At 40.3% G+C, this 144,179-nt stretch overlaps 1 protein-coding gene across 2 annotated transcripts; it reads right to left on the bottom strand.

Annotated features, from left to right (window-relative positions):
* Positions 1-62,507: 62,507 nt before the first annotated feature.
* On the bottom strand, positions 62,508-134,549 carry GFPT1 (glutamine--fructose-6-phosphate transaminase 1). 2 transcript variants are annotated; one of them, XM_016187336.2, is made up of 19 exons: positions 134,325-134,549; positions 123,848-123,955; positions 119,450-119,557; positions 110,787-110,912; positions 105,960-106,018; positions 103,604-103,738; positions 102,597-102,658; positions 99,905-99,984; positions 95,892-95,997; positions 90,481-90,644; positions 89,207-89,302; positions 86,963-87,060; positions 86,363-86,483; positions 85,319-85,476; positions 76,389-76,503; positions 75,886-76,013; positions 74,071-74,238; positions 71,613-71,774; positions 62,508-70,446 (listed from the first exon to the last, which is right to left on the bottom strand). In XM_016187336.2, exons 1-19 carry the CDS (start codon positions 134,329-134,331, stop codon positions 70,402-70,404), a joined length of 2,046 nt encoding a protein of 681 aa, XP_016042822.1. In that variant the 5' UTR covers positions 134,332-134,549; the 3' UTR covers positions 62,508-70,401. The 2 variants fall into 2 exon arrangements, with proteins under 2 accessions (XP_016042822.1, XP_016042823.1); XM_016187337.2 differs by lacking the exons at positions 99,905-99,984; positions 102,597-102,658; positions 103,604-103,738; positions 105,960-106,018 and having other exon boundaries at positions 134,325-134,532.
* Between the last annotated feature and the right edge of the window lie 9,630 nt (positions 134,550-144,179).

The raw sequence follows: 144,179 nt of genomic DNA, 5'->3' as shown, positions 1-144,179 counted from the left end.
ATTTGTTTGGCTTTGTATGTTAACTCTTTTTTCAGCTACCAGCTTCCAGATGCTAGCATGATGCCAACCAGACTTCCCTGGACAGACAACCCCACCAATGTGTCCTAGAGCTCTGCTTCCCCAGAGACCTGCCCCACTAGGGAAAGAGAGAGACAGACTGGGAGTATGGATCGACCTGTCAACACCCATGTTCAGTGGGGAAGCAATTACAGAAGCCAGACTTTCCACTTTCTGCATCCCACAATGACCTTGGGTCCATACTCCCAGAGGGATAAAGAATAGGAATGCTATCAGGGGAGGGGATAAATACAGAGTTCTGATGATGGGAATTGTGTGGAGTTGTACCCCTCTTATCCTTATGCTGGTCCTTGCACTTCACACCACATGCGATTAACGTGTTGTGCTACCTCCCGATCCCGTAGAGAGAAGGGGACCCAGTCTGGGAGATGACGCAGTGAATAAAACATTGTTTTCTCAAGCATGAGGTCCTGAGTTCAACCCCCAGCAGCACATGTACCAGAATGATGTCTGGTTCTTTCTCTCTCTCCTCCTATCTTTCTAATTAATTAATAAACAAAATCCTAAAAAAAAAGAAGGAAAGAAAGAAATGCTTTAAAAAGAGGGAAAGAGGGAGAGGAAAAGGAATCCTTGAACAGTATTTGTAGGGATGTACACTGATACTGAATAATAGTATTGAGATTTATCAGAAATTTAAAATAGTACTATGATATGATCTAGCAACTCTACTTATGGGCTTACATACAATGAACACAAAATCATTTATCGAAAAAAGTTACATGTGCATCTGTGTTCACTGCACCACTATTTATAATACCTATGATATGAAATCAACTCAAATGATCAATGACAATCAGGTGAATTAAAAAATAGAGATGTAATATGATGTGACAATTCTTCTCCTAGGTATATATCTAAAGAACACAAAAATAACTATTGAAAAGGTTTATGCAGCGGGCCAGGTGGTAGCACACTGGGCTAAGCACACATAGTACAAAGAGCAAGGATCCTGGTTCAAGCCTCCGGATCCCTTGTGAAGTGCAGGGGGATCACTTCACAAGTGCTGCAGCAGGTCTGCAGATGTCTATCCTTCTCTTCTCCTCTCTAGCTCCCCTCCTCTCTCAATTTATCTCTGTCCTATCCAATAAAATGGGAAAAAAATGACCTCCAGAAGCAGTGGATTCCTAGTGCTCTGACACTGAACCCCAGCAATAACCCTGGAGGCAAAAAAAAGATTTATAAATGTTTCTGTTCATTGCAGCTCTGTATATAATAGCCAAGATATAGAAACAACCCAAATGTCCAATTACAAATGAGTGGGTAAGAAGTTGTTGATACACAATGGAGTAATACTCAGCTTTAAGAAAGAATGAGAGGGGGCCAGGTGGTGGAGCACCTGGTTGAGTGCCATGTTACAATGTGCAAGGACTGGGGAGCTAGGGGTACGAGCCCCTGGCCCCCACCTGCAAGGGGAAAGCTGTGCAAGTGGTGAAACAGTGTTGCAGGTGGCTCTCTGTCTCTCTCTCCTTATCACCCCCTTCCCTTTGGATTTCTGATTGTCTCTATCCAATAAATAGATAAGGATAATAAAAAAGTTTAACCAAAGAATGAGAGTTCATCTTTTGCTACAACATGGATGGAATTTGAGGGAATCACACTGAATGAAATAAACCAAAATGAGAAGTACAAATACCAGATGATCTCACTCATAGACAGAATTTAAGAACAAAGCAAGGAGAAATACAAGGAAAACAGTAATAAGCTGTAATCTGTTTCATCATCCTATAGCAGCGATGAGGGGGAGATGAAGAGATAACAATCTGTTGGTAGGTTCTATGTGCTGACATCTATTTGGGGGATATATGACACTGTGCCCTGTTGACAACACTCTTTCTGAAGAATTTATATCTGGGACTCAAAATTTAGGAATTTTTTAATATAAGTTTAGATTACTCATATTAGTGTTCATATATACATTCAACATTTCTCCTTTGATGACGATCCCCAAGAAGTTTCAACAGTGGCTGAAGAAATAGCTCAGAATTAAAGCGCAAGGCTTGAGGTCCCAAGTTCAGTTCCTGGCACTACCATATGCCATAATTATATCTAAGTATCTGTCTTACACACACATCCTATCTTTCTCACATAAAAATTAATCAAATGATTTTAAAAGTGTCAGTATAACAAATAGGCCTAAGTAATTTGATATTTTTCCATTAAGAGATACAACCATTAAAATATAGTTACTAATGAGGCTCAAATCAATGCAATACTGTTTGTTAATTAGAAGCCTGAGAGAAAAGATAACTTGATCCATCTGATCTTTAGACTGCAATCTGCTATTAAGAGATGAACAGATAGGGGTGGTACCATGGTGCAGCTGGTTGAAGACACATGTTACAATGCACAAGGACCCAGGTTCCAGCCCCCAGTCCCAACCTGCAGGGAGAAAGTTTCATGAGTGGTGAAGCAGTATTTCAGGTGTCTTTCTCTCTCCCTCTCTATCTTCCCCTTCCCTCTCAATTTCTGGCTACCTCTATCAAATAAATAAAGATAATACCAAAAAATTGTTATAAAAAGAGAGAGATGAACAGATAAATGCAATGAGCCAAAATGAAAACAAAACCCAGATGATCTCACTGATATAAGAGAGAGAAAGAAAGAAAGAAAGAGAGAGAGAGAGAGAGAGAGAGAGAGAGAGGGAGGAGGAAGGAAGGAAGGAAGGAAGGAAGGAAGGAAGGAAGGAAAGGAGAGAGAGAGAGAGAGAGCCTGGTGGTGGCTCACCTGGTAAAGTGCGTTTGTTAACATGTTCAAGGAAGGGGATCAAGCCCCTGGACCCCAACTTCAGGAAGGAAAGTTTCACAAGTGACAAAGCAATACTACAGGTGTCTCTGTCTCTCTATCTTGCCTTCTCTCTCAATTTATCTCTGTGTCTACCAGAAAATGAAAAGGAGGAACATGATATCCATGGAAAAAGGGTCTATGTAGTATCTATGCACCATATGCCAAGAGAAGTCTGGGGAAGGCTTGGCCACCCACTTGTGATGTAGCAGACACAAAGATGTTGCTGAGAGCTGTCATATACCACAGCCTATATCACTATGAATTTCCTGTGGGGGGGAAATTAGAGAGTTTGAGTAATCATCCAAGTTACACAGTTATATGAGATACTACCACAGAGGTTCATTTTTTCTCTTGTATCATCCAGAATACTGAGCCATGACTAATTAGGAAAGAGGTAGGTAGACTCTCAAAGGTCTTTTTAAACAAAAAGACCTTTGTTCTAATAAGGACAGGGTATCATCTAATGAAGCATCATGGAAGGGAAATCCAAAGGTAAGTTGAGAAAAATGTTAATAAATGTGAGCTTACTTTTGCAAATGGAAATTTACATCTATAAATAGAATGTAACTGCATGAGCTAGGAAATTCTCATGAAGCACATGTTCTAAAATTATACAAATTTGTGATTTTTCTACATGATGAGCCATTTATAACATTTCCAAAGGTTACTGATATGATACTGTTCTTATAGTTGCTTGAAATTTTGAAATTAGGAGGGAAATATTTTAAGGTTTAAAATTTTTATATCAGGGAGTTGGGTGGTAGCACAGCAGGTTAAGCGCCCGTGGCGCAAAGCACAAGGACCAGAGTAAGGATCCTGGTTCAAGCCCCTGGCTCCCCACTTGCAGGTCACTTCACAAGCAGTGAAGCAGGTCTGCAGGTGTCTATCTTTCTCTCCCCCTCTCTGTCTTCCCCTCCTCTCTTCATTTCTCTCTGTCCTATCTAACGAAAACGATATCAATAATAACAACAATAAAACAACACGAAAAACAACAAGGACAACAAAAGGGAATAAATAAATAATAAAAATTAAAAATAAAAACAAGCAAAAAAAGTTTCTAAAAAAATTTTTATATCAAAGTAAATCCAGTTATTTCTAGAATGGGATAAAAAAAAAAAGATACAAAAGAGAATGCTGGAAGAAGGAATCAAAGTAACATTTGACCAAGCAAAATATACACAATCTATACTCTTCATTCTCTCTCCCTTCCTTTGTGTTCTCGGAAGTTGCTTTAAGGATACAAGCTTAGAAAAGTATACTATGAGACCTTATGTGACCATTTGTGTTGCATCTATGGCTGGCTGTGTATTAAGGATTGCAATGAAAGCTGGAAAAAACTGGACAAATTATTAAAATTTAAGATGTAGACTATCAGCTATTTTGCAAAAATAAAGGGAATACAAGTTGCCATAAATTAAAGTCTAAATACAGATGATGGTCCTAATTGAAACAAACAACAACAAAAAAGATAAAATCCCTGGAAAGAACACAAGTTTGAAAAAATATGCTAGCCTTCTGATAACAGAAAAATACATACCAAAACTGAGAGGAAACTGGAACTTATTTCTGTTTCTTGAAGTTGTAATCTTATCAGTATTTGGAATAAAAACATTCAGAAAATGAAAACATTGCCCTAAGTGACCAAAAGAATGGATAAATGAGATGAGCCAAAAAAAAGACAAACACCAGATTATCTCACTTCTAAGTAGAATTTCAGAAAGAGAAGGGGCCTGGTGGTGGGTGGTGCACCTGGTAGAGTGTATATGTCAACATATGTATAGACAGGGTTCAAGCCCCTGGCCCCCAACTTCAAGGAGGGAAGCTTCACAAGTGGTAAAGAAGTGCTGCCAATTGTTTTTATTTTTTCCAATGGACCTACTTCTCTTTCTTTTTTTCTTTCTTTTTTTTTAATATTTATTTATTCCCTTTTGTTGTCCTTGTTGTTTGATTATTATAGTTATTGTTGTTGTCATTGTTGGGTAGGACAGAGAGAAATGGAGACAGGAGGGGAAGACAGAGAGGGGGAGAGAAAGACACCTGCAGATCTGCTTCACCGCCTGTGAAGCAACTCCCCTGCATGTGGGGAGCCAGGGGCTCGAACCGGGATCCTTATGCTGGTCCTTGCACTTCGTGCACCGTGCACTTAACTCTTTCTTCCTTTCTTTCTTTCTTTCTTTCTTTCATCATTTTGATAGAATGAGTGACTGAGAAGAAAAGGGAGAGGGAGAGAGAAAGAGTAGAGACGCCTGCAGCATAGTTCCAATACTCACAAAACTTCACCCCTGCAAATGGGGAGCAGAGACCTGAACCCAGATCCTCATGCATGGTAACATGTGCACTCAACTAAGTGAGTCACTACCTGGTCCCATACCTTAAATTTTAACCACCAATTTTCTTTCTTTAAATATATTAAAGATGCTTCATTTGTGTTTTCCAATTGATAATACTGATATCTAAAAACTTCGCAGACCTGATTCTGTGGTTCATTGTTCCTGATTCTGTGGTTCATTGTTCCTGTGGGGTTCTGCTCTCCTACATGATTTTTTATTTTGACTCAGAGCCCACATTCCTCAGAACTATATTCATGGAAAACTGTGAGGTTTTTGCTGTGATTGCATTTCTCCCAAGACGGTTTATATTTACTGTTTCCAACTATCCGGACTCCTTACAATTCAAAACTATTTTAAAATAAATTCTGGCTTAAAAAGTATTTTGAATCATATAGGTTGTATAAAATTAAGATACAAACTTACATACTAATTTGTGATTAAAACAACAGGGGGGCAGAGTGGTGATGGGCCTGGCTGAGCATATACATGACAAAGTATAAGGACCCAGGTTTAAGCTCCCAGTCCCTACCTGCAAGGGAGAAGCTTCACAAGTGATGAAGCAGGGCCTTCGGTGTCTCTTTGTCTCCCCATATCTCCGCTCCACCTCTCAATTTCTATCTGCCCTATCAAATAAATAAATAAAAAGCAATAAAGAAAAATAAGACTTATACATATTTTTAAAAGAAGATAAGTCTAAAAAAAAATTCAATGGACTATTTCCTCCCTTAACCCAACACTGACAAGTAATGTCCTTTGAAGGTCCTATATGTATGTCATAGTATTTTTCTAGTTCATTCAGATGCTATACTGATTTTTAGGGTCCCAGCTTCTTAATTTGAATGTTATCTTCTAATTTCTCTACCAACAGGTGATCAACAAAATGAACACTGGTCCTTGAAAAAAACTGACTAATTCCAGGGTCAGTACACAAAAGTCTAAGATGTGAATAATATTTAGTTATATCAGAAAGTAAGACCAGACAGGGGAAAAAAAAGATGAAAGAAAGAAGGGGTTCAGCTTACTTTCCTGCATGCTTCTCTCAGTTCATACCAACTGATACTGCATCTGCTTATCCCAACCCAATCAATGCAACCACTACCACCTCGCCATGTTTTACTTCAGACTGTGTCCAGAGACGTCAGGCACAGAATATCAACCCTTCAGCTTCATTACTTTGGTAAGACCTTTCCTACCTCATAGGACTCCTTAAGTCCATTTCCGGTGGCGCACATCTTAACAAACCTCAAAAACTAGACATAGATCAGGGCCTATGAGACAGGGCATATGTACATGTATCTATAAGTTAGGGGAAAACATATACCTTAAAGCAAAAGTGCACAACAGTTTTCAGTGAGTTAATAAATGAAGCAAGCAAGTATAAAGACCTAAAAAGATACCATAAAGTACCTAATATAGACCTAGATACCCTCCTCATCTACCTCCTATTACACATCCCTCAGTCACTCCAAAGCTAACCTTGTCAGACAAAGTAAGGACTACAAAAGTTGAATATGGGCAAAAGACTGGCACACTTTAATGATGACTCTTTAGTCACTACCAGGCCAACCCATCACCTGGGGCCCTAGTCAGGGAGTCCTACAATTCCCACACAGACAAGATGGGCCTAGACCTCGAACAGATCCCTCTCACCACTGCCACTGGTCATCTCCATCAACAACAACATAATGGACCCCTTTATGGGCCCCTATAGGACCTTGCCCTCAATGTGGATCAGCGATTGTAGGGAATGTTCAAATCTCCTAAGGGAGCTTGGACAGCATACTCTACCTACCACCTGATGAAGATGAGTCCTGAAATTAGTGCATCCTGGAATGTTCCTAGCCATGACCACAGAATGCGAGCCCAGATCTACAGGGATGCAGAGGTTACATAGGCTCCTGTGCTAAATATGAGCCCCAGACCAAACTGATGGGGATTACAGTTAACAACATTTATACACTTTCCCCATATTTGGGAGCTACTCTTCCCTGATCCAGCTTTCTAGTCTTTTTTCCAACTAAGACACCATCTCCCCAGACAATAACCTGGGTCCACTTGCATATTAGATGTCAGGCTCAGGCAAAAACTAGTAAAGTCATGGGCCCCTTGCAATATACCTAAAATAGACCTACTAGCTTTTTCCAAAATGGAGACCCCAAATCTTTATCTGCAATATTCTTGTCTTTAGGTTCATGATTGGTCAACAACTTGTTTGGCTTCAAATCTTAACTCTTTTTCAGCCACCAGGTTCCAGATGCTACCATGATGCCAACCTGACTTCCATGGGCAGACAACCCCACAGATGTGTCCTGGAGCCCTGCCTCCCCAGAGCCCTGCCCCACTAGGGAAAGAGAGAGGCAGGCTGGGAGTATGGATCAACCTGCCAATGCCTGTTGGGTAGTTGCCACCTCCCCCTGGCTTCTTCTTATCCATATGCCTATATAGGGATTTACTGATCCAAAGGTTTGGTCTATTTACATAAATCACTTTTACATAAAGCACTCCAGGGCATTGGTGGTTCAGTTATAGGATTCTCGCCTGTTCCGCCCCCTCCTTGTCACACTCTGATTTTCACCAGTCACTTTTCTCTCCACCCTCTCTATATCACATCCTGTTTCCACCCTACTTGGAGAGTATAAAAACAGCTGCTCTTCTGATTAAAGACACTTGGAAATTGCTTTCCGGCTCCGAGAGTTCCAGAGTGTATCTCCTGCGGAAGTTGGTGCAGCACGAGTTCCTGATCCCTCTCCCACACAGCAGCCTAGATCAGCTCCAGTTGAGTGATCTCCAACCCAGAGAGCACTAGCTCGGGAAGAAGTACCCTCAGGCTATCCCGGCAAATGCCCATGTTCAGCTAGAAAGCAATTACAAAATCCAGACCTTCCACCTTCTGCACCCCACAATGTTGCTGGGTCCATACTCCCAGAGGGATAAAGAACAGGAAAGCTTTGAAGGGAATTGATTGGATATGGAGTGCTGGGGGTGGGAATTGTACCCCTCTTATCCTATGGCCTTGTCAATATTTTCATTTTATAAATAAAAAAATTTTTAAAAAGAAAGAAGCATTCCTACACCTACATCTGGAGAAATTTAACAATATAATAGTGATAGAGTATAATTCATAGAAAGAAATAAGAATCCGAGGACAGGGGTGGTGCACCTGGTTGAGGGCACATGTTATAATGTGTAAGGACCCAGGTTTGAGCCCCCAGTCTCCACCTCAGGGGGAAAGCTTTGCGAGTGGTGAGGCAGTGCTGCAGGTGTCTCTCTTTCTCCCTCTCTATCTCCCCCTACTTTCAATTTTTGGCTATCTTTATCCAATAAATAAAGATAATTAAAAATTCTAAAATGAAATAAGAATCCATAAATCTAAAATGAGATAGATATATAGTAAAGATTGATGATAGATAATTAAGTGATGAAAATAAAGAATGCTCCTTACATAGAATGTTCACAAATAAGTGCCAACTGCAGAAAAATATAACAGAACATAGCAATTTGGAAACCAGAATAGTAACAACTCTTTCAAGCAAGTGATAAATATTGCAAGTAAAGGAAACAAGACATTTACAATTTCAAAATATATTAACAGAGAAAGTTATAAATTACAAAAGGAAAGATAAATCATTTTTATTACAGAGAAACTTGACAGCTACCACCTTAAACAAGTAATTGCAAATGAAAAAATGAAGTCAATGTCCATCTGTCTGCATCTGATACACTAAGAAGAACATAACACATGCCTGTGATATTCTTGCCAAAAATGTGTAAGTTAAATCAAATCACTAGAAAACAGCAGACAAACTGATAGAAATGCTAGAAAATAGTTGACCTCAGTTCTTTAGAAATATCAAAACAATGGAAAGATAATGAAAGACTACAAAATAATTCTAGACTAAGGGGAGTCAGTAAGACAAAAAAACAAAAACTGCATGTGAAACTAGACAAGCTATTTATCAGAATACCTTTTTCCTTTGGTTGTTATTTTTTCTTTTCTTTTTTTAATTTTTTTATATTTATTTATTTCCTTCCTTTTGTTGCCCTTGTTTTATTATTGTTATTGATTTCATTATTGTTGGACAGGACAGAGAGAAATAGTGGAGGGAAGGATAGAGAGGGGGAGAGAAAGACAGACACCTGCAAACCTCCTTCACTGCCTGTGAAGCGACTCACGTGAAGGTGGGGAGCCAGGGGCTCGAACCAGGATCCTTACACCAGTCCTTGTGCTTTGCACCATGTGCGCTTAACCCACTGCGCTACCGCCCAACTCCCCCCCCCTTTTTTTTTACAGTTAGGTAGTTAGTAGTTTACAGTATAGTTGTTGATACATGGGGACAATTTCTCATCTCCCTGTGATAGGTGTCTGTAAAACATTCAATGTAAGTGAGGTTTATAGACTAAAGGTGTGTGTGTGTGTGTGTGTGTGTGTGTGTGTGTGTGTGTGTGTGTGTATGCACGCGCACAGGGGTACATAGTTAATGGGCATAAATATATATACAGATGCTGACAAGATAGTTCACTTGTCAGGGTGTCTGCTTTGCCATGTATGCAATCCAGGCTCCAGCCTAGAACCTGTGAACTGGGGGAAGTTTCAGTGGTGTGATGTCTTTGTCTCTCTACCTCTGCCTCTCCATCCCTGTCTCTTACTTTCTATATGAAAACACTGGCCAGGGACAGTGAAGCCTCAGTAATGACAAAAAATATATATATATATGCCAAAAAATAAATAGATAAGTACATGCACACGTACAGACATAGACATAGAACCAGATGTAGATACTTGGAAAGAGAGGATGGATAGATTAAATGTGGTGAAATGGTAATCACATGAACAAATGAGAGTCTGGGTGAATAATCCAGGATCCCTTACAGCAATTTTACTTACATTTCTATACATCTAAAATCATTTCAAAATAAATGTTTTTCAAGAAATGAAAAACAAACCAGAGAGATAGCTCAGCCTATTAGAGCACCAAAGTGCACATGGGAGGCCTCAGAAACTACGGGTTCAATCCCCGGCACCCACTTATGCCAGAAATCAGCAGCGTTCTGTTCTCCTTCTCTCATAATAAACAAATGCATGTTTTTAATATGAATATATAAATAAAAAGAAGTGAGAGGTGTTTTAGAGAGAGTCTGGAGCCAGAGTTGAAATCTCGACGTGGACAGGGAATCTAGATCTCCATCCTTACCCATATCCCAGGCTGGGCCTGCAGTGGAGTAGAGGGAGGGGAAGGGGTGTATTTAAAGGAGTAGGAGGTTCAAACCCCCAGCTCCCCACCTGCAGGCGAGTAGCTTCACAAGCAATGAAGCAGGTCTGCAGGTGTCTATCTTTCTCTACCCCTTTCTGTCTTCCCCACCTCTCTTGACAACAACAAAATGGAAAAAATGGCCTCCAGGAGCAGTGGATTCATAGTGTAAGCACTGAGCAATAACCCTGAAGGCAAAAAAGGGGGGGGGGTGGGAGGGAGTAGGAGAAAGTTTAAGTGATGCTCTAGCCTCTCTCATTAAATAAAATTTTAAATGAAAACTTAAATTTAAAGAGAGAAAATAAAAGTCAATATACAATTTTAAAAAGGAAGGACTAGAGCTGTGTACTGAGTTATGACAAGACACCAATATTTGGCTCTAGTCAACACCAACAAAATCACAGGAATATGCTGACTATAAACAATTGCTTAACAGAAACTCTTAAAGAAACAGCTCTTTGTACAAATTATTTCTATTAACTTCAGATGGGGAAGTAAATACAATTACAATTTAATGTGGACACTATTGATTTACTAAGACTTGTTGAAATTCTAATGTGTGTGTGTGTGTGTGTGTGTGTGTGTGCATGTGTGTGTGTGTGCGTGTGTGTGTGTGTGTGTGTGTGCATGTGTGTGTAAACCCTCTAGAAATGTGGATTCAATACCCAGAGTTCTTTGTGCCAAATGAGAGACTCATCAATAAGTAACAGCAATAAAAAGAACTTTAACACTGTTGCAAATGTTGTTGAGAAGATTCTGATACTTTGGTTGATCCACAATTTCTCCCACCCTCTGCACTGTGGAAAATATTATTCATGCTTCATTCATTATATGGAATGGCTTGGCAAAGAAAGTTTAACCAAGACAAACTTCTAATAATAAAACCTGTAATATTATCCAAGGAAGTAAGGAAATTGACCTAAACATCCAAATTAGGAACTAAGGAATTAGATCTCCAAGTTACTGAGACTGGAATGGAATTGAGTTGACAAAGGCTGACTAGGCACTGTGCAAGATCAAGTTAACATTATCTATCATCTCTACATTTTATTTTAGACATACTCAAATGAGTTTTGTACCATTCATGTAACATGTAAAAGTATTCAAAACAATACCAAAGATTGTATTTTAAATTAAAAAATAAACACTTCTGATGTGATAATTTTCAAAACTTTCAGAAGTGATTTACCTCTAAAAGGAGAATGGGAAACTCAAAAAAATTTTTTTTCAATTGGATATGTTAAAATTTTATTTCTTCTCTTAAAAAACTGATGTGGTCCTGGGGAGATAGCAAAGCACAACTCACAAAACTTGCAAGCAAGATCCCTGGTTAGTGCTAGACTTGAGTGCTTCCCTCTCAAATAATTTTTTTTAACTTTTAAAAATAACTAACAATCTGGTGCAGGGATGGATTACTGTTAAAATATTGTATCAAGTGGGCATAGAAGGTATCACATATGTTACTCTTGGAATGTTTCTGTTCAAAATATTTCAAATAAGAGAGTCTACTTCTCCCACTAAGTATTCATGTAATCTTGAGCTTGAGATTTTTTTTTCCCCTCTTCTAGCTGCTGTGAGAGGTTTAAAGGACTGCATACTAGTCAATAAACCTGTATTGGAGACTGGAAGGGGGGTGTCAGGTGTGGACATCCCCCTGGGTATGCAGTGATCCAGGGCCAGCCATGTGGACATGTGGTACACAGTAGTCACCCTCTAAGGCCAGAGATGGTCCATTTTCCTTTGAAGTGGAACAGACTGTAGAAATGAAGTTGGATCCTAAGGTTCCAGTTAAAACAGGGAGAAAGTTTGGATTTGTCAGCCTCTGTGCTTACTTTGGCTGATCAGGCTAGTGTTTCCACATCTGTCCTCAGGTCAGAGAGAGCCAAAAATGTGGATGTAAATGTTAATAGCAGTTCTTACGTATCAGCACATTAGGGACCCAGATTCAACCCTTGAGATCTAGAAGGACTTGACCATATGCAGAGACAGACAGACAAACTGCCTACACAGATTAGAGACCATAAATAACTTTGAGAAGAGCCCCTGGCCATCTTCTATGGTGCGCTCCATCATGCAACTCACATTTAAGCATCCTCTCTCCATTTCAACATTTCTGATCACTATCTTTTCTCTTACCTCTTTCCTTTTCTTCTCCTGGAATTCTTGTTTCTGGGAAAACCCTCTCTATCCTGACTCCTCTTCCTGCCCTTTAGAGACCCAACTCTCCTCTGAGGTCACCTTCCTTAGAACTCTCAGCCTCACACAGCACAGAAGCAGAGTTGCAATCTTCCTAGTGTCCCCTCCCATCCTACAAGCCTCCACCTCTTCTCAAGGATGTCAACAACCAACTCCTCAGGTACCATCCTCAAACACCGATGCTTTCCAGGAGGCTGAGCTTGGCTCTCCTTTTGCATAATATATTCTGTTCACATTAACTCCCACAATTTTCATGTCTCTTAGGAGTTTTTTGTTTTCTGTTTATTTTTTTGTTTGTTTGTTTTTGCCTCCAGGCTTATCACTGAGGCTGGATGCCTTCACTATGAATACACTGCTACTGAAGCCCATCTTTTTTTCCATTGTTTTTGTTGCTGTTATTGTTACTGTTGTTGCTATTGTTGGATAGGGCAGAGAGAAGTTGAGAGAGGAGGGGAGGTAGAGAAGGGGAGAGAAAGATAGACAGACACCTGCAGACCTGCTTCACTGCTTGCAAAGTGACCCTCCTGCAGGTGGGGAGCTGGGGATCAAACTCAGATCTTTGCACTTCCCACTATGTGCACTTAATCCAATGCACTCCTAGGAGTGAGTCATTTACCCAAGTTTCTGGCAGTGGTGCAACTGGTAGAGTACGCACATGACAGTGCACAAGGATCAGGGTTCAAGTCAATGGATTCCATCTGCAGCAGAAGGTGGGGGAGAGGTTCTTCTCAAGTGGTAAAACAGTGTTACCTGCCCCCCCCATTTTATCTCCCCTTCCCTCTCAACTTCTCTCTGTCTTGGTTGGGGGTCTGGATGGATCAACCAACACCCATGGATGAACCAACACAGAAGCCAAAACACCTTCCTTCTGAACCCCCAAAAAGATTTTGGTCCATACTCCCAGAGGGGAAAATGTTAGAGGAAGGTGACCAGAGGGCTATGAACCCCAACTCCACCAGGACCAGAAATGTTTATTACCAGGAAACTTTGTATTTATACCATCAATAAAAAGGACAGAGAATCTGGAAAACACCAGAAGTCAAGCACTGTTTCACTTATGGAGAGGGACAAGGGAAAAGGAAGGACACTCAGAAGTAGTAGTAGGTATAAGTATGACTTGGAGACGGAGTGAAGACAAGGCCATAGAAGTAAATAAAAAGAAAAAAAATTGAGACAGACAGACAGACAGATAGATAGGAAGGAATATATAGTCAACCCATATCTCTGACCTTGGGAGAATTATTGCAGTTTCTACTGGGGGAATGGGATGGGGACACAGAACTCTGGTGGTGGGAATGGTGTGGAATTATACCTCTGTTGTCTTATAATTTTGCAAATCACTAATAAAAATATTTTTTTAATTTTTTCTCTGTCACTATCTGAATTAAATAAATATTTTTTAAAAGAAGTCATTGAATCCCAGATCTGTGCTTCCAACAGGAATGTCTCCCCAGCATTCCAAACCCACCCTTTCAACTGCTTCTGGACATAACTACCAGGTATCACAGACCCATCAATGGCACCATGTTTTCTCACCTCGCCCAAACATGTCCATCTTGTACTCCTAAATGCAGCAGACAAATCCCCAAGTCCTTACCCCGTTTTCTCCTAAGCCCTATGTCCAGAAATGAAAGAGACCTGTTGACTCTGCTTCTAAAATTATTGCCTTGATGACTTCTGCCATTGCAGCCCCATTTCCTCTCTAACTTTAGAAGTCATCATCTTTCGCCTGATGCCTGATGCAAGCATCCATTAATTTGTCCTCTGAATTCCCTGACTCTGGCCAAATGTCCTTTCAAAGGCTGTGTCCAGAGTTTTGTCTCTAAAACTCAACGCTGATCATGTCACACCCTTTTGTTAATGTCTGTTTTTAGGAACAAGTCCAAATGCCTCAACAAATTCTTGATTAGCTAACCCCTAAATGAAAATAATGTGCCGGAGAGTCAGGTCTCCTTGGAGTCATGTGAGTTTATGTCTCAGTTTCCTCATCTACAAACTTGAATAGAAATTGCAGGGGCAGGGGCCAGCCGTAGTGCACTTGGCTAAGCACACATGGTGCAAAGCACAAAGACCAGCATAAGGATCTGGGATCAAGCCCCAGCTCCCCACCTGCAGGGGGGTCTCTTCACAAGCAGTAAAGCCCGTCTGCAGGTGTCTATCTTTCTCTGCCCGTCTCTGTCTTCCCATCCTCTCTTGATTTCTCTTTGTCCTGTCCAACAGTGATGATGGCAATAACAATAACAACAACAATAAAAACAAGGGCAACAAAAGGGAAAAAATAGCCTCCAGGAGCAATGGATTCATAGTGCAGGCACTGAGCCCCAGCAATGACCCTGGAGGCAAGAGAGAGAGAGAGAGAGAGAGAGAGAGAGAGAGAGAGAGAGATTTCAGGGACTAAAGACATAGTTCACTGGGAAGGATAGATGCATTGCCATGCATGGAGCCCAGGTTCAATCCTCAGTACCACATGGGAAATGCTATGGCAATGGAATTTCCTGAGCAAGGGTGCCTGCCTATCTCTGTCTCTATGCTTCTCTCTCTGTCTCTCTCTGAATGAAAATGTGGTCCAGGTGGCTGGGCAGTGGCACACCCAGTTGAGCCATACACATTACCATGGGCAAAGACCCAGGTTCAACCTTGGTCCCCACCTGCAGGGGAAAAGCTTTACAAGCAGTGAGACAGTACTGTAAACCTCTTTCTCTCCCTCTCTCTCTCCCTTTCCTTCTCCCTCTCCCTCTCCCTCTCTCTCTCTCCTCTCAATTTCTGTCTCTACCCAATAAATAAATAAAATATTTTAAAAGCTTTCTCCAAACACAAATCACTCAATTTTTTTTCACTGCCTTACTTTTAATATATAATCAACTAAAACCTCACTAGAAGGGGCCAGGCAGCAATGCACCTGTTTAAGCACACACATTACAGTGCACAAGGATCCAGGTTCAAGCTGCTGGTCCCCACCTGCAGGGGAAAGCTTCACAAGTGGTGAAGCAGGGCTGCAGGTGTCTGTCTCTATCTCCCCCTTCTCTCTCAATTTCTCTCTGTCTCTATCCAATAATAAAGTGTTTTTTTAAAAAAAAAAAGTGTAAAAAGGGGAGCGGGTGTTAGCACAGCGGGTTAAACGCACAGGGTGCAAAGCAAGGACCAGTGTAAGAATTCCAGTTCTAGCCCTCCACTCCCCACATGCAGGGGGGTCACTTTACAAGTGGTGAAGCAGGTCTGCAGGTGTCTATCTTTCTCTCCCCTTCTCTGTCTTCCCATGCTCTCTCAATTTCTCTCTGTCCTATCCAACAACAACAACATCAATAATAACAACAAGGGCAACAAAAATAGGAAAAATGGCCTCCAGGAGCAGTGGATTAGTGGTGCAAGCACCAAGTCCCAGCAATAGCCCTGGAGGCAAAAAAAAAATGTAAAAAAAAAAAAACTCACTAGACTTCTGAGGTAAATCCACAGTGTGAATGTAAAAATTTTTTTTTAAGTTTCTTATTTCCTAATGTGTGCTTATAAAGCTGTATGTCCCCTATCTTAGTACCATTTTAGCAGTGTCCCAAATATTCTGATAGCCCATATCTTCATTTTCATTCATTTCCAGGAACATTTTAATTTCCTTTTTGACTCAGGAATTGTTAAATAGAATGTGATTATGTTTCCATATTTTGAGACTCTCTTTAGATTTCTGTCTAGTGTTGAGTGTCAGTTTAATTACACTGTGGTCAGAGAAAATTGCCTGAAATGATTTCAACATTTTTAAATGTATTGATGCTGGAGGCATGTTCCTGGGGGGACACAACTATGGTATTTTGGCTTGAGTTTGGTAGCTAGCCTGAGGTTGGATAAGAATATTGTCTGGGGTGTCCGGCGGTAGCGCAGCAGGTTAAGTGCAGGTGGCGCAAAGCACAAGGACCAGCATAAGGATCCCGGTTCAAGGCCCCAGCTCCCCACCTGCAGAGGGTCGCTTCACAAGTAGTGAAGAAGGTCTGCAGGTGTCTATCTTTCTCCTTCCCTTCTCTATCTTCCCCTCCTCTCTTGATTTCTCTCTGTCAAATCCAACAACGACAACATCAATAATAAACTACAACAATGAAACATCAAGAGCAACAAAAGGGAATAAATAAATTAAATAAATTTTTTAAAAAGAATATTGTCTAAGAGAATGGTGTCAGAGTAGAGAAAAGGGGCTAGAAAGTTGGATTAGGGCAGGGAGTAGCTACTGTTTTGGGGGGAAATTCCGTGGCTAAAATTAACAATTTACCTCCATCCACCTGCTCCAGGGCATATATGTATGCATGTATATAGCAGCAGAGACTATGTAGCCTCTGTGTCCCTATTGGTAAGTCTCATCTTTATTAATGGAACATTAATAGTAAATGCCAAAACTGATAAGTCAGGATAGGACATAGAGAAACTGAGAGATGATGGGGAGATAGAGTGAAAAATAGACACCTGCAGGCCTGCTTCACCGGTCCTGTGGACCCTCTGTAGCAAGGGAACAGGGCCTCGAACTCTGTCCTTTGTGTTTGGTAATTTGTGGGCAAACGCTAGAAGAAGAAGGTAATTTGTGCATTTAATCGGGTGCACCACGAACTGGCCCCCGAAAGTCCATTTCTGTAATAGTTATTATATCCCCCATTTATTTATTTATTTATTTTTGCCTCCAGGGTTATCACGGGGGCTCCGTGACTGCACTACGAATCCACTGCTCCTGGAGGCCATTTTTCCCGTTTTTGTTGCCTTGTTGGATAGGACAGAGAGAAATGGAGAGAGGAGGGGAAGACAGAGAGGGGGAGAGAAAGAAAGACACCTGCAGACCTGCTTCACCACTTGTGAAGTGAGCCCCGCCCCCCGGGAGCGGGGTGGGGGAAGGCTCAAACTCAGATCCTTAGGCCAGTCCTTGTGATTCGCACCCTCCCTGTGCACTTAACCCTCTGCACTACCATCCAGCCCCCTACCTTCCCCTTTTTAAGCAGTTTTATTGAGATATAATTTACATGCCATAAATTCCACTCTTTAAAGGGTCAGCTCAGTGACAGCATATTAGGAAATTGTGCAACCATCACCACAAATTTTAAATCATTTTCATCTTCCCCTAAAAAGATTCTCAGAGACTACTACTTTAATAAAAAGCATTGTTGAACTATTTCACTCATGAAACTAAACTAAAATAAACCAAATTTGAGAGAGAGTGGTCAAGAATGGTTTCCCCGGGGGGCGGGGCCAGGGTCTGCACGGGGTTAAGCATGGTGCCAAGTGCAGGGACCCGAACAAGGATCCCAGTTGGAGCCCCCAGCTCCCCACCTGCAGGAGGGTCACTTCGCATGCAATGAAGCAGGTCTGCAGGTATCTATCCTTCTCTCTCCCTCTCTGTCTTCCCCTCTTCTCTCAATTTCTCTCTGTTCTAGCCAACAACAAAAATTGGGGGATGCAAGTGGCCACCAAGCTCCAGTGATAACCCTGGAGGCAAAAAAAAAAAAAAAAAAAGAATGGTTTTCACTAGGAACTAGGGCACATGGGGGTAGGGCTGATAGCCTCAAGGACACGAGACTTTTTTTAAATTGGATAGAGACAGACATTTGAGAGGGAGGCAGTGACAGGGAAAGAGAGAGAGAGCCACCTGCAGCCCTGCTTCACTACTAGTGAAGCTTTTGCCCTGCAGGTGGGGACCAGGGGCTTGAATCCAGGTCCTTGCGCACTGTAGTGTGTGCACTTAATCAGGTGCACCACCACCTGGTCCCAAGGACAGAAGATTTTTATTGTTTATTTTTTATTGTAAATATGGGCATACACTGCTTTTATCACTGCCCCACTCTCCAAAGGGAGAGTGCCACTTGAAAACTGGTCCTGACCCTGCCCTCAATGTGGATCAACAATGGTACGAAGTGTTCCATTCTCCAAAGGAAGTTTGGACAACATACTCTACCTACCACCTGATGAAGATGGGTCCTGAAATTAGTGCAGCCTGGAATGTTCCTAGCCATGACCACAGAATGTGAGCTCAGCCCTAAAGGGATTCCAAGGTTACATAGGCTCCTGTGCTGAATATGGGCCCCAGATCAAATCGATGGGGATTACAGTTAACAACATTTATATACTTTCCCCATATTTGGGAGCTACTCTGTTCCCTGATCCAGCTTTCTGGTCTTTTTTCCAACTAAGACACCATCTCCCCAGACAATAACCTGGGTCCACCTGCATATTAAATGTCAGGCTCAGGCAAAAACTAGTAAAGTCATGGGCCCCTTGCAATATACCCAAAATAGATCTACTAGCTTTTTCCAAAATGGAGACCCCAAAACTTCATCTGCAATATTCTTGCCTTTAGGTTCATGATTGGTCAACAACTGTTCTGCTTTATACCTTAACTCTTTTTCAGCCACCAGGTTCCAGATGCTACCATGATGCCAACCTGACTTCCCAGGGCAGACGAGCCCACCAATGTGTCCTGGAGCCCTACCTCCCCAGAGCCCTGCCCCACTAGGGAAAGAGAGAGACAGACCGGAAGTATGGCTCAACCTGTCAATGTCCATGTTCAGTGGGGAAGCAATTATAGAAGCCAGACTTTCCACCCTCTGCACCCCATACTGATGCTGGGTCCAGAGGGATAAAGAATAGGGGAGCTATCAAGAGAAGGGATTGGATATGGAATTCTGGGGGTGGGAATTGTGTAGAATTGTACCCCTCTTATTCTATAGTCTTGTCAATATTTCCATTTTGTAAATAAAAATTTTTTAAAAGGAAAGAAAACAGGTCCTGAGATGAGTGCAGCCTAGAATGTTCCCAGCTGCGACCATAGACTATAAGCTCAGACTGACAGGGACTAAGAGGCCATACAAGCTTCTGTGCTAAATATTCATATATATGCCCTGGATCAGATCAATGTGGCAAACAGTTCATTGTATTTATAGAGTTTCTTCAAGTTTGGAAGTCACTCTCTGTCCTAATCCCCTATTCTCAACTCTGACACCATCTTCCTAGATAATATTTTTGGCCCACCTCTATGTTAGCTATTAAGCTCAACTAAAAAATACTAAAGTCACAGGTCCCTGGAAACATAACTAAAATAGACTTCCTAACTTCTTTCTATCCTATGATACCTATTTTCATTTTCTTTATTCCTACTTTGTGGTTTCTGTTTATTAAACATTTTTGTTCTACTTTATATCTTAATTGCCTTTCAGACACCAAATTGCAGATGCTACTATGATTTCACCCTGACTTCCCTGGACAGACAACCTCACCAATGTGTCCCAATGTGTCCCCTTTCCTGAGCCCTACCCCATTAGGGAAAAATAGAAACAGGCTGAGGGTATGGATCAATCTGCCTATGCCCATGTCCAATAGGGAAGCAGTTACAGAAGCCAGAACTCCTTCTTTCTGCACCCCATAAAGAATTCTGGTCCATACTCCCAGACAGGAGAAATGTTAAGGGAAGATAACCAGAGGGCTCTGAATTCCAGTTCCATCAGGACCCAGAGATAGAAGTGTCGGGGTTGGGGGGGGGAGGAAGGAAGGACACTCAGAAGTAGTAAAAGGTGTAGGTGTGACCTAGAAAGGAAGAGAAGGCAAGCCCATAGGGAAAAAAGGGGACAGACACATAATAATCGGGGTCAGGCACTACCGCAACAGGTTAAGCGCACATGGCGCAAAGCACAAGCACTGGCTTAAGGATCCCTGTTCGATCCCCTGGCTCCCCACCTGCAGGGGGGTCACTTTGCAAACTGTGAAGCACAGCACGTCTGCAGGTGTCTGTCTCTCCCCCTCACTGTCTTCCCCTCCTCTTTCCATTTTCTCTCTGTCTTGTCCAACAACAACGACATCAGTAACAAAAACAATAATAACCACGACAATGATAAGACAACAAGGGCAACAAAAGGGGAAAAAATGGCCTCCAGGAGGAGTGGATTCGTGGTGCAGGCACCAAGTCCCAGAAATAACCCTGGAGGCAAGAAAAGAAAGAAAGGAAGGAAGGAAGGAAAGAAGGGAGGGAGGGAGGGAGGGAGGGAGGAAGGAAGAAAGGAAGAAGAGAAATAATAGTCAATCCATATCTATGACCCTGGGGAAACTACTGTAGTTTTCAATGGAGGGAATGGGGACACAGAATTCTGGTGGTGGGAAAAGGATGGAATTTTACCCCTGTTATAATTTTGTAAGTCAAAATTAAATCACTAATTTAAGAAAGTTGCAGATCTTAGTGAAAAGAAAGAAGTTAGGTTTGATATAATGTTTGTAGAAGTCCTTTGTAAACCCTTTATAGTGAGAAGCTTGGGATGCATTGGATCGACCTTCTCGTGGTGCATCCCGTGAGTACCCATTTATTGGGGAAACTGACGATCCTTCCTAGCTGACTGAATCCACATGGATCCCAGTCACTTTCAAAGCCAGCAACAAGCAGACATCAGGCTCAACCTGACGCTGTTGACTGGCTACGGAAGAAGGACAAATGCTAGAAGAAGTGAGAAGCTGGAGCCAGCTGACAGTTCACCTGGTAGAGTACACATGTTACCATGTACAAATATCTTAGTTCAAGCCCCCAGTCCCTACCTGCAGTGGGAAGCTTCACAGGAAGTAGATTAGTACAACAGGTGTCTCTCCCCCTACCTCTCTATCTCTCAATCTCTCACTCTATGAAAAAATGGTGGCTGGGAGCCATGGAGTTGTATAGGCAGCAAGCTTCTGCTATAACCCTGGTTGTAAAATAATAATGATGATAATAAAGTAAGTTCGCAAATAAGTAAGAAAGTGATGAATTACTGTCCTTCTATCCTCACAATCAGCTTTAGTAAGAAGGCACAGCACAAAGTGAGCATTTGGGGAACTGAACCTGAGTGGTATAAAAACTTAGTGAGTGGTGAGGTAGTCACTGCCTGGAAGATGGGCTCTCCCCACAATAGAGGTCTCTTTCAGAATTCCATGGGGCCCTGGGCACTGACTGGGTGAGTCAGTCTTTGGCTAGAATGGGGCAATGAACATGCCTCAGAGCACAGAAAGGCGAGAGCCCACTATCAGAGGCTGAGGCCAAGGTTTGTGACGTGGAAAGATGAGCATCGATGATCCAGAAGGATGTATGCAGTGGCTGTTATCGAAGCTAGTCTTCTCTCTTCAAATAGCAGTTTTTCACTCCTTGAGGTTCTTTTTCAGTTTTATATTTTCCTTCACTTCTTGAGGAAAAAAAAAAGGCCCCAAATTGGAATGAGTTTGTTTTTAATGTCAAGGAGGCAGATGGCCACATAAGCACTACTCTGGCCTCTGCCATAGCTCTGTTTCTCATCTGGCTGCTGCTAAGAGAAGTGGCCATTACTCTGCCAGAAAACTGTCTCTGAGAAGAACGTAATGGAAAATGTGAGGAAATTTCCTTCCCAAATCCCCAAGACTCTTCAGCCAGGGCAAATTAACTGCATGAGAAGCCACAATGGCAAAAAAGAAAAAGGAAAAAAGATGGAAAGAAAGAAAGAAAGAAAGAAAGAAAGAAAGAAAGAAAGAAAGAAAGAAAGGGAGAGAGAGAGAGAGAAAGGGTTATTTCTTCAGTGCATCTTGGCTGGTTTTATAATAAGATCTGTCTTTCAGAACCCCAAAGATGTTACCATGTTGGAGGGTGGCTTGACAAATGGTACTCAGGAAGTGGATTTAATGGGTGAGAACCCGACTGTGGATCTTGGCGGAGAGATAAGACAAGCCACTATGAAACTAAGGAGAAATTGAAAGACTTAGATTTGTAAACATTTGATGAACTTAGTAAACATTTGTCAACTCACAAGCTTTGACCAGCTCGAGTCTAGTCAAGACTGTCTCATTTTTCCCCAAATGTAAACCTCACAGTTGCTAGGCTAGTTGTACAACCTTTGAGAAAACTCACTGAAGCTAAAGTACATACAGACCAAGCAAAACTTAGCTCATTGATTTTTTTTTTTTAACTAGGACATCTGAATGAGAGTCAGTTATAAGCATAGAACATAGAACAATCAGCTGTGGTTGGGGAGAAAGTTAAAAAGAAACACACAGAAAAACTTACTAGAAGGAGGGGTTGGGCGATGGTGCACCGGGTTAAACACACATAGCACAAAACCTAAAGACCTGCGCAAGGATCTCGGTTCGCTAGTTATCTATGGTGAGGAGGGGGGGGGGTGAAGTAGGTCTGCAAGTGTCCTTCTCCCTCTCTCTCCCCTCTTAATTTCTCTCTGTCCTATCCAAAAACAAAACAATAAAAACAAATGGCTAAAGAAGCAGTAGATTCTTAGTGCTGACACCAAGCCCCAACAATAACCCTGGAGGCAAAAAAAAAACAAAAAAAAAACACCCTTACAAGAAGAGCAGCCCTGGTAAAATGTGGATCCCAACTTTGGGAAATATTAAGTGAGAAAGTGGGTGGAGAAAAGAGCAAGAATTATAATCAGAAACTGAGTATAGCATTTGCACTCAACCCGGTGAATCACTGCTGGGCACCTAAAATTCTAACTAAAGTTCTTAAATAAGACTCAAAGAGCACAAACAAGAAAGGACTATATTAGTAAATTTGACTCTTAGAAGCTTAATTTTTTTTTAATTTTAGGATAGAGACAGACAGAAATTGAGAGGAAGAGGAGATAGACAGGAAGAGAGAAAGAGAGAGCTATAGCACTTCCCTACCACTAGTGAAGCTGCCCCCTACAAATGGGGACTGGGGGTCTTGAACTCAGGTCCTTGTGCAATATAACATGTGTGCTCTGCTAGGGGTGCTCCATGTGGCCCCCCAAAATTACTTTAAATAGTAGAAATTTTCTAGGGAAAAACCTAAAAAAAGTTTGACTAGAAGGCGGTAATATATCCACACCTGGTTGAGTGCACATGCTACAAAAAAAAAAAAAAAAAAAAAGCCTAGGAGATTAATTTACAAAGAAAATTATTCTAATATGGGAAGCAATATCAGCAAGGTAGTCAAATAAGAAGTTTCTCTCATAACTTCCCCCAAGAATAATTTTGATATTCATCCACAAAGTGCCAAAGAGATATGAGATTCAGCAACACATACTAAGAGACTCAAGAAGAATTTCATCAACCCATGTATTAAATTATAGAAAGACAGACCTCAGACCTAGCTATGGATTCTAGACCACATTTCAGCAATCCCTGCAGAACATTGTCTGAGACTGTTCACTCACAAATGAAAGAAACCTGCTAGATGGTCAGGAGTCTGGTGCAGAAATTCCAGGATACTATTAAAATAAGAACTACAAGTTCTTTTGCTGGCAGGTGGGATGTATAACTATACCCCTGGAATTTTATAATTTTACAAACCATTATCAAATCACTAATTAAAAAGAGAGAAAAGAAAGCAAGTATATTCCAAAGTATCGGGCCACCCAGCAAACTAGCAAATTTTAAGGATATGTCAATAAATTGACTCTGAGCACTTCCTAGGGAGTTGGGCAGTGTCCTTAGAAAGGGTTCAGAGACAAGGAGTTTAACAAGTATAAGATAATCTCTTTCCAGGAATCAAAAAGTCAGCTCAAATGGCAGCTTGACAGCTTCAATAAAATTACTAAGGTATTTGACTTTTTAAAATTTACAAAAATCAGTTCCTGGTGTATCAAACAATCAGCTCCATAAGATTTGAAAATAAAAACCATTTTTCATCTCACATGAAATTTCTCAGTAGCCTCAATAATTAACTGTACTATGCTTCATGATTACACAAGTTCATATTGAGAGACCTGCCTTTCAGTTTTAAGTATGTAAATATCTCAATGAAACTCTGCATCATTATAAAAAGAAGGGTCCCAATATAGGTGTCCAGATTTTATACTTTTTCTTTGACCCAAAATAAGCTTCCAAAATGCACTGAATTTTTAGCTAATAGAAAGGACTATTGTACAATTTGTAAGAAATGTCTTTCCAAAGTGGTAGTCATGATTCTATAACTGTTTTTAAAATTCTAGTGAATCTAATTTTTATTTGACAATAGCAATTGTAAAACAACCACACACTAGATTCCAAGGAATTCCAAAGTCTTTGCTTTTGCTTACATTCTAGCAAATCATAAAGGAAGATGCAAATTTTATGACATATAAAGGACAAAAGACGAACTATTTAACTTGTACTATGCATATGACAGGATAAGACCCAGCAAATACACACATGAGTAGATATCTCTATGTAACTTATAGATTTCTGCAGATTTTTATTTTAATTAATTTTTTACAGTTTACATTTTTACTATTTTATTTATTTTTACAGATTTGTATGCTTTAGTTAAATTCCACATGAGTGAAACCACCTTGTAGTGAAGGAAAAAAAAACTTTGTTTTCTTTATTTTGGGGGATTAATGGTTTACAGTCACCAGTAAAATATAGTAGTTTGTTCATGTGTAACATTTCTCAGTTTTCCACATAACAACCTAACCCCCTTTAGGCTCTCCTCTGCCATCATGCTCCAGGACCTGAACCCTTCCCCCCCACAACCCCAGAGTTTTTTTTACTCTGGTGCAATACACCATTAACTTACACTTTTAATAAAGTTTGAAATCATATTTAAAAAAACTACAGGTCCTGTCACAGTGGAGAGCGCAGTCAGTATAGATTGGAGGTGGTGACTACTACATCAAATGCAAAAATACCAATACAAGACTTCAAAGAACGTAGAAAATCAAAGAAAAAAGATACTAACAAAAGATCATAATAACCTTCCAGTAACTATCCCCAAAGATACAGAAATCTGTGTTGTTTTTTTTCTGGTAAATATTTCAAAACTGCTGTACTCTTTTCTCTGTTTTAGATGGTATGACATTTAAAACATAGCCCTAGGTCCCAGCAAAACAGCAAGACAAGAGTAACCTATAAAAAAAAACAGGTGGGAGTTGTAGTGAAACAAAAAACTCTAGGATATTATCCTTACTGACTCTCATCCTGCAGGCTTATGACTAGGCTCTGTGCCCAGGAACTCTAGGTCAGTTCAGCTCCACTCCCTACCCCTCATAATACACAAGATGCCTGGGTCAAGCCTACTTCAAGAGCTAGTGGATGCAGAAGCAGCAGGAAGAATGGAATAACAATCTCTCAAATACAAAAGCTGCTGACTTAAATGCCTGCTTGGAAAGGAATTGAAGACTCATGTCTTCAACAGCATGTGGCTGGACAGGTAAGTCTAGAATTTGGTTCACATCAAAATCTCTATTTTAAGGATGTTCAAAGAACAACAATAACAACAACAACAAAGATAATTAAGCAAAATCAGGAAAATTATGCATGAACAAAACAAGTTTAGCAAAGAAATAAAATCATAAACAAGAAGCAGACAAAAGGGCTAGCAAAATAGCTGACTTGGATAGTGCATTACTTTGCATCGTGCACAAATCAGGTTTAAGCCCCGCCACCACCACCACCACTGTAAAGGAAGTTTTGGTGCTATGTCCTCCTTCACTTTCTCCCTCTGCCCCCTCACCACCCCCTTCACTATTTTTTTTTAAAAGAAGCAAATAGAAATTTGAAGATAAATCCTGTATTGAATAAAATGTAAAATGCAATCGAGGTTATAAATAGCAAAATGAGTTGAGCAGAAGAAAATACTTGTGAATAAGGATCCATAAACTGTAAAAATCCAGAGAATAAATGAATAAAATAGAGTCTAGAATACTAGTGGGGAACCATCAAAAGGAATGATATGCAAATTATTGGTGTGCCAGAAGACGGCAGAAAACCTACTTAAAATATGGCTAAACCTGCGAATAGATATGAATGAACATCCAAGTTCATGATGCTCATGGCTCCCTCAAACAAATCCAGCTCAAATCACTGTAATAAATTCTCTCATGTACGGAAACCAAGCATTTGTAGTGAAAGATAGTCTCTTCAGGAAGAGCACTAAAGGGAGGTTGGAGACCTAAGTCCAGATGGTAGAACAAATGACAATTTGGTGGAGGGTGAAATGTACTGATACCTGTCTTGGGGAAATGTACTTCTGTGACAGCAACAACCCTGTAAATCAATACTTCCTGAATAAAATGATAATGGGGGTGGAAAAAACAAACTTTAAAAACTATTCTTTGGGGCCAAGCAGTAAAACATCCAGTTAAATGCACATAGAGCCATGCACAGAGACAAGCTCAAGGACACGGGTTGGAGCCCCCACTCCTCACCTGCTGTGGGAACACTTCATTTGTGTTAAAGCAGGTTTGCAGGTGTCTGTCTTTCTCTCTCCCACTCTATCTCTCCTCCCCCTCTCAGTTCTCTCTGTCCTATCAAATAAAATAGAAAAACTAAGGGAAAAAAGTGGCCACGGGGCACAGTGAATTCTTAGTGCTGGCACCAAGTCCCAGCAATAACAATGGTGGGGGAAAAAATGTTTTCAGTGAATGGTCTGGGGCAAACTAAATAACCACATACAGAAGAATGAAATTACACCCCTAACAAATTAACTTGAAGGGGCCAGGTGGTGTCGTACCTGGTTGAGCACGTATTACAATGCACAGGGACCCAGGTTCAAGCCCCCAGTCCCCACTTGCAGGAGGAAAACTTTGCGAGTGGTGAAGTAGTGCTGCAGGCGTTTCTCTGTCTCTCTCCCTCTTTATCACCTTCTTGATTTCTGGCTGTCTCTATGCAATAAGTAAGAGATAATTTTTAAAAAATAATAAGATTAACTTGAATAAATACTTACACACAAGATCTGAAACAATGAATTTCCTAAAATAAATCAGAGTAAAAATCATATAGCCTTTTCAATAATTTTGATACAGTCTCAGAGCATAAGCAACAAAAGCAAAAATGAGCAAATAAAATGACATCAGACTAAAATGCTTCTTTACACCAAAAGTAATAATCAAAAAAAAATCTGCAGAATGAAGAAACTGCTTGAAATCCATATATTTGAATAATACTTAACAGCCAAATTCACAAGAAACTCATACAAAAAAATCTTATTAAAAAATAAGCAGGTCAATGCCCATGTCTAGTGGAGAAGCAATTATAGAAGCCAGAACTTCCACCTTCTGCACCCCCAAAATAATTTTGTTCCATACTCCCAGAGGGGTAAATGTTGGGGAAAGATGGCCAAAGGGCTCTCAACTCCAATTCCATCAGGCAGAGAAGAAGAGGGAACAAAAATAAAAAGGAAGGACACTTGGAAGTAGGAGGTGTGCCTTAGAAAGGAAGAGAAGCAAATTCCATTCCAGGAGGTTCACTTCCTAACAAAATCCCAAAACCTAGAGATAGACCAGGTCCCATAAGATAGAGCATATGTTCACATGTATCCATAAATTAGGACAAAATATATACCTGAAAGAAAAAATACACAATAGTCTGTAGTGAATCAGTATAAAGTTCATAATGAAATAGTGTCTACTTAGACTTAGATACCCTCCTCACCTACTTCCTATTGCAGTTCTCTCACTCACTCCAAAGCTAACCTCATCAAACCAAGGACTGCAAAAGCTGAATAAGGGCAAGAGACTGGCATACTTTATTGATGACTCTTTAGTCACTGTCAGGCCACCCCATCAGCTGGGGCCTTATTTGGGGAGTCCTGAGATTCCCAAACAGACATGATGGGCTTAGACCTCAAATAAATCCCTCTCTCCATTACCAGTCATTACCTATCAGGAACAACACAACAGACCCCTTGGTGGGCCCCTATAGGACCTTGCCCTCAACTTGGATCAACAACGTTAGAAAATGTTCCATCCTCCAAAGGGAGGCTGGACAATATACTTTATGCTACACCTGAAGAAGATGGGTCCTGATATTGGGCAGCTTGGAATGGAACTACTTATGACCACAGAATGTGAACTCAGATCTACAGGGATGCAGAGGTTATATAGGCTCCTAAGCTGAAGATGGGCCCCAGGTCAGATCAGATTGATGTTTATAGTCAACAATATTTATACACCTTTCCCATATTATGGAGCTATTCTCTTCCCTGATCCAGCTTTCTGGTCCTTCTGCCAGTCATGACATCATCTCCCCAGACAATAATTAGGAAATTAGGATCCACCTGCATATCAGATTTCAGGCTCAAGTGGAAAAAAAAAAAAAAACTAGTATAGCTACAGGCCCTTTGGAATATAACTAAAATATGCCTACTAGCTATCTACAAAATGGAGACATCCCCCCCCCAAACTCTTCATATGCACTATTCCAGTCTTCAGGTTCATGATTGGTCAACAATTTGTTTGATTTTGTATGTTAACTCTCTTTGCAACCACCAGGTTCCAGATGCTAGCATGATACCGACCAGACTTTCCTGGACAGACACCACCACCAATGTGTCCTGGAGCTCAGCTTCCCCAGAGCCCTTCCCCACTAGGGAAAGAGAGAGACAGGCTGGGAGTATGGATCAACCTGTTAACGCCCATGTTCAGCAGGGAAGCAATTACAAAAGCCAGACCTTCAACCTTGTGCATCCAACAATGACCTTGGGTCCATTCTCCCAGAGTGTTAAAGAATAGGAAAGCTATCAGGGGAGCGGACAGGATACAGAGTTCTGGTGGTGGGAATTGTGTGAAACTGTGCCCCTCCTATCCTATGGTTTAGTCAATGTTTCCTTTTTATAAATAAAAAATTAAATAAAAAAAAGAAAGGAAGAGAAGGCAAGACTGTAAAGAAAATGGGCAGCTATACATAAATATCTGTGATCTTGGGAGAACTAATACAGTTTCCAGTGAAGAGAATGAGAACACAGAACTCTGGTGGTGGGAAAGGTGTGGAATTATATTTTTTTTAAAAAATCAGTTGAGGACTTCTGGGGGTGTGGTTACGCAGTAGGAGCCATTCCAGATCGCTATCCTGATAAACTGGAAAAAACAATGAAAAATCACCTAAAAACTGAATAAAACACATCCAGGATTCCTTCAGAAACTCACTAAGCCACAGCCACCAAGTTGCAAATACTACTATGAATCCATCATGAGCTCCCTGGGCAGATGACCTCGCCAACATTTGTCCCAGAACCTCACCTTTCCAGAGCCCTGCCCCACTAGGGAATGATAAATAGCCTGGGGTATGGATCAAATTGCCAGTGATCATTTCCAGCAGAGAAGCAATTACAGAAGCCAGAACTCCCCTAAAGAAAGTTAGTCAAAAAAAAAAAAATTGGGAGTCGGGCTGTAGCGCAGCGGGTTAAGCGCAGGTGGCACAAAGCACAAGGACCGGCATAAGGATCCCGGTTCGAACCCCGGCTCCCCACCTGCAGGGGAGTCGCTTCACAGGCGGTGAAGCAGGTCTGCAGGTGTCTATCTTTCTCTCCTCCTCTCTGTCTTCCCCTCCTCTCTCCATTTCTCTCTGTCCTATCCAACAACGACAACAACAATAATAACTACAACAATAAAACAACAAGGGCAACAAAAGGGAATAAATAAATAAAATAAATATAAAAAAAAGAAAGGAAGAGAGGGCAGCTTTTTTTCCATGGTGCTGCCCTCTCTTCCTTTCTGTCATACCGCCTACATATCTGTGGCCTTGGGAAAGCTACTGCAGTTTCCAGTGGAGGGAATGGGGACGTGGAACTCTGGTGGTGGTAAAGGTGTGGAATTACACCCTTGTTGTCTTATAATTTGGTAAATCAATATTAAATCACTATAAAAAAATAGGCAGGTGAATTGAATAGGCATTTTCCTAAGACATACAAATGGTCAGCAGGTGCATGCATAAATAGATAATTCAATGTCACTAATTATCAGGGAAATGTAAATCAAAGCTACACTGAGAGATAGCCTCGCATTTATTTATTTACAATTTTTAGGTAGAGGGAGAGCAAGAAAGAGAGGAAGAGGGAGAGGGAGAGGGGGAGGGGAGTGGGAGGGGGAGGGGAGGGGGAGGGAGAGGGAGACAGAGAGACAGAGAGACAGAGGAAAGATACTACAGCACCAAAGCTTCCTTCAATACAATGGGAGTTGAACTGAGCCTGGGTCACATGCATGGCAAAGCAACACACTAGCCACATAAACTGTTTCACCAGCCCCCCCACAAATTTTTTAGAATGAAGACTGCTGAAAGAGACCACACATTCTGTAGCGGTCATGGAACAAAAGGAGTGCTTGAGATGGGAAGGGTTCAGGTCCTGGAACATGATGGCAGAGGACCTAATGGGGGTTTTACTGTTATGTGGAAAACTGGGAAATGCTATGCATGTACAAACTATTGTGTTTACTGTCAACTGTAAACCACTAGTCCCCCAATAAAGAAATAAAAACTTGTGCATGAGTAGTTAGAGGAGACAAAGTAACACTAATTCACTACAGTGATGTGGGCTGATCATCAGGCAAGTTTAGCAGCCAAATTGTCCATCATCTGCGCACCTATGATTCCCCATTCACTCACTCCCAATTCTAGAACATTACACGTCCAATATTTGCAGTTTCTTCAATGTTCTTAATTGTGTCAGTGTTTGCCTATTTATCCTCACAATTATCCTAATACCAGTTAGCGTTATTTCACAAGGATGTGTAATTCACCTACACTTCAGTGGATGGAAATATGCAAGAACAAGATGTGAATCTGCCTCCCATTTTCCCTGTCCAAATCCTTGTTTTGGAGTTATTCATTCTTTGGAATTTAGGAGAAGGGGACAATAAGGAGAATGATATTGTATTTTGTTGGGTGTTTTTGTTCTTGGTTAGTTGTTTTGGTGGCTGACTGGCTACATGGTCACTTGGCTGGGATTTTTTCCATTTAAGTTCACTTACTTCTGAAATCCTAATATGCATACAAATGCATTTTATTATCAGTGTTCCTGTTCTTCTCCATAATTTACTATTCTTTAATTGAGGCTTCTATTTTTAGTTTATATCTCTTTAATCATTTAAATGTCTCTATATTATCTCTTTCAGGTTTTTCTTTTTTAATATTTACTTTTTTGGTAAATATTTAATATTTGGTAATTTTTTTATTTTAATGAAAGAGAGAGAGACCTACCACAGCACTGTTCTGCACTGGCTTATGGTGGTACTGGGGACTGAACCTGGGACCTCGGAGCCTCAGGCATGAAAGCCTTCTCTACAGGCATTATGCTGTCTCCTCAGCCCTCAGGTTGTCTCTTATTGCCTCAACTTTTTATTTGCTGAACCTGATGCTTGATATATCAACAAATTCTTGTTTGTGATAAATTTTTCAGCAGGTAGTTTGCAAATTTTTTTACTGAACGTTCACTTTCAATTGATTTTTCACTATTTCAGCTTTTCCAAGTTCTTCAATTTGAAAAATCATCAGAGTGATTTTTCTATTTTTTTTTTAGGATAAGAGGGGTACTTTAGTGATTGTATTAGTGGATTGATGGTTTACAATACATACAATTTATCATCTTCACAGGAAAGGTGAATTTAATTGCTAACTTGGCAGTAATCCTTCTTTATTTTAAAAATGCTCTGGACAAATACCTTGTTAGATATATGATATGCTAATATTTCTCACCTTCTGTGAGGCTTTTTTCACTTTCTTTGAGATATTTTTTTGAAGCACACTTTTAATTTTGATGAAATTCAATGTGTGTGTGTGTGTGTGTGTGTGTGTGTGTGTGTGTGTGTGTGTGTGTGTGTGTATTTTGTCTATTTACTTCTGCAAGTGTTCCAGAAATAATATAACCTGGACCAGACTTCATATGCATTTCCTTCTTCCACAACTCATGGACAACTTACATTCAGTTTTCAAAACCTCTCAAAGTATAAACTCAGGGTTTACTTTCCCCCCAACAAAAGAGTTTTATTTTATTTACCTAGAACCCAGACAGAAACAAACTTTGTCATTTTCCTGATTCAACATCTAACATAAGTGTTTTCTTTTTCTCTCTCTCTCTTTCTCTTGTTCTTTTTTCACATGTAGTTCAGCCCTGCAATCACCCTACCTGTTAGCTTTCTTACATAGGAGACTACATGGCACTGGCCCAGAACATCAGTTCTCATCTCTGCATGGGCCTTACCCCCAACCTAATAAAAGCACAGACAGACACACCCACACCCCTGGCTTGCTGTGGCGCCACTCACCACTTCCGGCTATGTTTTTCCATACCCTCTTCAGTTCCAGCAGATGAACTAACTTGGTTTTACTTTTCTCCCACATTTCTATGAGTTTGCAGTAGGATGAGTGCATAACAGTCCACTTCTCCTGAGTCTCTTTTCCTTTGTAGAGGCCCACAGTACTAAACCAAACTTTTTACAGAGACTTTTTACCAAACCTCTTACAGAAGACAGAACTGGATGCCTGGAGGATCTAGGGGAAAACCCCTGCTATACAAAGTAGCCCTAAAATTGGACTAGAATCTTTCTGGGAAGCAGAGACTGGACTTGTCTGGTTACTAACTGGACAGTTCCTGCTTAACAACTACCTATCTGTTCTTGTGCTGGAACAAAACTGAAATGATACTTCCCTGCCAATTTCAGAGGATGAGATCATCTTTACAAGGCCTTTGGGGAGACATTAAGTCAGAAATCTTTTACAAAAGAAATGCACGTGGCATGTAAGACTAGATGAAGGATGTCTCCTTGAGAAACAGACCCATGAGTTCTCTTTGTTGCTGCTGTTATTATTGCTGTTGCTTTGAGAAAGAGCTTTCCCAATTTTTATATTTTTTTAAAGAGAAAAATAGCAATAGGCTAGAGAACTTGGCCTCTTAGGGAGGGAATGCATACTTTTGTGGGTCAGCAGGCTGAAGGGTCACAGCTGAGCACTCTAACAGTGTTTGAATTTGTCTTTTTCGGTGCCAGAGTGATGCTTTGGTTCTCTTTTTCTCTCCCCTTCCCTTCCTTACTTCATAAATAAATAAATCAAAAAAAAAAAAAAAAAGGAAGAGGATAAAAAGTATGAGGAGAGTAGGCAAGATAGCTCATGTGGATAGAGTGCTTATCTTGTCATGTGCACCAGTCAGTTTCAAGTTCAGCCCCCATGGTATTCAAGGAAGCTTCAGTACTATGGTGTCTTTATCTTTCTAGCTCTGTCTTCCTATCTGGGAAAAACAAAGTTGGCCTGGAGCAGTGAAACCTCAGAGAAAGAAAGGAGAGAGAGAGAGAGAGAGACAGAGAGACAGAGAGAGACAGAGAGAGAGAAAAGGAATGAAGGATGGTAGGAAGGCAGTCAGGGGGAGAAGGGAAAAGGGAAGGAGAGAGGGGTGGGTGGGAGAAGGAAGAAAGGAAGGAAAGAAAAAAGGGAGAGAGGGAGAAAGGAAGGGCGAAGGAAAGAAAGAAAAAAGAGAGATGAAGAAAGAAAAAAAGAGAAAAGAAAATGAAAAGAAATAAGAATTGTCTCTTGGGGGGGAGTCGGGTGGGTAAGCCCATGTAGCGTTAAGCCCACAGTGGGTTAAGCCCACGTGGCGCAAAGCGCAAGGACCCACAGAAGGCTCCCGGTTCATGCCCCTGGCTCCCCACCTGCAGGGGAGTCGCTTCACAAGCAGTGAAGCAGGTCTGCAGGTGTCTATCTTTCTCTCGCCCTCTCTGTCTTCCCCTCCTCTCTCCATTTCTCTCTATCCTATACAACAATGACATCAATAACAACAATAATAATAACCACAACAATGGTAAAACAACCAGGGTAACAAAAGGAAAAAAATGGCCTCCAGGAGCAGTGGATTCGTGGTGCAGGCACCGAGCCCGGGCAATAACCCTGGAGGCAAAAAAAAAAAAAAAATTGTCTCTTCCAAACAGGATCAGTGTGGGTAAAATAAGAGAACAGTCAGCCAGTATCAGGGGAAGGGAAGGGATACAGAGTTCTGGTGGTGGGAACTGTGTGGAGTTGTACCCCTCTTACTCTATGGTTTAGTCAATGTTTCCTTTTTATAAATAAAAAATTAAAAACAAAAAGAAAAGAAAAGAACTATGGGAAGCATCGCCCAGATTTAAAATCCACGGGAGGCACAAACCCTTTACAAATATTGTAGGTGACAGTTTTCTTTCACATAGGCATGCATATTTAAAGTCACCATTACTTATGTGTACATAGGCTCGAGTTCAAGAACAACTAGTCCAAGACTAAATGTACAGAGATCTTCTTAACAGAATTCCTGGTCCCTAGACTTCCCTGGTCCCTAGTCTTCTTTCCATGATATTTTCTTCATCCCTAGTCTTCAAAATACAATATGCTTCTTAGAGTCAAAACAGGTTCCAAAGAAGGTTTAGGCACTTTAGTGTGAATTTATTTATTTGTTTATTTATTTATTTATTTTGCCTCCAGGGTTACTGCTGGGGCTCAGTGCTGGCACTATGAATTCACTGCTTCTGACGGCCAACGTTTTTCCATTGTTGTTGTTGCTGCTGCTGCTGGCTAGGACAGAGAGAAATGGTGAGAGGATGGGAAGACAGAGAAGAGGAGAGAGAGAGATACCTGCAGACCTGCTTCACCGCTTGTGAAGCAACCCCCGCTGCAGGTGGGGAACCAAGAGCTCAAAACGGGATCCTTATGCAGGACCTTGCACTTCGCACTATGGGCGCTTAACTCGGTGCGCTACCGCCCAGCCCCTACTGTGAATTTATTTTAATATATTATCGATGAAGAAGAGATGTTATATCCTGAAAATTATCATCTCAGAGAGCTAAAGCTTTGCCTGAAATTACTAGAATAAGGATGCAGACGTGACTCTTTAATTACAAATCCCAAACTCATGCCCAATCTTAACCACAGAGCCTTAGGAAAGGTGGGTAGTAGAGTCACTTCTCTGGCTCTGAGGCCCAGCAGGGCCCATGATCTACCTAAGGATACAATAGCTCTCTCAGCAGGAGCTGGTGGTGAACATGCCTGGCTTCTGTGTTTACCAACTCAGCCTCTGAATGCACACTTCCCCACTAGTTCAGTCTGTCTGCTGGTGTTATAAATACACCAAGAGTGATAAGAAAACTCACTTCTTATGCTGGGGAGATAACATAATGCTTCTGCAAAAAGACTCTGAGGCCTGAGGCTCCAAAAGTCCCAGGCTCTATCACCAGCACCATCATAAGCCCGCGCTGAGCTGTGCTCGAGGAAAAACTAAAAAGAAAAAAAAAATTGAATTCATTTCTTTACTCTTCTGGAGTCCCACTTTATAGTGAAATATCTTGGGAAGTTATCAACTCATCCCTTAAGGTAGCTTCCCAGAAAATAATCAGAGGAATCTTCCTTTTAAAAAATACTCCTGGGATAAGTGCACTTAATGTGAAGCACAAGGACCCACGCAAACATCCTGGTTCGAGCCCCCAGCTCCCCACCTGCCACATGGAGGCACTTCACAAGAGGTGAAGCAGGTCTTCAGGTGTCTTTCTCTCCCCTCTCTGTCTTCCCCTCCTCTCTCAATTTCTCTCTGTTCTATCCAGTAATAACAGCAGTAGCAGCAACAACAATAATAACAGCAACAACAATGGAAAAACAAAACAAACAAACAAAAAGATGGCCACCAGGAGCAGTGGATTCATAGTGCAGGCACCAAGCCCCAGCAATAACACTGGAGACAAAAAAAAAAAAAAAAAAAAAAGACAGAAAGAAAGAAAAGAATACTACTTTACTTTTATGAGAGAGACTAGATCATGGCTCAGTCATGTGTAGTGCAAGGATCAATCTAGGAGCCCCAAATAACCAAGATACATATTGTACCCTTTGAACCAGCTGAACTGAAGAAATTTTCCTGATATAATTTCATTCACATCAATGTAAAGTCAAATGTACTGAACTCTTTTGAGGCTCTTCATTTCAACAACTTATTCTTTTAAAGAAAAGTAATTAATAAGAAATTATATGTCATGGGGGAGGGAGACCACCACCCCATCATACACACTGCTGGAGATTGAACTCTATCCACTAAGCTACCTTCCTAGCTACTAAGAACTCTTTCTATAAATATGCTCCAATACCACCCACAATTTCTGCCAAAGGATGGGTATGTGGTCCACATTTGTACACATGGTCTCACATCTTTTTTTTTTTATTTATAAAAAGGAAACACTGACAATAACCAAAGGATAAGAGGGGTACAACTCCACACAATTCCCACCACCAGAACTCCTTATCCCATCCCCTTCCCTGATAGCTTTCCTATTACTTATCCCTCTGGGAGTATATAGGACCTTGCCCTCAATGTGGATCAACAACAGTAGAGAATGTTCCATCCTCTGAAGGGAGGCTGGACAACATACTCTATGTTCCACCTGAGGAAAATGGGTCCCGAAATTGGGGCAGCTTGGAATGTTCCTACTCATAGTCTCATATCTTGTCCAGAGTTGACTACTACATGATCCAAGACATATCAGTCCATAGGTTGGGCTGATCCAATCAGTTTCTCCCTGCCCTTTAAAGGAGAAGGTCATATGAAGGTAGGCAATGGCATCAGCTGTGCTTTGGTGAGCTGAGTTGTGCTAGTTGCAAAACAAAGACATATCCCCACAGACCCGAGAACAGAGATTGTATCCTCAACCTGAGGTCAGCCAGAGCCAGCAAGCAAGCAAGCCACAAGAGGTTATTTTCCATGTGTTTTGTCCTGCGACCAGATAACATGTCAGAACAGAGGAGGGAGGAAAGAGAAACCTGAAAGGCAAGTAGTTTTTCCACAAAGGCAACAGACCTCATAATTACAGGGCATTTAGTGTTGATTGCCACTGAAGAAGCATGTGAAGGGAGACAGAATGGACAAATTCTAGAAGTTTGGACAAATTACCTCACAGTTTGAGAGAAACCAGAGGTTACAGACTGGGAACTTAGGTCTCCAGGCTGCTGCTTCTCCTTTCATTTTCTTTTTTTTAAAAAACCAGAGCACTGCTCAGCTCTGGCTTATGGCAATGCAGGGGACTGAACCTGTGACTTTGGAGCCTCAGGCATGACAGTCTCTTTGCATAACCAAAGAGATTTATGCTACCTCCTCCCACCCCCTTTTAGTTTTTTTCTACCCATGTTTCTGCTTCCCTCCTTTGTGCAGCAGCGTTTTCTGAGTTTCTTACATGTATCCCCTCTCCATGCCTTCACTTTTAGGTTAAGAATCTGCCTGCTGTGTTTGTGAAAAGGATCAAAGCTCCTGAGAAGTGGTCTGGCAATGCTCTTCCTGCTCCACAAACTCTCTTCCTCACCTACCCATCCTTTCTTATCTTGTACAAAGGAAGCACATCTCTTTTAATATATATGTGTATTAAATGTATATATTATATATATAATTGGATAGAGACACAGATAAATTGAGAGAGGAGGATATAGAGACAGAAAGATACTTGCAGCCCTGCTTCACCATTCATGAAGCTTTCCCCCTGCAGGTGGAGACCAGGGGCTTGAACCCAGGTCCTTGCACACTGTAATGTGTGCACTTAACCAGGTGTGTCACCTCCTAGCCCTGGAAACACATCTCTTTAAGCCACCAAGTTGCAGATGCTACTATGATTCCATCCTGACTTCCCTGAACAAATGACCTCACCAATGTGTCCTGGAACCTCACCATTCCACTAGGGAAAAGTAGAAACAGGCTTGGGGATCAACCTGTCAAGGCCCATGTCTAGTGGAGAAGCAATTATAGATGCCAGACCTCCCACCTTCTACAACCCATAAAGATCTTTGGTCCATACTTCTAGAAGGATAAAGAACAGGGACTCTTCCAGTGGAAGAAATGGGATATGGAACGCTGGTGGTGGGAATTACATGGAACTGTACACCTCTTATCCTACAATCGTGTTTATCATTATTAGATCGCTAATGGGAAAAAAATTGTTTTTTTTGTCCATACTCCCAGAAAGGTAAACCATAGGGGGAGTAAACCAAAGGGCTCTATAACCCCAGTCCACTGGGACCCAAAGCATTTGTCAAAAGGGATCTTGTCTTTATACAAGCTATGAAAGGGAAACAAATCTGGAAAACACCAGAGGAAGCCAGGCACGGTTTTGCTTATCTGAGAGAGAAGAGGGGTAAAAGAAAGACACTTAGAAATAGTAATAGGTGTAGGGGTGAACTAGAAAGGAAGTGAAGGCAAGACTGTTGAAAAAATGAGGAAAGTATATAGAGAGATATAGATAGACAGTTATAAAATCAACCCATATCTGTAACCTTGGAACAACTACTGCAGTTTCCAGTGGAAGGAACAGGAAACAGCATTCTGGTGGTGGGAACTATATGGAATTACACTCCTATTATCTTAAAGTTTTGTAAATCAAAATTAATTCACTAATAAAAAGCAGAATAATAATAAGAAGAAGAAGAAAGCATGCCTCCTCCTTATAAAGCTGTCTCTTCGTGGTTTTCTGCAAATACTGAAACAAGGACCCCGGAAATCCTCCATCCATCATCCACCCTCTCTTGCATCACCAGTCTCTTCCTCTCTTCCCTACACATTTACTTCTACCTGTGAATGTGCTCTGGATTCATCAATCCTTTTTTTTTTTTTTTTAATTTATTTTTTTTATTTAAGAAAGGATTAATTAACAAAACCATAGGGTAGGAGGGGTACAACTCCACACAATTCCCACCGCCCAATCTCCATATCCCACCCGCTCCCCCGATAGCTTTCCCATTCTCTATCCCTCTGGGGGCATGGACCCAGGGTCATTGAGGGTTGCAGAAGGTAGAAGGTCTGGCTTCTGTAATTGCTTCCTCGCTGAACATGGGCGTTGACTGGTAGGTCCATACTCCCAGTCTGCCTCTCTCTTTCCCCAGTAGGATGGGTCTCTGGGAAGCTGAGCTCCAGGACACATTGGTGGTGTCCTCAATCCAGGGAAGTCTGGCCGGCATCCTGATGACACCTGGAACCTGGTGACTAAAAAGAGAGTTAACATACAAAGCCAAACAAATTGTTGAGCAATCATGGACCCAAAGCTTGGAAAAGTGGAGAGGAAGTATTAGGGAGGAAATTAGGAAATTGACTGAGTTTGGAGTATGGCACCAAAGTAAGAAAGCAGAAGTATACTAGAGTTTGCAGTGAGTACCTCCCTAATACTTGGATTCATCAATCCTGAAAGCCCCTCTCTTCACCTCAGTTGCCCCTTCAGTTACTGCCCTACTTCTCTCATTCTTTGTATGGCCAGTCTGAAGGAATCATCTCTACCTCCTTCAGATTCATTCAGTCCAAATTATTTGGGGAATTGTTCTAAGAAGACAGTGTTCTCAATTGTAAAATCCTAGATAATATTTCTTGTGGCTTCTGTGTGATCTGCACATTAAGGCAAGCAAAGTTCATTCTCTTTTTCATTTCCTATTCTAGTCCTTTAACCCATTCTTCTGCGAACTGGAGTCTGAATGCCATGCTGTCTCCTATGCATTGAGATCATTTGGCTCCAGTCCTCTTCTTGAAAAGTCTATCGGGAGTTGGGCGGTAGTGCAGCAGGTTAAGCGCATGTGACACAAAGCACAAGGACCGGTTAGGATCCTGGTTCAAGCCCTCTCTGCTCCCCACCTGTAGGGGAGTCGCTTCACAGGCGGTGAAGCAGGTCTGCAGGTGTCTGTCTCTATTCCTCTCTATCTCCCCCTTCTCTCTCAATTTCTCTCTGTCTCTATCCAATAACAAAAAAAATTTTTTAAGCAGAATAAAAAATAATTTTTTTAAAAAGTCTATCATTGCTGACCATTCTCCCTGTCAGTCATGATTCAAACAGGATACAGATGACACATATACACAACAAGGTTGGTTGCTTTTCCCAAGCCACCACAAACCTTTTCCTTTACAAGAAATGTATTTTACTGGGACTATTAACAAAAAGAAGAGGTATCAGAAGCAAGACAAACTGTGAGGAGGACAGTCCAACAGTTGGGGACTAGAAGGGAAAATTAAGAGCCAGGGAAACACACACCCAGCTTGCTCTCCTTCCCGCCAGCCTCCTGTTAATTCTCAATTCTCTTCATTGATTTAAACCCAACCAGAATCCAGAAGACAAAACAGTCCATCACTGAACTGTGACAAGTGCTCCTCCCAGGGTTCAGAGCACTGGGGGGAAAGAATTATTTTTGTTTAAGGGAAAAATGTTGATTTGGAGCCGGGTGGTGGTGCACCTGGTTGAGCGCACATGTTACAATACACAAGGACCCAGATTCAAGCCCCTGGTCCCCACCTGCAGGGGGCAAGTTTCATGAGTGGTGCTGCAGGTGTCTCTCTGTCTCTCTTCCTCTCTATCCCCTCTTTTCTCTTGATTTCTAGCTGTTTGTATCCAATAAATAAATAGAGATAATTAGAAGAAATTTTAAAAAAGAAAAAATGTTCATTGTATTTACTATTATGTGGAAGGACCCCATGCTCCTCACTCTTGCTAATTCTCCCCGGTTTGATTTCTGTCACCAAACTTATCTGGCTGCTCGGATGTTCTAGTCATACCTTGTCAGTCTCTTCACTGATCTCTCATCTTCGGCCAGCATCTTCTATGTCCTAGGTACCCTATTCCTCATTCTTTCCTCTTCTCACATTCTTTCTATCTCTCTCTGACTTATTTAGCAATTTCACTTCCTACAAGGCATCCACTAGAACTTCCAAAGTGGTGAAAACCTGATTTAAATCTTCAATTCTTTCCCCTCTCTGCCCTATCACCCCACTTTAGCCCCACTTGTCATCACCACACAATTTCCCACAGAAGAAATTCGAATGCCTCAAGTGCAAGATGTCAGAAACAAAGCTCAGCCTGTTCTGTCTCAGACTCTTGTCATGTTTCCTCTCTTCATCAAGTGCAGGCAACTTTGACTTCTTCACTTCCTTTACAGCCATGCTCACTAAAGGATGATCCAAATCCTACAGTATAGGAAACTCCAACCCAGAATCTTAAGACCGACCCAGAGCTACTGAATCAAAATCTACATTTTAACAGGATCCCCAGGGAGCCTACACAAAGTGAAATCTAGACATGCTAGAATACAGCTGTTAAATGAAAACAGAATCTGATTATTCACTGAGTTCATTAAATAATCAAATTAAGGGGGGGGTGCACCAGGTTAAGTTCACATAGTGCAAGGCTCAAGGACAGCACAACAATCCCTGTCGAGCCCCCGGCTCCCCACCTGCAGGGGAGTCACTTCACAAATGGTGAAGCAGGTCTGCTTCACCCCCTCCTTCTCTCCCCCTCTGTCTTCCCCTCCTCTCTCAATTTCTCTCTGTCCTATCCAGCAGCAGCAGCAGCAACAACAACAGCAATGGGGAAAAAAAAATTGGCCTCCAAGAGCAGTGGATTTGTAGTGCAGGCACTGGCCCCCAGCAATAACCCTGAAGTCAAAAAAATTTTTTAAAAAACCCACAATCAAACTAAGGACTTGAACCTGACCTGTAAACAGGCTTCAGCTGGTTCTGAGAAACTGCTCCAAAATTGAGACAAGCAGTTAACATTGTATATATTGTGTATGTGAAAGAATGTCTAAGAAATTTTAAACTTTACTTATTTATTCATTTTTTCCCTTTTGTTGCCCTTGTTGTTTATCATCATTATTGTTGTTATTATTGTTGTTGTTATTGCTGTCGTTGTTGTTGTTGGGTAGGACAAAGAGAAATGGAGAGAGGAGGGGAAAACAGAGAGGGGGAGAGAAAGACAGACACCTGCGGAAGACACCCTCTGTGAAGCAACCCCCTGCAGGGGGGGAAGTCAGAGGCTTGAACCAGGATCCTGATGCCGGTCCTTGCTCTTCACGTCATGTGCGCTTAACCCGCTACACCACTGCCGGGCTCCCAAGAAATTCTCTAAAGGGAGGAAGGCTGGGCAGTGACACACCTGTTAGAGTAAACATGCTACAATGCACAACAACCCAGGTTCAAGCCCTCATCCCCCCAGTCTCCATCTGAAAGGGAGAAACTTCACAAGTGGTGAAGCAATGTGACAGGTGTCTCTCTCGTTCTCTCTCTCCCTATCGCCCCCTAACCTATCAATTTTTCTCTGTATGTCTCTATCCAATAAATAAATAAATTTTAAAAGAATTTCTATAATATAGTTAACAATTAGCCATTAGTTTTCATGAGTTAGTGTTATCTATGCATTAAGATTAGCAAGTAAACTCATTTTCATTTTCATTTTCTTCTCTGAATCTATCCTCTAAACCCAATCTTCTAGAACTGATAGCTGTTGTCTTGGTGCAGTTATTCTTCCAAGCCTCAAAGGTCACCCAGGTCCTGTTTTGTTTGGTTTGGTTTGGTTTGGTTTTCCACAAAGACCAGGGGGATTACAGATGTAGCTTCTTAGCAAGACTAGACCAGCTGCATCCTGATTCTTGGCTTGAATTTCTATTGTATTTAAGTGATTTATATTTAGCAGTTACATACTTGAACATCCATTTGTGAAAATCAGTTTATTAATAGGTTCCTTTGTACTTAATTTTTTTTTCCTGCCCAGCCTTCCTCCACACTATCTCAAAGTGGAGCATTCCTTAAAAAAATTTAAAAAAAAAAAAGTTTTCCTACGGAAGGGCATAAAGTGGAGTTAAGAAGTAAGTAAGCATTACAGACTCCATTTTGTTCTCCATAAATACATTCTATTAAAAGTGTCTTTTTCATTAGTTAATGAGAGAGAGAGAGAGAAGGAGAGAGAGAGAGACACACACACAAACCAGAACATCACTCTGTCACATGTCAAACTCGGGACCTCATGCCTATCTCCTGGGTCACTCATATACACTTTTACCAGATCCTGTCATATAGACCTCCAGGAATATATGAAGTTGTTATGCAGACCTAAAAGATGAGGGAGGTATTACTTAATGGCTCTATCTCAAAGTTTCGCAGACCATTAAGTTCCAGTGATTTATTCTTCATGACAGGACCTCTTCCAGTCAGATAAATTCATGAAAAGACCCCTTCCAGGTTGGGAAAAACAACCTTTGGACAAGAGTCCTTTAGTCAGATGAACAACTTCAGAACAGATGGCCTTGTGACTAAACCCCCCTCCCACCTGGCCCTTTATAAGCCCTGAAGTCCAGCCTCAGGATAAGACGGTTCTTTGAGTGACAATTCTAACATCTACTAGGAATCTGAAATAAACTTATTTTCCTTCCACCAATCCTTGCCTTTTGACAAACTGGCATTTCAAGAGAACCACTTATTCAGTAACAACAAAGCACCTCCAGATCTGAAAAAAAAAAAAAAAAATAACCAGCCAAATCACAGTGAATAACATACAAAACCAAAGAAAATGCAATCATATATTCAAAGCAGGAATGATGAGATAAATACACAGTCTGCAAAGTAGAAATGATGTATGCACAGTGTGGTTTCACTTACCAGGATCTGGAAGTCAGCTAGCTCACTGGAAGACTGAGAGTTGGTGATGATGGTTACAATGAGTCACTGGAGGTTAGGGTTGGAGTGGCGTGCCAGGGGAGTTCAGTTCTGAGGGCTAGAACAGAACCATCTGTTAATATCTTATTGTCTGAATCCATAAGGACAGACAGGTACTAACACCTACACGTTCTTCTGTGTCTGCCTGCCTCTGTTTAAAAGGACAAAGTTGAGGGCCAGTGAAATAGCTCACTTGGATATTATGTTACTTTACAGTGTGTGCAATCCAACCCCCACCTCACTTTTAAAAAATTGGTGCTGTGGTCTCTTTATTTTTAACATATGTATTATATAATTTGGAAGACTTAAAATATACATTATAGGGGAAGGAAGTGTGGTGGCAGACCCAGTTGAATATACATTTCACATTGTGCAGGGACCCAGGTTCAAAGTCCCTGATCCCCATCTAGAAGTGACAAGCTTCATGAGTGGTAAAATAATGCTGCAAGTTTCTCTCTGTCTCTCTCACTGTCAGTCTCCCCCTTCCCTCTCATTTTCTCTGTCTCTACTCAATAAATAAATAAACATTTTTTTAAGACTGAGACTGTGCACATGTTACAATGCACAGGGATCCAGGTTCGAGTCACCGGTCCCCACCTGCAGGGGAAAACTTCACGAGTGGTGAAGCAGTGTTGCAGGTGTCTCTCTGTCTCTCTTCCTCTCTATTCCCCCTTCCCTCTCGATTTCTGGCTGTCCCTATCCAATAAATAAATAAAGATAATTTTTTTTAATTTTTTTAAAAAAAAGACTGAGTCCTTTTTTTTAATTTATTTAAGAAAGGATTAATTAACAAAACCATAGGGTAGGAGGGGTACAACTCCACACAATTCCCACCACCCAATCTCCATATCCCACCCCCTCCCCTGATAGCTTTCCCATTCTCTATCCCTCTGGGAGCATGGACCCAGGGTCATTGTGGGTTGCAGAAGGTAGAAGGTCTGGCTTCCCCGCTGAACATGGGCGTTGACTGGTTGGTCCATACTCCCAGTCTGCCTCTCTCTTTCCCTAGTAGGGTGGGTCTCTGGGGAAGCAGAGCTCCAGGACACATTGGTGGGGTCTTCAGTCTAGGAAAGCCTGGCCGGCATCCTGATGACATCTGGAACCTGGTGACTGAAAAGAGAGTTAACATACGAAGCCAAACAAATTGTTGAGCAATCATGGACCCAAAGCTTGGAATAGTGGAGAGGAAGTGTTAGGGAGGTACTCACTGCAAACTCTAGTGTACTTCTGCTTTCAGGTATATATTTTGCTGTAGTTTATGGATACGTGTGAACATATGCTCTCTCTCACAGAAACTGGTGTATATCTAGGTTTTGGGACTTTGTTAGAAAGTGAACCACCTGAGATGAAATTAGAGTATACTATGAAAGGAAAGGTCTCACCCGAGTAATGAAGCTGAAGGGTTGCCATTCCACACGTGAAGTCTCTGGACACAGTCTGAAGTGAAGCATGTTGAGGTGGCAATCGTTGCGTTGGTTAGGTTGTGATCAGCGGATGCAATATTATTTGATATGGACTGGGAGAGGCATACGGGAAAGTGGGCCCTATACAATGGCTCCAGGACTGGGGGAAGTAGGGGCTCTATAGTGGAGATGTGAGGTTCCTGCTGTCTTAGGGTTCAAAATGACAATCGATAGTTAATGTTATCATCACATTATTTGGTAATTGGGTTAACTTTGAAAAGTCCTTTTGTTAGGGTTTGCTGTACAGTACCCAGTATCTTGTATATAGCTGTGCTATTGGATGCTTCTGATCTACTTGGTCTAGGCTTTTGAGAGAGTCCGCATATCAAATACACAGCCTATATATTAAAAAGATTCAGTTTGTGTTTTGAAAAACTTTGAGACATACAATTGATTTTCCCCCCTCTCATATTAACTAACTAGTGATTTATATGTCTACATTTTGCTAGGAGTATACATAAACACCATTCCCACCACCATGGACTCCATAACACCCAACCAAAAAGAGGTGTGTACCCTATGTTCATAGCAGCACAATTCATAATAGCTAAAACCTGGAAGCAACCCAGGTGCCCAACAACAGATGAGTGGCTGAGAAAGCTGTGGTATATATACACAATGGAATACTATGTAGCTATGAAGAACAATGAACCCACCTTCTCTGACCCATCTTGGACAGAGCTAGAAGGAATTATGTTAAGTGAGCTAAGTCAGAAAGATAAAGATGAGTATGGGATGATCCCACTCATCAACAGAAGTTGAGTAAGAAGATCTGAAAGGGAAACTAAAAGCAGGACCTGACCAAATTGTAAGTAGGGCACCAAAGTAAAAACCCTGTGGTGAGGGTAGACATGCAGCTTTCTGGGCCAGTGGGGGGGGTGGGAGTGGGTGGGAGGGATGGGTCACGGTCTTTTGGTGGTGGGACTGAGTCCTTTTTAAAAGAAACACACTGTAGGGGCTGGGTGGTGACACACCCAATTAAGCACACATATTACCAAGCACAAGACCCAGGTTCGAGCCTCCCTTGGCTCCACTCCTAACCCCCAAAGGGGGATCACTTCATAAGCAGTGAAACAGGTATAAAGGCGTCTGTGTTTCTCTCCCTCTCACTACTTCCCCGTCCTCTCTCAATTTCTGTCATCATATCTAATAAAAATTTTTAAAAAGGGGAAAAAATGGCCCCTGGGAACAGTGGACTTGTAGTGCTGGCACTGAGCCCCAGCAATATCCCTGGTGGTAATAAAAGAGGGGAGAGAGAGATATAGAAAAGAAAAGAAATACACTCTATGCTCAGCTGTACACATTTTTTTAACCAGAGTACTGCTCAGCTCTGCCTCATGATGGTATGGGGGACTCAACCTGGGACCTTAGAGCCTCAGACACAAAAGTCTCTGCAGAACCATTCCACCATCTACCCCCCCCTTTTTATTTCTATTTAACCAAAGCACTGTTCAGCTCTATTAGAGATTGAATTTGGGTCCTTTGGTGCCTCCCGTATGAAAGGCTTTTTGCATAACCATTATGCTGTGTCCCCAGCCACATGTAACTCTGTAGATACTCAGAACATGCTTTAAACCTGCCCTGAAGTCCTCTCAACATTACAATCCTACTTTCTGCAATCATTGCAGCACTGTCAACAACAACAAAAATCTCACACAAGTACTTCATGAATAGTCAGTTCACTGTGGTGGAGACAGTTATGTCTAGGGTTTTTCTTTTATTTTGTTTTTGCTGCAGGGTTTCGTGCCTACACTATTCCACTGCTTCTCACAGACTCTTTATTTTTCAGATAGAGAATGAAAAACTGGAGGAGAGACACTAAAGCATTGCTCCACCACTCATGAAGGATCTTCCTTGGCACGGTGCTCTCCTGTCGCAACAAGGGGACTAGAATCCAGGTCCTTGGGCACAGTAAAGTAGGCTGTCTCCGATTATGTCTCGTTTTGTATTAAGTTTAACACCCTGACGAGCTCTCTGAGGCATCCTCAGGATACATGTTGCTAAAGGCGGAACAGAGTAAAAGAGAGAAAGTACAGAAGCTCACAGGTGCAGTTCAAGGCCCTGGGTGGGGGCTTTGGTACTGGAGATAACTGTGTCTCCCTCTCTCTATCACCCCTTCCCTCTCCATTTATAACTGTCTCTATCCAATAAATAAATAAAGATTCCTTCCCTCTCTCCCCAACCCCTTGGAAACATCTATCCAACTCGGTCTGTATGAACTCACCTCTATGAAGAGCTTCAAAAGGAGTCATATGAAAGTTGTTCTTTTGTTGCTGTCACTTAGCACATATCTTTATGGTTCAGTCATACTATATCATGTATCAGAATTTCATTCTGGAGCCAGGTGGTGGTGTACCTGGTTGAGTGCTCATGTTACAGTGCTCAAGGACCTGGGTTTGAGCCTCCAGTTCCCACCTGCAGGGCTTAACTTTACAAGTGGTGAAGCAGTGTTGCAAGTCTCTCTCTCTCTCTCCCTCTCTATCACTACCTTCCCTCTCAATTTCTGACTGTCTCTATCCAATAAATAAATAAAGATAATAAAATTTAAAAAAAGAACTTCATTCCTTCTTAACATTTACTATTATGTTATTCCATTGTAGGTATATATGACATGTGTTTATCCAGACACCTGTTGTTGAACTTTTGGGTTGCTTTCAAAGATGAAAGCTTTTTTTAAAGATGCTATTAATGTGGATGTTTAGGGTAGGGATATAGCATAATTATTATGCAAAGAAATTCTCATGCCTATGTGTCCTGGAGCTCCACTTCCCCAGAGCCAGACCCTACTAGGGAAAGAGAGAGACAGGCTGGGAGTATCGAGCTGTCAATGCCCATGTTCAGCGTGGAAGCAATTACAGAAGCCAGACCTTCCACCTTCTGCATCCCACAATGACCTTTGGTCCATACTCCCAGAGGGTTAAAGAATAGGGAAGCTATCAGGGGAGGGGATGGGATACGGAGTTCTGGTGGTGGGAACTGTGTGAAGTTGTACCCCTCTTATCCTATGGTTTTGTCAATGTTTCCTTTTTATAAATAAATAAATAAATAAATAAAGCATAATGGTCATGCACAAAGACAAAAAAAAAAAAAAAAGAAAGAAAGAAAGAAAGAAATTCTCATGCCTAAGGCTCCGAGGAGTCCTAGGTTCAATCCCCTGCACTACCATAAGCCAGAGCTCATTTATAGGTGTACCTGTATCTATTTGAGTCCCTTATTTCAATTATTTGGATTAGTATCTGAAAAAAATAAATTTTACTTTAGGTGAGTTCATTAAGGACTCAAACAGATGACTCCCATCCATCCAAAGGGGACTGGGACCCAGAAATAGTCCTCAGGGTGCTCCAAGAGAGCAAAGATTGGGTCTGAGGGGAAGGGTTATGGGATAGATAGTTCACCTGCCATAAGTACGGCCCCTATTTCTCCTGATGCTAAGGTATCTCTCCTTCTCTCTGTCTTTCACTGTCTGAAATAAAAAGAATGGAAAAAAATTCATCCCTAGAGAGGTGAAATTGCACAAGCAAAGCTAACTGGGGGGGGGGGGTGAAGGAAAGGGGAGAAGAAGAAAAAAAGATTGGATTCTAGTATAGAGGTTGTTATGTTCTATGTAACTCTTAGGAGAGATCACAGTATACAATTTTAGGAACTCCACAAAGTAGAGTCAGACAAGAACCTACCTAATGTTATCCTACCCTAATGTTATCTGTATGTTGAGACAACCAAGCAAGATATATATACTTTTTAATTTCCTTATTGGGGGATTAATGTTTTACATTCTACAGTAAATACAATAGCCTGTACATAACATTTCTCAGTTTTCCACATAGCAGAACGACCCCCACTAAGTCATCCTTTTTGGACCTATAATCTTACCCCACCCACCCACCCCAGAGTCTCTTATTTTGGTGCAATACACCAACTCCAGTTCAGGTTCTACTTGTGTTTTCTCTTCTGATCTTGTTTTTCAACTTCTGCCTGAGAGTGAGATCATCCCGTATTCATTCTTCTGTTTCTCACTTAATTTCACTTAACATGATTTCTTCAAGCTCTATCCAAGATGGGTTGAAAACAGTGAAATCATCATTTTTAATAGCTGAGTAGTATTCCATTGCAAGATAAATATTTTCTAGCTGTCCTGTACAACACCTGTTCTTCTGGGAACTGGGAGTAGGGTGTCATGGACCTGGCTGTTGGGCTTCATGGATTAGTTTTGCTGTGTGTGTTTAATGGCTGTTGAATTGCCAAGAGCCATTCTCTGCTTGATAGAAGATAAGCCTTTGAAACAATGAAAGCCCTCGAGATATGTTTTTATTTCCCCGCAGGTAGGCCATTTACCAGAAAACAAGTGACACACCACATAGTTATAGTTAATAGACATAGTTTCGGCTATGTATGTTGCAAGGGACATTCCACCCTGATAACTGCTCTCCCTCCTCCTCCTGCACTCCCCCTTCCCCAAAGCCTTATAATGCCTGTAAACACAATACAATTTGGCAGCTTGATCAGAATCCTGTCTTGCTGTAGTTTGTTGTGTCTCCTGTCCCTTTCATTCCAGGTCCCAGGGTTCCTAGCCCCTGTTCTCGCCCCGCTGGCCAGGGCAATGAATATCATGTCTCAGGCCACTGTGCCCCTGCTCCTTCAGTCAGGAGGTTCAGGGTGTGGCCTCTTCATAGAACCGAACACTCTGTGTCCTGACGTTTGACTTACACATGTGTCCAAGAAGTAAAGAGGGTCACGTATAAACAAACTTTAAAATGCAAACTGCCATTGTCCTGAGAATCACTACATCTGGTAGGTGGATACCCAGGTTGTTGGTGGGATTTAGTTCCTCTCAGGCTGTGGACAGAAGTCTCCCTGACCTCTGTTCTTGATTCACCCCTCCGCACAAACAACTCACAATATGGCAGGGCTCCCAGCAGAGGATGCCAAGGTTGGAAAGAGAAGAGAGAAGACAGTCCAGCTGGAAGGTTCAGTTAGGAGTTGGGTTAGGTCTGGGAGAGGAAGAACCTAGCAGGAGTCGGGAGGGAGAGGGACCTTCTCTACTGTGACCAGCAGAAGGGAGCTCCCACTCCTACCTGCCACTTGCAAATTTTGCCCAGAGCCTACTTTTGCCCATTGCCCATTGCAGGGCCAATGCTGGTTCTGTTTCCTCCCCCAAATGAAGGCAGTTACCCAGAAGGAAGTACAGGTAGGTGAGTGCAGGTGGTTTGAGGGAAATGGAATGATTCCAAAAGCTCGTGTGGTGGGCAGGAGACAACTACGAGCACAGAAACCCATGCAGCACACTCTCCCAATCCCAACCCTGAAGCTAAGGACATCCCACTCCAAAGCCCCAACTGGCTCTTGTCCATGAGGAGGAATGACATCCATCGAGCACCAAACAGATTAGCCTTTCTCTGAGCAAAGCAGCTTGAGGGCAATAAATGTGATACCCAGCTCTGAGGGAGAAGTATGCAGTCACCAGGAACAGCGATATTTCCCAGTACCTGGTAGATGGACTCCAGCATCTTTATATGTCAATAGTGACCAAGTGCACCTGGGAGCACTGCTAGGTGAGGACCATCTCCCACCAGGAAACTGGATAAATAACCCCACTGTTCTGGGGAAGGCAGGTCCAGCCAGGAAGTGAGAGGACCTGAGGCTGAGCTGTGGTGAAAAGCATTTTTCTTTTCTCTTTGGGTCTGGAGACAAGTAAAATCTGCCCCAAAGGTGAACCTGACTCTACCATCTCTTGCTTGAAGACCTGGCTGGAGAGACAGCCCCCCTTTTATGAAAGAGACTATGACAGTTGGAACTCTGCAGGGAGACCCCTGCTTCTGGGGACCCGGCTATATCCTAAGAGCCACCACTTCTACTGGGTGGGTGGCCCTAGAGCACTGAACCTCACTCACATCCCTGTGCACACAGACCTATTCAGACCATCAGCCTGTTGTTAGCCTGTTCTTGGCTGCATCACACAGCAGTAAAGGGACATTCCCTCCCTACACCCCTCCACCACACACACACACACACACACACACACACACACACACACACACTTAGCATGGAAGAGCAAAAAAGAAAGCAGTGTCCGTTTCCCCAAACCAGGGCAGCACTGTGCTGACAGGACAGGAAGGCATAGCCAGGACCACACACAACCAGTTCTGCTGAGACAGCCAGTGAGAGAGCCCCGGGGGAGGAGACTGTGAGGTTAACATGGGTTTATATCATCAGGTATCATCAGAGTCACGCCTACTGGCCAAAGAATGGCAGCCCTTCTGGTATTTAAATGAGGGAGCAAGGCTAAGTTATAGACAGCCCGTTTCTACCTAACTTGGGTTTGGCTAGTGCCTCTCCCCATCTCCTGGCACAGGTCCTTTCAAAGACCTTATCCTGGCTGCTCCCAACAACCCATCAGGAAGACATCAACTAGCAGGGCACCTGGGATACCTTCTAAAAATTCTAGAGTGAATGGCATGCTTCAAAGGCTTCAAATGGCACGCTTCAGAGGCTTCAAAATCCCAGGTTCAATCCCCTTGGTGGCACAGATTTTTTCTTTTTTCTTCATATATATTATATAATTTGATTTTTATTTTTTAATATTTTGGAAAGAGACAGAAGCTGAAAAGTGACAGAGAGTGGGAGCAGATAGCATAATGTTATGCAAAGAGACTCTCATACCTGAGGCTTCAAAGTCTCAGGTTCAGTCCCCCCATACTGTCGTAAACTAGAGCTGAGCAGTGCCCTGGGGGGGAGAAAAAACAAAGAGAGAAACCACCTGCGCACTGATTCACCTTTTGTGATGTTTCCACCCTGCTCCCAAATGTAACAGGAAGGGGAGTGAAGGAGGCCTTAGAGTGTAGAGGCAGGGCGGGGCGGGGCGGGGGGGGGGGGGGGGGAGGGCTCAGTGGCCTCCCGAGAATGCAGTGGGCTTCAACCAGGGTCCTTGTGCGTTGTTACATGTGCCCTCAGCCTCTGGACACAGACTTTCTTATCTGCTGCTTCCCACTGTGCTATAGGCTGGCTGACTTAGATGTAGTCCTCATGCCAAAAAGGGATAGGAGCCAAAAAGAAAAGAGGCATGCGAGGAGAAAGATATGTACAGGTAGATTCACTTTCTTGCTTTCCACACCTGAGCTATAAAACCTCTGGAAAGTTGCAATCCGATGTCAGACATGCAAACTTCTGATTGGAGAATGCAGTTGTATCAGCTCCCTGTATTCTCAAAACCAGATGAGCCTCAGCCTGGAAGAAGTAGGAAATGAAGAGGAGAGGTTTTGTACAACTATTAGAGTGGCTTTTGAGTTTGAATTCAGCCTCAGCCAGGATCCCCACTTTCCTGCCGCAGCTCCTTACACGGAAAGCCAGGACTCTAGCCTCTTCATTTCCTGGGTCCTGAAGGCAATAAAAAAAAACCACAGAAAGCTAAAGGACAAGTAAAGACAGCTTTCAGTGTGTGGGGGCGAGAGGAGTAGAGATACCCTTCAGACACCAGCTTTTTCACTCCAGCCCTGACCTTGGCCGGGAGATACACAGTCAACATTTTGCACCTCTCTGTTTAGCACACTCCCGGGGATTTTCTGACCAAGTAGGGGAAAGGATACGGACCCTTAGTAATGCCACGTTAGACCCAGCATAAGGAGTTAAAGCCCCAGAGAAACACTGTTGTTCCCTGGAATCACCGTCCCGCTGGTGTCTCTAAGCTCCCCCTTGTGGTCAGTGCGCGTCTTTCATAGCTCAGTCACCAAACCTGGTCACCCCAACCTCACCCCAAAGTGCCAAGGACCAAAACAAGCCGCGGGAAGGCCGAGGACACACTGTAAAGGAAGTGTGTCGGGTTTGCATGCATGAGTTCCCAGAGGTCACAGGTTCAATCCCCATAATCACTGTTTTCCAGGTCTGAGCCGTGAATGTTTCCTTTCTTTATGAAAGGAAATTATAGAAATCTTTTGTTTTAAAATGATGTAGCAGGTCTGAAAGTCCTCTGTCGCCCCTTCCTTCCAAAGGCAGGCCTGGGTCTCCTGAACTTTCCCAGCATGGCAGGGAGCGTGGGGGGGGGGGGGGGGGGAGGGGGTTGGCCTCTGGGCGCAGGTGGAGGTTGTGGTCAGGTGGGAGGAGCTGCGGGAAGACTCCTCCCTCTCCAGAACCCGAATTCCAGAACGACCTTGGCCCTCCGACCCAGATAAGTGTCCGAAGCACTAGGCTGCTCCCAAGTGTAACAGGAAGGGGAGGGAAAGAGGCCTTGGAGCGTGGAGGCAGGGCCCGGGAGGAGGGCTCAGTGGCTCCAGAGTAACTCCTCGATTGTGCTCTGACCGGGCTCTGTACACTCCACACTCCCAGCTTTGCAGAGCGATTCACAGCCGATCATTGAGGGGACACTGCGTCCAAATGAAGGACAAAGGACCTCAATGTGAGGCTGCATTTCTTCTGCTGCCTCCGACTCCCGCGGGATTTTACCATTTGAACACAGACAGGTTAAGGAGGCACTGTCCCCTGGTGGCCACTGCCCGCCACAACAACTGTTTGACTTCATTCCCTTTTCCCTCAAAAGTTTTTTTTTCTCTTAAGTTTTTCTTCTGTTGACAAATGCTCTGTCCCATTTGAAGTGACCCTTTGCTTCCTCCCAGTCATCCTAAACCTGGCGATCATAATGACAGTACAAAATGGCGTTCTTCTGGCTCACCCTTTCGGGCTGGATTGTGTACTCTTCAAGTTCCTGCTGCTTAGTTCAAAATATCCCTGGGGGTCTGAGCTACAATTTTCTCCTGCTTAAGTGGTCTTTCTCTGCCCATTGCTCTCCCTCTCCTCCCAATATTCAGTTCTGTCAGTATCACCCCCACCAGAGACCCTTAGGGATCAAACTTCCCTGCTCTCAGCACCCTCTGGCACTTAGCAGCTGTCCTTAGATGTATCCTCTCTCCAGAGTCCCCTTTCCTTACAGTTCTCCTTCCAATAGCCCCTGCCTGTATGATTCCACTGCCCTCCTGAAAGCCTCAAATTTGACTCTCAAAACTAAAATCCCTACTAAGACCTTTTCCTTGTATATTTTAAACTAACAACACTCTCCAATATTATTGACAGAGAAAGATTTGCTTGTGATAAAAGAAAACCATTGAAGAATGAATGCTAGGAGAGTAGCTCAGCAGTTGTGTATGCTTCCTAGGCATAAAGCTCTGGGTTCCATCCCTGACAACTCCCCTGACAAAACAAAACAAAACAAAACAAGGACCCCATTCCTACTGGTCACCAACCCTGGGAGAGAGGGGGTCTCTTTGTGCCTCCATGATCACCTGTTAAAATAGCAAGTGGTGAGTTTAGGAATCTGGGAGGTAGGACCTGTGGTATTCATCAGAGGAGGGAGACACAAACCTGGAGAAAAAAAAACACATAAAAGAGCAATTTGAGCAAAGATGTAAAGATGTAAAGGTCATGTGATGTTGTCTCAGCGCTACCCAGTCCAGCAACTGCACCCCGTAGAACCCATGGATCTGCAATTCCAAAGTGACCAGGAAAGCAAAGAGGACACAGCAGGTGAATAATCTGCCCAGATAGGAAACATGAGTGAGCAAAAACTTCTGAGGACTTTGCAGAAATGCTTGTGTTAATTTGGAGGGTAGGGATGGCAGGCACTGAGCTACTGAAGTTTTGAAAGCTCTAAAGTTGGGGTAATGGACCTACCAAATGGACTGTTGGGCCGGCAGCTCCTGCTGATAGTCTGGTGAAACAATCAGGGTTCATCAGAGTTACTGGAGTCCTGCACGGTGCCATGCAGGAATCCCTCACACAGTGCTGGCACCCTTGGACTAGAATCACTTTATTCATCAGAGAAGACCTGGCCAGGGCAACAGTAGAGATGTCTTAGGGCCCTTCCATTTGCTGTCTCACATGGGCCCTAAGACCTGCCTCTGGTTTTGGAGACTCCAGAGAGCAGTGATGAGGCAACAACTAAAAAGACCCTTTGAAAGACTCTGAACCACCATGCAGGTCTAGGAGTGTATCCAGCAAGTCAGGAGAGAGGAAATTACCGACAGCCTGAGAGTGAGGTATGCAGTGGTTGATCACTAAACCGACAGCCATAAGCTTCTGAGTTCATTCTCAGGCATAGCATATGCCAGAGCAGTGATACTCTGGTTCTCTCCCTCTTCTCTCATTAATAAATCTTCTTTTAAAAATTATTTATTTTATTTTAGTGAGAATGATACATAGAAGAACCAGAACACTGATCAGCACTGGCTTATGGTGGTGTCAGGGACAGAGCCTGGGACTTCAGGGCCTCAGGCATGAAAAGTCTTTTGCATAACAAATTAATAATCTTTTTTCAAAGGAAACCTACCAGTAGCTTTATCTAAGATTTTGGGGGGGAAAGCTCTTGATTTTTCCATGTTCTTAGGAAAAGGATGCTTGAAAGCATGTTTTTAAAGCTCCTTATTTCAAGAGGCTTAGCACACAAATCAACAAATTAATTAAGACTGGTGGTCTGGGAGGTGGCAAAGTGGATAAAGCATTGGACTCTCAAGCATGAGGTCCTGAGTTCAATCCTCCATAGCACAGGTACTAGAGTGATATCTGGTTCTTTCTCTCATTCCTGCTCTCTCTCTCATTATTAAATAAATAAAATCTTAAAAAAAAAAAAAGACTGAAGTTGTTTTCATCACATATCCTACATTTCTGTAACTATGGGAAGTGTGTGTGTGTGTGTGGTGTGTGTGTGTGTGTGTGTGTGTGTGTGTGTGTGTGTGTGTGTGTGTGTGTTGGGGAGGAACCATAACAGATGTGCCTGAATCTGAGATCCTCTGATGGTGAGAGTATGTAACCTAGATTCAATGGTTCCTGAGGCCACGCTACTCAGCCTTTCCCATTGCATGATCCAATGAATCCCTGTTGTGTTTCAGTTCAAGAGTGGAGTTTTTCTTTACTCACAAACAAATGAGTTCTTTTACAGTATGATAGGTCTGGGAGACACAGTACACTTGATGAGTGCTTCACTGAGAAGTCTGCAGTGCTATGGAGAGGAGAGGAGGGAAGCAAGTGGAATAGTTCTGTGTGGCTTGTGAACTGAATCAGAATGGCACTCTGTGCTTCTCAATGTCCCTGATGGGCTGGTCCATCTGAGTTTGGATCCATGAAAACGTCTGCTTCACACTTTGATTCTGCTGTTTTATCTCTCTTCTAATCAATATCTCTTACACTTGCACTTCAAGGTATCAATATTTAACACTTAATTTTGAAATGTGCTGGGTGCCTGAAAACAGCTACAGACAATAATAAATCCGACCCAAGTCCAGGACATGAACTAGCTACCCACAAAGAAGTCCCCATGGATTGAGGATTATTAAATATGAAGCATGTTTGTCAGGAAAAAAATCTTTGTTTTTATAAACAGAAAAGACGCTGTCATGGTAACGCTGCTCAGTTTGCTCTGCAGCCCATAAAGATTCCCCTAGCCAACCCTCCGGGCCCCCAACCAGCCTCCCTTTTCATTGCTAGCCTACATTTTTTAAAAACATCACCAGCCAAAATTCCATGATCTGCTTGCCTGGTTTCCAGGCTCAGAAAATATCATTTTAAAAGTGGTGAGGAACCAGCTGAAATTACTGCCAAATTTCTAAATGAAAGTTCATTTCTCTCTCTCACATACACACACACAACTCTTTAATACACAAAGATACATTTTGTTTGCCAACTACAGTATGCTTTTCCTTTCTTATGTAACCCAAGTCTCCTTGGGTCTCTGTCTGCAGGGGCCAAGGAAATAACATATGACTAATAGTAAGCCACATCCTCTTTGGATTACTCTCCCACCTGCTCACAAAGGTCATTAACCTCCAAGGAACTGCTCGTTATGTACTTTAGGGTGTGTATTTAGATGTGCCTTTAGGAGATATACAAGGCTGGGTGGTGTGGCCTATCTCTGAAGAGGGTGATAAAGTAATGCTCCCCAGAAATCTGGGTACCTGGTGGTGTGAGGAGCCCTGACTTCTCTCTCTCTCTCTCTCTCTCTCTCTCTCTTTTAAATATTTATTTATTCCCTTTTGTAGCCCTTGTTGTAGTTATTATTGTTGTCGTCATTGTTGGATAGGACAGAGAGAAATAGAGAGAGGAGGGGAAGACAGAGGGGGAGAGAAAGGCAGACACCTGCAGACCTGCTTCACCGCCTGTGAAGCGACTCCCCTGCAGGTGGGGAGAGGGGGGCTCAAACCGGGGTCCTTATGCTGGTCCTTGTGCTTCGCGCCACCTGCGCTTAACCCACTGCGCTACTGCCCGACTCCCCCTGACTTCTCTTTTGTTTTACACTCAGTAGTAAGTTCACTCTCAACTAGGATGCTCACTTTCTTGATAACAGTTTTAACCTAAGATGCCCCTGGTGTCCAAAGAACCCAGGCACAGAGTCAAGGGTTGGTCCAAATGGTGGCACCTGGTTTGTCTCAAGATTACTGTCCAGCAGCTAAAGTCAAAGCAGCCCTGCCTGATCCTCAGGATGCTGCTCAGGACCTTACCCATGTAGACTTCTGAGGGTGGGGGGAAGTGGGGTGAAGAGCCAGGGGTCAAGTTCACCTATAAGACACCTTCTTGTGGGGAGGAGCACCTCCCCACAGAAGAGAGATGCAGCAGCCACTCAAGGATGCAGCTGTGTCTGCCACTGTCTGCCCATCTGAGGCTGATGATTTGGGCCCACATATTGGGGGAAAGGATTGCTCTAATCCAAGAGAAAAGTAAATTGACATCAGATTACTTTCCTGCAGTTTTTCTCACTTTTTAATACTTGCCACATTGCATTCCACATTCCAGCTCTCTAAAGGACAGGACCATTAATAACAGAAAAGCAAAAAGTGAAATTAACTGGAATAAAGAGCTATCTTATTCTCAACTATATAAAGCATGAGATTTTTTTTTGTATCTTTGTTTATTGCATAGAGATAGCCAGAAATCAAGAAGGTAGGGGGAGATAGAGAGGAAGAGAGACAGACAGCTGCAACCCTGCTTCACCGCTGCAAAGCTTTCCCCCTGCAGGTGGGGACCGGGGGCTTGAACCTGGGTCCTTGCACATTGTAACACGTGTGCTTAACCAGATGCTCCACCACTCAGCCCCAAAGCATGAGACTTACGGCTGAGCATTAAGAATGGTTTTTACCCAAAATGTTCTACTTAGGGTACCACGAAAATAGCCTGATATTTATTGTTTGGTCAGATTTCAGACTTAAAAAAATTTTAATAATTTGGCTTATTACAGCTTTTGCTTACATTTTTTAAAATTTTTAATAGAAAATAAACAATATCTTTTCTTTTATCTACCACTCATTTCCATTTCTGACTAGTTTTATCTTCCATGTGTTACATGTATTACATATGTTACAGCATTAAAGTTCTTTTATAGACATTTTCTTGGGTAGTAAATGTATAAGGGCTTCAATATCCCAAATTATTATTTTTTCCATCTGAACTAAAGTTTCAGTTCATACATTTCGAACTCAACTGGGAGTAAGTGGGAACCAAAAATGACTTTTAAAGAAAGAAAAATTGGCTTGTCTTAGTGTGTTTCAATCAAGCGCTGCACCATTGGTGATTTATCTGCCCAGCTCTAGCATGAAGGAGCAGAAAACAGCTTTTTGTGTAAATCAGACCTTTTACACTATTACTTTCTTCCCAGTATTGGTAAATATTTGAGCGACTAGGTGCTAGGTTCTTTGCTTACTGCTCTACTCAGATGCAGTTCCACAGGGCACGCTACTCCCTACATCTAAGTAGATTAATCTGTGTAAATATAGAAGTAGGTGGCTAACAAGCATTGTAACAAACGATGTCCTCTCCGTGGATCCAGAGAACCACTCACTGTTCACATGTACTTATGCCTGAGTTTGAGCAATGGACCCATTGAAGCTATGGGATCTAAAGATGCTGTTTCTCCTCCTTGGTGATAGCTGCATTTACTCACAATAGCCAAAAAAAGGAAGTAACTTAAATGCCCACTGACAAATGTTTGGATAAAGAAGTTATGGGACGTATACACAATAGAGTACCACTCAGCAATTTAACAAAATGATATTGTGTCCTTTGGGACAAAATGGATAGAACAGGTGATTTGCTTAATGAAATAAGTAAGGAAGCAAGGGAACAACTACTGGATGGTTTCATTCATACATGGAAATGTAGAGAATTGAAACATATGAACATGAAAAAAAAAAAAACAGTCAACCTATCTCTAAAACCTTGGGGAAATTATGGAGATTATCATGGGGGGGGGTGGAGGTAGGCAGAACTTTGGTGGTAGGAGTGGTATGGAACTATACTTCTATTATCTTTTAATCTTATGTATCACAATTTAAAAAATTAAAGATGGTGCTTCTAACAATATTGTGTCTGTGTGTGTCAAAATGTGTACAACATAGTTTCCATTCTCACTCTTTTCTACTGAAGACTTGGTCACAGAGACCCAATTATATTTCACCAACGAGAACCATTTGTACACAAATTGGAAGGAAAAAGAGAAGCAGCAGCAAGTGTTCTTTAGTGATAATTGCAAGCAGGCTAATAGGCATCAGAATGAGACGTGTGTCCATAATTTTAAAGCTTCTGACAATCACCAACACTGGTCATTTAAGATCAGGGATAGTAGCTCCTTAGAACTGTTAATCCAACAGATTTCACAAAGGTCTCCCTGACCTGAATTTCTCCTAGGTCTTCTACTGGTTAAGCCCAATTCCCAATATGGAATCCTTTCCTTCTGGAAATGAGACTAGTGATAATTGTTTCTTAACCCAAAAGCTAATTCACAAGTAGAGGCACTGAAAGACAACAAGGAGAAAATGCCATTTACAGTATAATTGTGGTATTTTATTATTAAATGTCTGTGGCAAAGTCACTGTGTTTCAGCACTGAGAAATATATATTAATGCACTACATATGTAAATACACATATGTTGCTTGAGTTCATTTCTGCATAGGTCTGTTTCACATTATCTGTTTACTTAGTGGGCCAGTGGACAGCACAACGTAAAAGTGAAAAAAAAGTAGCTATTACATTTTATGAATCAATCATCCACTTAAATAATCCAAGTTTTGAGACTTCCTATTTGGGCACCCATCAAGCCATGATATATTTTAAAACATCATGTTTCAAACATCAGTTCTGTCTTCTGATAAGGTGTCTTTTAGCAACAGTGCTTCTAACAATGTTATGTGTTCATGTGTATGTTAAAATGTGTAAGACACAGATTGCCATTTTTACCATTCTCATTCTCTCTCCCACTGGAGACTTCAATGTTAACCTTCTCAGAACTGTCCTTGTTTCTTGAGCCCAGAAGACTTGAGAATCATTAGCTCAGCAAGGTCAAAATGAAGAGATCAAGGTGACTTCATGTCAGCCAGCTTTTCTGTCTTGGGGAACAGAAATCACAGTCTTTCATTCTTGTGTACTGTCACAGGAAGAAACAAGAATTAGCAAAGATACATAAATCAGTCTCTTGGTTGTGTTGTCATGTGTAAAGACCTGGGTTTGAGCCCTTGCACTACAAGAGAACTCCATGGATGGTGGAGCAGTTCTGTGGTGTCTCTGTCCCTGTCTTCTCTCTCTTCTCCCCATTCTTACTAAATTAAAAAAGAAAAAGAGGAGGGCCGGGTGGTAGTGTACCTGGTTAAGCGCACATATTGCGAAATGCAAAGAGCTGAGCAGGATCCCAGTTCAAGCCCCTGGCTCCCACCTGCAGGGGAGTTGCTTCATAAGTGGTGAAGCAGGTCTGCATGTGTCTTTCTCCCCCTCTTCTCTCAATTTCTATCTTATGCAACAAAAATAAAAGCAACAACAATGGGGGGAAAAAAGTATGACCTCTAGGAGCAGTGGATTCGTGGAGGCAAATAAAGGGAGTGGGGGGGGAAATTGGGTCTATGAGACAGCTTAGTGGTATCCTGTATCCCAAAAAGGCTTGACTTTATCCTGACTTTCTTATTCTTTTTTTCCCCTTCTTTCACTAAAGCACTTTTCAGCTCTGGTTTGTGGGAGTGCCTGGGATTGAATCCAACACCCCAGAGTCTCAGGTGTGAAAGTAAGTCTTCTGCATAATGATGATACTACCTTTCACCCCCAGGCTCTGCATTACACACACACACACATACACACAAGGGGGGAGAGACAAGGAGTTTTATCTTTTAGTTTATTTTGTGTTCAAGGACTCTTCTTTTTCCCTTTTTGTTGCCCTTGTTGTTATTGCTGTCATTGTTGGGATACGGCAAAGAAATGGAAAGAGGGGAAGACAGGGGGAGAGAAAGATAGCTTTCTGCAGACCTGCTTCACCACTTATGGAGCAACCTCCTGCAGGTGGGGAGCTGGGGGCTCGAACCAGGATCCTTATGCTGGTCCTTGCACTTTATACCACGTGCACTGAGCCCCTCGAGGAATCTTATTACTGTAGTTTATATTACCAAATGACCTGCATTTGTCTGAAAGAAAACTACTAGATGGTTTCACTCATAGTTTCAGCAGAAAGAATGGAAACACATGAACTTGGGAGGAAATGTAGTCAACGGTCTATAAGACTTTATGAAAACTAAGGTACTGGGGAATCAAGCGGTAGCACAGCGGGTTAAGCGCAGGTGGTGCAAAGTGCAAGGACCGGTGTAAGGATCCCGGTTTGAGCCCCCAGCTCCCCACCTGCAGGTGGGTCACTTAACAAAGCTGTTCTGCAGGTGTCTATCTTTCTCTCCCCCTCTCTGTCTTCCCCTCCTCTCTCCATTTCTGTCCTATCCAACAATGACAACATCAATAACAACAATAACTATAACAATAAAACAAGGGCAGCAAAAGGGAATAAATAAATAAAACTAAGGTACTTATCCTTAGGGTGGTGAAGGTAATATGTGGAGGGCACAGAGCTGTGGTGGTGGGTGTGTGAACTACACACTTGCAATACAAGGTCGGGTCCAAGCCCCCAGTCCCCACCTGCAGAGAGGAAGCTTTGAGTGGTGGTGCAAGCCGCAGGTTTCTCTTTCTCCTCTTCTCTCCCCCTCTCTAATCCTATTTCTCTTCCATATCAAAAAAATTTAAAAGTTAAAATTAAAAACCAAATCTATCTCAAGAAAACCAAAGCAGTAAATCCTGCATTTAGCGGTCAGTAAGTATATTTCCCCACTCAGTTAAAGCACCCTCAAATATATATATATATGTATGTATGTATGTTTATATACATATGCATGTATGAAGAATTGTTTCTTTCAAACAAAGAACTTCCTTGAACTTTAGAAACCCTACAGGGGGTGAAAAAAAAAAAAAGAAACAAAGATTTTTCAGTCCCAGGGTTTCTACATCAACAGCAGTAAAAGTAAATGAACATTTGTGTATGCATTTTATTCAAAGGCTAGATTACAAAAGCAAGAGATAAAATTCAAAATAAGTTTATCAACATTTCAGAGGCAGTTTCACATCCAAAGTAAACAGGAGGGAGGGAAATGAGGCTCAATAAATTGCACTGGCTAGATTCATTCAAGTCTAACAAAGACATCTGAACTTAACACATTTCACTTGCCTAGAAACTGGAAACTCTCCTTGTCTCAGATATTCTCTATCCAATTTAGGGCGTCACTTGAAGCCAAAGCTTCCTACTGAGTCCATCTCACACAAAACCCGCCATGGTAAAACAGTCATGACTGATTTAGCATTGCATTGGCATTTCCTAGGAAGTACAAGATCTGGATACATCCAGACCCTTGTCACCTGGGTATTGTAAGATGATGTAAAATTAATATCACCTGCTACACTGGGTATGAGCTCAAACCTAGGTCAACACATGACAAAGCAAGAACACTATGCAAGTGAGCTCTCTTGCTAGCCCAGTACCTACTCGTCGTATGTTCTGGGATGCTAGCAACTTTTTCTTATTGTGTTTATTTACTATTGGATAGAGACAAGAGAAATTGAGAGGGGAGGGGAAATAGAGATAGACAGCTGCAGCCCTACTTCACCACTTGTGGAGTTTTACTTCTACAAGTGGAGACCAAGGACTTGAACCCGGGTCCTTGTGCACTGTAGTGTGTGCACTTAACCAGGTGCGCCACTACCCAGCCCCACAACATTTTCTTCTAAAAACCCACATCTATCTTCATTTCAAAACGTACAAAACTGAGTGAGACAAAAATTAATCTTTAATGGACCCCAAGGTAAGCAATAACTGTGAGTCTCTGTGATAGAACTTATTTAGAGGTTCTGATTTTAGGATTGTTGAATACTATTTTATCTACATGAGAGAAAGGATGGGAGAGAAAGGGAGAAGAGAGGGAGAGGAAAGGAGGGAACCACTCTGGCATATGTGATGCCACAAATCAAATGCAGAATCTCACGCTTATAAGCCACTGTGCTACCTGTAGAACCGAATCTTTCTTTCCTTTTCTTTTTCATTGCCAGCACTACGAACCCACTGCTGTCAGTGGCCTTTTTTTTTTCTATTAAATAGGAAAGAGAGAAATTGAGAGAGGACAGGGAGATGGTGGAAGAGAAAGAAAGACACCTGCAGACCTGCTTCACCTCTTGTGAACTCCCTGAGGTGGGGAGTGTGGTCTCAAACCTGGGGCCTTGTGCATGGTACTATGTGGTTAACCGGGTACGCTACTGCCCAGCCCCAAGTCAAACTTGGGTAAAAAAATCACCCATTTTACCAAAGAAATTTAATGCATATGAAAGCATGCTAGTTTACTTCACCCTAATAAGTAAAAAGCCTTTTAAAATAAAATAGAAATTTTAAGTATTTAATTTTGTGTATAAAAGATAAACAGAAACAGCTATAATCCTATCCAGAGATCATTCCATTCCATGCCTTAAATTATACACACATTTCATATTCAAAAATCTTTTGAAATATGAAAAAGATAAGATTATAGATCCAGGATGTTGGTTGTAATAAAGCTCCTACTTAATTTTTTTATTTTTATTTATTTTGCCTCCAGGGTTATCGCTGGGGCTCACTGCCTGTACTACGAACCCACTGCTCCTGGAGGCTATTTTTTTCCCTTTTTGTTGCCCTTGTTATCATTGTTGTTGCTATTGTTGTTGAAATCAAAAGAGGGGAACAGAGAGCAGAGAAAGATAGACACCTGCAGACCTGCCTCACCAGAAGCAACCCCCTGCAGGTGGGGAGCTGGGGGCTCGAACCAGGATCCTTATGCTGACCCTTGTGCTTTGTGCCATGTGCGCTTAACCCACTGCACTATCACCCAGCTCCCCAGCTCCTACTTAATTTTTTAAAATGAGTGAAAACTTTTTAAATTAACAAGATTATCCTTTACTTCTTCAACCATGTTTTAAAAATCTTCCCTTAAATGACACGTGATGAAAAGTGATCTATTTTTTTAAATAAATTATTTCTTGACCTTTAATAAGCAGTAAATATTGCTAATCATTCAGGGCGAATTTAAAGAAAACTGTTCACTAGGAACAAAACTGAATTTTGTCAAAAAAAATGTGACCAGTTGGGGGGGGGGAAGTGCCCATTTGGGTCTGGAGCTCCAGTTTTCACAGGGGGAGGTGGAAGAGACTGTGAGTAAATGAAACAGCACATCTGTTCATCTGAATCAACCTGGCATTGCTATCTCCTGCATAGCAAATACTGTAAGCACTAGAGATAGACACTAACTTGCTTTATAAGAGGATTCTGTCAAAGGAATATTTGTACCGTAATAGATTACCAGATACTACAGAAACTTTAGGTATGAAATACTTGTCTTGGGGGTCAGGCGGTGGCACAGTGGGTTAAGCGCACATGGCGCAAAGTGCAAGGACCGGCATAAGGAACCCGGTTCAATCCCCCGGTCCCCCACCTGCAGGGGAGTCACTTCACAGGTTGTGAAGCAGGTCTGCAGATGTCTTATCTTTCTTTCCCCCTCTTCCCCTCCTCTCTCCATTTCTCTCTGTCCTATCCAACAACGAACAACATCAACAATGGCAATAATAGTAACCACAATGAGGCTACAACAAAAAGGGCAACAAAAGGGGAAAAAAATGGCCTCCAGGAGCGGTGGATTCATGGTGCAGGCACCGAACCCAGCAATAACCCTGGAGGAAAAAAAAAAAAAAAGAAATACTTGTCTTGCAATCACCCACCTTAAATATCCTTCCTTGCCACCAAGCTGCAGATGCTACTAGATACCACTCTGACTTCCCTGGGCAGACAACCTCACCAATGTGCCCCAAAGTCTCACCTCTCTCTACCTCACTAGGGAAAAGATAGAAACATGCTGGGGCTATGGATCGACCTGCCAATGCCCATGTCTAGTGGAGAAACAATTACAGAAGTCAGACCTTCTACCTTCTGCACCCCATAAATAGGTCCAGGGGTCTGGGCAGTGTCACAAGGACCTGGGTTTGAGCCCCCAGCTCCACACCTGTAGGGGGGGTGGAGGGCGCTTCACAAGTGGTGAAACAAGTTTGCAGGTGTCTCTTTCTCTGTCTCCCCCGCCTCTCTCAATTTCTTTGTCCCATCCAATAAAATGGGAGTAAATGGCCACTAGGAGCAGTGGATTCATAGTGCAGGCATTGAGCCTCAGCAATAACCCTGGAGGAAAAAAAAAATGATCCATACTCTCTCAGAGAGGTAAAGAATAAAGAAGCAGGGGGTTGGGCAGTAGCGCAGCAGGTTAAGCGCACATGGTGCAAAGCGCAAGGACTGGAGTAAGGATCCCGGTTCGAGCCCCCAGCAGGTGTCTATCTTTCTCTCTCCCTCTCTGTCCTCCCTTCCTCTCTCGATTTCTCTCTGTCCTAACCAACAACATGACAGCAATAACAACAACAGTAACAACAACGATAAACAAGGGCAACAAAAGGGAAAAATGGCCTCCAGGAGCAGTGGATTCTAGTGAATCCACCAAGTTCCAGCAATAACCCTGGAGGAAAAAAAAAAAAGAATAGAGAAGTGGAGGGGATGGGACACAGGACTCTGATGGTGGGAACTGTATGGAACTGTACCCCTGTTATTTTACAATCTTGTTATCATTATTAAGTCACTAATAAAAATTTGTAATGTCCTTTGGCAACTGTTACAGGTTAAAAATCAATCACTGTATACCTGGGAAATTTGTTAAGAAACATTCAATTTTTGACAAAAAATAGTTTAAAGACTTGAGAAAGTTTATTATCTGTGGAAGATGGCATTATAAAGATTAAAGCTTTTGTTTTATCTAATGACCCATTCAAAGTAACTGGGAGATTGAAGATAGGCAGCTTTTGGTTATATTTATGAAATAATTTTTTTAAAAAACAACAGTAGTGAATAATATTTTAGCATCAAAATGCTTATTGACAACTAAAATAAACATTGTCTACATTCTTAGTAAGCACTATCTTTAACACAATTAGAAACATATACACACTTCAAATATTGGCAAGTTACTTCAGAAATCGATTCTCTGCAAGTTTTTGGTAATTTATTCACAGTTCAGGAATACAATCACTGGACTTACAAGACATTATGAGGGAAAAAAGTAACCAATTGGCTCAGCAAACTAAACATTCATTTTAAAGACCACAAAAGTGAAGCAAAGCAAGGATGACGCCAAACTGTCCAGTTCACAAGAGGTATAATTTAAACAAATACCAAATTTTCACATAAAAATGCAAGCACAGACCGTAGTCATTTGTTAGCTAGTACAGTAAGAAAGGCAATTTGAGAATTTCCTAGGACATTCTATTATTTATGATCTATTCTGTAATCTGGTAAAGACTTACACGTTAACATGGCATACTTTTATAGTCTTGCTAATTAAGTATGGTTTTTATTTTCACTCTGGATACTGCTGGTTTGAAGCTAATGCTATTAGATATTAAATGAGAGATCTAGTTGAAATTGTCAAACTAAGGACGTATTGATAGATTAACAAGCTTCTAATATTATGGGAGAAGCTCTTTTTAGTGTTAAAACTTCAGACTCCAGAGTTAAAACAATGTAATGTGATCTAAAATCTGGGTTAAACAAAATCGAGTATTCTGGTACACAAAATCTAATGACTATATGGATTTAAGACTATAATATGTTCCTTTATGATTCCCTCTAACATCTTTGGCCTTCAAGAATTCAACGTGCGCTAATAATTTTTTCAATCAACATTTTAAATGACCTTGTGCTTTTCAGAAAAGTCACTTAAGTTGTAGCAGATAACAATTCATATTAGTCTTAGCCTTATATTACTATAGTAAATCCTAATTTTTTAAAGATAAAAATTGATTCCAAATGTCTTCTTAAAATGTTAAAGCAAAGAATTCATGGTGTTTTCTTTTACAGCTACTGAAATTCAAAGGAATCGTACCACAGAAATTATAAAAAGTTCCTTTTCTCCCATTCTTATAATTAACTTGGTCCATAAAGACAGTAATCAAAAAGCTAAGACAGTATCATCTCAGAAAGAACTTTCTAAGAAGCCAAAAAAGGAAAACCTATATTGAATCCCTTAACCAACACCCCATATCTACATCACCCTGTGTTCATTGTCTTCGAGTTGTACTAATGTTTACTGGCCTAACCCTTGCCTACTAGTCCTTAGAGTACAATATGCACATGTATGAACAGTCCATGAAAACCGCTTACTGTACAAAATACACGTTACTTCCTATGAACACACTACACCACCAAGAATGGACTATTAAGTGAACAAGGCTACTCACAACATTCAGCAACCCAATTCAGTTTCATTTTTGCACTTTTCTTACCCTGTGCCTCCCAATGATCCTCGTGTTCACTGATGAGTACATCTGAGGACAAGTGAACAAAATATATTTTCCAGTTCCCAGCAGTGACTTGCTCATAAAAGATTGTTGATAGTTACAACAAACTAAAAACAATTAATAGTCATTTTCCTCTTCTCATTTAATCCTGTGGCATAGCTGATTTAAGATAAGAGAAGCTAACTCCAAAGTTACAATCATTATTGGGCTACATATTGGATGCCACACATGACCACTGGCCTAAAAAAAAGTTCAAGATGTGAGGCTAAGGAACTATATTAAATATGAAAGCATTTAAACCTCAAATGTACTGCAAGAAAAAAAGGATTCCTCTAGCTGAATATCTTTCCTGAAAAATCAGATGTTCTTATCCTATGTAGCATTGGTTTTAACTGGGCATGAATATTTACTGCTGGTTTGCTTCATTAAAGAATGTTTTCTTTAGGTCATAACTAATTTTGAGTAGCATTTAAAAAAAAACACTACATTAAATGGGAAAGAGAAGAAGTGTCAGAGGGATAAACCATGTGTATTGAGAAAGTACCACATCTTCAATCTTAATACTGATATTTGTTTTAGAATTTACTCTTGCTTAAAGTGATATGTTTGAAAAATATGTTTGAGAGAGTTTTTCGACAGAAGGGAAAAAGAGAGAGAGAGAAAAGCAAGACTGTGAAAACGATTTCACATATTAATTTTCACTTAGAATACTGATTTAAATTGGAGACCACTAAGAAATGCTACAAACCCACATAACTCATGTGCATAAGATAATAATGAAACAAATGAGAAAGAACACTATAAGCATAATACAACTAGCAGGCAGACACAAAATAATCTTAGAAATAGTTTTTAAAAGGTAGACTTACAGCAGCTATGTTTATATGATGTAAATAGTAACACTAATTATTTTTTTAATGGTCAAGCGTCTAGTCTCCAACAAGTTCTTCCAAACTACCTCAAAATGTGTTTATTCTTTCTCCAACCTTAATAAAACTGTATACTTCACTGGCAGAAATAACTACTAGAAAAGTCTCATCAAGTTCACAGAAATTCAAGCACAATAAAAGACCAATCGTACTTAAATAATAATGTTGCTAAATAGTGTACCATCACAATGTTTTAAAGAACATAAAAAACATAAACAAGCTGTTGTATAAACCTAAAGATTGTTTTTTTTAAAAAAAAGCCCCATATTTAGTATGCACAACGTTTTGGGCCTCAAGGCAGTATCATCCTCTAAATTTCTGTTTCTGAAACTAACCAGCTGAAGGCAACTCAATGTGACTTTATTCACTTGTGATTTCTCTATTCCCACATATTTCAGGCATTGGACACAGAAACACATCTGGAAAGTAATACTAAATTTGATATAATTCTTCACTAAGATCATTATAAAGCTTAAGTCTTTTTTCTAAGCTTAATTTAGAGTTAAAATAGTCAAAAAGCTTGTAAATCTTCTAAAGAATGAAAGCTTCCTAACTGGCATGGAAGTACTCGTTGTATGAAACAAAATAATGAAGAAATATTAAAACCGACTGCAGGAAAATTTTCATTAGGATGAAGTTGAAGATGATTGTGCATTGGTATTAATTTAATTTAAGGCATTTGATAGCCATTCAGTGGTAATTTTCTAAAACAAGATAAAGTATGTCACTTAGCAGTCATTAAAAAAAAAAAAACTACAAGTACAAGGAAACAGAAATCACTCTTTTAACATGAAAAACAAGGAACGGGATACCCCACATGTATTCTATCATCAAATTTAAAATTATATTGTCAGTTACCCAAAGCAGCTCAAATTTAAAATTTGTGCTATGAAGTTGTGCAAATACGTTCATCTAAGGGTTGGAGAAAATAATGCCCTTCTATATACTATTTAGTTTACTATATAGCCTTGAAGTACAGTTAATAGACAGTAAATCTGAGAGATTAAGATTAAACTTACTTAGATATAAACCCCACCAAGAAAAATGTCCAGTTTTTAGTTTTACAGTTGGACTGAAAAACACAAATTTCAAAATAAATCATGACTTCTTTTTATATACAACTGAGCAAAGGTTTCACTGCCCAAGTATTACTGGACATAATACATTGCTGCTGGTTTTAGATATTCCAATCAAATGTGTTACTCTTTCATCTGAATGAATAGTTATCACAGTAAAACAAACGTCAACTCTTAAAAAAAAAAAAAAACATAAATCTTCTCAGACTGACACTGAGGAGGATCGCAGATCCAACACACCCAGCATCCTTTAAAGAAAAGAAGAACTAAAACTCTTTCTGATGCCGATTTCAATATCGATTCCATTATTCAAACTCTCCCACCAATTACTGGAAAAATATGAGGTAATTTCACAAGAAGCACAAATTGAGTAGAATAATTATAACTCATACATAAATAAGGATTTCCTTTAAAATAAAAAAAAAGATGTTAAAGTGTGACATTTTAATATCAAGACTTTAAATAAAAAAGGTGTCTTGTGTTGCTTAGTCATCCAGAGTTTCTGACTCCTTATTCAACAGTTACAGATTTGGCAAGGTTCCGGGGAAAATCAACCTGCAAAAAAAAAAAAAAAAAGCAAGATTACAGAAATTATATACGTGTGTGTGTGTGTGTGTGTGTGTGTGTGTGTGTGTGTTACTCTCAGATAACTTTTTACTTACAAAAACAGAATACAACAGATTAATCATTTTTACTATAGGTTGTAAGTAATTAGATTAGAAAATATCAACATAGAATACATATTGAAAAAATCTGAAAGCAGTAATCAGGAAAAATATAATTTTAAAGGAGCTCCTACAGTACTTTTTTTTTTAATTAGTGGCTTAATGGTGATTTACAAAATTATAACAGGGGTATAATTCTGCACTATTCCCACCACCAGAGTTCTGTATTCCCATTCCCTCCACTGGAAGCTACAGTACTTGCAGATAAGGGTTGAATATTATTTCTATATCTGTATATATATGTACATGTATATACCCATGTTTTCCCTGTGGTCCTGCTTTTTCTTCCTAAGTCACACCTACACCTTTTACAACTTCCAAATGTACTTTCCTTTTTCCTCTTTTCTCTTCAAGTCCTGATAGACTTAGGTTTCAGAGCCCTCTTGTCATCTTCCCCTATCATTTCTCCCTATTTTGGGGTGCAAAAGGTGGGAGTTCTAGCTTCTGTAATTGCTTCTCCGCTGGACATGGGCACTGACGGGTTGATCTATATCCCTAGCCTGTTACTTTCTTTCCCTAGTGAAAAGAAATAATTCTTTATTAAGGTGGCAATCCTTTAGGAAGACACCAGAAAACTGTATTTAAGAGCATGATTTTTGCTTTGCCACAATGGTTGTGGAACCAGGAATACCAAAAATTAGTTACTGTGTGGGGCAGTTGCAAACAATAAAAAAACTGCCCAAAGCTATCCTGGTTTTGGTATTGGGAGTGGTGACTCTTTATGTATATGGCAATCAGGGAAAAAAAGAAGTTACACTAATGAGACAGGTGGTTTCCTCAAAAAGAATCACCATCATGAAAGCAGACTGTAAAACTCCCTGAAGGTGTAATACAGTAACCTACAAATTGGGTCTAGCAAACACAGCAGATGAGGAACATACATCTGGCAGATTTCGCAAATGCAACTGTCAACCATTTAGAAGGCAATCTATTAGAATATACTGGAATAAAATGCTAGCCCAAGATCTCTGAATCATCTGATCATCTATTACTCACATCATAGCCTCTCAGCACAGCAAGGTGGAAAGCCAGCAGCTGTAAGGGGATCACACTGAGAATACCCTGCAAGCAGTCCACTGAGTGGGGCACCTTGATTGTTCTTTTTGTATTCTTAATGGTCTCGGTATCTTCCTTGTCACAAATTACCACTGGGCGTCCCTGAGAAAGAAAATTGTGCATATTGAGTTCTTCTAATTCCACACAGGAGTGAAACCATCTGGCTATTGCCTTTCATTTCTTTACTTATTTTGAAAAGTCTAATCTCCAAGTCCCATGGAGAGGGAGAAATTGAGTGGGGATAATGAGTTAGAGAGGGAGGAGATTTCCGGAGGCAGGGCTACAAAGCAGCAGCAGCTGTGTCTCTCTCCCAGGTCAACTACTAAAGATCACCTGGGACCGCAACAAGACAGGACCAGAACGACTTTGGGAAGCCACCAAATCACCGGTGAGTGCCAACATGTGTGACTCGTGAACAGAGAGGAGTCTAAGGAGAGATTCCTGGGGCTAAAGCCCGTTTCTACTCCTGAGCAGCTAGTAACAGTCTGGCAGTTTACCAGCTGAGGTACCCTCTCCTGTTTTACCAACAAAAAGACGGCTGAAGGGTGGAGAGGACTCCCCTAAGACTCACCAAATGCAACTGTGAGTCTCTATTGCTACTGCCCTCAGAGGCTGGAGCAGCAGGGGGGGAGGCCCTGTGGTGAGTTTCCTGGTTCTCTGACCAGGAACAGGGTAACAAAATAGCTGAGCTACAGAAAACAGTAGAGGGGAGAGAGAATAGAATAAATGAGGCTAAAAACAGAATTAGCAAGATCAAGGACAAATTAGAGAAAACTAAGAAAGAAGAGGGGGATCAGGAGGTAGCATAGCAGGTTCAGCTCACATGGCACAAAGCACAAGGACCAACATAAGGATCCCAGTTTGAGCCCCTGGCTCCCCACTTTCAGTGTGGTTGCTTCACAGGAGATGAAGCAGGTCTGTAGGTGTCTATCTTTATCTCCTCCTCTCTCCATTTCTGTGTCCTATCCAGCAACAACAGCAATGACAACAATAATAATGACAACATGGGCAACAAAATGGGAAAAATGGCCTCCAGGAGCAGTGGATTCGTAGTGCAGGCACCGAGTCCCAGCAATAATCCTGGAGGCAAAGGAAAGAAAGAAAGAAGAGATCTCAAAGAGATACTGAAAACAGAGACATATGGGATGACTCTAAAAGAAATAATATACATATTACTGGCTTACCAGAGGAAGAAAGAGAGGGAGGGGAAGAAAGCATTCTTCAGGACATAATAGCTGAGAACTGCTCTAGTCTAGACAACATAAAAGACATAAAGGTTCTAGAAGCCCAGAGGGTCCCAAACAGAATTAACCCATTCTTAAAGACACCAAGACACATCATATGCAGAATGAAAAGGAATAAGGATAAAGAAAGGATCCTGAAGGCTGCAAGAGAAAAACAAAGAGTCACCTACAAAGGAAAACCCATAAGATTAGCAGCAGATTTCTCCACACAAACACTACAGGCCAGAAGAGAATGGCAAGATATCTATCGAGTGCTCAATGAGAAAGGCTTTCAGCCAAGAATATTATATCCTGCTAGATTGTCATTCAGACTAGATGGAAGCATCAAAACCTTCTCAGACAAGCAACAACTAAAGGAATCAACTATCACCAAGCCTGCCCTGAAAGAAGTTCTGAAAGGTCTCCTATAAACAGATCACCATAAATATGCCATATTTCTGAACACTCTAAAAATCGACAATAATGGCGTTTGAAAATTGTGTGTGTACACACGTACACACACACACACAGCCATTGGTAAGCAAAGGCAGGACTGCAGCAAATAAATGCATAAATTCTATTCTCCCAATTCACATTCAACCTCACCAACATAAACTTTTTAAATTCACAATCCTATGTGGTAAGATTAGTCTCCCAAGTGAGTAAACAGAAATTTTGTGTAATTCAGTCATTTATTTAAATTCATACAAATAAGAAATGACAGGCTTACTATTTGAATCCAGCTCTATTTTCAAAGCTTAAATTCAAAACCACTATGTTGTGCTAAAAGAGTAAGATTTACAAAGCCAAGTTATTTCAAGGAAATAAAAGTAGAGCAAAGCACTCATACTAAGCAAAATCCAAATGTGAGGCTTCAACTGTAGTAAGGATTTAAGAATACTAAATGAAGAGGGAATCGTATATTCCAACTGAGGAGAAAAGGATTTGGAAACTAACACCTCAGCTTTGGTTTTAGTCCTGCTTATTAATAGGATCTATGATACAGGTCTTGTTAAAACTCTCAAGTTCTCAAATTGTTCACATGCAAACCTAAACTTGTAATAAGCCACCTACTTGGCACTGGTCTGTCATTTTCAATGTCACAAAACTAAAATATGCCTTAGTGACAACTCTTTAAGTTTCCCAGGTCGTTCTCACCAGAGCCCCTGACTTACCTGCCTAGCAACCACTTGTTGAAAAGCATTTTGACACTTGGCGTAAGTATTATCTCTCATGATGATCATTATGACAGGCATTAATTTATCCACCAAAGCCAGAGGGCCATGTTTTAATTCACCAGCAAGGATGCCCTCAGAGTGCATGTAGGTGATTTCTTTGATTTTCTAGTAAAGAATTAGATTAGTCTTTAGTCCACTTTATAAACACTTTTAAGTAAATAGTACATAATATGTGATGTCTCACGTAATTTTTATCTAAAGTAGTAAATATTAAAGGATAAATTTAGCTAACAATTCCACAGATGATTATTTCTATAGTATCACAAGTAGAAACTTTAAAAACAACATTATTTTTTTTTAAGGATTTTAGGTTATCATGAGCATACGCATATTTATTTTTTCTCTTTTTTACTTTACTTTTGTATTTATTTTTGGACAGAGATAAAAATTGAAAGGGACAGGGGGGCAGGGATAAAAAAAGATGCCTGCAGCACTGCTTCACTATTTATGAAGTTTTCCCCTGCAGATGAGGGCTGTAGGCTTAAACCTAGGTCACTGCATACTATAACATGTGCACTCTACCAGAGATACTACTGCCCAACTCCCACATTCCTTTACAATTGTGTCCTTACTTGTTTCATATCTGACACTGTTTCATACGTAAGAGAATATTTAAGGTCTGTGTCCCCATCCCCACCATCATAGCTAACCACTATAACTCTCCCACAGTCTTGAAAATAGGTTGACACAGACCTTTGGTGATAGGAGTGGTGAAAAAAATTAAATAAAAGGGGTGATGGGCAGTAACACAGTTGAGTGCACATGGCACAAAGCTCAGGGATCCGTGTAAGGATTCCGGTTTTGAGTCCTTACATTCTCATGTAAGGATTGCCCCTGGTTCTCCACCTGAAGGGGGGTCACTTAGCAAGTGGTGAAGGTGAAGCAGGTCTGCAGGTGTCTTTCTCTTCCCCTCTGTCTTCCGTTCTGCTCTCAATTTCTCTCTGTCCTATTCAGTAACAACAACAACAACAAGGGCAACAAAATGGAAAAAATGGCCTTCAAGAGCAGCTATGGACTCATAATGCAGGCACCGAGCCCCAACGATAATCCTGGAGGCAACAATTAATTAGCTAATTAATTAAAAAGAGAGACTATTAATATATTTGGATAACAAATTAACCCAAGTTATTTGCCAAATCCAAGTTTCCATACTCAAAATACTTTCATTTTCACTTTTAAGTACTCTTTATGTTCAAAACAATCAACTCAGAATAAATAAATACAAAGGCACTTTAAAAAGGGGGGCTAGGCAGTGGCTTCTCAGGTTAAGCACAATAGTTTGAAGCATATGGACCTGCATAAGGATCTTGGTTCGAGCCCCCGGCTGCCCACTTGCAGGGCAGTCACTTTACAAATGATGAAGCAGGTCTGCAGGTATCTTTATCTTTTTCTCTCTCTATCTTCCCCTCGTCTCTCAATTTCTCTCTGTCCTATCCAATAAAAATGAAAAATGGCTGCCAGGAGCAGTGGATTTGTAGTACAGGCACTGAGCCCCAGCAATAACCCTGGTGGCAAAAAAAAAAAAAAAAAATCCAATTACATGGGAAGAGGGAGTCATAAAACTAGTGGTGAGTGTGGTGTGAAACTATACCCCTTTAATTTTAACAAGTTGTGAACCATTAATAAATAACTAATAAAGTTATGAAAAAAATTAAAAGTTCCACCTACTTCATGCAATCTAAATTTTAAAAAGTATGACTTATGTGGTATGTCCAAAATCAATAGGCTAAAATTAAAAATGAGCAAACTTACCAGTGCTCCTTCAAGACAAGTAGCATAATGATAACCACGTCCCATTATCAAGACAGACTTCTGGTGATAAAGTTCTGTTGCTAGCTTCTGAATTTCGTCATCCATGCTCAGTACTTCCTTAATCAAATCTGTAAAGGAACAATAACAGTGAGTGGGCAAAACAACTCAAGGTGTGTGAACTGTCTTGATGATGAATGGGAACTAGAATGCTGGTGGTGATCATGGTGTAATATGTACAGATGTGGAGTTATAATGCTGCACATCTAAGATTTGTGTTATAAACCAATGTTACTCAGTAACATTTCATTTAAAAACCTGTTCAAAAGTAGAAATATTGGCAACACATATGAAAAAAAAGGGCAATAAAAAGAACAGATAGCAAGTAGGAAAGTAGAAAGGTCTTTGACTAAATAGCTACAAGTTACAACTTGAAGGATAAAAAGAAAAGTTTACCCATTACCCACTCCCTTAGACCAGAATCTAGTATATGAATATCTTCGCACCGGGCAGTCGTTTCAATCCAAGCATGATTTCTTTGCGTCTCTCTTGCATTGAGATCCTGTCATCACACATCATGAGGGCAAACATCACAAGGGATACAAACTGGCTGGTATAAGCCTGAAATACCACACAAAACCAGAAGAAAGAATTGTAGTTACAATTTAAGAACTGGAAAACTTAAATTTTTAAAAAGTTGAGTATATGCAATCCCCACTGATTTTATATGTATACAGTATACATCTAAAAAAATTAGTAAACAGTGAACTGAACTAATATCTGAGAGATCTCATGACTATTCTTGAATCTTGAGCAAAGAGCCTTTATTTCCAGATACAAAAGAAACCATTATATAATACACTAGATGTTTATTATTTGCCTCCCTTGGCCATACTAAAATTCCTGTTTCTTAATTTTTGAGGAAATTATCTAGATCCTTTTCTTTCTTTTTTTTTTTTTTAAGATATTTAAAAAGACATTTAGTGCTATCAATTTCTCTAAGTATTACTCTAGCAAAAAAATTAAATAAAAGGGGCGATGGGCAGTAACACAGTTGAGTGCACATGGCACAAAGCTCAGGGACCCGTGTAAGGATTCCGGTTTTGAATTCTTACATTCTCATGTAAGGATTGCCCCTGGTTCTCCACCTGAAGGTGGGTCAAAAGCTCTTAATTTTTTAACCCAAATTGCTGTCATTTTCTCTAATTTTTTTAAAATGGTAGCTGTGATATCATTTTTTATGACAATAGCAGATACACCTTTTTCTTTTTCTTTTTACCAGAGCACTGCTCTGCTCTGGCTTATGATGGTTCAGGGGACTGAACCAGGGACTTGAAACCCCAGGTATGAGTTTCTTTGCATAACCATTATGTTATATCCCCTACCCCATAGTATCATCTTTTAATTTTTTCATTTTTTAAAAATATTTAAAATTTTTTTAAATTTATTTTTAAAATGTTTTAATTTTTTTTTTTTTTGCCTCCAGGGTTATTGCTGGGGCTCTGTGCCTGCGCGCAAATCAACTGCTCCCGGAGACCATTTTTACCTTTTGTTGCCCTTGTTTATTGTTATTGTTATTGCTGTCATTGTTGGATATCAACAACAGATAGTGCGAAGCACAAGGTCCAGCACAAGGATCCCGGTTCCAGCCCTGGCTCCCCACCTTCACAAGCGGTGAAGCAGGTCTGCAGGTGTCTTTCTCTCCCCGTCGTCCCTTCCTTGAAATTGAGAGAGGAATCATGTGCACTCAACCAGGTGTGCCACCACCTGGAACCACCAATATCATTTTTTTTTTTTTAAATTTTTTTTATTTATTCCCTTTTGTTGCCCTTGTTGTTTTATTGTTGTAGTTATTATTGTTGTTGTCATTGTTGTTGGATAGGACAGAGAGAAATGGAGAGAGGAGGGGAAGACAGAGAGGAGGAGAGAAAGATAGACACCTGCAGACCTGCTTCACCGCCTGTGAAGCGACTCCCCTGCAGGTGGGGAGCCGGGGTTCGCCAATATCATTTTTTTATGTTATTTATTTTAATGAAAAAGAGAGACCAGAGCACTGCTCAGTTCTGGTTTATGGTGGTGCTGGAAATGTTTAATTCAGTTAATTAGTTACAAGGATGGAGTTAAATGTCTCAGGCATTTATGGTTTTTAGGGTTGTCAGAAAAGTCGTGACATACACACATATTTCTTTTTTTCCTCCAGGGCTATTGCTGGGGCTCAGAGCCTGCACGGCGAATCCACTGCTTCTGGAGGCCATCTTTTTTCCATTGTTGTTGCTGTTGTTTGTTGTTGTTGTTGTTGGATAGGACAGAGAGAAATTAGGAGAGGAGGGGAAGAAAGAGGGGGAGAGAAAGACACCTGCAGACCTGCTTCACTGCTTGTGAAGGTGGGGAGCCAGAGGCTGGAACCGGGATCCTTGTGCTGGGTCTTGTGCTTTGCACTATGTGCACTTAACCTGGTGCACTACTGCCTGGGCCCGGTTTTTATTTTTGTAGAACATACATTACTGTTCTCTGGTTATGGAGTCACATTATTAGTGACTATTTTCCCATCAAAATGTGGATTATGAGCCTCCCTGTTTAGTAAAACTTAAAAGCCTACTAGTGTTCCTTCCTTTTTTTTTTTTATTGTTGTAGTTATTATTGATGTCATCGTTGTTGTATAGGACAGAGAGAAATGGAGAGAAGAGGGGAAGACAGAGAGGTGGACAGAAAGACAGACACATGCAGACCTGCTTCACCGCCTGTGAAGCGACTCCCCTGCAGGTGGGGAGCCGGGGGCTCAAACCAGGATCCTTAAGTCGGTCCTTGAACTTTGCGCCACCTGCGCTTAACCTGCTGCAGTGCAGCCTGACTCCCCCTTACTTTCTTAAAGTTTAATGTCATTCTCTGTTTCCTCTTGTTGAACTTTTCAGTTACCATTTGCTCATACATCCCTTCACACCCATACCTGTGCCCATATTTTCTACCTTCAGACTAGGAATTTGATCCCATGGTACATAAAATGATTTGGACTCTCTTGCCTATAGTCTTCACCTGTATTCTAATTCTATTCCTTTCTAGTCTTTATTTTCCTACTACACTAGTGATTTGAATGCAAACACTTTTCTATTGCATACCTATTAGAACTTAACTTCCAATATCATGATTTCTGTTTCATCAGTACACACCAGAAATCTATTATATGAAAAATAGGCTATACCTAGCATTTAGAATCTAGTGAGGTTTGAAAGAATTTGCCAGAAAAAGCACTGACTCTGAACTTTTAAACTTGGTTTTACATTTTAGTCAGCCAAAAATAAAGTTACATTGGTTTATATTTTTAAATCAACACAAGTCAGCTTTTTGGTAAATTCTAAACACCTACAATAACAAATGACCCCTCACATTTATACCCATCTGTTCCTAGAGAAATATCATATTGGCTACAGTCTGCTATTATGAGAGTTACTAATATCCTCTTAACCCTGACAGTGCTTCAGACTGTTACAAAATTCATAATCAAGATTAGAGAATTCTGCTAAACTATATCACAGGGTTCAAAGATCTGAATCAATAGTTACCTTTAGTCAAATGTTAACATATATACATATATTTGCCACTTAGAAATGGTTCATAACTGCACATTCAAAAACTGCTTTAAAAAAAAAAACTCTATGCCCAAAATACCTTTACTAATGAAGAAAACAAATCTGCTTCAGAAACTAAAAGACTGAATTGCTATACTTATTAATATTTTAAAAACTTATTTATTTATGAGCGAAAAGAGTGGGAGAAGAGAAAAGCTTACAACATCACTGACATCTGCAATGGCAGGGACTGAACTCAGGACCCTCACGCTTGAGTTTAGCACTTTACCCAGTGTGCCACCTCCACGATGCACTTTGTGTAATTTTAAGGGGAACTTTTTAACATTTTTGTTTTCCATATGTGTTTAATAACATATAGCAACCCTCTACCCCACCATCACCTTATTGAGGGAAATAATGGTTTACAAGACAGTTATAGTCACATGAGTACAATTTCCTTTTTTTTTTTTTTTTTGCCACCGGGGTTATTGCAGGGGCTTGGTGCCTACACTACAAATCCACTGTTCCTGGAGGCCACCTTTTCCCTTTTGTTGCCCTATTGTTTATTATTGTTATTATTATTGTTGTTGTTATTGCTGTCGTTGTTGGAGAGAACAGAAAGAAATCAAGAGGGGGGAGAGAAAGATGGATATCTGCAGACCTGCTTCACCACTTGTGAAGTGACCCCTCTGCAGGTGGGGAGCCAGGGGCTGGAATCAGGATCCTTAAGCCCGTCCTTGAGCTTTGCACCATGTGCGCTTAACCCGCCGCACTACTGCCTGGCCCCCACGTACAGTTTCCTACCTCCCCGTGCCAGGCATCTGTGCACCACTCCCACCACCAAATATGCTGTCTTCCACCAGCATGCACTGGGCTCCCTGCATCTACTCAAGCCCCTGCTGCCTCCTCCTCTAGTGTTCTTAGCTCCACTGCAATGGACCACAGGTAGTCTAAGTTTTAAAGAAATCAAGGTATGTATAAAAGATAGTGCTGCTGAAATGGATAAGCTTTAGACTCTCAAATGTGAGGTCCTGAGTTTAACCCACAGCATCCCATCTGCCAGAGTGATGCTCTTGGTGCTATCTCCTCTTCTCCCTTATCAATGAATAAATAAAACTTAAAAAAAAAAAAAAAAGACAAATAGGAAAAGAAAGCAAGAGTTGCAATTTACCTAGGGTTGAGGCTGGGGGTTGGAATGGGAACTGACTATAAAGAGGACACAAATAAAATTTTTTTCTAGTGAGTAAGTCTCCTAAGCCCAGATAATGGTGACAATACACACAGGTGAGTTTATATTAAGGTGCATGTAAAAGAGAACTATACACTTAAAAGCTGGCCAATGTTGTGGTAAGAAAATTACACCTTAATGAAGTTGTAACAAGTGGCAAAGTGTAGGTGATGGGTTTATGGGTGTTATTGTAAAATTCTTTTTTTTTTTTTTTTTTTCCCCTTCCAGGGTTATTGCTGGGCTCGGTGCCTGCACCATGAATCCACCGCTCCTGGAGGCCTTTTTTTTTTTTTTCTTTCCCCTTTTGTTGCCCTTGTTGTAGCTTCGTTGTGGTTATTATTATTGCCCTTGTTGACGCAATTCGTTGTTGGATAGGACAGAGAGAAATGGAGAGAGGAGGGGAAGACAGAGAGAGAGGGGAGAGAAAGATAGACACCTGCAGACCTGCTTCACCGCCTGTGAAGCGACTCCCCTGCAGGTGGGGAGCCCCGGGCTCGAACCGGGATCCTTACGCCGGTCCCTGCGCTTTGCGCCACATGCGCTTAACCCACTGCGCCACCGCCCGACCCCCTGTAAAATTCTTTTAATATTGCTGGATATTTGAAAAATACACTCAAGTGTTCAGGAAAATTAGTTTTTACGAGGAATTAGAAACAAACAAAAAATAGTATTTTTCTCCACAACTCAAAGTTTAAGAAAGAGTTCATGAAAAGGCAAGCTTAAAAGCATCCATGCAGTCGTACAATGCTGTTCCCCACATACACCACCCTCAAGTCCTCACTTGACAATGTGGTATGAATAAAGGGACTCTAGAATTTCAATCCATGATCAAAACTGCCTGTCTGGATGCTGTTAAAAAATATATATATACGTAAGCTGCTGCTGAGAGAGGCTGGTTATCCAGGCACAGACTGGAAACACAAGCGCAAATATCTTACATGTTTTAATTACCACATAGAGAAAATTCAGATTCCAGCTTTCTGTAAATTATAGTGTTAGCAATAGCAAAATAACCAAGAAACCAAAACCTCACTCTGTTTTGCATAAGCATGACAAATATTCCACACATATACACAAAATTATCCCCATCAAGTTACTCAGAAGACTAAAAGTTCAAATGTGGTAACATACATCTTAATATCATCTTACACATACACACACACACACACACACACACACACACACACACAAACCTAGCAAACTCCAATCCACCACGACCTAGGCATCCTATTAGACAATTATTTAAGCAGACAACCAAACAATAAGAAATTGAAATCACACAGTAATACATTTGTGGAGAATGGAGAATGACTGTCTTCTGCATTTGCATATATTCTAAGATTTTTACTTCCAGTATTAAATTTATGCATTTTCTAATTTTGCACATATCTCAACTTGGGCAATTTTTTTTAAAGGAGTGTACTTTAAATTTCCACAGGTACAGTACCTAAAGATATTATAAAATATGTATTTTTAATGCGGTGCTAGGGAACAAACTGAGGACCTTGTGAATAAGTAATGCCAATGAGTGGTCACTCAGGCCCAGTTTCTGTATATATATATATATATATAGTGTGTGTGTGTGTGTGTGTGTGTGTGTGTGTGTGTGTGTGTGTGTGTGTGTGTGTGAAAGAGAGAGAGAACTACCTCATTCACAGAGTTCCTTTTGGGTCTGTGCATGGTGTTTCCATGTAGTGCTGCTAGGAATTCGAACCAAAGTTTCATTATATAGTTAGGTGTGTGTTCTACCTACTCAACTGTCTTCTTGCATCTCTCTTTTCTCTTTTTCAGTCACCAAATTATATAGAAAAGATATACTCCTTACAAACTTTCAAAGAACTATGCAGGGCCAAGGTGGTGACACGCTGGGTTAAGCGCATACATTACAGTGTACAAAGACCTAGGTTTAAGCCCCTGATCCTCACCTGCAGGGGAGGAAAGCTTCACAAGTGGTGAAGTAGGGCTGCAGGGGTCTCTCTCTGTCTCTTTCCACCTCTATCTCCCCTCCCTTCTCAATTTATCTCTGTCTCTATCCAACAATAAATTTATGAGAGAGAGAGAGAGAAGGAGGGAGGATGAACTATGCAGGGCCAGAAAGAGGGAATAGGCTCAAGCCCTGACACCACTTAGGGTGATACGGCATCGGAGGAGGTTCTTATAATGCGGTCTGCTTCTCTATCTGAATGAAACAGTGGCCAAGGAGAGTGAAGCCATACATGTGCAAGGCCACAGCTCTGGAAACAAAACAAAACAAACAAAAAAAAGAAAGCTAAATACTTATTACAAGCTATGAAGATAGCTCACACACCTGGTAGAATGTAAACTTTCCATTCGAGAAGCCCTGGTTCTGAGCCCCAGTTTCATGTGGGAGTACTATGAATAGCACTCAAGACAGCTCTGTGGAAGATCGGAAAATGGAGTGGTTTTATGGTACCCTTCCTCTCTGTCTTTCCCTTTCACCTGTGTTTCTCTCATTTTCTTTCTAAGAGAAAAATGAAAAACTTGGGCCCACAAGGTCACTAAGTGGTGGTATTACATATGTACAAGGCTATGGATTCATTCCTAGCAACATAAAAAAAAAAAATCAATTAGTGGCCCTCAGGGTGGCACAGTGGCTAGAGCACTGGATCTAAGAGCATGAGTTCCTGAGCTGTATCCCTGGCACTGTATATACCAGAGTGATGCACTAGTTTTTTTTTTTTCTCTCTCTCTCATTAATAAATACATATTGACAAAATCAACTAATTAAGAATAAAAATTAAACTAGATAATAGTTGTTTTAGAAAAGTAACAGTATCTTTCTAGTTCCTTACTATACTTAATACATGAAAGGAAGACTGTATGTACCATGTATCCATGGAGATAGCCAGTAGTGGCCCTTTCAAAATCATCTCACATATATGTATGTGTTCCTTTCAAACTCTTAAGATGAAAGCAATGGAGGGGATTAACAAGATAACCACCACTGACCCTTAAGCCTTACAATGATTATTATACTACATGAGATATGAATTAGTTTCCTTCATCAGCACTACGATGAAACTGTCACTTGACAACTAAGTTAAGAATTTACTTTGAGGCATTCGGGCGGTAGCACAGTAGGTTAAGCACACGTGGTGCAAAGTGCAAGGACCGGCATAAGGATCCTCGTTCAAGCCCCCAGCTCTCCACCTACAGGGGAGTCACTTCACAAGTGGTGTAGCAGGTCTGCACGTGTCTATCTTGCTCTCCCCTCTCTGTCTTCCCCTCCTCTCTCCATTTCTCTCTGTCTTATCCAACAACAACAACAATAACTACAACAATAGAAACAACAAGGGCAACAAAAGGGAACAAATAAATATTTTTTAAAAATTTACTTTGATAAGGGCAAGAGACTGGTTCCCTTTGGTCAATATCATACCACATTATTATGTAGGGCCCTAGTCAGGGAATCTTTGGATTCCCACATAAATATGATAGACCTAGACCTCTAATAGATCCCTCTGTCCACCACCACTGGTTACTTCCATCAGGAACATCTTCATAAGCCCTCTTGCAGGCCTTCTCAGGACCTGGCCCTCACCATAAAGCAGCCAGGATAGTAGGAACTGCCCCAGTCTCTGAAGGAAGGCTAGGGTATCCTACCCTGCCACTCAAGGAAGACTGGTATTGAAATGACACATGCACCTGCAATGTTCCCATCTGTAACCATGAGATGTGAGCTCAGACCAATAGAAGTTATGCAGGCACTGGTGCTAAATATATATATGCCCTTGTTCAGGTGGATGGAGGAAGATAATTAGTTTTATCCACCGAATTTTTTCAAGAATTGTAGCTACTCTCTGCCCTAATCCAACTTTCTAGTCCTTTTCTCCACTCTGACACCATTTTCTCTCACAATAGTTTTATCCAAGTTCATGTTAGCTATCAAACACAAGCACTAACCACTATAGTCATGGGCCCCTAGATACATGCCTAAAATGGACTTCCTAGATTTCTTCTACTCTATGATCCCTAATCTCATCCACTCTGTTCCTACTTTTTAGTTCCTGTTCACTAACCATTTTGTCTCACTTTATATCCTGCCACCTTCCCGACACCAAGTTGCAGATGCTATCAAGATTTCATCCTGACTTCTCTGGGAAGACAACCTCACCAGTGTATCCTGGAACCTCACCCCTCCAGAGATCTACCCTACCAGGGAAAGATAGAAACAGGCTAGGGATATGGGTCAACCTGCCAATGGCCATGTCCAAAGGAGAAACAATTGCAGAAGCCAGAACTCCTATCTTCTGTGCCCCAAAAACCATTTTGATCCATACTCCCAGTGGGGGAAGAAGTGATAGAAAGAAGAGGATAAGAAGGCTCTGAATTCCAGCTCCAGCAGGACCCAGGGAGAGAGGAGGAAAAAGGGAAGGAAATTTAGATGTAGTAATAGGGTTATATGTGGCTGGGAGAAGAGAAGGCTGGACCTGGAAGAAAAAGGGGGCAATTACATACAAATGTAAACAGATAGCTATAGAGATGATAGTTAACCATATGTACCCTTGGATTAGGGATTCAGAGCTGTGGTGGTGGAAATGGTATGGAATTATATCCCTGTTGACATGTACATTTGTAAATCAATATTAAGTCACTAATAAAAAGGGAAAAAAAAGTTTACCTTTGTACTGGCCACACCAATCTCAGGTCCTGCATTGATGTGAACTCCACAGTCTGTCTCCCTTGATATTGAACTGCCAACTGTGTTTGTGATGCCCACAGTTAAAGCTCCTCTCTCCTTACAGTACCTAAGAGCCATCAGAGTATCTGCTGTCTCACCTGTGTAAAACGAAGGCAAAAACAAAGCACACAAAGAGTTATACCTATGTTCCATAAGTTATTCTTAGATGCAAAACCAAAGATAACTGATTTCCTTTCAACAGAATTTTTAAAATATTTTTAATATCTTTATTTATTAGAGACAGCCATAAATCAAGAGGGAAGGAGGTGAAGGGAAGGGGGGGGAGAACTGCAACACTACTTCACCAGTCGCAAAGCTTTCCCCCTGCAGGTGGGGACTGGGGGCTCAAATCTGGGTCCTTGCACACTGTAGCATATGCACTCAACCAGGTGCACTACCATGCAGCTCCCCAGATTTTTTTTTAAATAAAATATAAAGCATGCATATAAAATAAACTTGTAAATCTTTTAGTAACAGGGTTCTACTTTTTGGATCTCCTTTGTCTTTGAAAATTCAGGTCTTTTGAGTGTTAATGTGAATTTAAAATGCTAATTTTATGAATTAATAAAAGAATTATATAATATCAAATTAGTCATTCGTCATCTGCAACAGTAATTTGTTTAAATATTAAGTTTTTGTCAAAATACATTAGTGTTTTTTTAGAAAGAATCTTTTTTTATATATTTATTTACTCCCTTTTATTGCCCTTGTTGTTTTATTGTTGTGGTTATTATTGTTGTTGATGTCATCGTTAGGACAGAGAGAAATGGAGAGAGGAGGGGAAGATGGAGAGGGAGAGAGAAAGACAGACACCTGCAGACCTCTTTCTCTGCCTGTGAAGCGACTCCCCTGCAGGTGGGGAGCTGGGAGCTCCAACCATGATGCTTACACAGGTCCTTGCACTTTGCGTCACCTGCTGTGCTACCACCTGACTCCCAAGAAAGAATATCGTTCCTTCTTTTTAAGTCTTTATAATCAACATACCTGACTGACTAATGAAAAAGCAAACGTCATCTCGAAAGACTGGTGTGTTTCTATCCAGGAAGTCACTGGCTAGCTCCACCATAACAGGCAACTCAGTTAGCTCTTCAAGAACTTGACGTGTCTGTAGAGAAAAGATATCCTTGGTCACACAACTTTACTTAAAATATTTCTTTTCTCTTAATTTTACCTCATATATTTATTCCCTCCCTTCCTTCCTTCCTCCTTTCCTTCTTTCTTTCTTTCTTTCTTTATTTCTTTCTTTCTTTCTTTCTTTCTTTTTTCCTATCTCCCTATCTCCCTCCCTTTCTCCCTTCCTTCCTCTCTCATTCATTCATTTACCAGAACACTGGTTATCTTTGGCTTATAGTGGTGCTGGAGACTGGATCTCATAGCCTTATGCTGTGGTGCTACCAATGGTACCTACCTTTTCTTTTTTATGTGATATCAGGGATTGAATTCTGAGGGCCAAATTTCAGATTCTGACAACTCTAATGAAACACATAGTTTCTGCCTCAAAACTTAGATTTAGAGTTAAATTAATAACCTAATCTTTTTTTTTTCCTATTCAACATAAGACAATTCTAATTAAAAATCACTTACTGCTACACCAGCATGATAACTTGTTCCACAAGCAATAAGAATCAAACGCCGACACCTCTGAATCTCCTTAATGTGATCCTTCAAACCTCCCAAATTCACTAAAAAGAAAAGTTAGTATATTAAAAGCATTATTAAATAATGAAAAAGAAAAAAGTTTGAATATATAACTAGCAAGACTACACGATAGAAGTAATCACTTTTCAAGAGTGTCTGCCGTCGATTTGAAAGATGACTGCTACTTTTAAAAAAAACTCAAAATTTCTCTTGGAAAGCCACAGTTCTTTATTACTTGAAAAATATAAAGTAAATAAGGCACAGTGTAACTAGCTCCCTCAAACCTGTAACTTACCCATTTCCCTTAGTGCCCCCACAACTACAGTATTTCTCACTCGGCCTTGTTTAAGCATTACATTCCTCTCTATAGATTAAAACTCATCATAAAGTCAAACACTAGGGCCACAAAAAATAGATCAGTAGATACTGATGGATGGAGCTGTTAGCTGGAGGTTGGAGAGCAGGCAAACTACAAAGGGCACAAGCAGACTTGTGGAGTGATGGACCCGTGTTCCAACCTGACTGTTGTAGAGGTTAGCATATGGCCATATCAGAGAAATTTTTCAGAACCCACTGAATTATATATTAAGATAGGTAAACTGTATTACAAGTATTCTTGGAAAAGATTGTCTTAGTTATGTTTGTTTCCCATATGGTCCTAGAACAATGCTCTGAACATATTACAAACCCATTATCCCCGTCTTTTTTTTTTCTTTTTTTTTTTTTTCAGTAAATGCTATCACTATTTCCCTCATATTCATCTCCCCTGGATGGCTCCTAGCCCACCTCTACATGCACTCCCAGAGCATGCCTTGAGCTTCACCTTCCAAATGTGCCATCACCCTCATCCAATCTCTCTCACCTGGAGGAGAACAACATTTTAACTATTCTAACTAGTCTCTTTGCTGGTCCCCAACTAGAACCTGTTCTCCATTAATAGTCAGAATGATCTTTTAACAGAGTGGCTCTTTAAAAACATAAATGTGATCCCAAAACACTATAATGAGTCTGTCTAATGTTTATGTCTCTATAGCCATTTCACAGTTTTCTACAGATCCTTCTAAACAAGTTTCATTTTTAGCTATAAAAACTTTCATTCAACAGTCTATCACTCAGTATTTCTTAGGCATCCACAAAGTGAATTAATTTACAGTCCAAGCACTGCATGGTGACCAGAGTTCTCCACTCAGACCCACCTCCCTCACTCATTTCTGTCTCTATCAAAAACAGAAGGAAAAAGGCGAAAGAAGAAAAATTAAAAAAAGATTGCTGGAAGGTGTGGAGTCATTGTACTGGCACTGAGCCCAAGCAGTAGCCCTGGTGGGGGGAAAAAAGTTGTGCAACCATCACCACTATCTAATTTTCAGTACCCTCAAAATAAACCCCATATTCATTGGCACTCGTCCTCCATCCCGCCCACCCGAGCTATTGGCAAACATTTCCTTTTCTGTTGTGACAGAAAAATATACCTTAAAAATATTCATTTTTTAATGGTTTCTAGTACTCAATTCAGTGACAGGTACATTTACACTGTGCAACCATTATCTATCTCTAGGACTTTTCATCACTTCAAACACAAACTTGGCACCCATTAAACATCTCCCCATTCCTCCCTCATCACAGCCTCGTAATCAACCCCCCCTTCTATCTATATCAAGGTAATTTCTTATCAGTGGAATCATACAGTGAAAGATTTTTATATTTTATTTTCCCTTTTGTTGCCCTTGTTTTTTTTAAATATTTATTTATTCCCTTTTGTTGACCTTGTTGTTTTATTGTTGTTGTTGATGTCATCGCTGTTGGACAGGACAGAAAGAAATGGAGGGAAGACAGAGGGGGAGAGAAAGACAGACACCTGCAGACCTGATTCCCCACCTGTGACGCGACTCTTCTGCAGGTGGAGAGCCGGGGGCTTGAACAGGGATCCTTACGCCGATCCTTGTGCTTTGCACCACCTGCGCTTAAACCACTGCGCTACTGCCCAATTCCCAATGAAAGATTTTTAAAAGATAACTAGATTCCACTAGCTGCTGGCAGCAAAAACTGTTATAATCAAACTATAAAGAACAATAAACTTGCCTCTCTGATCTGGCCAGTGAAATAAAAATAAATAAATAAAAACTTTAACACCATCAAAACCAACCCCTGTAAGAGACACAAAAATCATTTTTAAAAAATCCATATATTTACCAGTATAGTCATCAAAGTTGACTCTTCCTCTCATTGTGTTCACAACTGATTCTGGCTGCTCAAAAATTTCCTTCTGCATAAATGAACTGAAGTTACCTACAGCAATATAAATTGTATCATTAAAACAAAGACAAACAATTCAAAGAATAAGAAAAAATTGTATACAAAAGTCTAAACTTGCTTTAGCAACAGAGAATAATATTTACATGGTATTTTACCCAGTGTGAAGAAAAATGAACAAGTAAGAAGGGAAAATACTTTCATTTACTTTTACACCTAGAGTATGTAATTATAGCAAAGGAAGATAACAGGATAAATTTAAGTCTTGGAGTCAGATCTAAGTTCAAATCACCCACACCTATGGGCATCTAATCTTTGGCAAAGCTGCCCAGACTACTAAATTGGGAAAGCAGAGTCTCTTCAACAAATGGTATTGGAAAAAATGGGTTGAAACATGCAGAAGAATGAAACTGAACCACTATGTTTCACCAAACACAAAAGTAAATTCCAAGTGGATCAAGGACTTGGATGTTAGACCAGAAACTATCAAATACTTAGAGGAAAATATTGACAGAACTCTTTTCCACATAAATTTTCAAGACATCTTCAATGAAACGAATCTAATTACAAAGAAGACTAAATAAAAAATAAGCCAATGGGACTACATCAAGTTAAAAAGCTTCTGCATAGCAAAAGAAACCACCACCCAAACAAAGAGACCTCTTACACAATGGGAGAAGATCTTTACATGCCATATATCAGACAAGAAGCTAAAAACCAAAATATGTAAAGAGCTTAGCAAACTCAGCAGCAAGGAAACAAACAACCCCATCTAAAAACACAGAGAGGATATAGACAGAATATTCTCCACAAAAGAGATCCAAAAGGCCGAGAAACACATGAAAAAAATGCTCCAAAGTCATTGTCAGAGAAATGATTCTTTTTCTCTCTCTTCCCCCCAACTCACTCACTCTCTCTCTCTCTCTTCCTCTCTCTCCCTCTCATTGACTAGTAAACCTTTATAAAATGCCAAAAATATTTAAATAATCAAATATTTCTTTGTAAGTTTCTTAAAGAAATGGCTAGTCATGAATTAGTTTGAAGGAGACCAGCAGATCATTCCTCAAAATAAACATCCTTTTCCCTGAAGTTATACCTTCACTAACCAGGTGGAACAGTTCAGTAAGCACTGTGTTATTAGATTCCTATACTACAACAGGAATGGTTGTCTCTCTTCCATTTAGAAAACCAAGCTATACGATAAAAGCTTTTACCTTTCATGATCTGCTGGAGTTCCATCTGGAGGGTCTGCACAGCTCGTCCAGGGTGATCTCCTGCAGTGCGTTTAATGCGATGAATAGAAAGACGGCCATCCACAGCTGCTGCTACATCATCGTCTTCAAGAAAGATGACGCGATTGGTGTGTTCTATGACAGCACTATAAAAGGTTTGAGAAGATATCACAAAGATCACCAGTGATTATTACAGATCACATCAAAGCTACATCAAAATGTGGATCGATCTGTATAGAAACAGACCATAAATTCAGAGAACAATCTTCCACAACAAAAGACAATAGAACCCAGGCAGTAAGTAGACAGCTACTCTTGCCAACAACAACACACCACAGCAGCAAGCTACAACTGGATCTCTAAATTGTGGAACTTTATTCTGGGGAGGGTATGCGGGAGGACTCTAGATACTCATTCCTTTTATGATCCTAGACTTACAACACTGGAATAGGAGTCATAGTAGGCACCATGCTGGCAAACTACACAACTGTGTTGAAAGCAGCACAGTTAGCTACCTTACTGAGATGTAGTCCTCATAATAAGAGATCCTGGCAGGTAAATCCCAGGAGAAAAGTTCCACCCATCTCTTAACAAAGACTGATTTAGCTGGGGACTAAGCAATATTTATCAAGAATGGCAATTCCTCGTAGACAGATTTCGTCCTTGACAATACACACTTTCTAAAAACAGTTCACACCCTTATAGTCAGTAAGTACCCCCACAGAGCTCAAAGCAAAGCCAGCTAGTAAGGGTGGCCCAATTCCTGTGGTTTCCCTTGTCAGCCCATGGCCTGCCAGACTGTTCCCCATTAAACTTAGAGTGTGCATTCTACCAGCACCTATAACTGAGGCCCCAGTCTCCATTCAGATCCAAGCCTGTGCCAGGCACCTGTGACCCCAGATTCGTGGTCTCTCTCAGGCCCATTCTACCTTGGTACACATTTGTAACCCCTGGCCACTGTCCAAGCCCTATCAAACATAGAGAAACATAGTGAGAAGAGAAGGGAATCACAAAAAGGAATCAAAACCAAAGCTTATGGAAAAAAGTAAGATAGAACTATGTAAACTTCCTAAAGTAGACTTCAGTGCAATGATCCTAAGGATGCCTACAGAAACAATGATGATCAGTGGAAGAGAAAAAACTTTAAGAAGTCCTAACAGAAAACATTCTGTCAAAGAAGGCAAGTGTTGTTTTCGTCGGGCTGGCTTCACGGGGCAGGTAACAGACGACCAGGGACTCATGGTTGAGCTGTATGCAGTATCTCTTTATTCATGCAGGACGCAGCACAATCTATACCAAGCTAAGCTAAAACTAAAAACTACAAACAATCTTGTCCTTATAAATATACTAGCCCAGTAGGGTGGGAACAGGATGCGCCGCAGAGAGGGTATGACAAGGAGAGGGGGCGGAGCAGGCAAGAATTCTACCACTGAACCACCAATGCCCTGGAGGGAGGGTGGTGCTTGTTAACAGCGTTATGTAAATAGAATGAAGTGGTTATGTAAATAGAATAGTGTTAAGCAGGGGGGATTAAACTAATGAAACAGAAGGGGTTTTTAGAAGCATACCAACAGGTAAGAGCAGATGTGGCTGGGGAGGTAGAACACATGTTCTGCAAACTTGTGGCCCTAAGTTCAAGACCCATTACATAGATATAATAAAAGTACTATTCCAGTCTCTATCCTTATATCTCTTTTTCAAAGTAAATAAAGATAGCAGTTGAAACAAAAAATACAAAGGAGGCATCAATAGCAAGAAGACAGAAGTCAAAGGTTGAGTCAGTGAGCTTAGAGATAGGGTAGAGAAAAGTCATCAAAAATGATCAGCAGAAAAAGGAAAAAGGACTGAAATAGTAAAGAATTTCTAGAGGAGTATTCTGGAGCAACATCAAGAAGAATATTACATCAGTGGTTCTAAGATAAGATGGTTGGGGAGATATGCAAAAAGACTTTGAACCCTGAGGCACTAAAGGTCACTCTGGTTAAAAAAAAAGAAAAGAAAAAGGGACAGTATTCTTATTTGAAGTATACCCATGGTTTCCCAAATTAAAGCATGAGACCAGATCCCAAAAACTCTTAGAATTATCAACAAAATAAACTCAATCAGATGTATACCAATACACTTAATATATATATTAGATAAAGAAAGACTCCTAAAAGCAGCAAGAGAAAAATTAGGGCCACATATAAGGGAACCTTCATAAACCTACCAGAAGATTTCTCAACAAATAACTACAGGCAAGAAAGGAATGACATGGTATATTCAAAGTTGTAAATGGAAACCTCCACCCAAAATATTTTATCAGCTAGGTTATAAACTAGTTTGAAAGACTGATGGATAGAGATAGATAGAGAGTAGATAGCATAATGGTTATGCAAAGAGACTCTCATGCCTGAGGCTCCAAAGTCCCATGTTCAATCCCATGCACCACCATAATAAGCCAGAGCTAAGCAGTGCTCTGGTAAAAAAAAAAAAAAAAAAAAATGTGGGGAGTCGGGCTGTAGCGCAGCGGGTTAAGCGCAGGTGGCGCAAAGCACAAGGACCGGCATAAGGATCCCAGTTTGAACCCCGGCCCCCCTCACAGGCAGTGAAGCAGGTCTGCAGGTGTCTTTCTCTCCCACTCTCTGTCTTCCCCTCCTCTCTCCATTTCTCTCTGTCCTATTCAACAACGACAACAACAATAATAACTACAACAATAAAACAACAATGGCAACAAAAGGGAATAAATAAAATAAATATAAAAAAAAGAAAAAAAATGTTTTTCAGGCAAACAACTAAATGAACTCACTACCACTAAACCAATCCTAAAACAAATACTAAAGGAATTTATAAAAAAAATAAAGTAAGTTGGAGAGGAAGGGACAGGTGATGGCACACACACCTGGTTGAGCACATACAATATAGTGTAGAAGGACCTGGGTTCAAGCCCCCAGTTCCTAACTGCAGTGGAGAAAGTTTCACAAGTGGTGAAGCAGTGCTGCAGATCTCTCTCTCTCTCTCTTTCCACTTCTATCTCCCTCTCAATTTGTCTGTATTCAAATTAAATAAAAATTAAAAATACATATTAAGAAAAGAAAGTAAGGGAATAAAGTTGAACGAAAACAAACCCTGTAAAACTGATGTTACCAAAAAGGGAGAGAAAGTGGGTTGATACAGGAGAGGAGGTCCAACATTGATATTGTTACTTGTGCAGTAAGCTTGGTAGGGTAACACATTTTAAGTGTCATATTAAACTGTTAAAAACATAGTTGATTTTGTAAACCACTATTACCCCAATAAAATAATTTTTTAAAGAATAAAGGCCAGAGGCCTAGAAGGTGCCTCACCCAGCAAAGGGCACACATTGCCATGTGTGAGAACCTGGGTTCAAACCCTGTTCTCCACCTGTAGCAGGGGAAAGTGTTATGAGTGACAGAACTATAGATTTCACTCCTCTCAGGGAGTTGGGCGCTAGCACAGCCGGTTAAGTGCAGGTAGCGCAAAGTGCAAGGACCCGTGTAAGGATTCCAGTTCGAGCCTCCAGCTCCCCACCTGCAGCGGAGTCACTTCACAAGCGGTGAAGCAGGTCTGCAGGTATCTATCTTTCTCTCCTCCTCTCGGTCTTCCTCTCCTCTCTCCATTTCTCTCTGTCCTATCCAACAACGACATCAATAACAACAATAACTACAACAATAAAACAACAAGGGCAACAAAACAAAAGGGAATAAATAAGTAAATATTAAAAAAAAAAAAGAGTAGATTTCACTTCTCTGTCTCCCCCTCTATCAAAAAGAGAAAAAAAGGAAAAGAAAGGAAGGGAGAGAGGAAGGAAGATAAAGCATAAGGATCAAAGCACAGTTTTCCTGGTAGAGCACCCTGATTACCATGTTCAAGGGCCTGGATCTGAACCCTGGCACTACGTAAGAGTAACAGACAGTCTGTAGATGGTGGAATGGTGCTAAGGTATTTCTCCATTCTCTTTTACCTTTTCTCCCTCTTCTCTCTACTAAAAATAGTAATAATAATAATTTATCCCAGAAGAATACTCGGTAATATTCCATATGCACATGGTCCTGAGTTGATTCCCCAGTGACATATTTAAAAAAAAAAATTCTTACAAATAGAGCTGTCATGAAAGTACTAGAAGCAAATTCAAACACAAACTCTTGCCATCATACACTTTCTAATTATCAATGCCATTCCCTATATGAAAGAGGGGCAAGGGCAGTTACTATAGACAACGAATAAAAAGATCTCTATAGGGAGCCACCTGCAGGGGAATCACTTCACAGGTAGTGAAGCAGGTCTGCAGGTGTCTACATCTTTCTCTCCCCCTCTGTCTTCCCCTCCTCTCTCCATTTCTCTCTGTCCTATCCAACAACAACGACATCAATAATAACTACAAAATAAAACAAGGGCAACAAAAGGGAATAAATAAATAAATAAATAAAAGATCTCTATATAGCAATTGGAATGGGACAGGGCAGGGACGGGACGGGACGGGACGGGAAAGAATGGTTATTCCTAAACTGGGGGAAATGGCTCAACTTGTTAGAAGCATAGTGTCAGTATGCCTGAGACTCCAAGGTCCCAGATTCAATCCTCAGAACCACCATAAACCGGAGGTAAGCAGTGCTCTCATCTCTCTCCCACTACATTTATCTCTCTCATTAAGATAAATAAATCTTTCAAAATAAGCAAACAAAAACAACAAAAAAGTAGTCATTCCATTGTTTTCTTATCACCAAATCCTATAATTTCAGCTCCTAAGTATTTTTTTAAATTTTATTTATTTTATATAGAGACAAATTGAGAAGAGTGGGAGAACTACAGAAGGAGACATAGAGATGCCTGTAGACCTGGTTCTCTGCTCATGGAGCTTACACACACACACACACACACACACACACACACACACACACACACACACACACACACGTGGGGAGCAGGGGCTTAAACCACCAGGGTCCTTGTGCACTGCAATGTGTGCACTCTGCCAAGTGTGCCACCACCCAGCCCCGCTCCTTAATCTCTCAAATTTTCTACTACAACCTAAAACAGTCCAATTAGACTCTTCGCTAGACTACTGTAGCAACCTACCTTATCCAATACATTCTTATACTCTCCCTTCAGTCACTCTTCAATTACAACAAGACAGTTATAAAAAGGCAGTTCTAATAGAGATTTTTCCCTCAGCCCAGAATGGTAAAGGCCCAGAAAAAAAAAAAAAAAAAAAAAAAAAAAAATATATATATATATATTTCAAAGGTTATTTTCCTGGTCTCCAAAAAGGTCACCTACATTTCTTTAATTAACAAAGTTCTCATACATTAACTGGATTTATATAAAATGACTTCCCGGCTTCCTATAGTATATGTAGTTTTACTTTCCTTGACTCAAGTGAGAGAGCTCACCTTGCATCAGAAGCAAAGTAATATTCCACTGCCTTCTCTTCAACAGGGAAAAGGCAAGTTGTGCTGTCCACACGCGAGAGATTGCAGCTTCCTTTCTTGTCTTTTCCTAGAGCACACAGTTAACACAAATTGGAAAACATGAAGAAAACCATGGCTAACACCTAATACATTTACTTTTCTTTAAAAATGAACAAAAGAACAACAGCAACACATAAAAAAAAATGAGCAACTTAAAGATGCCAGGTGGGTCAACATACTTCCATGCAATAAGCCAACAATAATGGACATACAGTGTAAAGTGAAACAGCTACTATCAAAGACAGCAAGGCACGTAACAGTGCAAAAATTTTCCTTACTGGGTGAAAGGTAAATAATTTATTAATGACTCTTAAAAATCAAAATCAAAAATCTGTAAGTCTGGCCTTAACATAACTTTATACAAGACTCACTACAATTAATACTTTATATCCATACACCTAAATCATAAAATTACATTAAAAACATCAAAACTGCAATAAGAAGAAATACTGGAAGCACATTTTCTATATAACAAAATTTCTCCAGATTTTCACTCTGAGTGCAACAAATCAAGTTGCAGTCTGTATTAATTCTGATTTAAACATAAAGCAAAGAAACTTACAAATCTCTAATCATAGTGCAACATGTGTGGCTACTGTCAAGACTTAAAATATGTTAAATCCACAATTTCTCCTTTCTGAAGACTAGATAAAATATGGTCCTTTTGCAATGAGGAAAAAGAAAGAGAATCTTTTCAACACTTTAGAATTTTGGCTTCTCTGATTTGTTATGTCATTGATGAAATTCTTTTTGCCTCCTTTGCTCATTTAAAACTTGGAAACATATTGAAATCTGACAAGTTAGCCAAATATTCTTTTAAAAAGAACTATTAATTAAAGGATAAATTCCCTAAAGACAAAAAAAAAAAATCATTCTCCAATATCAGAATATAGTTGACCTGATAGTTTTATGTACTCATTTACTAAAGAATAAATAAAAATAAAATAAAATATTTGTCTATACTCAGGTTCAAGTCCAGGTCCCACCACACTGGGGGAAACTTCAGGACTAGAGTCAGTCTTTCTCCCCCTCTACCCCCCAACGCACTCTCTCTCTAAATATGTATATTTGAACAAGATGGTTCAGAGCAGTGAAGCCCTGGCAACCACAAACATACAAACACATGCCTATAAAGACTTGACTTCTAGAAAAAGAACACTATACAAAAATGAAAAAGGGAGTTGGGTGGTAGCGCAGTGGGTTAAGTGCAGGTGGCACAAAGCGCAAGGACCGGAATAAGGATCACAGTTCGAGACCCCGGCTCCCCACCTGCAGGGGAGTTGCTTCACAAGTAGTGACGCAGGTCTGCAGGTATCTATCTTTCTTTCCTCCCATCTTCCCCTCCTCTCTCCATTTCTCTCTGTCCTATCCAATAACAACAATAAAACAAGGGCAACAAAAGGGAATAAATAAATAATAAAATATTTTTAAAAAATGAAACACATCAGTGATTGTCAGGAGTTGGAAATGAGACAAGAGTTCAGTACAGATGAGCAAGTAGAAAGAACACTTTGGAGATAGAATTATCCTCTATTTTTTATTATGGTGGTGGTTACATAACTATTTGCATTTAACTCATAAAATTAAACATCAAGAAGGACATGTTAAAAATGAATTTTAAAAATAGACCAAAAAAAGCCTATCACCTACATTATTTTAAATAAATACAACCAGTTTTGATTAGAAAATGTCCTAATGGAGTTGAATTTCATTATATACTTTCTCCAAATACTAGCCATTTCATTAAGTGTATTCAATTACTATATATATATATATATATATAATATATATATTCAGTTAATATATATAGTATTTGAATCAATGCCTATTTAAATGAAAAGGACATTAATACTGATAACCTATGACAGTCTATAAAATGTCACCCCATACTTTATTTCATACAATTTCATCAAAATGGAATATAACTATTATCATACTTTAGCCAGTAGTTATATGTAAGAGAAAACAGCAAAAGTCTAGAAGCCAATTTCCCCCCTTATACAGCCTCTTTAGTAACAGACTATTGTATTTAAACTAAATTTTACCTTAGCAAAGCCACAGTTTATCTAATGACTAGGAGCTAAATAAGAGCTACTGAAATAAAACTTTGTTTAATTTCAAAAAGGTATGTTCTGTGATATATTTGTCTAACAATTTTTTAAATCTTTAACCGATGTTTTTTTTATTGTTTCTAAAAATAATCTAAGACAGCAAACAAGATAATATATGTCACACATGTGAGCAGAATTATTATTTTTATTTTTTTATATTTATTTTCCCTTTTGTTGTCCCTGTTGTTTTTCATTGTTGTTGTAGTTATTGTTGTTGTTGTTATTAATGTCATTGTTGGATAGGACAGAGAGAAATGGAGAAAGGAGGGGAAGACAGAGAGGGGGAAAGAAAGATAGACACCTGCAGACCCGCTTCACCACTTGTGAAGCGACCCCCCTGCAGGTGAGTAGCCAGGGGCTCGAGCCGGGATCCTCATGCCGGTCCTTGTGCTTTGCGCCATGGGCATTTAACCTGCTGCACTACTGCTTGACTCCTGAGCAGAATTATTAATGAAAATCTGGAACTACAACATATTTATTCTCACTAGTGGACTATTTGTCTTCTGAAAAGGGGAGCTGGGCAAGTTAAGAAGACATTCTAACACATCAGATCAAAAGTTAATTAAAGAGAGAACTTCCAGGGCTAGGGAGATAGCATAATGATTATGCAAAATGATTTTCATGCCTAAGACACCAAGGCTAAATCCCCAGCACCACTATAAACCAGACCTGAGCAGTGTTCTGGTAAAACCAAATAAGTAATAAATAATTTTCTTCCGCAGAGGGGAAAAAAAAAAGTGAAAATAGCTACTGTTTAGATAAATGGGTTTAGAATATTTTGCTAAATCTTAAAAAAACAAAAAAGTAGACAAGTATTATGAGTTTTTGTTTCCTAACTTACCACTCCCTGTCTTTTGCAGAATTTTTAGTAAAGAATAAATGCAAAGAGCACACTGCGATTTTTTTTCAGATTACAGCAGACAATTATCTAGATCTAATATAGCTTAAATTCTGTAAAACAAACTTAAAAAGCAACTGCAAGTTCAAAGTCAATCAAGATGTCATGTAAATGGCATGAATAAAATAGACCATTCATATATATTCACTTAAAAGTTAAATTATTCAGTGACTACCACTAAATTCAGTGTATAGTAAGTTGGTATACAAATGACTTTCTTAGTCTAAGTATCTTACTTGTAACACTACATCCTCTATGATTTCAATTTAAAACAAAAATGCTGGTGAGGGAATAGCATAGTGGTTATGCAAATAGACTCTCATGCTTGAGGCTCTGAGGTGCCAGGTTCAATCCCCTGCATTTCATTAAGCAAGAGCATTGCTCTGATAAACAAATAAAGATACAAAATAAAAATACTTTTACAATTTCAACTATTTTATCAAATCTCAGAGATATTTAAAGGAACAGATTATTGAAAGCAGTTTTCTAAATGCCAAAAGCAGGCAGACAAAATATACTCTGCAAATTAGAAAAACAACAAAATATATATCCCCATAAAATAAGCACATTTTTAGAGGCCCAGCACATTCATTCACTCCAAGAACAATGAATTAGTAAAGAATGAGCAAAAGAGGATAAGACTCCTCCCCATCCATGCAGAGTGCATTTCCCACCTCTTTCTCCCTGTGATCCCCACCGTGTGAATTTTGATCCAATCTGAGTCCTAGCTAAGGATATACAACAGAAAAGAAAAGTCTACTTATCAGAGAACAACAAATCCTTTTTATATCTAGACAGACTACATATATATATATGTGTGTGTGGATCTGACCACAGGGGCATTTATTTCAATTTAAAGAAAATAATTCTCTACATCTACTGCACTCAATTTCTACATTTCCCCATGGTGTAGGGATAGTTTTTACCTGTTCTGTAGAGTATTGGAATGTGATCAGTGGAGAGTTTATGTTCACTTCGTACACCAATCAACAGAGGGCTACCGCGTCTATTAGTACAAAATTAAATCATTTTCACAAATAATATAATAATTACATAAAATTTTAATTTGAGAGGCTGGAAGAAAATTCAGTGAGTAAAGCAAATGTCTTGCCATGATCTTGGGTACAATCCCCAGCACCACATGGGAGCACCACAGGTAAAGCAAAGGGAACTCCAGGGATAGTAGACTGGTGCACCGATGTCTCTATCCCTCCCTCTCTCCCTATGTAAAGAGAGTAGAAAATTGGGCCAGGCAAGAATGCCTGGTAGTAGAGCATATACCCGAAACCTTCGGTTCTCGCCTGAGTGCCATGTAAGAAAAGTTTAATTATTCGTGTATTTTTAAAATATTTATTTAGACAGAGACAGAGAACTTGATAGGAAAGAAGGATAGGAAAAAATAAAAAGAGACGCCTGCAGCATTGCTTCACTGCTATTGAAGCTTTCCCCCTGCAGGACCAAGGTGGAGATGGGGTTCTTACACACTGTAACATGTGGTTCTACCAGGCATGCCATCATCTGGCCCCTGAAAGTTCTTTTTTTTTTTTTCATTTCATAAAGGAACATTCTTCAAGTACAGTTTAAATTCTGAAAGCTCAAATAGAACTTTAGATATAAGGAAAGAATGCTATAAACAGCAAGTATTTTTCTTAATTGTAACAGGTCAGTAAACTATGACCCACAGACTGGGTTTCTCTACTTTTGTAAACTAAATTATGCTGGAACAGTCATTACTATTCTTTTACATGCTTTTTTTTTTTTTTAAATATGGTATGGGAGATCAAACTCATAGACTCATTCACACAAATTGCCAGTGAGCAATGGTCCAACATTATTTCTTTATTTTTAGAGAGAGAGAGAGACAAAAAGAGGGAGAAGGAGAAAGAGAAAGAGGGAAAAAGGAGAGATGAAAGCAGTTCTCCACCATCCATGGAGCACTCTTTGCTAGGAATCAAACCCAGAGCTCACACATGAGGTAGGCAGTCTACCACTGAGCTACTTCCTCACTCCTGTTACTTATTTTCCGTGACCATTTTTTCACAGTAACAGTGAAAACTGAGTAATTGTTACAGAGGTCATTTGGCCCAGAAAGCATAAAAAAATTTACTATTGGTCCCTTTCAGAAAAAGTTTATCACCCCCATCCTATAACAATTTTAATGTTTTGGGTTTTTTTTTTCTTTTTAATGTCTTTTTTTTTTTCCCCAACTGTACTAAAATCTCCAATACTATGAATATTCAGCACCTTCTCCTTAGTTACTCTGTCTTCATATTAATGTTGCTATCTTACCAAATCTTAGTGCTTCTCAACTGTTCCAAAAAGACTTCATTTAAAAAAAAAAAATCTATGGTTAGGTTTAGCTACCACTATTAAATAAGCAAAAGCAGTGATGGTATAATTATCCATAACTCTATGCAGAACATATACTTAACAAAACTGTGGATAAAGGTAATGTTTGGGACTTCGAATAAGAAATAGTCAATTGTCAACTTCAAAATCCTATTTTAAAAAAAGGCCAATTATAATGTCATAGTGTACTTGCTTTTTTAAGGGGTTCCTGAAGTGAATGAGTGGCAAACAAACAAGAGAAAAATATTAAAATATATTAAGGGGTTAAAGCAATAGCTCAGCAATACAGAACCTCATTTACATAGGTAAGGTCCTCTGTTTAATCCCTGACACCAGATGAGAACAAGAAAGGGGGCCAGGCAGTGACGCACCCAGTTAAGCACACACAGTACAGTGCACAAGGATCTGGGTTCTATCCCCCGCTCCCCACCTGAAGCAGGTCTGCAGGTGTCTATCTTTCTTCCTATCTCCCACTCCCCTCTTAACTTCTCTCTGTCCTATCAAATAAAATAGAGAAGAGAGAGAGAGAGAGAGAGAGAGAGAGAGAGAAATGGCTGCCAGGAGCAGTGGATTCATAGTGCCAGCACCAAGCCCCAGCAATAACTCTAGTGGCAATAAAAAAACAATTAAAAAAAAAAAAGAACTTCACCAATATGTCCCCAAAACTCATCTCTCTGGAACCCTACCCCATTAGGGAAAGAATGAAACAGACTGGGGGTATGGATCAACCTGCTAATGTCCACGTCCAGCAGAGAAGCAATTACAAAAATCAGAACTCCCAACTTCTACACCCTATAAGGAATTTTGGTCCATACTTCCAAATGGATAAAGAATACGGGAGCTTCCAATGGAGGGGATGGGACTGGTGAGAACTGTATAGAATTGTATCTCTGTTATCTTACAATCTTATTAATCATTATATCATCAAAGAGAAAGAGAGAGAAAATGTAACTCCATAAATGGTGAAGAAGTGCTTTCTATTCACATTCACTATCATACAAAAATAAAATATTTGATACAAATATCTCTAACAATATACAGAGCTTCTATAGTGAAAGGTCATTTATGGTGTATAGAGATAAATTTATAATTTAAATGTTTTAGATATATATCATTAGGGCAGGGGAGATAACAATTATGTAAAGACTTTCATGTCTGAGGCTCTGAGATCCCAGGTTCAATCTCCATAAGCAACACCAAAAGTTAGAGTTGATTAGTGTTTAAATAATAACAATAATAATAATTAGTCATAATCACATTTAAATGTACCTTGTGCCAACAGCTTGACCAGGAAAATGAACACTTTTAAAAACAAGTGCAAAAGCACCTTCCTACAAAGGAAGACAAATGGATTAATTACATTTATTGTTATCAACTATCAACTATGAAATGCCTAAACATATTGGCATCAGCATATGATTTTTTTATTCATGCAACTCCTCTTTTGCTCTATTTTATAAAATGAATATAAAATTAGATAGATATTCCTGAGCTTTGGCATAATCATGACCCATTTTTTAACCAAACTCACTCTTGAATATGTTCAATAGATAATTCCAAAACTAACCATCTTAAAATTAATCTTTGTAAATGCTATTGACATTCCTCAATAGATACATCTTAGCTTCCATACTACAAATTACTAAGTATAGAACAAAACTAGAAAAGATATCAAGTTCAGAATCAAAAACCTATTCTCTGACCTAATAATTTGTGTAACAATGTTAGTTTCTATTCCTTTTTGCCTTGATATTGACAATTTAAGTATACACAATCATCAACCTGACCACCATACCATTTCTTTGGAGACAGGATCTAAAAAAATCATGAGAAAAAAAAAAAAACCCATACAGTAGGAAGGGGAAGGGACCACCATAAAAACATGCTGAGTTAAACCACAAATAGGATCAAGAAAAGGCTGGGAAGACACACTACTCCGTCTTTAGCATAATACTCATGACTCTTTTACTTCAGACATCATAGAATTTTAGTGGAGGCAGAAGGTGAAGGTGGAACCTTCACAGAGAAGCAAAGGATTTTTTTTTTTTTTTGGATTTTTTTTTAAGTAAGAAAGATAAGAAGGAATTTTGTATATGTGGGAAATAAAAGTCAAAAATATTTGAGACACTAGCTTAATTCTGCTTATCAAAGTTATTGAAAAGTTTATCCTGATCATTGTTAGGACTAGGAAGGTGGCTCAGCAGTAAGATGTGTACCTTACCTACTAAAACCACATAAAAATTAATAAGGAAATAAATTAAAGTGCATTTTTATACCAACTGCTGAATAACTCTCTCCACCAAAGTAGTAAAACTGGTATCTTGACTTTCTCGATTGTCATACATGTACTTGACAAGCTTGGCAATTGTCTCAGTGTCTGTTTCAGATTCAAAGTCATAGCCTTTGCTTTCCTGTAATTAAAAAGAAAAAAGCATGATATTTAATGTAGAAATATTTGTGATATTCAAATAATTTCTATAGGACTTTTTCCCTCAAATCTCAATAACCATTATTTAATTTTTGAACCACTGTAACTCATTATCCATCATTAAAAATTAAGGTCAGCAACTTATAGTGAACTCAAAATGGTGAAATATACCTATTAGCAGAATATAGACTTAACTTAAATAAATCTGTATATGCCATAGGTTAATTAAATATATAGTTTACCTTGTTATTGGTTTAACACTGGTTTATAATATTTTAAGATTTTAGTAATCTAATTTCACATCTATGTGTCTACAACTCACCAAACCCATTACCAAAGTTCCTACACCATCACAATAAATTAAACCCTCCACCTATGACCCTAAATACATTCTGAACAACTAAAATATAGTGAAATATATGCCAATCACAAACACTAACTGCATAGTAAATATAATAGTTATTCCCTCTCTCTCTCTCTTTTTTTTTTTGCCTCCAGGGTTATTGCTGGGATCCACTGCTCCTGGAGGCTACTTTCCCCCCTTTCGTTGCCCTTGTTGTTTTATTGTTTTTGTGGTTATTATTGCTGTTGTTACTGCTGTCATTGTTGGGTAGGACAGAAAGCAATCGAGAGAAGAGGGGAAGACAGAGAGGGGATGAGAAAGATAGACACCTGCAGATAGACCTGCTTCACCATCTGAGAAGCAACCCCCCTCTGCAGGTGGGGAGCAGGGGGCTTGTTTTGAGAATAGAACACTGTTCAGTTTTGGCTAATGGTGATTGAACCTGGGACCTCAGAGCCTTATACTTGAAAGGCTTTTGCATAACCATTATGCTATTTCCCCAGTCCTAATAATTATTTCTTTGACAATGATATTGTACTTTCTAATTCAATGGCCATTAGCTATATGAGAACAACCATTATTGTGTTAAGCAACACAGACATAAAAGGTTTCAATGTGGGTCAGGCAGTAGTACAACGGATTAAGCGCACGTGGCGTGAAGTGCAAGGACCAGCATAAGGATCCAGGTTCGAGCCCCCACCTCCCTACCTGCAGGGGAGTTGCTTCACAAGCAGTGAAGCAGGTCTTCAGGTGTCTATCTTTCTCTCTCCCTCTCTATCTTTCCCTCCTCTCTCCATTTCTCTCTGTCCTTTCCAACAACAATGACATTAACAACAACAATAATAATAACCACAACAACAAGGGCAACAAAACGGGAAGAAAAAAAAATGGCCTCCAGGAGCAGTGGATTCGTGGTGCAGGCACTGATCCCCGGCAATAACCCTGGAGGCAGAAAAAGAAAAAACAATTAAAAAAGGTTTCAACCATTATAGAGTTCAATTAACAGCCCTGAGAATGTACCAATAAAGGTCATCTTCATTGTCTATATAGTACATAGCTGTTTAGGACATAGAACAGTCACTGAATCCATCCCAATTCTTCTATACCCCAAAATCTCTTTTAGATGGCAACTCAGAATGCAAAAGATATCACCCCAAATTTCTAATTTTATTTGAGCTTTTGAATCATTTACAATATAGTCAATTAAGTATATTCTCTTAAGACACAAAAAAAATAGGATGAGGGAGAGAGTATAATGGCTATGCAAAAGATTTTCATGCCTGAGGCTCAGAGCCCTCAGGTTTAAGCACCCAACTATAAGCCAAGATGAGCAGTGTTCTGGTTAAAAAAAAAAAAAAGGACCACAACAATAAAACAACAAGGGCAACAAAAGGGAAAATAAATATAAAAAAAAATTTAAAAAAGGAAAAAAGAAGAAGAACAAGGATGGAAGGAGGAAGAATAAAGAAGGAAACAAAGTTTTAGAAGGAAGGAAGGAAGGAAGGAAGGAAGGAAGGAAGGAAGGAAGGAAGGAAGGAAGGATGGATGGATGGAAGGAAACACCAGGGAATAGCTTGGACAGTGCCCTTGTTACATAATGAGCAGGACCAAGTTTGGAGCCTCACTCCTACTACAAGAGTGAATTTTCCTTGTTTTGGTGTCTTTCTTTCTCTCAATCTCTACCTCCCTGTCTGAAAAAGTAGGTCTGGCACAGTGAAATCCAAGGGACAAACAACAACAACAAATAATAATAATATTAGAAAGTAAGAGACTGGTATTACACATCTCAACAATACAAGCTCATTATTTTCATTAGAAATATTTCAAAATCTTTTGTCTTTTTTAAAGTCAGTTTACTTACCAAAAACTTTTTCAGGTCTTTATAGTTTGTGATGATTCCATTGTGAATAACAATAAATTCTAAAAGAAATGAAAGTATTATCTGTCTTATATTTCCTCAAATTTTTTTCTAAGTATTGATGACAAAAAAGGGCAGGTCCAGTAAATAAGATAAAAAGTCATTATTATTCTCAACTCAGAAAGTTTATCATATGATATCCTTTCAGGTACAATCAAGGATCATCTCATCTTTATTATCAGAATACCTTCAGGTATATCAGTAGCACTGTTTGCTTATGTGATGTTAGTAAAAAAGCGAGGCACTTATTCAACTGTATAATTAATTTTTCTTGAGGTCCAAAGAATTACTAGAATGTCATAAAAGTGAATTTTAAAATAGCATTTAGAGGGGGATGGAGGTAGTGCAGCAGGTTAAGCGCACATGGTGCAAAGTGCAAGGACTGGTGTAAAGATCCCAGTTCGAGCCCCTGGCTCCCCACCTGCAGGGGGGTTGCTTCACAGGCGGTGAAGCAGGTCTGCAGGTGTCTATCTTTCTCTTCCCCTCTCTGTCTTCCCTTCCTCTCTCGATTTCTCTCTGTCCTATCCAACAACAACAGCAATGGTAACAATAGCAACAAGGGCAACAAAATAGCAAAAATGGCCACCAGGAGCAGTGGATTCCTAGTGCAGGCACCAAGCCCCAGGGATAACTCTGGAGGCAAAAAAAAGAAGAAAAAAAAAGCATTTAAAGGTCAAATACACATGAAAGTGGTATTATCATCTACTCTGATTAAATAACTCTGAAAAATGTAAGAGTGATTCGTCAAGCATTGATATCATTATTATTTGTAGTTATTAACAGCATATAACCTGAATCTCACACATATGTAATAAAATTGAATTGCTCAAATGTTTATTTTTTGAGAGAGGAGAGACAACAAAACACCACTCTACTACCCATGAAGTTCTCTTGGTGCCAGGGTTCAAACCCATTACCTCACATGAGGTGAGCCTTCAGGCTTACCTGTACTCCGCCTACTAAGTCACCTCTGGGCTCTGTGGATATTTTTAAGTTTAGGTAAGTCAAGAGTGTAATTATCTAAGTTAAATTTTATGTTAATTACCAAAATATTTTAATACACATAAAGAACTGACATTTGATCTGACCTTGAATAAGGTGAATTTATTAAAAAGCAAATAAAAGACTTTCACTAAGATTCTATGAAAGAGTGGTATCACAAAATATTACAAAAAATAAATCTTAGAGAAAAAAATATAATAAAGGTACCAGGTTAAGTGCATACAGTATGAAGTGCAAGGACCCGCAAAGGATCCCAGTTCAAGCCCTCAGTTCCCCACCTACAGGGGTGTAGCTTCACAAGCAGAGATGCAGGTCTGTAGGTATCTCTTTTGCTTCCCCTCTTTTTTTTTAAATTACCTTTGTTTGTTAGATACAGTCAGAAATCAAGGGGAGGGGGTGATAGAGAGACAGAGAGAGACAGACACCTGCAGAACTGCTTAACCACTCACAAAGCTTTTTCCCTCTGCAGGTGGGGGATGGGAACCAGGGGCTTGAACCTGGATCCTTGCACACTGTAACCTGCGCACAACCAAGTGTGCCACCACCTGGTCTATGCTCCCCCTCTCTATGTTCCCCTCCCCTCTCAATTTCTCTCTGTCATATCCTATTTTAAAAAGTGGAAAAAATGGCCTTTAGGGCACTGGACTGGTAGTGCTAGCACTGAGCCCAAGCAATAACCCTAGAGGCAAAAAAAAAAAAAAAAAAAAATGTAATGCTGGAACAAAGAGTGACAAATTACTAATAAAGGCTGACATAAAAGCTTTAACTCTAAATCTTACAAAAAAAAAAAAATCCAGATGGGGCTAGAAAGATAGCATAATGGTTACACAAAAAGCCTTTTTTCATGCCTGAGGCACCAATGGTCCCAGGTTCAATCCCCAACACCAGCATTAGCCAGAGCTGAACAGTGCTCTGGGGAAAAGAAAAAAAAAAAAAAAAAGGAAACAATCCAGATATAAGTTTTCAGGTGTCACGCTTTTTAAATTTAATATCAGCTTACAAGACTGTAGACTTTCAGTTGTAAAGTTTTATACCTCTACTGTGTGCGAGATTCAAAGTACCCACTACTAAGTTCTACATGCTTCCCCCATCCCTGATAATCAACATGGTTTTTACCCAGTCTAAGTTATACAGTATTGCTGATTATCATCTTTTTACACAACTTAAAAAATTATTTACTATTAGAAAGAGACAGAGAAATTGAGAGGGGAGGGGGAGATAGAACGGGAGAGAGACACCTGCAGCCCTGCTTCACCACTAGTGAAACTTTCCCTGTGCAGACAGAGATAAGGGGCTTGAACCTGGGTCCTTGCACACTGCAGTGTGTGCAGTTAAGCTGATTATCATTTTTACTAGCTTGTTTGCTTTAGTTACTTATTTTTCACATGAAAATAATCTTCTGATAACTTATTTCCTTATTTCAGAAATCATTTTTACAGTCCTTGTCAACACTAAAAGTTTGAGTGACTGACGGCATTCATATCTGATTCAGTAACAACATGAAGCACTAAAAAGTAAAAAAAGGTAGCTGTTGAGTTAAATTGTAAGATCTTTCTCAAAGTATCTATTTTTCAAATAGAAGACTGAACTGGAAGTCGGGCGGTAGCGCAGCAGGTTAAGCACGTGTGGTACAAAGCGCGAGAACAGGCGTGAGGATCCTGGTTCGAGCCCCGGGCTCCCCACTTGCAGGGAAGTCGCTTCACAAGCAGTGAAGCAGGTCTGCAGGTGTCTATCTTTCTTTCCCCCTCTCTCCATTTCTCTCTGTCCTAGCCAACAAAATTACATCAATAATAACTACAACAATAAAACAACAAGGTCAACAAAAGGGAATAAACAAGTATTTTAAAAAATCTTTAAAAAATGAACTAAAATTAGTATCTATAGGGGTCAGGTGGTGGCTCACCCAGTAAAGCATACACATCACCATATTCAAAGACCTGGGCTCAAAGCCTCCAGTCCCCACCCTGTAGGGGCAAAGCTTCATGAGCAGTATTTTAAACAAGAAAAATGGCCACTGGGAATGGTGGAATCATGCAGATACCAAGTCCCAGCAATAACTCTGGTAGGAAAAAAAAAAAAAAAAAAGAAGAAATTAATATCACCAGAAATGGATGAATTTCTTTTAATATGCCTTGTTTTCAATCCCCAGCACTACCACAAGCCAGAGCTGAGTAGCTCTCTCATATCTCTGTCTTTCACTAAAATAAATAGGTGGAACACTACCCCTGTTATCTCATATTTTTATAAATCACTAATAAAATATAAATGTTTTAATCTTTAAAATAAAAAATGGCTTGTCTTATGTATGTGCTCTCAGAACTATGTAAATATTTTAAAGTTTTAAATAAAATAGATTTTTTAATTTTTTAATTTGTTGGATGAATTAAGTGGGAAAAGGGAGATAGAGAGGGTGAGAAAAAGACAAACACCTGAAGCACTACTTCACTGCTAAAGCTTTCATCCTGCAGGTAAGGACCAGGGCTTGAACCACTCAACCAGGTGTGCCACCACCTGGTCCAAATAAAATAGATTTTTAAAGAAAATCAATCCCTAAAAATCAAAAACAAAAGCTAACAGTATATATATAGATTCAAGCACTATGTTCTTACAGATATGAATAAACACCGTACCAATTTATACTCCACAGAAGAGACAAGGAGACATGTTAAATGAAGCACGGGTGCATGCAGTGAGTAAAATGTACACTGTGGAAAAGTCTATAGGACAAATAACACAGTAAGCCGCTAGGGGAAAAAAAAAAAAAAAAGAAAAAGGGCAAAGACTTTCAAGAGACTTAAGAAACAAATTAATGTACTAACATCTCATCTTTTTAGACACACACATATAAACAGAATGTATTATGCCTACTTCTCTGTGTACGTATCTAGGTATCTCCCATTATCAAGCCCTCTATAATCTATCCAAATGTCCATACCACTATTTTTTTAAGAATTTATTTATTCATGAGAATGACAGGAGAGAGAGAAAGAGCCAAACATCATTCTGGTATATGTGCTGCCAGGGATTGAACTTGGGGCCTCATGGTTGCGAATCTAGTAATTTATCCACTGCACCACCTCCTGGACCATACCAAGCCATCATTTTTATTATTAGTAATTTAGTAATGATTGACAAGATTGTGAGATAAGAGGGGTACAATTCCATACAATTCCCACCACCAGATTCTGTATCCCATCCACTACATTGGAAGCTTCCCTATTCTTGATTCCTCTGGGAGTATGTACCAAAGATCTTTATGGACAGACTTCATTTGAGTTCTGAGTATATATTCCTTCAATCTAAGCACTTAAGGTTTCAAATTAGTAACCGATTCAATTTTAACCCTGGATTTTAATGGTTAATGCATTTCTTATAATATTTTTTTTAATATTAAGTCACCTATAATCTTAGACCAGGGAGACTAGAAGCAACCGGTCTTGTCAGTATATAACATAGTTATTTGTAAATAGTATTAAATGACATAAATCATGGTAAGGTCTCATAAAGTAAATCCCAACCATAGGACTGTTAAAGTCAACCAAGTTCCCAAATAACTTGGTTATAATAATAATGATCTTCTTACACTTTAATAAGACAGCAAGGAAACTTCCTCATTCTCTATAAAACTCATATTTCTCTCAGTCCTGGAACCTCTGGGGCTTGGCTCCTTTTCCTTCACGTTTCTCTTGGCCCATACCATTTGATATTGCATCTACTGATCTCAACCAAGTCAATGCAACCAGTGCCACCTCAACATGTTTCGCATACCATTATTTTTATCAGAGCGCTGGGGATGGCTGTTAACAGCATTTGGTTCTCCATGTGTTGCCCAACGGGTATGTGCTATTCCAAGATGTACATCAAATTCTATATCCAAATCAATATCCTGTTGTTCTGAAAAGATAAAATGAAAAGTTCCAAATATTAAAGCCTCACTGGAGAGATAACGGTAAATGCTATATTTAAGTGTAATTATTACAGTGCTGTTCAACTGAAATATATAATTTTTGAAACTGAAAATCAAGCACATTAAAAAACAGCAATTAAAAGATTTAGGAGTTAATGCAGCTAAAATATTTATAGCAAACGGTTCCAAAATTAACCAAGAAAATAAAAAAAAAAAAAGCTACAGAAAGATAAAGCAAAAGTGACAAAATGTTAACTGATAAAACTAGCTAGAATGTAGATAATGTGATTAATATACTATTCTTTTAGTTCTTGTAGAAGCTTAAAAAAAACTCAAACCAGAGTTAAGCATAAAAATAGTTATCTGGAGTATGGATCGACCTGTCAACACCCATGTTCAGCGGGGAAGCAATTACAGAAGCCAGACCTTCCACCCTCTGCAACTCATAATAACCTTGGGTCCATACTCCCAGAGGGGTAAAGAATAGGAAAGCTCTCAGGGGAGGGGAGAGGAGGGGCTACAGAGTTCTGGTGGTGGGAATTGTGTGGAGTTGTACCCCTCTTATCCTATGGTTTTGTCAACATTTCCTTTTTTACAAATAAAATTTTAAAAGCTATCTATAATTTTCAAATAATTTTTTATTTTCCTTTAAAACCAGTATCATTTTAATTAGCTGTATACAAATAAAACCTCTTTGTTAATGCCACCTTACTTTGTGCCTACAATTTCCTTGGTCTCCAGAGAATATAAAGATACTTTACAATATAAACTACAATTATGGAGAGTTTCCAAAATCAAAGACTAGATTACTGACAACAGAGCAAATCTATGGAAGTATGAAGTTATATACTGATGCTCCTTTATCCTGAAAAGCAGTTATTCTAATTCCTTTTCCTGAAAGCTTTTTATTACTGCTTCCAGGGGGAAAAAAAAAAAAATATATATATATATATATATATATATATATATATATATATATATATATATATGGCTATAGTAATGCTTCGACTCTAGCTTCAAAAGTTTAAAATTCACTTAGCTAAAAAAAAAAAAGATAACACCAGAATTATTCTAAATTAAGAACAAATTGTTCAAAAGTTTAAATAGGAAAATCTGTGCATTTAAGCACACAATCTTTGTACTTTTGACATTAACTTATCAAAGGTCATTCTAAAAGACAGATCTGATCAGGAAACAATGCTTAAAAACCTTGAACAGACTTCCAATCCTTAAAAAAGTGATCTTTATTCTAGTTACCCATCTGAATCACCCTAAACTCAGCCACAGGAATTTATAAAATGATCCTCAAATTCTAGCACACAACAAAATAACCATTTTCTCACAAGCTAAAGTCCAACATCTTTTCAGGGCATATAAGGTCCTTCCATCATCTGGCCCCCATCTAACTTCTTATCCTCATTTCCCATTCCTCTTCAAAATAAAAATAAAATAAAATAAAAACTACTCCTAAAAGCCCAAATCTTTCACATCTAGCTAACAGTTACTGAGAATTTACTTCATGCTAGGTAGTACTCTATCACTATTGTGAGCCTACCATCATCTCTCACCTGACCCACTTCAAAAGAATCCAAACTGCTCTTCCTGAGAATTCAGTCTTTTTCATGTACAACCTAACTGCTGCACACCCACCAAAGCAGTTAGACCATCTCACTCTCCTATGCAAAATGTTCCCACAGTTCTGATGGTACACAAAGCAAAGTCTTATCATTTTAAGACTCTTATGACTTAGCCCACCATCACCTCTAAAATTTTCTGTGCTAGTCCCACCAACTTACAGCTACTAACCAAGCCCACTCAGAACCTTTTGTATTTCATATTACCTCTAATTGGAATTCTACCCTTCAAGTAATCACAAGACTTCAAATGAAACCTCCACCATGTTTCCCTCATGGCCTGTAAAAATAGCACTATATTGGGAGTCGGGCTGTAGCGCAGCAGGTTAAGCGCAGGTAGCGCAAAGCACAAGGACCAGCATAAGGATCCCGGTTCGAACCCCGGCTCCCCACCTGCAGAGGAGTCGCTTCACAGGTGGTGAAGCAGGTCTGCAGGTGTCTATCTTTCTCTCCTCCTCTGTCTTCCCCTCCTCTCTCCATTTCTCTCTGTCCTATCCAACAACGATGACAACAACAATAATAACTACAACAATAAAACAAGGGCAACAAAAGGGAATAAATAAATAAAATAAATATTAAAAAAATAATAATAAATAGTACTATATTTCTGTTTGCTGTCAAGTCCTCCTTGATAGACATTAAGACCCAACTAGAGAGGAAGATTTACCTATCTACTCTTGTATCTTTTTTTAAATATTTATTTATTTATTTTCCCTTTTGTTGCCCTTGTTGTTTTATTGTTATAGTTATTGTTGTTGTTATTGATGCCATCGTTGTTGGATAGGACAGATAGAAATGGAGAGAGATGGGGATGACAGAAAGGAGGAGAGAAAGACAGACACCTGCAGGCCTGCTTCACCACCTGTGAAGCGACTCCCCTGCAGGTGGGGAGCCAGGGGCTCGAACCAGGATCCTAATGCCGGTCCTTGCGCTTTGTGCCACGTGAGCTTAACCTACTGCACTACCGCCTAACTCCCCTACTCTTGTATCTTAATGACCTGGAACAACAGTTAGATAAAATAAGTACTCGATAAAATCACTGTCATTGGATCCTCTTAATACTCAGTACACTGCCCCCATTTTAAAGAAAAAGCAGCTGAGGCTAAAAGAGGTCATATAACCCACTCTAGGTCATAACTAGTAGGAATATGCATAAACAACTATGCATATTCACAGGAGAGGTGGCTGCACACCTGATTGAGTGCACGAATTAAAGTGCTCAAGAACCCAGGTTCAAGTCCTTGGTGCCCACCAGGAGGAAGGAAGCTTCATGACTGGTGAAGCAGTGCTGCAGATATCTCTCTGTCTCCCTTTCGATCTCCCCCTATACTCTCAATATCTCTGTCTCTATCCAAAATAAACGAACATTTTTAAAGACAATGAATTCTTGTCTTAACTGTACTAAAAAACAGCATCCAGAAGAATAAAGGATTACTGTTTATAACAACTTAACAGGCTAATGCAAGCAATAAAAACACTTGAGTTTTTCAGGCTAACTATAAGTAAAGCAGTATGTCTCCTCCACATGCTGGCAAGCAACACTGGAAAATATAAGAAGATTCTATAAGTTGAATATATTTTCTTACTTTTTTAAAAATTTCTTTATGGGGATTAATGGTTTACAGTTGACAGCAAAACACAATAGTCTATACATGCATAACATTTCCCAGTTTTCCAAATAAGAATTCAACCCCCACTAGGTTCTCCTGCTGAATATATTTTCAACTCATGATAATTACCACACTTATTTCACTCTTGCCAAAGAGCATTATTTAATGTCTAAAAGGAAAAAAAAAATTATCATAGTAAGTATAGTACAACAAATGTTTGTTATGTTTTATAAATTAATCTTGACTTCTCATACTTGATTGTTTTTATTCAATCTATTCTAAGGTTCCCCTTTGTTGTCTCTATCCAATAAATATATAAATATTTTAAACACACACACACAAGCATCCTGGGCTGGGTGGTTGTGCACCTAGTTGAGCACACGTTACAACACACAGGACCCAGTTTGAAGTCCCCAAACCCACCTACAGCGTGAAAGCTTCACTAGTGGTGAAGCAGTGCTATATGTGTCTCTTTTTCTTTCCCTCTTTATCTGCACTTCCCCTCTCAGTTTCTTTCTGACCTGTCAAATTAATTAATCAATTAATTATTTTTATTTACATTATTTATTCATTAAGCTAACTGGTCATCCACTTCTGCAACAGCATATGGTATCTTTCCTGTAACTCCCTACCTGACCTTGACCTTTGACAGCTGCAATCCTTCAAACTTTCACTTGTGTCTTTTTTTTTATTATTATTATTATTCACTTGACATTTGGATTTACTTACAACATGCAAGGTGTGACATATTCTAAAAATAAACTTTAATGTGAGTGTTAATTTATGATCAAACACAAATTTCCAATATAAGAACAAGCCAGACTTATTTACTTTGGATTTTTAAGGTTTTGTAGACAGGAAATTCTTACTTGTTCCATAGGAGAAAACCCAACGATATAGTACTTTGATCAATTATATATACTAAAAAAAAAAAAAAAAAAAAAAAGCAGTGAAATATTTTGAATCTAGACTTTTCAATAATTTAGGCACAGGTCCTTTTTAAACACGGAAAGTCAGACATAACATTTTTAATAAACTGAAAAAACAAACCATGTTCTTTGGGGGTAAAATTCAATATATACACAATTTTATTAAATCTGGTTTTTATATACTTTAGTCGCCTCATATTGCATAATACTATCTTAGCAAAAACTGCCTTATCCTTATAAAAGGAAGGATATAGTTCCCAAATGTAGGGATGTGTGTTAGCATTAACACAGTGAAATGAATGGACTTATCTTTGACTCAGTTCAATCAGTAATTATTTCAAATAATTAAACTTTTCCTCTTAACCTGAGTTTTAGGATATCTACATATTACTTAAATTAGATAAAACTAATGAAATCCTTCTGCCTTGTACTGATTCTATTCTTTACAATTTTCAATCTTACCTCACATAAAATCTACTATATATATATATATATATATATATATATATATATATATATTCATAATAATCAAATAGTCCTAGTTCAGGTCTATTATACAGTTTAGGAAAGTTTTTGAGATTTCTTCATATATATTTATTAATGCAGACACAAGAGATTGAACCAGGACACCACTATGACTTATAAAAATGAAAGAAATCAAATTTAGAATTTCATGTTTTCAAGTACTATACATTACTGCTATCATCTCCCAGACTTCCTAAAATGTTTTTTCTTTAATTGGGGAAATTAATGGCTTACAGTCAACAGTAAAATATACTAGTTTGTACATGTGTAACAATCAACCCCCACTAGGTCCTCCTCTGCCATCTTGTTCCAGGATGAACCCGCCCACCCTCACCCCTGAGACTTTTACTTTGGTGCAACACAGCAACTCTAGCCCAAGTTCTGCTTAGTGTTTTCCCTTCTCTTATTTTTCAAATACTATTTATGAGTGAGATAATTCTATTTTCATCCTTCTCTTTCTGACTCATCTCACTTAACATGATTCCTCCAAGCTTTATCCAAGATGAAGAAAAGAAGGTGAAATCACCATTTTTAATAGCTCAGTAGTATTCCATTGTGTATATATACCACAACTTACTCAGCCACTCATCTGCTGTTAGACACCTGGGTTGCTTCCAGGTTTTGGCTATTACAAATTGTGCTACTATAAACATAGGTAGACACAAATCTTTTTGGATGGATGTGTTGGGATCCTTAGGACCCTAGAAGAGGAATTGCAGGGTCATAAGGTAGGTCCATTTCTAGCCTTCTGAGAGTTTTCTAAATTGCACTCTACAGGGGTTAGACCAATTTACATCCCCATCAGCAGTGCAGGAGCATTCCTTTGCCCTACAACTTCTTATTTGTGTCTTCTATCTCCCTCTTCTCCTTCTACTCCCAAAGATTCTTGGCTTTCTATAGACCTTTTCTCAAATAGTTTGACTATATTTAAATTTATTGATAATAATAAAACACTTACACAAACACACCCAGAAATAACAAGTGTTAACATACAGTTATTTGTACTTTATATCTTTTTTAAAAATATATATGTGTGTATACTTTTTTTTTTTTTGGTCACCGGAGTTATTGTTGAGATTCAGTGCCTGCACTAACGAATCCACCACTCCAGTGGCTATTTGTTGTTTGTTTCTTTTTGTAAGACAGAGATAAAATGAGAGGGATAGGGAAGACAGAGAGAAGAAAAGAAAAATAGACACCTATAGATCTGTTTCACCACCTGTGAAGCATCTCCCCTGCAGGTGGGGAGCCAGGGTTTGAACCCTGGTCCTTGTGCATGATAATGTGTGCCCAGCCCATTCAAAATATTTTTTTAAACCTTCAATTTGTATCAGCCCCTAGAAATAACAGCCCTCTTCTGAGCTTCTTTCTACCCCAAAACTTCATGGTGGATCTCCTCTGGTAATATTACCTACTCTCTGTTTCAATTTCCTCACATAAACAGTAAGAACAATAAGGGAAAAGTGAGTTACTTTATGTAAAATATCTATGAGAGTATTTGGAAAACAATCAATAAATGCTTGCAATTATCAAAGGTGGATGCTACCAGTTATTTACCCTTTTGTCTTAATAGGTGAAACATACTGAAACTTGATGAGAGTAAAATAAACATCACAGCTATGGAAAAACCCACATGCAGGGCAGGGGTAGATAGCTTAATGGTTACATAAAGAGACTCTCATGGCTGAGGCTCCAAAGTTCCAGGTTCAAATTCCTATATTGCCATAAGCCAAAGCTGAGCAGTGCTCTGGGGATAAAAAACAAAGAAAGAAAAAAAAAAAACACGTGTAGAGCTAACAGATGTTAATATCTAGCTATTGGTGCTTTTGACCATTTTTTAAGAGCTAAAATGTAACAAATGCAGCTGATGCCTTTTTATCCCCATCCCATAATTCATCCTCTCAGGATTTTTGAGTTTCGCCCACCTGTGACTGTGTGAACTTCTGTTATGCTAATGTGTCCATAAATTATAGTACTCTTTTAAGTTTTTTAAATGCCTCTTACACTTTACATATCCTTCTGCAGGTGGCTTTTATAACTCAACATTAGGTTCCTAGCAATTATCCATCTATCTCTTCATATGCAGAACAGATGCAGTGTACTCTTTTCAAAAACTACATGTAGTTGTTCACTGTCATTGCAATTTATTTTCCCACTCCCTTCATTATTCTTCAAAGTTAGAAATTCACTTGCAATGTTGACTCACTTGCAATCTCCTGACTGCCTACAGAATATATAGTTCAACATGTTGCTATTCAAAGACAAGGACTGTGGTCACAACAAGCCTTTTTAAAATCTATCAGTAATATAGATTAAAAGGACTACCTACCAAGCCATCAACAAATTTGCCTCACCTATTATTTTTTTACCCAAACTATCTCACTCAGAAGGTACTCTTCTTGGGGGGCCGGGTGGTGGTGCACCTGGTTGAGCGCACATACTACAATGCTCAAGAACCTGGGTTCAAGCCCAGGTCCCCACCTGCATGGGGAAAGCTTTGCAAGTGATGAAGCAATGCTGCAGGTGTCTGTCTCTTTCCCTCTCTCCTCTATCCTCTAGACATCTGGCTGTCTCTATCCAATAAATAAATAAAGATAATTAAAAAAATGTTTGCTTTTTTTTTTAAAAAAAGGTACTCTTCTTATAGTCACTGTCCAAATATATTTGGCAGTCAATCCTTGCTTTCTTTTCCTCAAGCTAGTCTTACCCACAAGACATATCAACTGGGCCAGCAAAATAGCTCCTTTGGATAATGCACCCCTTTAGTATGTGCAAGATCAAAGCTTGAGCCCAACCTTCAGCACATTAAAGGAAGCTCTACTGCTGGGGTCTCTTTCACTCTCTCTTTCCACCTCTCTGCCTCTTTGTCTCTACCTAGAAATAAAAACAACAACAACAACAATAATAATACATTAACTTAAATTTAACTTCCTAAGTAATTCAAAGCTAACGTAGGGATTAAGTGAAAAAAATCCTAAATTTGTACTTTCCCTCTTCTACCTGTACTTTTATGATCATGCTGACACTCATTTATGAAGGTGCATAAAATATTATTTTCTGATTTCTGCAGAAATTTTTAAAAATACTAATTTAGTGAATCTTTAAAGCTCTTCAAACTTCCTGTGAAAAAATAAAATGTACAATATAATGTTATAATCTATAGACCAAGAAGTCTACCTCTTTAATAGAGCATATATTTTTTTAAATATTTATTTATTTATTCCCTTTTGTCGCCCTTGTTGTTTTATTGTTGTAGTTATTGTTGTCATTGTTGGATCAGACAGAGAGAAATGACGAGAGGAAGAGAAAACAGAGAGGGGGAGAGAAAGTCACTTCACCGCCCGTGAAGCGACTCCCCTGCGGGTGGGAAGCCGGAGGCTCGAACCGGGATCCTTCCACCGGTCCTTGTGCTTTGCGCCACGTGCGCTTACCGCCCAACTCCCGAGCATGTATTTTTGAGCAAGTGCTTATACCAGAAAAGTAAAAATCCTGAGGGGCGATTAAATTAGACTGACAAGAAGGGAAAAACCACCAGACTAGAGATTTAGTCCAAAGTGAAGATAGACAAAACGTGAAAACACATGAACTAGGGTACAACTAAAACACCTTTCAGTTTTTTTGAAGTCTTCAGAAATTGTGGCTGCTTCATTTTAGGATACTAAGCTTGCTCTGAACACAATGGACATAATTAATTTCCTTCCCTAATATTTCTGAAGTCAGTAACAAAACCACTTTTCTCTACTCTTAAAGTAGATCTCAAAGGGGAGGAAGGGGTATTTGGGAGAGATAAAAGAGGAAAAGAATGGAGAACAAAAAATAAAATTACTGTGAACTTCTTCATCCAGTGCCTTAACTTTTCCTTTCTTCTTAATGAGCTGGATTTTGCAGGCATTGGCTTCCCAGTCTTTGTCATTGCCTCCGTCAAATCCCACACCTAAATCATCAGGGGGTTAAAAGGTAAAATTTAAAAACCACTATATTATCATTGTGAAGTATTAATTAAACATTTTAATCTAAGTGAGTTAATTCAACTTTTATCAAAAATGTATTGTGTCAAGAGCCATAATAGATGCTACAAAAAAATAGGTATAAACCAGTTTTTTAGCCTCAAAGGCCAAACAGTCCAGTGAGGAAACAAGGAAAATGTAATCACGAGAGAGTTTCCTTTTAGGTTGTAATAAAAGTTACTAAAGTTGCAACTAAAGAGCACAATAGAGAAATGCAGAAGATGGGCACTAATCTCAGAGGGGACACAAAGAGGGAGTATCAGGGAACACATTTCTGAAGACTCTAAAATTTCCAAGGAATCTGAAAAAGTCACCCTGAGAATAACTATAAAGCCATTACAGGGGCCAGGTGGTAGCCAACCTGGTTGAGCACACACATTACAGTGCACAAGGAGCCAGGTTCTAGCCCCCAATCCCTAACTGCAGGGGAAAAGCTTTTAAGTAGTGAAACAATGCTGCAGGTATCTCTTGCTCTCTCTCCCTATCTCCCCCCACCCTTAATTTCTCTGTCTCTATCTTTAAAAAAAAAAAAAGGCAGGCAGGCAAGCCATTGGCAGGTTTTTACCACCAGGGTTACCACTGGGGCTTGGTGCCTGCATCCACGACTCAGGATGACCTTTTATCCTTGTTCCTCTGAGACAGGGAGAAATAGAGGGAGACAAGAGGGGAGAGGCCCAGGCAGTGGAGCACTCGGTTAAGCGCACATAGTACGAAGCGCAGGAACCCACACAAGGAGTCCCTATCTCCCCACCTGCAGGGGGGTTATTTCACAAATAGTGAAGCAGGTCTGCAGGTGTCTTTCTCTTCCCCGTCTTCCCTCCTGTCTCAATTTCTGTCTTATCCAATAAAATGGGGGGGAAATGGCAGTGAATTCCTAGTATAGGCACCAAGCCCCAACAATAACCCTGGAGACAAATAAACAAATAAATAAGGGGGAGAGAAAGACAGATACCTGCAGATACCTGCAGCACTGCTTTACCACTCATGAAGCTTCCTCCTGCAAGTATAGGACAGGGACCCGAACCTGCATCCTTGTGCATGGACCTGTATCCTTGTGCATGATAATATGTAAGCTCTACCAGGTACAAGCCTGCTCAGCCCTAGCAATGAATAGTTTTTCAAGTAAAGAAATATTATGGCATAAACATTTAGGAGCAGGAGTTGATAGCATAATGGTTATGTAAAGAAACACTCAAGCCTGAGCTCCAAAGTCCCAGGTTCAATCCCCTGCACCACCATAAGACAGGGCAGAGCAGTGCTCTCGTAAAAAAGAAAAAGAAAATCATTTAGAAGAATCTATTTGGGAAAAGCGTACAAGATAGAGTGAACACGGGGGGGGAAACAGAGGGAGAAAAACTATCTGTCAAAAATTGTAAAAAAAAAAAAAAAAAAGGGGGGGAGGGAGTCGGGCAGTAGTGCAACAGGTTAAGCCTAAGGACCAGCTTACGGATCCTGGTTCGAGTCCCCGGCTCTCCACCTGCAGGGGAGTTGCTTCACATGCGGTGAAGCAGGTCTGCAGGTGTCTATCTTTCTCTCCCTCTCTCTGTCATTCCCCTCCTCTCTCCATTTCTCTCTGTCCTATCCAACAATGACTACAACAACAACAACAACGAAATTGTAAAAAGAAGAGGGTCTGAACTAAACAGTGGTAATGATGATAGAGATAACTAATATTGAGCATAGAACTGACTGGATCTAATATAAGGAAGCAAGATAAATCTGGGAAACTTACTAGGCTCAAGAGAAACACTGAAAGAGTAGAGTGGAAAGTAGGGTGAGAACCAGATTGTTTTCATTTCCGAGGATACAAAGTTTATAACACTGGGGTTTGTTTAGCTAAGAAGCAGCTGAAATATAGTTCTGCATCTTGAGAAATACATCTGGATAGGTTAAAACTAAACAGAAAGATTGATGAAGTCAGAACTCACCCATAAAAATTCAGTTAGAAAAGTGGGTGTAGGGAAAAAAATGGGTTTCTTTTTCTTTGTTTTGTTATTACTACCAGGGTTATCACTGGTACTTGGTGCCTGTGTGATGAATCCACCGAACCTGGGTCCTTGCACATGATAGGAATGCAATCAACCAGGTGCACCACTACCCAGCCCCCAGGAAAAAAATCTTGAAAAACATTTATGTTCCCAGTTCAACACACAGGCTACAATACACAAAGACCTGGGTTCAAGGCCCCAGTACCCACCTGCAGCAGGGAAGTTTCATGAGTGAGGCAGCAGTGCTACAGGTGTCTTTCCCTGTTTCCCCACGTTTCCCCCTTCCCTCCTATTTTCTCTTTTTCTATTCAATAAACAAAATAATTTTAAAAGAACATTAATATTTAAACAATATTCTAATGGAAGAAAATGAGTCCTCAAAGCAGAGAGAAAAGAAATAGTTGTGATAGGAAATGAATGAGACCATGCATTGTCAGGAGTTATGGAAGGAATTTTAAGAATGATGGAGTTAAGAAATCAAGATTCCATGAACTAAGAGAAGCTGTGGGAAAGAAATAGCCATTATATTTCACAAGGTTAAAAGTAGTAACAAAAATTAACATATCAGGTCTGAAATTGCTATTCTTAGATAAGCCTACTTGCAAAGTTGGTCCTTGGAAAGCATCTGGGAACTTGACTTTCTGGAGGTTTTCCAACATGCTAACAGAGTAAGAAATGGCTCAAATGAGGTGGCTTGTGCTGAACATCCATCGACTTGCCTTCTAGAAATATGCGATCTTTGTGCACGCTACGTGATAGGTATGTATGTGACCAGTCCACGGTAAAATTTTAGTCACTAAGTAGCTAATAATCTTCACAGGTATACATTTCACACATGTTGTCAAAATTCACAGAGGAAACTAAGTGTATCCATCCACTGTGACTTTACTGAGAACTTTTAGAAGCTTCTTGTTTGATTTACTCCTGAATTCACCCCAAATACCTATTTCCTTTGCTGATCTTGCTTTGCAGTTTTTAAGTAATAAGCTGAGTTTTAAGTAAGACCTATTTATGTAAAATAAAAGCAAATTTTAAAACTTACAAATAAGGAGTAATAGTGATAGGGCTGGGAAAACAACATAATGGGTATGTGAGAGTTATGGTACCACCATAAGCCAGAGCTGAGCAATGCTCTGGTCTTTTTTCTCTGCATCTTCCTCTGTATCAGTCTTTCTCCGATTTAAAATAAAGCATTTAATAACAACAAAAGTTGTTGTATAATACTACTACATGCTGTCTTCCTGGAAAATTACAAAATTCTAGGGGTGGTCTGGGGTCCTCCAATATACGTAAGGGAAAAAGCTAATATAGAACATAAAGTTAACAAAGTTATTTTTCTCTGCTTTGCCACTTATTTAATATGGAAGAATCTTGGACAGGTTTATCTGCCAAAAGCCTAGATGCCATGGGGGGAAAAAAGGAAATAAAAAATTACAGAAAAGAAAAAAAAATGCCTTCAAGAATTTTGATCACATGAAAATGCCCATGTAACATGCTTTCTCTGTTTTATTTTTGTTATTGCCAAGGCCCCACCACACTGGGCCCACTTTTTCAGAAAGAATGGCTTCCCCTAAGGGCTCAAATCTGGGTCACACGTGTGACAAAGTGAGTGCCTTCCCAGGTAAGCTATCTTGCCATCCCCTTTACGGTAACATTTTTTTTTCTTTTAATTAGTATTATCATTTACTGCTTTATTAGACAAATAATAATTTCTCTCTAAAAAGTAAAATTTAAAGACAGTTGTCACATGGGTACAACTTCTCATCTTTCCACGTTCAGTAACATTCTTAACAAAGGACACTCATAAGGAACAATTCTTTTTAAAAATTTTTTTATCATCTTTATTTATTGGATAGAGACAGTCAGAAATCAAGAGAGAAGGGGGAGATAGAGAGGGAGAAAGACAAAGAGACACCTGCAGACCAGCTTTACCACTCATGAAGCTTTTCCCCTGCAGATGGGGACCAGGGGCTCAATTGAACCCGGATCTTCGCACACTTTAACATGTATGCTTGACCAGGTACACCACCACACAGCCCTAATAATTCTCTACATGAATAGTTATACTGATAAAATTACATGAACAAACTCTTTAACATAATTTTACAAATTTTAGAGGTACCCAGAACAAACAATATTAAAGAATCTAGTCATTAAAAATCTTTAACAGCAAATCTGTCTAGATTTAAGAAGCATGAAACAGTCATAATATGTTTTAAAAGGAAATACCAGCAGAATCATAGCCTCTGTACTCCAGTCTTTGAAGGCCTTTGATTAGGGTCTCCAAGATTTCTCGTCTTGTACGGGGAACATGGTAGTTCAAGTACGCAAATATACCTGCAAAAAAAAACAAATACTTTCAAAATTAATATAATTATAGCAAAACCCTCATTTGAATAATTATAATCTACGATGTCCCAAAACCTGAAATCCACTTTTAGAAAAAAAAGAGCAGTCAGGGAGTGGCGAGAAAAGCAGATTTCAGGATAAGAGGTCCCACCCAGGTTATATCCCGATAGCTGCATATGCTAGAGACTACTTTCACTCATAGAACAAAAAAGAAATTCTTACTTCAAACTGTTGTAATGCAATGAAACTTTTTCCAAGAGAAATTTCTTATAAGTATAAAAGACTAAAGGACATATGTCAAAGTAAATGTTGAGTATTTCTTCATGCAAACACTTCAATATTTATATGAAAAATGTTGAATATTTCAGCATACAAAGCTGGTCATTAGTCTTCCATCAGTGTTATTTTGTCAAGTAAAATTTAATTTTAGGAAATTAGCCAGTCAGGGCCAGGAGAGTTTGCCCAGTGAATGCATACTTTACCAGGCATAAGCCCCCAGTATCACATGGCAACATCAATACACAGGGAAGCTTCACAAGCAGTGAAATGGAGCTATGGTTTTCTACTCTCTCTCTCTCTCTCTCTCTCTCTCTCTCTCTCTCTCTCTTGTTTCTGAGACTGTAAGGAAAAGAAAAGAATCCAGGGACCCAGGAGGCTGCTCAACCAGTAGAGCACCCAGGCTCTAGTTCCCAGTTACCATATGAGAGAAGGGAAAGCTTCACAAGGAACAAAATAGTACTGAGGTGTCTCTTCTCCCTCCCTCCATCAATAACAAAATAAAAAAACCCAATGGGAATGATGAAATAGCACATCATAGTGTGAAGCTCAGGTGACAAAGAAAATTAACCAATCAAGAAACTTGTGGCTTATGTTCTAGATACCAAGCATCATTTTATGAAATAAAACATTTTACACAATCCAAGAATCTATAAAACTATACAAGGATCCAGGGCTGGCATACCAGGTAGAGCACAACATTACCAGGTGCTAGGGCTTGGGTTTAAGCCCCCCGTTTCTACCTGCGGAGGGGGAACCTCAGAAGCTGTGAAGCAAGTTTGCAGATGTCTTCCCTTTCCTCTCCCTATCTCCACATTCCTTCTTAAGTTCTCTGCCTCTACCCAAAATAAATTAAATCTTAAAATACACACACACACACAAACTCTATAACCTCATCGAAGGTAACTATAATTTTTTATTTCTGCTCTCATGAAATCTTAATGTGACTCCATTTTATTTAATTTTGTGAGCTTTCACTCATATACCACATGACAACTCTCTTACAATGTGAATAATTCATCTGCTTTTTACTACTGGTAAGAATTACTTTGTTGGAGGGACCAGGTGGTAGTGCACCTGGTTGAGCGCACATTACAGTGTTCAAGGACCAGGGTTCAAGCCCCCAGTCCCCACCTGCAGAGGGAAAGCTTTGCAAGTGGTGAAGCAGGGCTGCGGGTATCTTTCTTTCTCTCCCTCTCTATCTCTCCTACCCTCTCGATTTCTGGCTGTCTCTATCCAATAAACAAAGATAATAAAAAAATTGGAAAAAAAAATGAATGACTTTGTTGGGACAGTAGCACAGTGGGTTAAGTGCATGTGGTGTGAAGTGCAAGAACAAGGCTAAAGATCCCAGTTCGAGCCCCCAGCTCCCCATTTGCGGGAGGTGGTCAATTCACAGGCTGTGAAGCAAGTCTGCAGGAGTCTTTCTCTCCCCCTCTGTCTTTCTCCTTCTCTCAATTTATCTCTGCCCTATCCAACAACAACAACAGCTGTAACAACAAGGGCAATAAGAAAAAAAAAATGGGGGAGCCGGGCGGTAGCGCAGCGGGCTAAGTGCAGGTGGTGCAAAAGCACAAGGACCGGCATAAGGATCCCTGTTCGAACCCTAGCTCCCCACCTGCAGGGGAGTCGCTTCACAGGCGGTGAAGCAGGTCTGCAGGTGTCTGTCTTTCTCTCCTCCTCTGTCTTCCCCTCCTCTCTCCATTTCTCTCTGTCCTATCCAACAACGACAACAACAATAATAACTACAACAATAAAACAACAAGGGCAACAAAAGGGAATAAATAAAATAAATATTTAAAAAAAATGGAAAAAATGGCCTCCATGAGCAACGGATTTATAGTGCAGGCACTGAGCCCCAGCAATAACCTTGGAGGCAAAAAAAAAAAAAAAAAACTTTGTCTTCCATTTTTAATAAAATGGGTTATTATAATTGTAGTAGTTGGTTTTGTTCTTTGTTTTTTTACAAAGAAAGATTCTTTCCTTTTACATTTATTTATTTATTTTTCCAAGGTTATTGCCGGGGCTTAGAGCTGACATTACGAATCCAACACTCCCAGCAGCCATTTTTTCCTGATTTTTGTTCCTAATTTTTATTAGATAGGACAGAGAGAAGTTGAGAAAAATGGTGGAGGAAGAAAGGGAGAGAGAAAGAAAGAGACATCTGCAGACTTGTTTCATAGCTCATGAAGCAACCCTCCTCCAAGTGGGGAACAGTGGCTCAAACCCAGGTCCCTGTGCTTGGTAATATGTGCACTTAACCAAGTGCATCACCAACCAGCCACCTTTCTAAAAACTAATGTTGGGAGAGCTCAAAGCAGAGCATCACTCTGGCACATGCAATGCTGGGGACTGAACTCAGGACCTCACGCACAACAGTCTATCACTTCATCCACTACACCACCACCTAGACGGTAAAAGAGCTCATCTATTTAATATTTCTTTATTTCCTTTCTTTTTTGAATCCTCCTATTTGAAAGTAGAAACTTCCTTCTTGGTACTTGATCTATATATTTAATCTTTAATTCTCCATTTCTAAGAAGACAAGCGACGACTTAGTAGAGAATTTTTCAGGGTTAAGCACACACATTACAGTGTGCAAGGGCCCGAGTTCAAGCCCCTGGCCTCTACCTGCAGGGGGAAAGCTTCATAAGTGGTGAAGTAAGGCTGCAGGTATCTCTCTGTCTTGCTCCCCATTTATCTCCCCCTTTCTCAATTTCACTCTTGTTCTATCAAATAAGTAAGTAAAAATTTTAAAGAGAATTTTTCAAAAAAGAGGAGTCCACTGAGGGTGATAAAATCACAGACACAAAGTCCTAGAAGGTGAAATTATTAATTAAACTAATTAAAACAAAAGAATCCAGACTGGATTGCTCTTGGAATTCCAACTGTGCCAAACACCAATACGTAGAAAAATTCTCTAAAGAGAGGGAGTGACAGAGAAAGAGACAACACAGTACTATTCCACCATCCATGAAGATCCGCCGGTGCTATCCGTGCTGCTTCCATATGTGCCAGGGTCCTAAGCTGGGGCTTCACACCTGGTAAGGTATGCACTTCACCAGGCAAGCTATCTGGCTCCTGACCCCTCTAATGATTTCTTCATAGTCAAGTCCAGTTAGACTCTATTGTAGCATTAAATATAAATGAGCTTCCCCTTCTTTTGCAGACTCTGTCCAAGATGATATACTATTTTGGAATCCCTCTGCCTGTAACTACTTTAGTTACTGAACTTTTTTAGTCTTTTCCTGGCACTTCTGTTTCTTCCTTCAAACCTGTTGGCAGCAGTTCACCTTCTTTCTGACTTCATTCACTGTCAGGTAACATATACCATCAATTATATATCTCACAGTGCACTAATTCTCTATCAGCTGGCTCTATTCCTCAATGTAAGTCGTTCTCCATTACTCAAAAAATGCCGGGCCAGTCAGTCTGCATATCTTTTCATTCCACTTAGGGCAATAGCATGGCAATGAACAAGGACTGTTTGTTATCACCCGTTATCCATTGTATGTTTATTGTTTCTTCTAGTCAAACAGTAATTCCTGAAGACAGGCTCCTTGTTTCAGTTTCACTCCCAAAAGTAGTATGCCAACTATAATAAAGTCATTACTTCAAATATCTTCTAACACTTTCCAGGTATCTAAAATGGTAGTCAAAATTTCCAAAACAAGTGGTCCGGGAGGTGGCGCAATGGATAAAGCACTTGACTCTCAAGTGTGAGGTCCTGAGTTCAAGCCCCGGAAGCACATGTATCAGAGTGATGTCTGGTTCTTTCTCTCTCTCCTCCTATCTTTCTCATCAATAAATAAATAAAATCTTTAAAAAAAAAAAAATTTCCAAACAAGAGAAAGAGGACACCATTTTTGCAAGAAGCTTAACAGGGACAAGGTGAAAGGTTCCAAAATCAAGAGTTTAAGAAATACTAGGCTAGGGGGCCAGAAGATTGCTCAATCTGTAGGACTGATGCCTCCCTATGAGGGCATGGCTTAAATTCAAAGCCCAGCACCAAGTGGGAGAACCATGACACCAAGGGAGGCTCCAGTTTTGTGGTATCGCTTTCTCTCTCTGAAATAAAAAGAATGAAAACAGTAGTCCAGTGCAGAGAGAAGGGAGGCAAGAAAGGAGGAAAGGTAAAAAGAAAAAGGAGAAAGGAATGATTACTAGGCTAAACAAAGGTGAGAGGTATATTTAGAGAATTCCCAGGAGTCTTTCATATCTCCCTAAGTATGAATCTCCAAGAGCAGAAGTTCCCAAAACTCTTTCTCACTTTCTACTGCTCATTACCAACACCTATTAACTTCTCCTACAGAGAACAATTGAGAAAATGCTTATTAAGCAATTAATTGTTTCCTTTCATAACTACTTCACCACTAAGATGCTCTCTACAGATAATAGTACTGGTGGTGTGATTTTTTTTTCCCTCCAGGGTTATGGCTGGGGCTTGGTGCCAGCACTACGAATCCACTGCTCCTGTCAGCCATTTTTTCCATTGGACAGAGAGAAACTGAGAGAGGAGGGAGACACAAAGAGAGGTACCCACAGAACTGCTTCACTGGTTGTGAAGTATCCCCCATGCAGGTGGGGAGCTGGGGCTGGATCTCTGTGTGGGTCCTACGTGTGCTTAACAGGGTGTGCCACCACAAAGCCCCCATGACATACCTTATTGCCAAAATACATTTCAGGATACTTTTAAATCACAAACTCCATAACTGTTCTTAAATATGACCTAAGAGGTTCAGGCAATGGCACACCGGGTTAGGTGCATATAGTACAAAGCACAAGGACCTGCTCAAGGATCCTGGTTCAAGCCCCAGGCTCTCCACCTTCTGGGGGGGGGCACTTCACAAGCAGTGAAGCAGGTCTGCAGGTGTCTCTCTTTCTCCCCCTCTATTTCTCCTCCTCACTCAATTTCTCTCTATCCCAACCAATAAATATGAAAAATGGCTACCAGGAGCAGTGGATTTGTAGTGCAGGCACCAAGCCCCAGTGATAACCCTGGAGACAAAAAATAAATAAATATCGGAGTCGGGCGCACGTGGTGCAAAGTGCAAGGACCAGCTTAAGGATCCCGGTTCGAGCCCCCGGCTCCCCACCTGCAGGGGAGTCGCTTCACAGGCGGTGAAGCAGGTCTGCAGGTGTCTATCTTTCTCTCCCCCCCTCTGTCTTCCCCTCCTCTCTCCATTTCTCTCTGTCCTATCCAGCAACAACAACATCAATAACAACAATAATAACCACAACAATAAAACAACAAGGGTGACAAAAGGGAATAAATATTTTTTAAATAATAATAGTGATAAACTTAATAATTAAATAAATATGACCTAACTTTTGAAAATACCATTTATATGCAGAGTCAGTTAAGATGAGCATAATTTCATTTATTAAATATATATATATATATATTTAAAATTGGGGCTGGGTGGTGGTGCAGTTAGCACACATATTAACATGCACAAGGACTCACTCATGTTCAAGCCCCTGCTCCCCACCTGCAGGAAGCTTCACAAGTAATGAAGCAGCGCTGTAGGTGTTTGTGTCTCTTTCCACTCTATTCCCCCCCCCCCAATTTCTATCTCTATCCAATAATAAATAAATGAAATTTAAAAGGGAAAAAAGAACCTGGGAGCCAGGCGGTAGCACAGCTGGTTAAGCACAAATGGCATGAAGCACAAGGACTGGCGTAAGGATCCAGGTTCGAGTCCCCAGCTCTCTATCTGCAGGGGGGGTCGCTTTACAAGCTGCAGGTATCTATCTTTCTCTCCTCCTCTGTTTTCCCCTCCTCTCTCCATTTCTCTCTGTCCTATCCAACAATAATGACAGCAATGACAATAATAATAACAACAACAACGACAAACAACAAGGGCAACAAAAGGGAGGAAAATTTTAAAAAAGAAAAAAACAAGAAATAAGAATAAGTAGAAGATAAAATGTGGAAAACAGACAATCTTCTTTTCTGGAATTTATACTACTTAGCACATTAAAGAAAATTGAGAAGTTGTGTTCCAGGAGGTGGCGCAGTGGATGCAGCACTGGATTCTCAAGCATAGGGTCCTGAGTTCAATTCTTGGCAGCACATGTACAAGAGTGATGTCTGGTTCTTCCCCTCTTTCCTCCCATCCTTCTCATTAATAATTTTTTTTTAATTAAGAAAGAAAGAAAGAAATGGAAGAAGCCCTCCCAAAAAAGGCAAAGATGAAGTGGAAGATAAAAGAGTTTAACTCAGGGGGCAACGTGGTGGCACAACTGGTTGAGCCCACATGTTACAATGTACAATAACTCAGGTTCAAAATGCCAGTCCCCACCTGCAAGGGGAAAAAAGCTTTGCAAGTGAAGCAGTGCTGAAGGTGTCTCTCTCTCTCTTCCTCTCTATTTCTCCCTTACCTCTTAATTTCTGGCTGTCCCTATCCAATAAATAAATAAAGATAATAAATGCTAAATGGGGGGGGGAGAGTTCAGGCACCAGGTGGTGGCGCACCTGGTTAAGCGCACACATTACAATGCACAAGGACCTGGGTTCAAGCCTCTGGTCCCCACCTGCAGGGGGAAAGTTTCACAAGTGGTGAAGTAAGGCTGTAGGTGTCTCTCTCTCCTCCTTCCCTCTCAATTTCTGGCTATCTCTATCTAATAATTTTAAATAAATTTAAAAAAAGAGTTCAGCTTGGTTTAATCTGTTGCTTACCAAATTTATTTGACGACATATTTTTGTATGGTTAACACTTATTACAAAATAGAAGTTTACCAGTTGAATCCGGTAAACATAATAACTTTATCAGAATATATAATTTAGAAAAAGTACTAGCACTGAGCCATCAGCCCCCTCTCCTCTGCTTCAACATATTACAAAGTTGAAAGAAAGTAATCTCATTTCTATTTATTTTAGAGGCAGAAATTGAGAAAAAGGGGAGAGAAAGGGAGAGAGACAGGGCAAGGGTAGATAGTATAATGGTTATGCAAAAAGACTTTCATGTCTAAGGCTCCAGGTTCAACCCCCCGATAGCCCTCCCCCCCCATAAACCAGAACTGAATAGTGCTCCAGTTTAAAAAAAAAAACAGGGAGACAGAAACTCCTGCATCACTGCAGCTTTCCCACTGCTGCTAGATAGAGACCAGGGACTTGAACTGGGGTCCTTGCGCACTGCAGTGTGTACACTCAGCCAGGTGTGCCACTGCCTGACGCCTGAAAATAATCTCATTTTTAAGCAGTTATTTATTTACATAGTATGAGAGAGTGAGAGTCACAGCATCACTGTGGCATGTGCCATGCAGACACTAAACAGAGGGCCTCATGAATGAAAGTCCTACATCCAACCACTGAGCCACCTCCCCAGATGTAAAACAAAACAGTCTTAGAAAAAGTTAACTAGGCGGGGTTGAGTGGTGGCACAGCTGGTTAAGCGCACACGGTATAGTATGCAAGGACCTGGGTTCAAGCCCCTGGTATCCTCCTCCTACAGGGGGAAAGCTTCATGAACGATGAAGTAGAGCTGCAGGTATCTTTCTGTCTGTCTCCTTTTCTATCACCCCCTCTCAATTTCTGGCTGTCTCTATCCAATAAGTAAATAAAGATAATTTTTTTTTAAAAAAAAAAAGGTTGAATAGGCAGCAAATAATCAGAAGGTAAAACTGTTGTTGAATTTATCTAATATCATTTCCACTCAATTTCCCCATTACTTTATTATTATTTCTTTTTATCAGAGTACTGTTGAGCTCTGGATTATGATTTATGGTGGTGTGGGAAACTGAATCTGGGACCTGGCATAAGAATCTATCTCCAGACCCTAATTTTTCCATTATACTATAGAATTCACTTATTAAGATGTGGGAGAAAATTTTTTAAATCATATCTAATTATCAATTAACCCTTTTATATATTTTTTCCCTTTTGTTGCCCTTGCTGTTTTTTATTGTTGTTGTAGTTATTATTGTTGTTATTGATGTCGTCGTTGTTGGATAGGACAGAGAGAAATGGAGAGAGGAGAGAAGACAGAGAGGGGGAGAGAAAGACAGACACCTGCAGACCTGCTTCACCGCTTATGAAGCCACTCCCCTGCAGGTAGGGAGCCCGGGCTCGAATAGGTATCCTTAGGCTGGTCCCTGTGCTTCTCGTTATTTGCACTTAACCTGCTGTGCTACCGCGGGACTCCCTATCAATTAACTCTTGAAGCATACATCAGAGAGGAAATAAATATGGACCTCTTTCTGGAATTATATAAAACTCTGGTATGAGCTAATAGCAGAACTTTAGAAACTAGCGATTTACTCATTTATTATGTAGTTGGGGCCCTTGCACCTGTAGTATTTTACCAATCCAGGTCATTATTTGGGGGGAAGAGAGGAGACACTACAGCACCAGAGCTTCCTCTGGTGCCACAGCACCAACCCATCTGGTGCTAGGAACTTGAACCTGGACCATGGCAAGGCATGTGTGAGTTATCTCTTCTGACTTCTTTATTATTTATGCTGTTTCCTCTGTAATAAAACTGTGCATAAGGAGGTTAGCTACATAAAAACTCCTGTATTGCTCCCCCACCCTAGCCTCACCCTTTGTAAACTACACCTCATTTTTTCCTTCACAGTAATTTGACTCCTTTTTTCCCTGGAACAAGATGAAGAAATGACCTGCAACCAGAACATCTCATACTTGAACAGGCACATACCTCATCAATCAGAAAGAGTTAATTACCAAAGGAAACACACTGGGGATTAAGCAGGTTGTAAATTCACTAACACACAGCTGCAAACTAAATTATATGTTTTACAAAGCCACTCTACTAACTAGACATAGCAAAAGTATAACTGATTCTAAAGTCAGCTCTACTCTTAATAATTTCAACAAGCTATTTATAGGTGTTTGTTTGTGTTTTAATCTACTCTAAATTTAAACCTGCTCATTTTCAGAAGCTGAAATTAACAATGTTAAATACAGAAAAATAGATACTAATGAGTCCAGTTCACCTCAATTCCTTTTGAAAAAGCTACAAATAGAATAACAAGCTTCCCAAATAGCTGCAATTCTAGAACCATATTTTCCATCACAGTGTTCTTTCTTCCAGAGGTAAAGGCAGTTATAAATGTCAATAATATATTTATGGGCTGGGTGGTGGTGTACCCGGTTGAGCACACATGTTACAATGCACAAGGCCCTGGGTTCAAGCCCCTGGTCCCCTCATGGAGGATCAGCGTTGTGGGTGTCTCTCTTTATACTAACCCCTTCCCTCTCAATTTCTCCGTCTCTGCTAAATAAATAAGTAAAAATTTCATACACACTTTTTTAATTGACAGTATAGAGGTTAATACCAACTTACAAGCATAGGTGATGCTCCCTTTCACTAACACTTCAGGTGATATTAAGACGACTGCGACCCAAGACACTAACTTTGTGTTTTCACTACTACAGGTAAAACTTTGATTAAATGCAGACAACGCTATTCACAGCTAAGTATCTCCAAATGAGTGTGCAAGCCAGAGCTAAATGAAGTAGTCTTTATGGTCACAGTTAACTGCCGGCCTCTTCCACCAGAGAATCAGATCTAAGCCCATTCACCAGATATCTGTTCAGGACTGGTTTCTGTGTTGCTGTACACGAGAGGGCAGGAAGTAAAATCGTGTGCAATACCATTGCTTGTAAATTCTGTTTTCCATGGGGCCTGTCCGAAAGAAAGCAGCTCGAAGTTTTTATTTGTTTGTTTGTATTAACTGATCCTCGAGTAGCTCAAGGTGAGTCCAAGAGCCCTCACCTGCTGTTCCACAGGTAGCCTCGCTCACCTGGTGGGCTCCCTGGCGGCAGCCCGCTCTCCTCCTCCAGTGCAGGCATGTCTCCCCACCCCACCCCACCCCCGTTCCCTTCGTCCCGCAAAGTGGCCCCCAGGTCCCAGGCAGGGCCCGCCCTACTCCCAGGTGCTCTCCTAGACAGGTCCCCGGCCCCCCGGGACCCCCAGGCCACCCCGGAAGCCCCCAGCCCGCCATCCAGACTTCGTAGCCCGCGGCGGGAGCTGTCGCCGGCGCCTCCGGCCTCTGCCGCGCCGGCTCTTCACGCTGCACCGCCCCGCAACACGCCCCCCGCCCACGGCCCCCTTACCGCACATGATGCAGAAGGCGCGGTCTGCAAGGCGAGTGGAGAACCACTGGCGAGGCCGGGAGCGCAAGCACTTGCGGGTGGGACGGGCCGCTGGCTGGCAGGCTGGCGGAGTGGGGACCCGCAGGCACGAATCCTCCGGAGATGCGACAGCAGCGGCTACGATGGTCTCCTCCGCCTCCCGGGCTCGCCAGCAACTGCCAGCGGCCCCGCCCCTCGGCGCGCAGCGCGCCGCCGCCGCCGCCAGCCGCCTGTCCCATTGGGCCACGTGCGCGCCGCTCAAGCGCAGGTCCCGCCCCCTCGCGCGGCCCCGCCCCGCCGCGCCCCCGAGCCCACGCAGGCACAGGCCAGAGGGCGGCGGAGACGTGGCACCGGCTGGCCTCGCATCCGCTTCGGGTTCCTGGAGCCGCCCGGGCCCGGGGCGAGCAGCGGGAGGGACCGCGCTGTGGGGCAGGAGGAAACTCGACGGCTGTCCGGGAGTGACGTAGAGAAAGGGAAGAGGACGGTGGGATTGTTGGCGCCTCAAATAGAGCCCAAGGCCCCAGGCTTCCCATGTGCTGAGGGCTGAACACACACCACACACACACACACACACACACACACCACACACACACACACCCCACACATACACACACCACACATACACACACACCACACACACACCCCCCCCACACACACACACCCCACACATACACCCCACACATACACACACACACACACACACACACACACACACACACACACACACACACGAGAAAGGGAATGCTGAGGGCTGAAGAGAAAATACAGAGAAGTGAATGAGATGAGAAAGAGTTACTAATACTCTGGACTACAAAGCGCCCTGCAGGTACACACACACAGAGGGAGAAGGCAGGCCTGAAATAGGTTTGTGAAGGGCAGAAAAGGTGGACGAGATAATGGACTGAAGAGAAAATACCAAGAACTGAGAGAGATGAGCAAAGAGAGGTACCAATACTCGACTGCAAAGTGCCCCGCAGGTCCAGCCAATCTTTCTAGTGGAATCCAACTCAGTTCCCAACTTAAGCTCTATGTAGTAAGTGTGACCACTGAAGGCCCTCTGCGCCCTTTCCCCACCCTATTCATCACCTCCTTAACCCCCAGTTTTTGGGAGAAGGGAGAATGTAAGAATCGACTATCCAACACTGTGCTAGAGGGCTTTTGAAACTGCTAGCTTTGACTTCAGATGACCACCTCAGAGGACTGTAGGAATTAGATTTCACAGCCTTACCTGTGACTCATGAATAACAAATTGTATGAACAAATCACCATTCCTGTCAAGAAAGATTTAATCAGAGATAGTGTTCTTGAGAATTTTCTTTAGGAAGATTTAAATGGTATCTCTAGTCAAATGTAGATGGTTGCCACAACTATCAATGACTCTATAATAGAGTCAAAAAATTGTACGGCATGGAGAACATGTCATAAATTTCTTATCCAAATGTCTGTCCTTCACAGAACTATTCCCCCCCCCCCCCCCCCCCGTCCCTATCGTCCTTTATACTTCAACAATGCCAAACAGGTCATTTCCCAAATACTAACAGACCTTTTGCCCATACTACTTGCTCTTCAAGATGCCCCCCACACACACACACCCCATCTCTACTTAAATACTACCTCCTCAGGAAAACTTTCTTGGTCCTCCATATAAACTTAACGGCAGGGGTGGGCAGGGAGGTAAGGGTGGTTATGCAAAGAGAGTCTTATGCCTGAGATTTCAGAGTCCCCTCCCTCCACCACCATAAACTAGAGCTGAGCAGTGCTCTGGTGGGAAAAGAAAGAAAGAAAGAAAGAAAGAAAGAAAGAAAGAAAGAAAGAAAGAAAGAAAGAAAGAAAAGCTTAAGAGAGGTGGGAGCAAGCAAGAGAGAGAGAGAAAGTGGGGAAAGAGACCATAGCATCAAAGCTTTATTATTTTTTTGTTAATTCTTTTTTTTAACTTTTTAAACTTTTTAAAATTTTATTTTATTTTATTTATTTATTCCCTTTTGTTGCCCTTGTTGTTTTTTTTTAAACTTTTTTTTTCCCTCCTCCAGGGTTATTGCTGGGCTCGGTGCCTGCACCATGAATCCACCGCTCCTGGAGGCCATTTTTTTTTCCACCCTTTTGTTGCCCTTGTTGTAGCTTCGTTGTGGTCATTATTATTGCCCTTGTTGACACAATTCGTTGTTGGATAGGACAGAGAGAAATGGAGAGAGGAGGGGAAGACAGAGAAAGGGAGAGAAAGATAGACACCTGCAGACCTGCTTCACCGCCTGTGAAGCGACTCCCCTGCAGGTGGGGAGCCGGGGGCTCGAACCGGGATCCTTACGCTGGTCCCTGCGCTTTGCGCCACATGCGCTTAACCCACTGTGCCACCGCCCGACCCCCACTTTTTTAAGATTATTTTTATTTATTGGATAGAGACAGAAATCAAGAGGGAAGGGGAGACAGCGAGAGAGACAGAGAGTCACCTGCAGCCCTGCTTCACCACTTGTGAAGCTTCCTGCCTGCAAGTAGGGACCAGGGGCTTGAACCCAGGACCTTGTGCCCTATGTGTGCACTTAACCAGGTGCACCACCACCTGGCCCCCAAATCTTCCTTTAATACAGTGGGGCCCAGCTTGAACCTGTGTTGTGTGCATGCCAAAGCAGCAGCACGCTATCCTAGTGAGCTATTTCACCAGCCTACATTATCCTTTCATTTTTAGTTACTTCCTTTAAAGCAATATGCTTTGATAGTTTATTATATTTTGCATATTATCCCTACTAGAATAAAAAAATCTAGATAAACCTTAGTACAAAGTAAGAAATTCAAATGTTTTTGAATGAGTGGGAAAATTCTGCTCCTATTCCTAGAACTGACTTTGTATGGTTTGTAATATGGTCAAGAAAGGAAATTTTCTTTTCTGATTTTCTTAAGAGCAAAATGTCTTTTTATCACTGACCTCAAAGGTAGACTTGGAACTGTAACTTTTTTTTTTTTTGCCTCCAGGGTTATCAATGGGACTCTGTGCCTGCACTATGATTCCACTGCTCCTGGAGGCCATTTTTCCCATTTTTGTTGCCCTTATTGTTGGATAGGACAGAGAGAAATTGAGAGAGCAGGGGAAGACAGAGAGAGGGAGAGAAAGACACCTGCAGACCTGCTTCACCGCCTGTGAAGTGACCCCCTCCCCCTGCAGGTCGGGACTCAAACTGGGATTCTTACGCTGGTCCTTGCGCTTTGCACCATGTACACTTAACCCATTGCACTACAGCCCAGCCCTCAAAATGTAACATTTAACTAGACAAAGCAATTTTCACCTGAAAATCTTTTATTATCTCAGGTCTTCAAGCAGCTCCCTATATCACCCATAGAAAAGTTACAAACAAAAAACAGTGAGCTGTTTGTTAATAGACATACAATTCTCTTCAAGAGGCAAATTTTTCTATGGATATGCATCTTAACCTCAAGATTCTCATCTAGGAGTTCTGGGAAATCCTCTGTGATATTGTCAAAGAGTATAAGTATGATTTCCATGCTCAAACAACACTATTGTACCTTGCCCACAAGCCTGTAGATACCACAAAGAAAATTCCACTAGTAACGTCAAAGTTCTCAAACTTTGGAACACCAAATGCTCAAACTGTAACAACCCATTAATATTAAAACTCTCAATATCTTTTTCTATTTGTTTATTCATCAAAATAACTATTGGGTTGTTTATCCTTCTCTGTTGTACAGCTATTTGGAAAGGTGCTAGTTAATGAATCAGTCCAGAGGAAGAAATCTTGAAAGTCAATATTTTCTCAGCCCAGCCTTGAACAACCTCACTACGCCATTACAACAAAGAGTCCTTTGTAGCAATGTGGCAGTCGAGATACTAATAAAGAAGAACATTATTTGAGCACCACCCCCAGCCCCATCTACATGGAGTTTTGCCTTAACTAGACTTTCAGAAATACAGCTGGCAGAAAATGACTGTTCTGCGAAGTAGAAGGGATATTTGGGTCTATTCAAACATTTTGGGAAATGGAAAGGATTTTTCTCTAGATCAGAAGGTCTGAACTGAACTAAGAAAAGAAAAAAGTAGTAATAACAAAGAGTTATCTCTTCATGTTAGTGTGTTTTTCATGCTCACAGGATTAATAATATTAATTGAGGGTCCATGTAATAGTGTACCTGGGTAGTGTGCTGATTTACTATTTGTACAACCCAGGTTTGACTGTGGCCACCACCACACTGAAGGAAACTTCAATGCTGTGGTTCTCTCTCTCTCTCTCTTTCTTTGTCTCTGTCTCAAAATAATTTTAAGGGAGTCGGGCAGTAGAGCAGCAGGTTAAGCACAGGTAGTGCAAAGTGCAACAACCGGCTAGGATCCCGGCCTCCATCTGCAAGGGAGTCACTTCACAGGCGGTGAAGCAGGTCTGCAGCAGGTGTCTATCTTTCTCTCCCCTGCTCTGTCTTCCCATCCTCTTTCCATTTCTCTCTGTCCTCTCTCCATTTCTTTCTGTCCTATCCAACAACGATGACAATAACTATAACAATAAAAAACAAGGGCAACAAGAGGGAATAAATAAAAATAATTTTTAAATAAAATGAAAATACCAGTCCAGTGACTTTTAGCCTCCTGCTTGCCATCTGAACTTTCTATTGCCATTCTTATTTATTTATTTGTTTCCCATTTTTGTTGCCCTTATTGTTTCTATCATTGGTGTGGTTATTACTATTGTTATTGATGTTATCACTGTTGGATAGGACAGAGAGAAATGGAGAGAGGAGGGGAACACAGAGAGGGAGAGAAAGATAGACACCTGCAGACCTGCTTCACTGCTTGTGAAGCAACCCCCCATTGCAGGTGGGGAGCCAGGGATGGAACTGGGATCCTTACACCGGTCCTCGAGTTTCACCCCATGTGCACTTCTTCTTCTAGCGTTTGTCCTTCTTCCCATAGCCAGTCAACAGCGTCAGGTTGAGCCCGATGTCTGCTTGTTGCTGGCTTTGAAAGTGACTGGGATCCATGTGTATTCAGTTGGCTAGGAAGGATCGTCAGTTTCCCCAATAAATGGGTACTCACGGGATGCACCATGTGCACTTAACCAGCTGAGCTATAGCCCACCCCCTCTATTGAGATTTATAAACAAACAAAAAAAATTGAATAGCTTTAGAAGATATATTTTTATTTATTCATGAGAAATGATAGGAGAAAGAACCAGACATCACTCTGGTACATGTGCTGCCAGGGATTGAACTTGGGACCTCATGAACCAGGATTCTTATGCCAGTCCTTGCGCTTTGCGCCACATGTGCTTAACCACTGCGTTACCGCCCGACTCCCTTTTAGAAGATTTTTTAACATTGCCATGTTTGTAATTTTTTTTTACCTCTTACTTTTCAATTATAATAGTCAAGTATTAACATAAAAGGTCTATGTACATCTTCAAGTTATAAGTGCTGGGGATGTAATACAGGTGAATACTAGTTAATAGGACTGTATGGTATAATTGATATTTGTGAAGAGACTAGATCTTGAAAGTTCTTATTATAAGAAAAAAATCTTAACTAAGTGATTATGGATTTATTTTTGCCACCAGGGTTATCACTATAGCTCAGTGCCTACATAAAGACTCCACTGCTCTTGGCAGCCATTATTATTATTATTATTCTTTCTTTTTCTTACTGCTAGAAACAGAAAGGGGGAGGAAACAAGAAAGAGACACCCACTGTACTGTTCCACTGTGAAACTGCCTCCTGCAGGTGAAGACTGGGATAGACTGCACATGGCTCCTCAGGCATGGTAATGAGTGTACTCTACTGGGTGCATAACCTGGCCCTCTGACTATAGATGTTAACTAAACTCATTTCAATGATCATTTCTCAACACACACACACATATTTAATCATTATGTTGTAAACCTAAAACTAATATGACGTGTCAGTCATATCTCAACTTCCTTTTTTTCTATATTTATTTATTTATTTTCCCTTTTGTTGTCCTTTTTATTGTTCTTGTTATTGATGTCGTCGTTGTTAAGACAGGACAGAGAGAAATGGAGCGAGGAGGGGAAGACAGAGAGGGGGAGAGAAAGATAGACACCTGCAGACCTGCTTCACCGTTGTGAAGACTCCCCTGTAGGTGGGCAGCCAGGGGCTTGAACCGGGATCCTTTGGCCAGTCCTTGCACTTCGCGCCACATGCGCTTAACCCAATGCGCTACCGCCCAACTCCCCATATCTCAACTTCTAAAAGACATCTGCACATCACAAAATGATGGCAGGGGGTTCAGGGAGATAACATAATGGTTATGAAAAAGCAATTCCATGCCTTAGGCTCAGAGACTCCAGCTTCTATACCAGTGCCACCATAAGTCAGAGCTGAGCAATGCTCTGGTAAAAATGTTAAAATATGCACATGTGTGTATCTCTTTCTATATTTACAATACACACACACATATAGTGTACTGTTACATATGCTCCATTTTTTAGAGGGCTTCATGGGAAAATGTACCCCAGTAGACAGTTAAGACTGTGGTAATTATCAAAGAAAAATAAACAAGGTGAGTCACTGAAGTCTGTAAGAAGGAAAAAGAAATTAATCAGGAGTCAGGCAGTAGCACAGCAGGTTAATTGCAGGTGGCGCAAAGCACAAGGTTATGGTCTGGCTACACTAAACTACTGCTAATTCCTTAAAAAAAAAAAAAAAGAAAGAAAGAAGAAAAAAAAAAAAAGAAAGGAAGGAATACCATCTCTGGTGGGGGTAGATAGCATAATGGTTGTGCAAAGAGACACTCATGTCTGACACTCATGTCATGGCTCCAAAGTCCCAGGTTCAATCCTTTTTACCACTATAAGCCTGAGCTGTGCTCGGGTAAAAAAATGAAACAAAATAAAAACCATCTCTAACTTGTGCACCTTTGTATTTGCCCTTTTTTAAAAAGAAGCATTAAGAAAAATCAGGGGGTAAGGTGGAGGCCCAGCTGTTTAAGCGCATGCACTACAGTACGCAAGGGCTCAAGTTCGAGCACCTGATCCCCACCCACCTGCAGAGGGAAAGCTTCAGGAGTGGTGAAGCATGACTTCAGGTGTCTTTGTCCCCTCTAGCTCCCCATCCCTCTCAATTTCTCTGTCACTAACCAATAATATTTTTTTTTTAAAAAGAATCAGATATAAATACAGAGTTAGGGTTTCACAGAACATGGCCCTACCTCCAGATCTATATTAAGTCATCCTCAACCATTAACAATTTAGAGTGAGACTATTCAAAGAAGTACTTTTCATTTGGTTTTTAGCTTTGCTCCCCACCTGCAAGGGACTGCTATGCTACACAAATTCTCTCTGTCCTATCCAATAAAATGACCACCAGGAGCAGTGAATTCATAGTGCTGGCACCCAGCCCCAGTGAAAAAAAGTGAACAGAGCAAAAAAACCTTCCCCACCAAGAAGGAATTCACAAGCAGAACGGGACTTGAATCACATTAGTCAACTAATTCATTGTATCTGCTGTCTGGTAACCCATTCTTTTTACCAGCCCCTGTGACAGCATGTCCCAATTCCTAAAAACCTCACAGATACATAGGTAGATGGATGAATGGAGAGAAATCGGGTGGCTAGGAAAATAGCTTAAGTGGTAGAGCATTAGACTGATATGCTGAGGTTCTCAGATCAATCTCTGAAGCAGCATGTACCAGAGTGGTATTCTGGCTTTTCTTTACACTCTATCACATATGAAACTCTCATATATATATATATATATATATATATATATTTAAAGAGAGAGAGGGCTGGAGTGGTAGTATAGTTGTTATGCAAAGACTCTCCTTTCTGAGGCTTGAGGCAACACAGGTCCCAGGATCAATCCCTAGCACCACCATCAGACAGAGCTAAGGCGAGAGGTAGAGGGTAGGGGTGGGTGGGAGAACCCAAATACATCCACTCAATGCTGATTTTATTAATTTCCTTAATAATGAAGATACGTATGTATCTTTCATTTGTGGGTAGAACTTTGATAAATAAAAATCTACTCAAATGAGCTGAAGAGAATTCATTGGTTAAAGTAACTAGATAATGACTAAAGGGGCCAGGTGGTGGCCCACATGGTTAAGTGGATATATTACAGTGCACAATGACCTAAATTCAAGTCCCTGGTCCTCACCTGCGAGGGGAAAGCTTCACGAGTAGTGAAGCAGTGCTGCAAGTCTCTCTCTCTCTCCGTCTCCACTTCTTTACTATCTGTGCTTGCCAGCTTACTATCCACTTCTTTACTATCTGTGCTTAACCCACTGTGCTACCGCCCAGCCCCCATCTCCACTTCTATCTCCCCCTCTCAATTTCTCTATAAATAAATAAAATTTAAAACAGGAAATTGGGGGTCCAGGCGGTGGCGCACCTGGTTAAGTGCACACACTACAGTGTGCAAGGACCTGGATTCAAGCCCCTGGTCCCTACCTGTAGGGGGAAAGCTTCACAAGTGGTGAAACAGGACTGCAGGCATCTGTTTATTTCCCTCTCTATCTCCCCCTCCCCACTCAATTTCTCTGTCTCTGTCCAATAATAAATAAAATAAATTAAAAAATAAGATTAAAACAGGAAATGGTTAGAAGGAGGAGAAGGCGAAGGAAAAGAAGAAGGAGAAGAAGAAGAAGGAGAAGGAGAAAATGATTAGGATGCAAATAGTTTCAGGCACATCAGTTATCAGGGATAAATACTGTCAGAACTCTGATTCTCTGATCTCATGGATAGGGAAATGACCTGGAATCACATCTTTACAGCTCACAGTCCAAGGGAAAGAAGCTGTTCTTCTATTCTCACTTTTTATATTCTTTTTTTTAAGATTTTAAAAAATATTTATTTCCTTTTTGTTGCCCTTGTTGTTTTCATTGTTGTTATAGTTATTGTTGTTGATGTCATTGTTGGATAGGACAGAGAGAAATGGAGAGAGGAGGGGAAGACAGAGCAGAGGAGAGAAAGGTAGACACTTGCAGACTTGCTTCACCACCTGTGAAGCGACTCCCCTGCAGGTGGGGAGCCCGGGGATTGAACCGGAATCCTTACGCAGGTCCTTGCGCTTTGTGCCACGTGCACTTAACCTGCTGCACTACCGCTCGACCCCCTCTCATTTTTTAAAAATCAATTTATCAAGGGTTTAACAGTTTATAGTATTTTATTGGCACACATGTATGATTTCTCATCTCCTCTATCTGAGGGAAAAGGTGGGCTGCATAATGATTATGCAAAAGACCTTCACACCTAAGGTACCAACACTACAGGTTCAATCCCCAGCACCACAAAACCAAAGCTGTACCATAGTATGGCCTCTCTCATGCCTCTCCCCTGTTTCTGACTGTCTCTATCCAATAAAGATAATAAATAAATAAATAAATAAATAAATAAATAAATAAATAAATAAATATCTCCTAGAAAAGATGGGCTACTTTCATGGTTTGTATGATTAAAAAAAAAAAAGGAAAGATAGAAACCAATAGACCAGCTTCACCACTTATAAAGCAACACCCCCCTGCACATGGTGAGTGGGAGCTCAAACTCAGGTTCCTGTACTTGTAATGTGTGTGCTTATTCTGGTGTGTCACCACCTGGTCCCTGAAAAAAATTATTTTTGATAGAATACCTGACCATAAATGGTTACCAACACGAAAAACTTTCATATCCCAGGCTACTCTGATAATGGGTGTCCCCAGGTCGGCTCAAAGGTCAATGTCTACAAGGATACAGGCCCTTGCTTTCTTTCCGCTTTGCCATTCAAAATGGACTAGCTTCTTCATGAAGCTGACTGTCATACTAGTCTTCATATTATATACTACTTTATACTACAGTGTACAAAGCAGGTTAATTCAGTGTCAGTCAGGGGAGAAAATCTTTCTTCTTC

The sequence above is a fragment of the Erinaceus europaeus genome, chromosome 3 (genome assembly GCF_950295315.1).
Source record: "Erinaceus europaeus chromosome 3, mEriEur2.1, whole genome shotgun sequence".
NCBI classification, from domain to species: domain Eukaryota; kingdom Metazoa; phylum Chordata; class Mammalia; order Eulipotyphla; family Erinaceidae; genus Erinaceus; species Erinaceus europaeus.
This window is presented reverse-complemented; position numbering and strand designations above follow the sequence as displayed.

What these genes read in the sequence shown, in the direction of transcription:
- GFPT1 (XM_016187336.2), bottom strand. An exon ending in TACTTTGCTTCTGATGCAAG is followed by an intron (nt 90,645 to 95,891) that starts GTGAGCTCTCTC and finishes AACCTTTTATAG; the next exon opens with TGCTGTCATAGAACACACCA. An exon ending in CTTGTCTTGAAGGAGCACTG is followed by an intron (nt 74,239 to 75,885) that starts GTAAGTTTGCTC and finishes ATTCTTTACTAG; the next exon opens with AAAATCAAAGAAATCACCTA.